This window comes from Chlorocebus sabaeus, chromosome 4 (genome assembly GCF_047675955.1).
Source record: "Chlorocebus sabaeus isolate Y175 chromosome 4, mChlSab1.0.hap1, whole genome shotgun sequence".
In the NCBI taxonomy this organism is placed as follows: domain Eukaryota; kingdom Metazoa; phylum Chordata; class Mammalia; order Primates; family Cercopithecidae; genus Chlorocebus; species Chlorocebus sabaeus.
In genome coordinates this window covers 25,973,775-26,117,398 of record NC_132907.1, presented here as the reverse complement: position 1 = coordinate 26,117,398, position 143,624 = coordinate 25,973,775, and the positions used below count along the sequence as shown (strand labels likewise).

The following is a 143,624-nucleotide window of genomic DNA, read 5'->3' as shown; positions in this document are numbered from 1 at the left end:
AAGCATCCATGGATTTTGGTATGCATGGGAGGTCCTGGAATCAATCCCCCTGCCAACAGGTACCAAAGGATGACTGTATATGTATGAATATATGTATATGTACGTGTGCATGCACACATGTACACACACACACACACACATAAATGCAATGAGTACACCAGCGGCAATGAGCGTACCAGACACTGAGACTTTGGTTTTAAATACTTTTCTCCTCAAAAGGAACCAGAACTCCTTGAAGAAATGGCTGACTTTGGGGCTAAAGCAGAGAAAGCATATAATACACCTAGAACATATTGTACCATAAAGTATGGCAATTCTCAAAGGATCATGGGGATGTGTCAAAGTGACACAGGAGCCAGCCAAGGGGCTCCCACTAGCTAACTCTAGGATAACTAGAGCATCAAAATAATGACGTAATTATACCAGTTTCTTATAACCCATTAAATAGGAACCTATGAGCCCATACTAATATCAATTAATAGATAAATATTCCTCACAAGTATTGACAACATAAAATAGAAATTACAAACAAAAAATATATTTTTTTTCCTGGATGACAGAGGGAAACTCCATCACAAAAAATATAATAAAATAAACAAAAATTTTATTAAAGTCAAAAAATTAATAGAGAAATAAATGAGAGCGGAGGGAGGGGAAAGCTTTCCCTTACAATAGAAGGTCAATTAATAAATGTGGAAGAAATAATAGAAGGAATGATTATGTTTTGTTTTGGTTTTTTTTTTTTGAGGCAGTGTCTCACTCTGTCACCCAGACTGCACGATCATAGCTCACTGCAACCTCCAACTCCTGGGCTTAAGCAATACTCCCACCTCAGCCTTCCAAGTAGCTGGGACTACAAGCATATGCCACTGCGCCCGGCTAATTTTTGTATTTTTTGTAAAGACGGGGTTTTGCCATATTACCCAGGCTGGTCTCAAACTCCTGAGCTCAAGTGATCAGCCCTCCTCAGCCTTCCAAAGTGCTGGGATTACAGGTGTGAGCTACCGCACCCAGCCAATGATTATCATTTGATAACCTTTACAGTAATAATCGTTTTGGTGAAAAAGCGAATAAAATGGTACTTATATAAATAGGTAAAGTCTGGGCAACACTGAGACCCCCATCTCTAAAACAAAATTAACTTAAATAATTAGCTGAGTGTGGTGTGGTGGCTGGCACCTGTAGTCCCAGCTACTTGGGAGACTGAGGCAAGAGAATCAGTTGAGCTCAGGAGTTCGAAGCTATAGTGAGCTATGATCACACCACTGAATTCCAACCTGGATGACACAGCAAGACCCTGTCTCAAAAAATAAATAAATAGGCTGGCCATGGTGGCTCACACCTGTAATCCCAGCACTCTGGGAGACCAAGGCAGGCAGATCACCTGAAGTCGGGAGTTCAAGACCAGCCTGACAAACATGGAGAAACCCTGTCTCTACTAAAAATACAAAATTAGCTGGGCACGGTGGCACATGCCTGTAATCCCAGCTACTCAGGAGGCTGAGGCAGGAGAATCGCTTGAATCTGGGAGGCGGAGGCTGCTGTGAGCCAAGATTCGCCGTTGCGCTCCAGCCTGGGCAACAAGAGTGAAACTCCATCTAAAAAAAATAAAAATAAATAAAAATAAATGTGTCATCAGTAACAATATTTTTGCACAGTCTCAAAGTATCTCAAGACAAAAATACTTACTAACTTTACATTGCAAAATCTGGCAGACATCATCATACCAAATGATGAAAGTTAATTTCACCAGTGATGAGACAAATCAACATCATATGCCTTCTGATGTGATGCATTAAGAAGAACACAGCTGATTGGGTTTGGTGGCTCATGCCTGTAATCCCAGCACTTTGGGAGGCCGAGGCAGGTGGATCACTTGAGGTCAGGAGTTAGAGATCAGCCTGGCCAACATGGTGAAACCCCGTCTCTAACAAAAATACAAAAATTAGCTGAGCATGGTGGCACAAGCCTGTAATCCCAGCTACTGGGGAGACTGAGACAGAAGAATCGCTTGAACCCACGAGGCAGAGGTTGCAGTGAGCTGAGATCGCGCCACTCCACTCTAGCCTGGGCAACAGTGCGGGACTCCCTCTCAAAAAAAAAAAAAAAAAAAAAAAAAAGAACACGGCATCACTTCTGCAGTATTTCTGCCAAAATGACTATCCTAAATCCAATCATGAGGAAACATCAAACACAATCTGGTGGACATTCTGCAAAATAATTGACCTGTCCTCTTCAAACTTCCAGGTCATGAAAGAAAGAAGAGACTAGGAATTGTTCCAGAAAAAAAGAAACAAATGAGACATGGCAATTAAATGCAACACATGATCCTGTATTGTATCCTGGATCTATAAATAACTTTACTGGGAAAAATCAGTAAAATCTGAATGAAGGTTGTGGATTAGAAGATGCTATGGTGGCCGATCATGGTGGCTCACGCCTGTAATCCCAGCACTTTGGGAGGCCGAGGCAGGTGGATCACCTGAGGTCAGGATTTTGAGACTAGCCAGACCAACGGCCAACATGGTGAAACCTGTCTCTACTAAAAACATAAAAAATTAGCCAGGCATGATGGCAGGCGCCTGTAATCCCAGCTACTCAGGAGGTTGGGGCAGGAGAATTGCTTGAACCCGGGAGAAGGAGGTTGCAGTAAGCTGAGATTGTGCCATTGCACTCCAGCCTGGGCAACAAGAGTGAAACTCCATCTCAAAAAAAAAAAGAAGGTGCTTTGGATTCAATGTTAATTTCCCGATTTTCATGGGCATTCTGTGATTACATAGAAGAGTATCCTTATTTTTATGAAACAGACACTCAAGTATTTAGGGGTGATTGGCATCATGTCTGTAACTTATTCTCAGATAGTTCTGGAAAGAGAATCTGTATCTATACAGAGAGAAAAATAATAATAAGGCAGATATGGTAAGTTACTAACGATTAGGGAATCAGGTGAAGGGAACACAGGAGTTCTCTGCAGCATTCTTGAAACTGTCTTAAGGTTTTTAATTATGTGCACTTTAATAGCTGAAAAATATTTCCTGTAACTCTATTTTGTAAATCCCTGGCATCTATTTAATTCAAGATCAGAATAAAATAAGAACATGAAGGTAATGAGAAATAAGGCACAAAGAGAACTTATAAAGATAAATAAGAACTATTCACTAAATATACTAAGGCCTATGAGTCTTAGGTTCAATTTTCTATTTTTTAATTTTTTTTTTTTTTTTTTTTTTTTTTTTTTTTTTTTTTGAGATGGCGTCTTGCTCTGTCACCCAGGCTGGAGTGCAGTGGTGAGATCTCAGCTCACTGCAACCTCCACCTCCCGAGTTCAAGCGATTCTCCTGCCTCAGCCTCCCGAGTAGCTGGGATTACAGGCACCTGCCACCACGCCTGGCTAATTTTTGTATTTTTGGTAGAAACAGGGTTTCACCATATTGGCCAGGCTGGTCTCTTGGCCAGGCTGGTCTCGAACTCCTGACCTCATGATCCGCCTGCCTCGGCCTCCCAAAGTGCTGGGATTACAGGAGTGCTCATGGCACCAGAAGCCTGTCACCTCCCATCCCTCCCGCTGGTAACAGGCACCGGGGTACCGTGCCCAGCCCCCAGGCACCTCCCCAAGGCTGCCACGTGGCAGAGGAAGCCTGTGAACAGACGCTCGGCTGCAGCCAGGCAGGCCTAAGCTGTGTTTCCCCGCCACATCCCAGCTACACCCGCAGGCCTGGGTGCCAACCAGCTGGTGTCAGTGCCCGCGGTGCCTTCCAGCACCCGCCTGTCCTGGAGGAGCTGCATCTGTCCCGTAATGTCCTCGCCCGCCTCTTAGGGGCAGCCTTCTCGTCCCTGGCGGGCACGGTGCACCATCTCGACCTCTCTGAAAAGCTGACCTCGGTGCCCGTGGAGGCCTTCGTGGGGCTGCAGATCCAAGTGAACCAATCCGCCAACCCGTGACACTGGGACTGTGCCCTCCAGGGAGCGCTCAGGCTGGTGAGGCTGGCACCGGGCACCAGGACAGGCATCGTGTGCGGCCCCGGCACCCGACCAGACCTCGGTGGAGCAGGAGCTCCTGCTGCTGGCAGGGGAGGCAGAGCTGTGTGGGGCGGGGCAGGGCCCAGCGGAGCACCAATGTGGCTCCTGCCTTTGGAGGGTGGCTGACCTGGTGCATTATGTGTGGCAGAACCAAGATGAAACCTGGCGCACCCTCAAGTGGCCCCTGCTGCCAGGGCACCCGGAGTACTACTCCACCCTCTCAGCACAGTGATCCGATGGCCAAGGGCGCTCCTGGGGCCACACCACGCACTCCTCCTCCTCCGCCCTTTCCCTTCCTCTGACCCCCTCAGCTTCCTGTGCAGCCTCACCCCAGCCCCCTAAATACCTGTCCTCTCTCCTCTCTCTCTCCCCTGCCACCTCTCTCTCTCCCCGCCCCTCTCTATCTCTCCCCGGCCCCCCCCCCCCCCCACGCCCCTCTCTCTCTGTCTTTCTCCTCTGTCTCTCTCTCTCATACACACACACGCGCGCTCACACACACACACCCCATCTCTGGTGCCTGGATTTATCTAGTGCTCCAACTTAACTTAAAGAATGGGAAGGACTTTTGACAGAAAAGAGAGAGGGACCCTAGATGAAAGGTTGTGGAGGCGGCAAGGAAGATGTACAACTTGAAATGTCCGGGCAGTGGCAAGACCAGCCTCAGGGCTGAAAGAGAGGATGCAAAGAGGGATGGGGAGGTGGTGAGACCAAGCTGCAGGTGGGGTCCAAAGTCGGGGTACGGCCAGATTTAAAAGGACACTGTGGGCTCCGCCTCTCTTCTCCCTCTGCCTCTACTGAGAGCCTCCTCCTTGCTTCTTGCCTCTCTCTTGCCCCCAGGCCCCTCTTCCCGCACTCTGTTGGAGACCTCTCATCTCAGACTCCCTGCTTCCTTCTCCAGACTCTCCTTGTCTCTCTGTGCCCTCCTTTATGCACTGACAGGGTTCCTGAGCTCCTTCCTGTGCAGAAAAGGTGGTCTCCTCTATGACTGAGTTGGGGACAGGTGACTGGAGAGAGCTGGGGGAAGGGGTAGACCCCAAAACATCACCAGAGAAATCAATAAAGTCACCTTTGTGAAGGAGGAAAAAAGGATCAAGAACAAAGTATTATGGGCCAGGCATGGTGGCTCACACCTGTAATCCCAGCACTTTGGGAGGCTGAGGCAGGCAGATCACCTGAGGCCAGGAGTTTGAGATCAGACAGGCCAACATGGCAAAACCCCACGTCTACTAAAAATACAAAAATTAATCAGGCGTGGGGGCACATGCCTGTAATCCCAACTGCTCAGGAGGCTGAGGCGGGAGAATCAGCTGAACCCAGGAGGCAGAGGTCACAGTGAGGCAAGACTGTGCCACTGCACTCCAGCCTGGGCAACAAAGAGAGAGTCCGTCTCAAAAAAAAAAAGAAAGAAAAAAAAAGAATAAAGTACTACAATCCCAAGAGGATTATGTATCAGAGTTTTTCTGGAGTTCATGTATATAAGTTTCATTTTATTTCAATTCTTTATAAAACAAATCAAGCAAAAAAAGTCTAGAAAATACATTATGTGGCCAGGTGCGGTGGCTCACACCTGTAATCCCAGCACTTTGGGAGGCCGAGGCAGGCAGATCACCTGAGGTCGGGAGTTCAAGACCATCCTGACCAATATGGAGAAACCCCCTCTTTACTAAAAATACAAAAAATTAGCCGGGCTTGGTGGTGCATGCCTGTAATCTCAGCTACTCAGAAGGCTGAGGCAGAAGAATCACTTGAATCTGGGAGACAGAGGTTGCGGTGAGCCGAGATCTCGCCATTGCACTCCAACCGGGGTGACAAGAGCGAAACTCCATCTCATAAAAAAAGAAAGAAAGAAAATACATTAGGTAATACAATGAACACCCACTCAGTCTAAAATAAAACATTTCTAAACACAATAGACTCCCCTCCCTACCACATTCCCAGTACAATATCTTTAATTTAGCATTTGTCATTCTCTTTTATGTATTTATACTTTTATTACACAAGTATATATTTCTTAACAAAAGATAATATTGTTTGGCATGATTTTTGACTTTACAGAAATTGTATAATACTGTATATGTCCTTTTAAGCTTATTTTTCTCACTCAAATTTTCTTTGGTGGGGAAGTGGGGGTTGGTTTGTTTGCTTTCTGAAAATTCCTAAGTCTTATCACTCAAGTTTAAATATTTATTTAGTTTAATACACATAATTTTAATTCACTCATTGTATCTGCTATATAGTGTTTCATGAAATGAATATATAATTTTTCATTGCGTATCATATTGATGAGCATTTAAATTGTTACCCCCATCTATTCTACTACCATCAATGCCAAAATGAACCCCAAATCTGACTCCTTGTATTGATTTGCAAGTATTTCTCTAGGCCAGTGGCCCTCAAATTTTAGAAAGCATCAGAATCACCTGAGAGTTTTATTAAAGAATAGACTGTTGAATTCCACCCCCGGAGTTTCTAATTCATTTCTAACAAGTCCTTAAGCGATGTTGATGCTGTTGGCCTGAAGACTGCACTTTAGAACCACCACCCTAGATTGTTCATCCTGGAGTAAAATTGCTATCAAATAATTGTGCATCTTCAACTTTACTAAACGATGCCAAATTGCTCTGCAAAGGAATTTTAATGATGTGCTCTCCCAAAGAAGTCAGTTGTCTTTCTCATGTCTGAAACCACCTTTGCAAAATTGTGACTGAGACAGTGAAAGAGATCTATCTTAATCGACTTCATCTTGCTTCTAACCTCCAAGCTATCCTTGTTCATTCCTGGGCGTAAGCTGAACTAACTTTGGGAGAAACTTAGTTTATAGTTTATAGTTTAGAACAAGGACAATAACAGCCCATTCCCAAAGCAGACCTCCTTCTTGCCTGGGGACCAAACTGCCTTTGTAGGACTAACATTAGCCACGAGATTAGAAATTATGGTTTAGGAGTCATGCAGCTGAAGGCTACAAGATTCTGACCCTCTCTAAACTGCTCCTAAGATCAGCGCTTAAGAGATTTTACAGACCCTGCACTTGATGGATCAGCTGGAACCACCGAGATCGATAAACTGGCTCATCTGATCTTGTGGCCCCCACCCAGGAACTGACTCAGCTCCAAATGACAGCTTTGACTCCTTATGATTTCATCCTTGACCAATCAGCACTCCTGGCTCACTGGCTTCCCCCCACCAAGTTGTCCTTAAAAACTCTGCTCCTCAAATGCTCAGGAAGACAGATTTGAATTAATAATAAAACTCCAGTCTCTCGCACAACCAGTTCTGCCTGAATTACTCTTTCTCTATTGCATTTGCCCTGTCTTGAGAAATCGGCTCTGTCTAGGCAGTGGGCAAGGTCCACACTACATTTGATGATGTCATAACACTTCAAAAGTGTTGCCAATCCAAAGCATACGGAATTGTATTTCACTGTGGTTTCCATTTGAAGTTCCCTGTTACTAACGGGGTCAAGCATCTTTTTATACAGCTGTAGCCACTCAGGCTAAATTATACTGTCTCTTATCTGTTCATTTCTTGGCCTATTTGCTATTAGGATGTTTGACTTTAATTTATTTCAAAAGACAAAATTACAGGCTGGGCACGGTGGCTCACGCCTGTAATCCTAGCACTTTGGGAGGCCGAGGCAGGTGGATAACCTGAAGTCAGTTTGATACCAGGCTGGCCAACATGGTGAAACCCCGTCTCCACTAAAAATACAAAAATTAGCAGAGTGTGGTGGCTGGCACCTATATTCCTAGCTACTTGGAAGGCTGAGGCAGGAGAATTGCTTGAATCTGGCAGGTGCAGAGGTTAGAGTGAGCCGAGATCACACCACTTCACTCCAGCCTGGGTTACAGAGTGAAATTCCATCTCAAAACAAACCAAAAAAAAAAAAGACAAAATTACAACAAATTTAGTTTAAAAATCCACTTGGATTTTATTTGTGATTCTAGAATCAGGCAACACCTCACTGTATGAAATAGAATGGGTGTTCTGGTAGACAGAGCAGAGGAGGTTGGCTTTGTAGGCCAAAAAGGGCTGAAGAAAACAAACAGAGACCAAAAGGTAAATTGACCATTTCATAGTTACTTTCCTTCTAGGGTTAAAAACAGAGGGGACTGGCCGAGCGTGGTGGCTCACGCCTGTAATCCCAGCACTTTGGGAGGCCAAGGCGGGTGGATCACAAGATCAGGAGATCAAGACCAACCTGGCCAATGTGGTGAAACCCCTTCTCTACTAAAAATACAAAAATTAGCTGGACATGGTAGCGGGCACCTATAGTCCCAGCTACTCAGGAGGCTGAGGCAGGAGAATCGCTTGAATGCGGGAGGTGGAGGTTGCAGTGAGCTGAGATCATGCCACTGCTGCCCCTGCACTCCAGCCTGGGCAATAGAGCGAGACTCAGTCTCAAAAACAAACAAACAAACAAAAACAGAGGGGACTTCCTTATTATGCTGTCTCAGGTTGACTGGAATCTCCTGTGTTTTGGAAAACTGGCCCATTTCAAAGTTCTGTTTGATTACGTGGCACTTAGCATAAGTGGCTCCATTCTGGTTTGGGCTGCTGGGGCCTAGGGCAGGAGGCTATCCCAAAACAATGGCCTGCTGTAAACCTTACTTAACACTTATGTAGTTATAGTTACTAAACCATCATTTTTAGAACATAATGAGGAAAGGCTGGGCGCCGTGGCTCACGCCTGTAATCACAGCACTTTGAGAGGCCGAGGTGAGTGGATCACCTGAGGTCAAGAGTTCAAGACCAGCCTGGCCAACATGGTGAAACCCCATCTTTACTAAAAGTACAAAAATTAGCCATGCATGTTGGCGCATGCCTGTAATCCCAGCTACTTGGGAGGCTGAGGCAGGAGGATCGCTTGAACCCAGCAGGCAGAGGTTGCAATGAGCCGAGATCGTGCCATTGCATTCCAGCCTGGGCTTTAGAGAGAGACTGTCTAAAAAAAAAAAAAGAAAGAAAAGAAAAAGAAAAAAGAAAAAAGAACATAATGAGGAAAATGCATGTCTAGCACATTTTTCAGAAAATTCAAGATATACATTTATACTGAATTTACTATAATACAGAAATTTCTGTGTTCTGTTAACCTAAAAGGGCAAAACTAAGGCAAACTTTAAATATAGAGAGTTAATTTGGGCCAAGGTTGAGGACTGTAGCACGGGACATACTTCCAGCTTGCTTTTTAGAGTGCTCTGGGAAGCAAAGGAGAGGCTCAAACCCACATGTCAGGAGGGTGCAATTACTAAAGTTGTTTGTCAGGAAGTCTCCTTGGCTTACAGAAATAACATTGGTTAGCGATTGGCTATCCATTGTTGAACTATAGTCTAGTGCCCCGCGTTGCAAGTGGCTTCAAGAGGGGAGTGACTGCTGTTGCAGTTTAAATGCCTCTCTGGGCCTGGATAATTTAAAGAGGCTTGCCTTTCTCAGATTGAAAGATGTGTTTTCTCTCTCAGTTATAGTATGAGAAAAAATAATACAAAATTATACATGTACCACAATATACAAACTAAAATTCCAAAACACTATCCTTAGAAAAGAGACTAAAAGGAAATATGCTATTATTGCATGAGCATTTTAGAGATAGATTTCTTATTTTACGGCTTTAAGTGTGTATACTTTCTTCCAATTTTCTATATTTTCAGTTCTTTTATAAAACAATGCAGTTTTGCCGGGCGCGGTGGCTCACGCCTGTAATCACAGCACTTTGGGAGGCCAAGGCGGGCAGATCATGAGGTCAGGAGATCGAGACTATCCTGGCTAACACGGTGAAACCCCGTCTCTACTAAAAAGACAAAAAATTAGCCGGGCGTGGTGGTACGTGCCTGTAGTCCCAGCTACTCAGAGGCTGAGGCAGGAGAATGGCATGAACCCAGGAGGTGGAGCTTGAAGTGAGCCGAGATGGTGCCACTGCACTCCAGCCTGGGCGACAAAGCGAGACTCCATCTCAAAAAAAAAAAAAAAAAAAAAAAAAAACAATAAAACAATGCAGTTTCATATTCCATGGAGATTCAGTGCCAAGCTAATACAAAAACCAAAAATCATGTATGCAATATTACCTCAAACATCCCTTAAATTGGGCCATCTCAGTCAGCCACGGTGGCTCATGCCTGTAATCCCAGCACTTTGGGAGGCCAAGGCGGGCAGATCACCTGAGGTCAGGGGTTCTAGACCAGCCTGGACAAAATGGTGAAACCCCATCTCTACTAAAAACACAAAATTAGCCGGTGGTGCAGGCCTGTAGTCCCAACTACTCAGGAGGCTGAGGCAGGAGAATCGCTTGAACCTAGGAGACGGAGGTTGTATTGAGCCCAGATCGCACTATTACACTCTAGCCTGAGCGACAGAGCCAGACTCCATCTCAAAAAAAAAAAAAAAAAAAAAAAAAAAAAAAAAAAAAAAAAAAAAATTGAGCCATCTCTCAGAAAGTCCAATAGTGATTTAGTAACTGTTCAGGGTAATTTTGCAACATGGCCTATTTTTTTCCCCCATCATTGGAATTGTTGCTATTTGTTTGATTGAGCACCAGATGGAACAACAGAAAAGCAACTATCTACATGTGTTTCTTTTTAGAATAACACTTAACTCTGGTAAGATGATGTTATCAGAGGCACCCAGGAACTAGGACCAACAAACTAGGGACCAAGGGAAAGCAGATTTGCACATCCCATCTCATGCTCAGCCTACGGTTCACTGAGTGGAATGTTAGGTAGAATCATGCACCATTTACTTTGCCACTTTCTCCCTCTCTTATTTTCATGGGGTTGAGTTAATATGGTTGAGTTTGCATATGGTAAATTTGTATGTGATGAGACTCCTTTGTACATAATTCATTTATAATAGAAGAAAACCTCTTTTTTAGAAGGAACAGATTTCTGGAATATATAAAGATATACACACTTTCTGTTTTTCATCATTCATTTACTCTTTCAACAAGTATTGTATCTGCAATTTTTTTTTCTTTTTTTTTTTTTTTTTTTTTTGAGATGGAGTCTCACTCTGTTGCCCAGGCTGGAGGATAGTGGTGTGACTTCAGCTCACTGCAACCTCCACCTCCCAGGTTCAAGTGATTCTCCAGCCTCAGCCTTCCAAGTAGCTGGGATTAGAGGCCTGCACCATCATACCATGCTAATTTTGTATTTTTAGTAGAGATGGGGTTTCACCATGTTGGCCAGCCTGGTCTCAAACTCCTGACCTCCAGGGATCTGCCCGCCTCAGCCTCTCAAAGTGCTGAGATTACAGGCGTGAGCCATCACGCCCAGCAATTTTTGATAGAGGAGATAGAGGGAAGAAGTAAAATAGTCTCTGTCTCTACTCTCATGGAGCATAATCAACTAATCTATCAGTAAAATAAATTAAAAACTACCCTGTGATAAAGAAGAAGTACACATTGGCTTAATAACATATAATAGTAGTATTTTATCTTCATTGAGGGTTTTAGAAAGGCTCCCTGAGACAGTGATTACTGAGCTGGGTCAGAAGTGTGGTGGATGCTGTGATGTGTGACCAGCAGTGGTACTGGAGTCAGATCATACTGCCTCATGGGAGCCAACGGTTGAACTGTTAGGAATTTTGAGACAGGTTTTAAACAGCCATTATTAAATATTATGTAAACTTATAACTATATTAAAAACATAAATCAATAATACTCAAAACTCATCACTTCCTAATTATTTTTTGCTACATTTTACTATTATCTGTGTTTTTGAGGTTATCTGTTGTGCATCTTTTCCCAGTTCCACATTCACTGATATCACAATTGATAGCTTGAAACTGGCCATCATGGGGGTATGTACACCATGGAAATTGGAAAACACTATAAAATGGGGCTTTTTCTCCCAAAGAGCTGGTTGTTAAACATTTGCCAACATACTACTGAGATAGCCAAGTGTAAAGAGGCTCCCGGAGAAACTCTGACCAGCCTGTGCACACTGGGGTAGAGCCACAGAAGTTCATACCCTTTACAGCAGGAGGAGCCTGGCCCTTCTCTTCCTGGGTGGAACCTGGGATTCAATCTGTAAGGTGGGAAGCCTATACACTAGCAGGACTTTCCCTCTGCTGAGAGTCCCTGTTTCCCTTTCTTTTTTCTTTGTGACCAATAAATTCTACTTTTCTCACCCTTCAAAGTGTCTGCAAGCCTACCCTTTCATGGTCATGTGACAAGGATCTTGTTTTTAGCTGAACTAAGAAGTGCTACAACACTACTGTGCACAACCCAAATCCTCCTTCAAAGAAAGATCTCTTGCCCTATGCGGAATGTGGTCAGCAGATGATCTTTAGCTATAGGTACCTTTAGGGATTTCTTACATGCAAAGAATCATCCCTCCAAGGTTGATGTACATCTCATGAATGATTGAAGTGGGAGTATAAAGGCCCAGTCATTTCAACTGAATGTAAGATACCTGAAAGTTCATTTTAGCTCAAAAGGTCTCCATGAGACTTTTGTTGGACTGTACTACTTCTTGATTTCTCCCTCTGCCAAAGTACGCTTTCTTTCCCTCTCTTTCCCAGCTGTTGTCCCAAAAACACCCTTTTCCACACTAAACTCCATGTGAGTCTGCTTCTGGAGAACTCAACCTGCAAGAAAAAGGATAAGGAGGGTGTTAATGAGAAAATGTTAAGGTAGGGAGTGTTAAAAGAAAGGCTTTAGCCAAATTAAATGTAGAAGAGTTTAATTGAGCAAAGAATGATTCATGAATTGTGCTGCCTCCCAAACCAGAGTAGGCTCAGAGACTCCAGCACAGCCATGTGGTGGAAGAAGATTTATGGACAGAAAGTGGAAATTGGCATACAGAAAATGGAAGTGAGGTACAGAAAAGGCCAAATTGGTTACAGCTCGGTGTTTGCCTTACTTGAACACAGTTTGAACAGTTGGCCACCTTTGACTGGTCAAAACTTAGCACAAGAGTAGGCTACAATCTGTTTACAACTCTATTTGGGTAACAGTTCATGATATACAGAGAAACTTTTAGACTGAAGTTAAAATATGTAAGGAGGCAGCTTTAGGCTAAACTTGATTTAACAGGAGTGTTCTAGGGCATGGAAAATTATCTGAGCAATGTCTTGTATTGGAAGACAAAACAGCGCTATTGAGGAAGGTACAAAAGGGCTAGTAGAACCCAGAAAGCAGGAAACAGCTTAATGTGAAATGAAGCTGAAAAGGTAAATTGGGGCAAAACCATGTAGGATGTTATTGGCCATTGGTAATGATTTGAGTTTGTCATAAGGATAATGGAAAGCAACTGGAAAGCTGGGGTGGAGTGTTATGCGGCGGGCACTGCATTGTAAGATTTGCATTTGGAAAATATTACCACGACAGAATGTGGAAAATAGATTGGATAAAGGAAAGTGTAAACTTGGAAGCCTTAGCTAGGAGATGACTGTAGTGGTAAAGATGATGGCAGCGTAGACTTGATAGCGATGGAGATGAAAATTTTTGGATTGATTTGAGAAACACTTAGAAGGTAAAACATGGTGCAACCTGGTAATAGATTACAAGAAAGGGGAGGTGTTAAGGATGATAACTAAGTTTTTGATTTGCTAAACTGGATAAATGGTGCCATCCAATGAGATAGAAGAGGATTAGGTTTGGGGGAAAGATGGTAAGTTTATTTTAGGACACAAAGAACTCGAGCTTCCTTTGAGACAATCAAATGCAGTATTCTGGAAGCCAAGGAAAGAGAATGTTTCAAGAAGGACAGAGAGATCAATTATATTGAAAGCTGTACAGAAATGAGACAATATACAGCTGAAAGTATGTAGGCCCCTTATCTATGGTTTTGCTTTCCACAATTTCAGTTACCTGTGATCAACCACAGTCTGAAAATATTAAATGAAAACTTCCAGAAATAAACAATTCATAAGGGTTTTTTTGTTTTTTGTTTGTTTTTGAGACAGAGTCTCACTCTGTCACCCAGGCTGAAGTGCAATGGCATGATCTCACCTCACTGCAACCTCCACCTCGAGTTCAAGCAATTCTCCTGCCTCAGCCTCCCAAGTAGCTGGGATTACAGGTGCTTGCCACCACACCTGGCTAATTTTCTTTCTTTTTTTTTTTTTTTTGAGATGGAGTTTTGCTCTTGTTGCCCAGGCTGGAGTACAATGGCACAATCTCAGCTCACCACAACCTCTGCCTCCCGGGTGCAAGCAATTCTCCTGCCTCAGCCTCCCAAGTAGCTGGAATTACAGGCATGCACCACCACGCCCGGCTAATTTTGTATTTTTAGTAGAGACGGGGTTTCTCCATGTTGGTCAGGCTGGTCTCAAACTCCCAACTCAGGTGATCCGCCTGCCTCGGCCTCCCAAAGTGTTGGGATTACAGGTGTGAGCCATGCGCCCGGCCTGTTTTTTGTTTTTTGTTTTTTTTTTAAGACAGAGTCTTGCTCTGTCACCAGGCTGGAGTGCAGTGGCATGATCTCAGCTTGCTGCAACCTCTGCCTCCTGGGCTCAGGTGATCCTCCCACCTCAGCCAGCCTCCTAAGTAACTGGGACTACAGGTGAGCACTACCACCCCCTGGCTAATTTTGGTATTTCTTGTAAAGACAAAGTTTTGCCATGTTGCCCAGGCTGGTCTTGAACTCCTGGGCTCAAGCGATCTGCCTGCCTCAGCCTCCAAGAGTGCTGGGATTACAGGCACGAGCCACCATGCCCAGGTGATTCATAAGTTTTAAATTCAGCGCAGTTTCAAGTAGTGTGATGAAATCTGATGCTGTCCCACTCCAGCCCAGCTGGGACATGAATTCTCCATTTGTCCAGCATAGCTGTACACGCTTCCTGTCCGTGAAATACTTATTAGCCTTGTCTGTTATCAGTTTGACTGTCACAGCATTGCAGTGCTTATATGCAAGTCACCCTTATTGTACTTAAAAATGACCCCATTGCACAAGAGTAGTGGTTCTGGCAATTTGGAAATGCCAAAGAGAAGCCATAAAGTGCTTCCTTTAAGTGAAAAGTTGAAAGTTCTCAACTTAATAAGGAAACTTAATAAGGAAAGAAAAAAATTGTATCCCAAGGTTGCGAAGATCTACAGTAAGAACAAATCTCTCTGTGAAATTGTGAATGGTACATCATTATAATTGTTCTATTATTAGATATTGTTGTTAATCTCTTACTGTGCCTAATTTATAAACTTTATCACTGATAAGTACATATAGGAAAAAATACAGTATCTATAGGGTTTGGTACTATCCGTGGTTTCAGACATCCACTGGGGGCTTGGAATATTTGCCCCACAGGTAAGTGAGGACTACTGTGTCCTGCTGCTTCAGGGGAGTGAGGAGTATAGAAGCCAGCTTGGAATGGGTTCAGAGTTGAACAGGAAGAAAGAAAAGAGAGGCACTTTTCCTTCTACCACAAAAACAATTGTAAGAAATGTACTTACATTTGGCCTAAAAGAAAAATGTAGCAGGCCCGGCCAGGCGCGGTGGCTCAATCCTGTAATCCCAGCACTTTGGGAGGCCGAGGCAGGCAGATCACCTGAGGTCAAGAGTTCAAGACCAGCCTGACCTACATGGAGAAACCCCGTCTCTACTAAAAATGCAAAATTAGCCAGGCTTGGTGGCACATGCCTGTAATCCCACTACTTGGGAAGGCTGAGGCAGGAGAATCACTTGAACCTGGGAGGCGGAGGTTGTGGTGAGCTGAGATTGTGCCATTGCCCACTAGCCTGGGCAACAAGAGCAAGACGCCATTTCAAAAAAAAAAATAGTTTAAAAAAAGAAAAATGTACCAGGCCCGATGGCTCATGCCTATAATCCCAGGAGGATTGCTTGAGCCCAGGAGTTCAAGACCAGCCTGGGCAACATTGCACGATTCCATCTTTACAAAAAAAATACAAAAATTAGCCAGGCATGGTGGTATGCACCTATAGTCCCAGCTACTCAGGAGGCTGGGGTGTAAAGATTGCTTGAGCCCAGGAGGCAGAGGTTGCAGTGAGCCAAAATCACACAACTGCACTCTAGCCTGGGCAACAGAATGAGATCCTGTCTCAAAAAAAAAGAAAAGAAAAGAAAAGAAAAAGGAAGAAAGAAAAACGGAAAAATGTGATTCTAACCAAATCAAAATATCAACTATATTCAAGTTCTATTTAAGATAAAAGCTCATCTCAATTCGTACATGTCATTTCACCTAGTTCATTGAGTTCCAAAGGAACTAAACTAGCTCTGGAAAAATAGTTATTACTGCTGCCATCCTAATTAGAAAACAGCAATTTTACAAAGAAACTGCTACCCAAAAACTGCTACAGAGAAGTCACTTTGCTGGGCTTAGTGGTTCACAACTGTGATCCTAACACTTTGGGAGGCTGAGGCAAGAGGATTGCTTGAGCTTAGGAGTTTGAGACCAGCCTGGGCAACATAGTGAGACCTCTTTTCTACAAAAGAAAGCCAGGCGTGGTGGCACACACCTGTAGTTCCAGCTACTCAGGTGGCTGACATGGGAAGATTGCTTAAGCCTAGCAGGTTAAGACTGCAGTGAACCATGATCCTGCCACCGCACTCAAGCCTGGGTGACAGAGTAAGACCTTGTCTCAAAAAAAAGAAAAAGAAAAGTCACTTTGAGAAAGTGAAGCAAGATTATCATTCTTTTCTGGGCCTTATCTGGCCCACCCCACTCTGAGTCAATCATTATCAGATACAGGCAAAAGACACGGATGTTTTTATAAAAATTCAATAAATAGACATAATACTGTTAAACATCCTGAGTTTAAAATCCCAATATAGCTGATGGAGTACTGTAATGTAAACCAAAAATAAAATTCAAAGGCCCCCCCAACCATCCGAATGGACCCCTCCTCTTGGCCCGGGCCATTCCGAAGTTAACCTAAAAAGCTAGGCCATGATGAGATGGGGGAGCCAGACCTGCCTCATTATACCCTTCTCCCTGTTGGAATTCAGGCACAGCTGACCAGCTTTAACATCAACACAGAGACCTTAACACTGGCAGAACAGATTCTTTATGTCTCCTTTTTTTTTTCTTTCTTTTTTTTTTTTTTTTTTTTGAGACGAAGTCTTGCTCTGTTGCCCAGGCTGGAGTGCAATGGCACGATCTCGACTCACTGCAACCTCCGCCTCCCAGGTTCAAGCGATTCTCCTGTCTCAGCCTCCCTAGTACCTGGGACTACAGATGTGCACCACTATGCCCAGCTTATTTTTGTATTTTTAGTAGAGACAGGGTTTTGCTATGTTGGCCAGGATGGTCTTGAACTCCTGACCTCGGGTAATCCACCTGCCTCAGCCTCCCAAAGTGCTGGGATTACAGCTGTGAGTCACTGCTCCCGGTGACTCTTTATGTCTAATAAGAAACATTTACAAGCTATTCTCTCTGAAGCCTGCTACCTGGAAGCTTCATCTACATGATAAAACCTTGGTCTTCACAACCACTTATGGTAACCCAGACATTCCTTTCTATTGATTCCAGGTCTTTAGATAATAACTCTTTCAACCAATTGCCAATCAGAAAATCTTTGAATCTACCTGTGACCTGGAAGCCCCACACCCCCCTTGCTTCCAGTTGTCCAGACCCAACCAATGTACTTTTTTTTTTTTTTTTTTTGAGATGGAGTCTTGCTCTGTTGCCCAGGTTGGAAAGCAGTGGTGCGATCTCAGCTCACTGCAACCTCTGCCTCCTGAGTTCAAGCAATTCTCCCTGTCTCAGTCTCCCGAGTAGTTGGGATTACAGGCACCCGCCACCACACCCGGCTAATTTTTGTATTTTTAGTAGAGACAGGGTTTCACCATGCTGGCCAGGCTGGTCTCAAACTCCTGACCTCAGGTGATCTACATGCCTCAGCCTCCCAAAGTGTTCCAAAGTATTGGGATTATAGGCGTGAGCCACCACATCCAGCCCCAATGTACATCTTATATGTATTGATTGATGTCTTATGTCTTCCTGAAATGTATAAAACCAAGCTGTAGCCCAGTCACCTTGGGCACATGTTCTCAAGGTCTCCTGGGACTGTGTCATGGGCCGTTGGTCACTAGTTTGGCTCAGAATAAATCTCTTCACATATTTTACAGAGTTTGACTTTGACTATTTATCAGCAGTATCTTTCTTACTCTTATTTGCCTCAAACAAAAGTGTATGCATCTTTAGCCTTTAAAGGTCATACCTTCTGCTGTGTTCTCACAGGATGAGTCTTCTTTCAAAGCCTTCCTCTCGCATCCAAACTCTTATCCAAGTTTTAGATCGAGTGTTTTCTGCTTATCATGCCTTATTTGGGAAACCTTGGTATTTGTGCCTTTTATGTGTAATATTGCCAACTGCGCCTTGCTCTCAAATTGCCAAATATTTCCACAATGAAACCACCCAATGGGTTCTTCTTGCCTGCTACCCAGATAGAGCCAATCAATCAAGGCAGGGGAATTGCAATAGTGAAAAGTTTTACACACAAAGAGCAAGCTAAACAGCAGACTGTAGTTTTATTATTACTCAAATCAACCTCCCCAAAAATTCAGAGGCTAGGGATTTTCAAGGATAGTTTGGGGGAAGAGAGTGGGAGTTGCTACCGACTGGTTGGGGTGCAATCATAGGGGTGTGGCAAATGGTCCTCCTGTGTGCTGAGTCCTTCTGGGTGGGGCCACAGAAGTGGTAGTTGGATCCAGGTGGAGCTATGATATACCTGGACCCATCAGTCTTCAGACATGCCCAAAAAATACAGAAAAAAGCCTGAAAAGATGTCTCAAAAGGCCAATCTTAGGTTATACAAGAGTGACGCTATCTGCAGGAGTAATTAGGTAAGTTGTGACCTCTGGAATACTGGCTAGCACTCCTTGATGTCTACACTTTAGCAGAATTCAGGCTCCTCTCATTCTCCTAGCCTGATGTTCTCTCAATAGCTTTACAAAGGTGATTGAGTTTGGGGGAAGGGCCATTATCATTTAAACTATAAATGTCTCCCAAAGTTAGCTTGGCCCAAGCCCAGGTATAATTAAGGGCAGTTTGAAAGCTAAAGGCGAGACAGGGTTTGATTAGGTCAGATCTCTTTTGCTGTAATTTTCTCACTGTTATAATTTTTGCATAGGTGATTTCAACAATAAAGTTCCAGTAGGCAGACTGTGATACCTCATTTTTTATGCTACTAAAGCTCTTTGTGTGTATTCAAATTAGAGTATTGTAAGTTAATTATAATTTATACTGGTCAAAACCCTATTTTCATCTCCAAATCATCCCCAAATTTCCCAGAGTAATAATAATATTTAACATCTATTGAGTGACATTTTATACTATTCATAGTGTTACAGGAAAGAGGTCCAGATCCAGACCTCAAGAGAGGGTTCTTGGATCTCATGAAAGAAAGAATTCAGGGCCGCGCGTGGTGGCTCATACCTGTAATCCCAGCACTTTGGGAGGCTGAGGCAGGTGGATCACCTGAGGTCGGGAGTTCGAGACCAGCTTGACCAACATGGAGAAACCTCGTCTCTACTAAAAATACAAAATTATCTGGACGTGGTGGTGCATGCCTGTAGTCCCAGCTACTGGGGACGCTGAGGCAGGAGAATCACTTGAACCTGGGAGGTGGAGGTTGCAGTGAGCCAAGATCGTGCCATTGCACTCCAGCCCGGGCAACAAGAGCAAAACTCGGTTTCAAAAAAAAAAAAAAAAAAAAAATTCAGGGCGAGTCCATAAAGCGAAAGCAAGTTTATTAGGAAAGTAAAGGAATAAAGAATAAAGAATGGCTACTCCATAGACATCTCTTAGAATGTCTTAAACGTCTGGGAATACAGCCCAGTAGGTCTGAGCCTTATTTTACCCAGCTCCTATTTAAGATGGAGTTGCCCTGGTTCAAACGCGTCTGACAACAGTTCTGTTAGTCCAAACTGCACCATTTTGTAAGCTCCTCACTATTTTGCAGACCTTGGTCAAAGTGAAACATTTCACAGGGTTTTGGGGCTGTAAGAAACATCCTGTCTAACCACTTGACCACAAGGTGGACAAAGGCCCAAATAAAGAAACATCCCTATCATATGTTGCTGGGCAAAGTTCCAAGGAACACCATGATGACATCTGCCAGAACAAGGGCCAGAACTGCCTCATCACAGGAACATCTTATCAATATCCTGCCAGGCAGCAAGCCATCCTGCCCAGACCCCTCCCACCCATACCTATAAGTACCCCCAGCCTGTAAGCAGTGGTGGGCTCTGGCATTAGGCTGGTCCCCCACTTCTGTAGGTTTTATGCTGGACATGAAGCCTGCATTTACTGTCGAACCACCCTCTTTCTGTGTGTGTTTGTGTGTGTCTTTCTCTAACCCTCACGTTCCCTTCAAAACCTAACAAGTTCTAGAGACTTTTCACATATTAACACATGTGTAATCCTCCCAAAAACCCTACAATATAAATATTACTATTCCTACTTTGCAGATAAGAAAACTGTGGCACAGAAAGGCCAACTAACTGACCCAAGATCCCACAATTACTAAGTGGCAAAGTTGGGATTTAAACCAAGACTGACACAGGAGCCCACATTCCTAAATTTTTAGCAACAGAAAAATAACCTTTATAATACCCAGTCCTACGTCAGAGGCGTTTGACCCAGGGTGCCTCCATCTTGAATAGGGGCTGGGTAAAATAAGGCAGAGACTTACTCGGCTGCATTTCCAGGAGGTTGGGCATTATTATTATCATTACTGAGACGGAGTTTCACTCTTGTTGCCCAGGCTGGAGTGCAATGGCGCGATCTCAGCTCGCTGCAACCTCCACCTCCTGGGTTCAAGCGATTCTCCTCCTCAACCTTCCGAGTAGCTGGGAGTACAGGCATGCACCACCACACCTGGCTAATTTTGTATTTTTAGTAGAGACAGGGTTTCACCATGTTGGTCAGGCTGGTCTCAAGCTCCTGAGCACAGGTGATCCACCTGCCTCAGCCTCCCAAGTGCTGGGATTACAGGCATGAGTCACTGTGCCCTCTGCCTATGGGGTACCCGTTCTTTTATTCCTTTACTTTCTTTTTTTTTTTTTTTTTTTGAGACGGAGTCTCGTTCTGTCGCCCAGGCTGGAGTGCAGTGGCCGGATCTCAGCTCAATGCGAGCTCTGCCTCCCGGGTTTATGCCATTCTCCTGCCTCAGCCTCCCGAGTAGCTGGGACTACAGGCGCCTGCCACCTCGCCCGGCTAGTTTTTTTTGTATTTTTTTAGTAGAGACGGGGTTTCACCCTGTTAGCCAGGATGGTCTGGATCTCCTAACCTCGTGATCCGCCCGTCTCGGCCTCCCAAAGTGCTGGGATTACAGGCTTGAGTCACCGCGCCCGGTCTATTCCTTTACTTTCTTAATAAACTTGCTTTCACTTTACTGTATGGACTTGCCCTGAATTCTTTCTTGCACGAGATCCAAGCTCTCTTGGGGTCTGGATGGGGACCCCTTTTCAGGTAACACTACCTGACCTGTTTTTACAGATGTGCCTGAATTACAGTTTCACAGGCAGAATTTAAAGAAAATCAATTCTTAAAAAGAAGACAAAACAGTTTGCAGCAACACTTAACAAAATCCTCTTCCTTCTCCTACGTTTTGTCCTTACACACTTGGATTCCAGGGACTCTAACAACGACAGTTACCAGTACTCCAGGCCCCACACAAAAAGCCACAAAAAGCCTCAGTTATTTTATTTGATAGAAGACCCCAGGCTCCCTGTGGCAAAGAAGAATCCTTTCTTTTTCTTTCTTCCCCCGCCCCGAGACTTTCTTGCTCTGTTGCCCAGGCTGGAGTGCAGAAGCATGATCATGCCTTATTGCAACCTTGACCTCCCACGTTCAAGCGATCCTCCTGCCTCTCCCTCCTGAGTGGCTGGGACCATAGGTACATGCCACGCCTGGCAAATTGTTTTTTGTATTTTTTGTAGAGACAGGGTTTTGCCATGTTGCCCAGGATAAGAATGTTTCTTTAGAAATCTGGAAATTGCCTTTACGTTCCCTTAGGAGTAGGAGAGAAGGCCCTAAAGATTCGCACATGGTCACTCCTAGAAAAGTGCCCTGGGATAGTTTGCTGAGGAGGCAAATTTTGGTCAATACTAGTTTCTTCTCTCCAAAGTCCATCAAAGGCATTGTTCAAAAGAAATGGCTGTACCGCTATTTGTAATCGATTCTCTACAGCTTCAAAAATAGTTATCTCTGGTTGGGGGAAGGGCACGTGAACTTTTAAGACTTGAGGCCTTCTTATCACAAAAATGATCCATATTCACTAAAACCTAAGAGGCAGAGGGTATGTTAACCTGGATTAAGAATCCCTAGGCCGAGTGCGGTGGCTCACGCCTGTAATCCCAGCACTTTGAGAGGCCGAGGTGGGTGGATCACCTGAGGTCAGGAGTTCGAGACCAGCGTGACCAACATGAAGAAACCCCGTCTCTACTAAAAATGCAAAATTAGCCAGGCGTGGTGGCACAAGCCTGTAATCCCAGCTACTTGGGAGGCTGAGGCAGGAGAATTGCTTGAACCTGGGAGGCAGAGGTTGCGGTGAGCCGAGATCGCGCAATTGCACTCTAGACTGGGCAACAGGAGCGAAATTCCATCTTAAAAAAAAAAAAAAAAAAAGAAGCCCTAACGCAGAGGAAAAGATTGGTGAGCTTTGTTTAATCACACTGGCTGTACATTTTCGACGCCCCCTCCCTCTGCGCTGCAGGAATCCGCTGTACTTCTGATGGCCCATAGGTGGCACTGCAGGGACAGGAAAGTGCACCGGGAGCGCCAACCGGAGAGGCTGGTAGGAGGCGGGGCTTCAATGCGCCACAACATGGCGGGAGGAGCCTAAGAAGCGGCGAGGAAAAGCAAGTGTTCCGCTTGCGCAGACGCAAGGCTGGGCACTCCCCTGGGAGTGAGGGTTGCTGGGCCTGATGACGTGGCTTGGCAACGTCCCTACTGGCGCTGCCTCCCGGGAACCTGGCGCCGCCGGAACTGCCCGCGGCCTAGTCCCGACGCGCGTGTGCTAGTGGGCCGGAGCCGGGGACAGCGGCAGCGGCAGCGGCGGCCCGGCCTGCGGGAACCCGACGGGGCAGCTGCCATGGGGGAGTGACGCGCCTGTGCCCGCTGTTCCGCGACAGCGGCGAGACATGAGGAGACCCCGCGGCAGGGGCAGCGGCGGCGGCTCGTGAGCCCCGGAATGGAGGAGAAATACGGCGGGGACGTGCTGGCCGGCCCCGGCGGCGGCGGCGGCGGCGGCCTTGGGCCGGTGGACGTACCCAGCGCTCGGTAAGGGACCTATCCGAAAGGCAGCGACCGGCCGGGCCGCTCAGGATACACCTTCCCAGGCCTCCGTCCGGTCCCCGCTGACAGCCCGGGACGTCCCGGGGTCGGCGCGCCCTCTCCCTCTGCCTCCCTCCCTGCGCGCAGGCTGCCTCCGGGCTCCCCGGGCCCTTCGGGTGCCCGCTGCAGAATGAAGGCGCTAAAGCCAGAAAGCTTCTGCTTGAATTTCTGGGTTACCAGGCAGTCAGTCAATCTTAGAACTGCCCGCCAGTTCAAGTGAGAGGTTTTTCTGATCTGTGAGAAGCCTTTCTCTTGGCTGTTTCTCCCTGAAATAGTCTGGTGACTACTTAACCTCTCTGACGTTTCCCTGCATAAATTAGGGGAAGGTGTTACCATCATCTCTCGTCAGGCAACGAAACCAAAGTACATACGTGAACTTGGATGTTCAGATTAACCGAGCACATCGAGGGTCCAGCCCTATTTTCTTTTATTATTTTATTCTTAAGTAAGAAATGTGTCTTCGTTGTCAAAAAAAAATCTAAACAGCACAGCAATTCATAGAGTAAAAATTGAAAATTCCCACTTCCTCTGTCCAATTCTCCCACCAACCCCAAAAGTAAGGGACCAACAGGTGCAGCGATCACTTTCGAGTATGTCCTTCCTAAATTCTGAGATAGTGTCAAAGATGTACAAAATATAGCCCTGCAATTTGGCTGGAACTGTGTTCATTGCCTCCAATTTTAACGAGTTCTTCTCATTCTGGAATAAATACTTTCTTTGATATTTAAAGAAAGTGATAAATGTGATAAATTCTTTAGAAGTGTAGTAATAACATTATAAAGTAACCTTTTTCTTTTTTTTTTTTTGAGACGGAGTTTCACTCTTGTTGCCCAGGCTGGAGTCCACTCACCGCAACCTCCGCCTCCCGGGTTCAAGCGATTCTCCTGCCGCAGCCTCCCGAGGACGTGGGATTACAGACATAGGCCACCACGCCTGGCTAATGTTTTGTATTTTTAGTAGAGACGAGGTTTCTCCATGTTGGTGTGACTGGTCTACCTCAAGTGATCCGCCTGCCTCGGCCTCCCAAAGTGCTGGGATTACAGGCATGAGCCACCGAGCCGGCCCAACATAAGCATTTTTTATAAAAAGGAAAGAACACCACATAGGACAGAACTTAAAGCAACTGCATTTTTGTAGCATACATTTAATTTTCTAATCTATTTTGAGTATCTCATTTTGTAAATAACAGCATATCAGATGTTAATTATTGAGACATGACAACTAAATGCAGTAGGCAATTCTGGTCTGATTTGGTAGGGGGGAAAAGTGCTTTAAAGGACGTTACTGGGTCAATTGACAAAATTGTACTATGGACAGTAGATTAGATAAAAGTATCATATCAGGCCAGGCGCAGGGGCTGACGCCTGTAATCCCAGTACCTTGGAAGGCCGATGCAGGCGGATCACCTGAGGTCGGGGGTTGGAGACCAGCCTGGCCAACATGGCGAAACCCCGTCGCTACTAAAAATAGCAAAAAAAAAATTAGTTGGATGTGGTGCACGCCTGTAATCCCAGCTACTCAGGAAGCTGAGGCAGGAGAATGGCTTGAACCCAGGAGGCAGAGGTTGTGGTGAGCCGAGATCACATCACTGCACTCCAGCCTGGGTGACAGAGCGAGACTCCGTCTCAAAAAAAAAAAGCATATCACTTAAATTTCCTGAAGTAAACAGCTCTGCTGGTTTTATAAGAGAATGTCCAAGTTCTTGGGGAAAACAAGTATTTAAGCATAAAGAAGCATGAAGTATGTAACTTACTCTCAAATAGTCCAGGGGAAAAACCTGTGTGTGTGCATTTAGAGAAAGAATAATAAATCACATAGGATGATACATTAACAATTACAGAGTCCAGGTAAAGGATATACTATTGTAACTTTTACGTAAACTGGAAATTATTTTTAAATGAGTAGTTTAAAAGTGTTATTTATTCAAGAGTGTAAAGAGCGTAATGTCTCAGGTAGGGAAATGTGGTAAACAATCCTTTGCTATTTTATTTGTACTATTTACTTAGCAGAGTTGCCCTTCTATTGTAGTTTATTGCAGAATCAAATTCAACTCAGAACTGGTTGAATTTTGATGAATTCCAGGTTGCAAGAGTTTTACTTTATTTCAGGTTGCAAGAGTAAAGGAAGGATGAGGTCCTGGATGGAAAATGTGGAGATTAAAAAGGAGTTTCCCCTCTTAACTCTGCCTCCCATTCTCTCATTTAACTCCAATATCCCAAAAGCCAGGCTTCAACCTTCCGGGAGGACCCTTCTGGAAAACTTACCAAATCTCCAGCAGTTGTCTAGGTATAAAGTAAATGTAAGCTGAAGCAGGAGGATCAGTTGAGCCCTAGAGTTTGAGACCAGCCCTAGTAACATGGTGAGACCCCCATCTCTACAAAATATAAAAATTAGCCAAGCACATTGGCAGTGCGTGTAGTTCCAGCTACTTGAGAGGCTAAGGCAGAAGGATCACTTGAGCCCAGGAGGTCAAGGCTGCAGGGAGCTATGATCCCATTACTGCACTGGAGCCTGGGTGACAGTGCAAAACCCTGCCCCACCTTCCCCCCAAAAAAAACTGCAAAAAAGAAACCCCACAAAAAACCATCAACAACAACAAAATAAAGCAAATGTATATGTACTAGAAAAAAATAGAACACAAAAAACACCCTTAGAGATTTTAGTGGTTTCTTCCCTTCCTTTCTTCCCTTTTTCTTTCCTTCCTTTCTTCCTTTTTTCTTTCCTTCCCTTCCTTCATTCCTTTCTTTCTTCCTCTTCCCTTTCTTTCTGACAAGGTCAGTTCCTCTGTTGCCCAGGATGGAGTGCAGTAAAATAATCATGACTCACTGCAATCTCAAACTCCTGGGCTTAGGCAATCCTTCCACCTCAGCCTTCCCGGTATGAGATTGCAGGTGTGCACCATCATGCCCAGTTCATTCTTTAATTTTTAGTAGAGATGAGGTCTTGCTATTTTGCCCAGGTTGGTCTCGAGCTCCTAGGCTCAAGCAATCCTCCCACCTCAGCCTCCCAAAGTGCTGGAATTACAGGCATGAGCTACCATACCTGGCCTGGATTCTTTGATTTTTAAAGTTCCAGTTAATGAACTGTTGGGCTAAAGATGAAAAACCAGGTTAAGTAACCTATATTGATAAGCAAAATTATTAATAAGGAGACATTCCTAGTTCATGTTATGAAGGAAAAACAATGGCATTGATTTATCAGGAAGTGAAGATGGGAGAGGAGAGGAAAGGGAGGCTAATTTTTGAAAACTTTTTGGAGAGACGGGGTCTTGCTATATTGCCCAGGTTGGTCTTGAACTCCTGGACTCAAGTGATCCTTCTGCCTAGGCTTCCCAGGCATGAGCCACCATGCCTGGCCCATCCTCCCCACCCCGCAATTTATAAACCATCATTTCCCATTAACTAGTCTTGTCAAAAGTTATCAGTGGACTTTTCTGTGAAGGTTTAGAAAATTACCTGGTTCTAAACGTGGTGGGCTCACGCCTGTAATCCTAGCACTTTGGGAGGCCAAGGCAGGTGGATCACCTGAGGTCAGAAGTACGAGACCAGCCTGGCCAACCAACATGGCGAAAACCTGTCTCTACTAAAAAATACAAAAATTAGCCTGACATAGTGGCAGGCACCTGTAATCCCAGCTGCTCAGGAGGCTGAGGCAGGAGAATCACTTGAACCCAGCGGCAGAAGTTGCAGTGAGCTGAGATCGAAGATAATTCCCTGGTTTTCTAAACCTGAAATTACTAAAGTTTGGATTTAGGTTCAAACCTGACTCTTGGGCTTTACCTACTGCAGTAGCTCAACAGTTCTCTGGCTAAAAAATAAAAAATCAGTGTGTAATTCAAGTTCAATTCATTCAATAAATACTCAAGTATCTACTATGTAGAAGGCACTATATATGGGGTTTTAAACAACTCGGACTACCAGCTCATTTATTAGTTGTGTGACCTTGGGCAACTTACTTTTCTACAATTCAGTTTTGTGAAACAGGGATACCACTTCTTGGTTTGTAGGACTGTTGTAAGAATTAAATGAAATGATGTATTCAAAGCACTTGGAACATAGCAGGTGCCCAACAAATGTTAGCTGTGACCCTGTGCCCTTCCCCACAAAGAGGACTTAAAGCAAAATAAACCTTTGTTTAAAATAATACATATTTGTAAATTTGGGCATAAAAATACCCACAATTAAAGGACTTGTCAACTAGTTGTTGTTGCAGATTATAACTAGTATTTGATTTTTGGTCTATATAAAGTAAAACTCTTGCAACCTGGAATCCATCAAAATTCAACCAGTCCTGAGTTGAATTTGATTGATTCTGCAATAAACTATAATAGAAGAGTAACTCTGGTAAGTAAATAGTACAAATAAAATAGCAAAGGATTGTTTACCACATTTCCCTACCTGAGACAATACACCCTTGAATAAATAATACTTTTAAACTACTCATTTAAAAATAATTTCCAGTTTATGTAAGTCACAAGAGTAGTATATTCTTTGCCTGGACTCTGTAATTGTTAATGTATCGTCCCGTGTGATTTATTCTGTCTCTCTCTCTCTCTCTAAATGCACACACACAGGTATTTTTTTCCCCTGGACTATTTGAAAGTAAGTTACATACTTCATGCTTCTTTATCCTTAAATACTTGTTTTTCTTAAAAACATGGACATTCTCGGCCGGGCGCGGTGGCTCAAGCCTGTAATCCCAGCACTTTGGGAGGCCAAGGCGGGCGGATCACGAGGTCAGGAGATCGAGACCATCCTGGCTAACACGGTGAAACCCCGTCTCTACTAAAAAATACAACAAACTAGCCGGGCGAGGTGGCGGGCGCCTGTAGATCCAGCTACTCGGGAGGCTGAGGCGGGAGAATGGCGGGAACCCGGGAGGTGGAGCTTACAGTGACCTGAGATCCGGCCACTGCACTCCAGCCTGGGCGACAGAGCGAGACTCCGTCTCAAAAAAAAAAAATTTAAAAAAAAAAAAAAAAAAAACCTTGGACATTCTCTTATAAAGCCAGCAGAGTTGTCTACTTAAGGAAATTTAAGTGACCTTGCCAGAGGCTATGACTCGTGACTCCTAATAGTGGTTGAGGAGAGAGAGTTGCCTGCCGGCTGGGCAGGAACCTGGGAATCTGATTACTTGGAAGACTTCCTAGAGATCCTCTTCTTTTCAGCTTCTCATTCCCCTCCTGAGGTGTTTCCAATTCCTGAGCCTTTTTAGGACTCTAGGTCCAGTCAATTGACCTTTCAACCACAACTCTCACTGTAGTCACTTAACAAGGCAGAGGAGGCGCGAACCAAAGGCGTTTACCATTCTTCCGTTTCTTCCTTTATTGTGGTCTTTTCATTTCATAACAGAATTTAGTTTTTATTTAGTTCTCCTTATTTGTTTGGAGGAGTTATTAAGATAGAAAGCAGATAACAAAATAGTCCAGCAACTTGATCAAGAAAATTTTCATTTTTCGTTGGGCATTTTTTGTTAAAGTAGACTGTAGACTGTAGCTGTACATAATCATTCATATACATTGAAAAGAAACCCAAAATGTTGTGGTTGGTTGGTTTTTGTTTTGAGACAGAGTCTCACTCTGTTATCTAGGCTGAAGTGCAGTGGTGCAGTTTTGACTCACTGCAACCTCTGCCTCCCGGGTTCAAGCGATTCTCTTGCCTCAGCCTCACCTGCCACCACGCCCAGCTAATTTTTGTATTTTAGTAGAGGTGAGTTTTCGCCATGTTGGCCAGGCTGGTCTTGAGTTCCAGACTTCACGTGATCCACTCACTTAGGCCTCCCAAAGTGCTGGGATTACAGGCATGAGCACCCAGTCTGTTTGTTTGTACTTTGAGACAGGGTCTCACTCCGTTGCCCAGGCTGGAGTGCAGTGACACGATCACAGCTCACTGCAACCTCAGCCTTCCAGGCTCAGGTGATCCTCCCGAGGAGCTGAGACTGCTGCCATGTGCCATAATGCCTGGCTAATTCTTAGTATTTTTTGTAGAGATAGGCTTTTGCCATGTTGCCCAGGCTGGTCTCAAGCTACTGCACCTGGCCTCAAAATGTTAACAGCAGGTTGGGTGCGGTGGCTCACACCTGTAATCCCAGCACTTTGGGAGACCAAAGCTGGAGGATTGCTTGACCCAAGGAGTTCGAGACCAGCCTGGGCAACACATTGAGACCCCGTCTCTATGATTTAAAAAAAAAAGTCAACAGTAATTATCATGTGGATGGTGACTTTGTTTGGGGACTTTGTTTTGTTTCATTTTTTGTTTATGTATATTTCTATGGTTTCTGTAATGACCTCTTGTTTAAAAAACCAGATTGATGAGTTCCTTGTAATTTCAATGATACTAAAAATTGTTTCTGCTTTTATTTTTCAGATTAACAAAATACATTGTGTTATTATGTTTCACTAAATTTTTGAAGGCTGTCGGACTTTTCGAATCATACGATCTCCTAAAAGCTGTTCACATTGTTCAGTTCATTTTTATATTAAAACTTGGGTGAGTGTGTGGATTTTTTTTTCTTGATTTTTTTATTTCTTTGAAAATCCTGTTTTAACAGAGTATCTTTAAGAAACTTTACATGCAATATTTTGTTTGTTCCTCCTGACAAGTATTTGATAAATTTTTTTAACTGGGAGTATACTTAAGATTAGAGGTACAGGCCGGGCGCGGTGGCTCACGCCTGTAATCCCAGCACTTTGGGAGGCCGAGGCGGGCGGATCACAAGGTCAGGAGATCGAGACCATGGTGAAACCCCGTCTCTACTAAAAAATAGAAAAAAATTAGCCGGGCGCAGTGGCGGGCGCCTGTAGTCCCAGCTACTCGGGAGGCTGAGGTAGGAGAATGGTGTGAACCCGGGAGGCGGAGCTTGCAGTGAGCCGAGATTGCGCCACTGCACTCCAGCCTGGGCGACAGAGCGAGACTCCATCTCAAAAAAAAAAAAAAAAAAAAAGATTAGAGGTACAAAGAAACTGAAAAGAAAAGGTATTGTTGTGCTCTAATCACTTGCCTAAACACAGACTTTGATGAGATTTTTGCAAGTTGATTTTAATATCTGGCTTAATAGAGGATAGCCAGATTCTCATAAGTGCCTCAGTATTGAACCTGTTGCAGTATTAGCAATTTCGCTCTACACTCCTGGGAGAATAAGAGTGAAAGGGGCAGATAATGTCTTGGTATTTTTTTGAAAATCATTTTAACCTTGCTGACTTCCTGAAAGGGTCTCAGGGACACTAGGGATTCCTACACTATTTGACTGACACAACCTAATCTTCAAACGGGCACAGGGTGTTATCTGAGGCCTGTGTTGGAACAAATATTCCTTATTTTCTAACTTAAACCATGGTTGGGCTGTGTTCACTACATAATCCTTTCTTAGTACAGTCCTCATACAGTATGAACATTAAATTATCCTACTTATAAGAAATGCTTTTTTTTTTTCTTTTTTGAGACACAGTCTCACTGTGTCACCAGGCCGGAGTGCAGTGGTGTGATCTTGGCTCACTGCAAGATCACTGCCTCCCGGGTTCAAGCAGTTCTCCTGCCTCAGCCTCCCGAGTTGCTGGAACTACAGGTGCTCACCACCATGTCCAACTAATTTTTGTATTTTTAACAGAGACAGGGTTTCACCATGTTGGCCAGGATGGTCTCAATCTCTTGACCTTGTGATCCGCCCGCCTCAGCCTCCCAAAGTGCTGGGATTACAGGCATGAGCCACCACGCCCAGCCTACATATAAGAAATTCTGAATAAAGATTTCTTGGATCTTGAGATTGATAGTGACCACCCTCTCTGTTAATAAAAACCTATTAAAGACTCTTGGGAGTCAGCTGGGCACGGTGGCTCACACCTGTAATTCCAGCACTTTGGGAGGCCAAGGGGGGTGGATCACCTGAGGTCAGGAGTTGGAAACCAGCCTGGCCAACGTGGCAAAACACCATCTCTACTAAAAATACAAAAATTAGCCAAGCATGGTGGCACACGCCTGTAGTCCCAGCTACTAGGGGGTCTGAGACAGGAGGATCACTTGAACCTGGGAGGCGGATGTTGCAGTGAGCTGAGATTGTGCCATTGCACTCCAGCCTGGGCAACAGAGCGAGACTCCATTTAAAAAAAAACACTCTTGGGAGTATAATTTTGGTAATTTGGGAAATAGATTATTGATTAAGAAATATTAAGCCACCGGTTACATGCTTTTTTTATTTTTTATTTATTTTTTTTTTTTTGAGACAGTCTGGCTCGGTTGCCCAGGATGGAGTGCAGTGGCTCAATCTCAACTCACTGCAGCCTCTGCCTCCTGGGTTCAAGCAATTCTGCCTCAGCCTCCCGAGTAGCTAGGATTACAGGTGTGTCCCACCATGGCTGGCTAATTTTTGTATTTTTTTTTTAGTAGACACGGGGTTTTGCCATGTTGGCCAGGCTGGTCTCCAACTCCTGACCTCAGGTGATCTGCCCACCTTAGCCGCCCAAAGTGCTGGGGTTACAGGCTTGAGCCACCATGCCTGGCCAAGTTGTGTGCATTTTTATACAACTGTTTTGGCAATGTGAAAGGTAGGGACGTATAATTAGTAATTTCTTCATTTTCATTATACTATTTCAAGATTTATTACTGAATTTTAGAGAAAATAGGAATTATTTTCTTTGGTATTTTAAGATATAAAAAAAATTGCAACTCCTTTACTTTTGTGGCTTGTTAGCTGGTTCTGAAGACAGAAAATAAGAGTTCTTGGCCAGGTGTGGTTGCTCATGCCTGTTTTCGCAGCAGTTTGGGAGGCCAAGGAAGGCAGATCAACCAAGGTCAGGAGTTCGAGACCAGCCTGGCCAACATGTTGAAACCCCGTCTCTACTAAAAATACAAAAAATTGGCTGGGCATGGTGGTGCGTGCCTGCAATCCCTGCTACTCAGGAGGCTGAGGCAGGAGAATTGCTTGAACCCAGGAGGTGGAGGTTGCAGTGAGCCAAGATCGCGCCACTGCACTCCAGCCTGGCAACAAAGCAAGACTCCATCTCAAAAAAAAAAAAAAGTTCTCTAAATGTTGAAAAGGAATTTTACTAAAATGAGTATAATTCTCCAGTATGATTTATTCAGAGGATAACACTTCAAGTTCTGGCATATTTGTTTAAAATAAGTGTCTTTACTTAAAACTGTATCTTGTGTTTAATATTGATTAATATTAATAAATTAATGTTTCAATATTTACAGGACTGCATTTTTTATGGTTTTGTTTCAAAAGCCATTTTCTTCTGGGAAAACTATTACCAAACACCAGGTAAGATCTTTGCAGAATCTTTTATTCCTAGCAGCTTCTCGTTTAGTGGGCCAGGATGCAGTGCTTATGTTTTGATAATGGGTACTTAATAATTTAACATATGCCGCAGAACAATTTTAGAGTTAACTTGCTCTTGTCTTTTCTGAATGGAGACTTTAAACCATAAAGTACTCAGATCATGAAATGTTTTTAAAAAAAACAAGAGGCTAAAAAAATTATAAAGCATTCATGTAATGGTTTTCTTCAGTACACACTTCTTATTCTGAAAGATTTACAAATTGGACATGAAAGCATGCCCAAGAGCCTAGTACAAATGTCACTGGAAAGCTGACAAAGCATAGGGGTTAAGAGTGAGGTTTCTGGAGTCAAAGGCATGTTCTGTCTGTCCTCCTTACTGACCCTTACTTTGGGCAAGTTACTTGATTTCTCTCTACCTTAATTTGCTCACCTGTGAAATGGAGATAATAGTAACTTCCTAATGGAACTGTGAGGAAAAAATGAATTAATACTTCTGAAGTTTTTGGAATGATGCCTCATCATTGTGACAGTGTGACACCCTCATGATCATTGTCACTATTCTCTTTAGGCAGCTGTGGTTCAAACTAGAACTGTCCTACATTTTGCATAACCATCTCACGTCACCACTTCTTCGGGCAGCAGTCATACCACATGTTTGCTTGACGCCATGACTTACAAGCCTGTGTCATAACTTTTTCATTAGAAAGACAAATCTAAGTACTTCTGTTTCAGAGTCCAAGAACATTTTTTAAAATAGGATTAACAGTCTAAGCCCCATCTTAACTTTTTTCTCTCCTTTCAGATAATTGGATCACTAAAAATTCCTGGTAGAAAAGAATTTAAAGACAAAAAGTTAAATGATCCTAGGAAACTAGTGAGAAACTGAGAAATCACAAAATTGTACTCTGAAGAAAAAGATTTCAAAATCTACCAGCAGACAAGAATATAGATAATGGAAAACAGAATACTGTCTTTTTTTTTTTTTTTTTTTTTTTTTTTGAGAAAGAGTCTTGCTCCATCGCCCAGGCTGCAGTGCGGTGGCGCAATCTTGGCTCACTGCAACCTCCACCTCCCAGGTTCAAGCGATTCTCCTGCCTCAGCCTCCTGAGTAGCTGGGATTACAGGCACCTGCCACCACACCCAGCTCATTTTTGTATTTTTAGTACAGATGGGGTTTCACCATATTGGCCAGCCTGGTCTTGAACTCCTGACCTCAGGTGATCCACCTGCCTCAGCCTCACAAAGTGCTAGGATACAGGCGTGAGCCACCGCGCCCAGCCCAGAATACTGTCTTGGATATCTAGACTTAGTCAAGGGATCTTATGTGTTCTACTTAATTTCAAAATACGTAATTATTTCACCTTTAAAATATTTGTTATTATTATCTTTCTGTATTTTATTTAAAATTGGAATATACAGCAAAATATATGTGACTGAAATTTTTAATTTTTTTGTTTCCATTTATAGTGGATCAAAATATTTAAACATGCAGTTGCTGGGTGTATTATTTCACTCTTGTGGTTTTTTGGCCTCACTCTTTGTGGACCACTAAGGTAAATAAAAATGCGTATTTTGAATGTGTGTTTGTATTTCTTCATTTTGAATATTGTTTTTGTTCCACTGTGTTTTATGTCAAATATTTATCTGTGCAAATGTGTCTGGCACTTTTATAGCATCAGAGATAATTCAACAAATAGAAGAAACCTATTGAGTTTCTGGACTAGTTCTTTGGTGAATACCATTAATAAATTTATTCATGATTTGTCATAGATATTCTACTAGTTAGAATTCCAAGTTTCAGAAAATTTTTAGCATATATGGCTTTTTAATCATTTATTTGTGATCCCTGTTAACAGCTTAGAAGCTATAATAAAAGGTCTGAAGTGGTAAATAAAATCAGCCAATAAGAAGAACAAAATCTCTAAAAGCACTCATTTTTTGCACAATTTTGCAAGTACTCTCATAAATAAACGTCTCAGAAGTAGTGTATCAGTTATCAGATTAAATGCATGGTGGATAAAGTAAACTACTCCCATTTCATATTTCCCTAGATCTATATAGATTGGTCTTTTTCTGCAAGTGGACTGGTTTAAGGAGGAAATGCTTAGCAACCACTTGATAGGAGTTGTATCATGCAGCTGTGTATGAGCATTCTTTTAACATTTCCCCATCTGTGAAGGATTTTACTTAGTGAATAAGTGTAAGAAAAAATGCCTTGCCATGAGAGTGAGAGGTAAGGAGTGAAATGAAGAATGTTCTTGGCCAGCACTGTGGCTCACGCCTATAACGCTAGCACTTTGGGAGGCCAAGGGGTGGATCATTTGAAGTTAGGAGTTGGACACCACCATAGCCAACATAAGGAAATCCCGCCTTTATTTAAAAATATACAAAAATTAGCCAGAAATCACTTGAACTCAGGAGGCAAAGGCTGCAGTGAGCCAAGATCATGCCACTGCACTGCAGCCTAGGCAACAGAGCGAGACTCCATCTCAAAAAAAAAAAAAAGAATGTTCTAAAGCAGGGATCCCCCACTCCCTGGCTACTGCCCAGTATGGCTTCGTAACCCAATAGGAACCAGGCCGCAGAGCAGGAGGTGAGCCATGGGGGAGCAAGCATTACTGCGTGAGCTCTGCCTCCTGTCAGATCAGCAGTGGCATTAGATTCTCATAGGAGCACAAACCCTATTGTGAACTGTGCATGGGAGGGATCTCGGTTGTATGCTCCTTATGAGAATCTAATGTCTGATGATCTGAGGTGGAACAGTTTCATCCTGAAACATCCCCCAACCACTGCTGTCTGGAAAAATTATCCTCCAGGAAACCAGACCCTGGTGCCAAAAAGATTTGGAGACCACTGTTCTAAAGGATCTCACTCAGAATAGTGGGGTAGACAGAGTGGAAAGTGAAAGGTGAGAAATGTGGAAATGCCTTGTGAAAAGTCCTTTCCCCTCTCATGGCCAATAGAATAGCTTCTGGATTGGGATCCCTTTGACTTGTTTGCTATGTACTTTGTCAGATGCAGAGTAGGTATAATTGGAAATGTCATATCTCTAGCCGCAGCTGCAGCTTGGAGGGGTGAGAAAGCTAGCTGAATTTCCTAGCGTGGGAGGAGGTTTTTCACCTTATGCTTGAATATAATTGAATATGATTGAGTGCTGCTATTGCTTATCATCTGCAATATTTTAAATTTGTTATTCATGAAGTTATGTTTTGGTTCTTGTGTTACTATATTACTGTCCTTTTGTGTTACAATAAGGAGGGAAAGAGGAAGTACTTCCATTTTTACTTGGCTCCCTATTTAGTCATCTAGCTCCTAACCTTATCACTACCAACACTGCCCTCTCATTCTTCTACTAAAACTATCATACAGTTTCTCAATTGCAAAATCTTTAATCCCAGCACATTGGGAGGCCGAAGTGGGCAGATTACTTGAGCCCAGAAGTTCAAGACCAGCCTGGACAACATGGTAAAATCCCATCTCTACAAAAAATTAGCCAGGCATGGTGCTGCGTGCATGTAATCCCAGCTACCCAGAAGGCTGAGGTGGAAGAGATACCTGACCTCAGGAGGTAGAAGCTTAACCTTAGCATACTTTACTCTTTTGTAAAAACAGCTTAAAACATAAACACATTGTACAACTATACAAAAATATTTTCTTTCTTTATATGCTTATTCTATAACTTTTTTCTGATTTTAATTTTTTTCAACTTTTTTTGTTTTTTTGGAGACAGGATCTTGCGCTGTTGTTCAGGCTAGAATATATGGCACAATATTGGCTCACTGCAACCTCCATCTCCTTGGCTCAAGGGATCCTCACACCTCAGCCTCACCAGTAGCTGGGACTACAGGCACCTACCACCATACCTGGCTAACTTTTGTATCTTTTTTGATAGAGAGCAGGTTTCCCCATGTTGCCTAGGCTGGTCTCAAACTCCTGGGCTCTAGGATCCACCCTTCTCGCCCTCCCAAAGTGCTGGGATTACAGGATTGAGCCACTGCTCCTGGCACTTTCTTGTTAAAAACTAAGACATGCACGCATTAGCCTATACCTACACAGGGTCAGGATTATCAATATTACCGTCTTCCACCTCCACATCTTGTCCCACTAGAAAGTTTTCAGGGTCAGTAACATGCAAGGAATTGTCATTTCCTTTTTTTTTTGTTTTGTTTTGTTTTTGAGACGGAGTCTGGCTCTGTCGCCCAGGCTGGAGTGCAGTGGCCGGATCTCAGGTCACTGCAAGCTCCACCTCCCGGGTTTACACCATTCTCCTGCCTCAGCCTCCCGAGTAGCTGGGACTACAGGTGCCCGCCACCTCGCCCGGCTAGTTTTTTGTATTCTTTAGTAGAGACGGTGTTTCACCGTGTTAGCCAGGATGGTCTCGATCTCCTGACCTCGTGATCCGCCCGTCTCGGCCTCCCAAAGTGCTGGGATTACAGGCTTGAGCCACCGCGCCCGGCTGGAATTGTCATTTCCTATGATAACAATGCTTTCTTCTGGGATACCTCCTGAAGGACCTGCCTGAAGCTATTTTACAGTTAACTTTTTTTTTTTTGAAACTACTATTTGAAGTCAAAGGATATAGTTACCTTTGTTTTTAACAAGCAAAAGTACATTCTAAAGTAATTAAAAGTATAGTATAATAAACACCTAAACCAGTAGCATAGTCATTTATTATCATTATACAGGCTTATGTTCTGTAAATAATTGTATGTACTGTATCATATGACTGGCAGTGCAGTAGGCTTGTTTACACCAGCATCACCAGAAACACACGAGTAATGCATTAATGCTAGGTGATTGGAATTTTTCAGCTCCATTATAATCTTATGGGACCACCATTGTATATATGTGGTCTATCATTGACCAAAATGATGTCATACAGCACATGGCTATACTTGCCTGTAAATTTTTTTTTTTTTTTTTTTTTTTTTTTTTGAGATAAAGTCTTGCTCTGTCACCAGGCTGGAGTGCAGTGGCCCGATCTTGGCTTACTGCAACCTCCACCTCCCGAGTTCAAGTGATTCTCCTGCCTCAGCCTCCCGAGTAGCTGGGATTACAGGTGCATGCCACCATGCCCAGCTAATTTTTGTATATTTAGTAGAGACAGGGCTTCGCCATGTTGGCCAGAGTGGTCTCGATCTCTTGACCTCGTGATCCGCCTGCGTCGGCCTCCCAAAGTGCTGGGATTATAGGTGTGAGCCACCGCACCCAGCCACATTGCCTGTATTTTTTGGCTTACTGCAGACAGTGCTGGTATGAGCAACCTCGTAAGTGTTACTTGATACATATCTATACAAGAATAAGAAATCTGTATGACGTAATTCTATGAGGGGTATGATTGGGTTTTGTAGCTTCAGTCTTTCTAAGGTAGATAATGCCAAACTATTTTCTAAAGCGGTTGTACCTATTTATTTTTCTTATGTTTTGTGAAATCAAGGGGAAATGTTTTTCTTTCTCTAACTCTAGTTGAATTCATGCATCTTAGTAAAGATAAATTACATTTCATGAATGATAATGTTTTATTTTTGTAGGACTTTGCTGCTATTTGAACACAGTGATATTGTTGTCATTTCACTACTCAGTGTTTTGTTCACCAGTTCTGGAGGAGGACCAGCAAAGGTAGAATTTTCCATTATCAGTTACTTGGAAATGGAAAGTATGTATGTCATATATTTTCCAAAGGAATAAAATCTTATCTTTCACCATTTAAAAGAATGCAGGGAGGCTGAGCGCGATGGCTCACGCCTGTAATCCCAACACTGTGGGAGGCTGAGGTGAGCGAATTACATGAGGTCAGGAACTTGAAACCAGCCTAGCCAACATGGTGAAATCCCATCTCTACTAAAAATGCAAAAATTAGCTGGGCATGATGACGGGCACCTATAATCCCAGCTACTCTGGAGGCTGAGGCATGAAAATTGTTTGAACCCGGGAGGTGGAGGTTACAGTGAGCTGAGATCACGCCACTGCACTCCAACCTGGGCGATAGAGTGAGACTCAGCCTCAAAGAAAAAAAAACAAAAACAAAAAACAAAAACGGGCTTTTTCTGCTAGTTTTACATTTTCTTACAAGTATTTTTTGGTTTTGAAGAATTCTGTAAGTTTACAAAAATAGATGCTTGTAAAAATATAAAATAATCTGTAGTTGAAGAAATTTCTGAACATGAAAACAGTGGAAAATGATATTGAAATGATTATAGATTCCTAGGAAGTTGCTAAAATAGTACATAGAGGACCCTCACCCTTCATTTAGTTTCCCCGAAAGGTAACTTCTTAACCAACTCAAGTACACTATCAAAACCAGGCAATTAGACCTAGTATTTCATATCACAATAGGGTGACCATAATCAATGATAATTTAATTGTACATTTAAAATAACTATAAGAGTATAATTGAATTATTTGTAACACAAAAGCTAAATGCTCGAGGGGATGGATACCCCGTTTTACATGATGTGATTATACACATTGCATGCCTATATCAAAACATCTCATGTACCCCGTAAATATGTATACCTACTATGTACCCACAAAAATAAAAAATAAAAAACAGGAAATTAAAATTGGTGCGATCCATAGACCTTACGCAGATTTTACCAATTTCACATACAATCGTGTGTGTGTGTGTATGTATGCATGTAGGTCATGAAATTTTGTCATGTGTGTAGATTTATGTAACCATTACAAGCAAGATAGACAACTGATGCAACACCACAATGATCTCTTTCATGTTGTACTCATACACCTTTCCCCCAAACCCCCTACTCATTCTTAAACCCGTAAATCATTTTTGAAAAATAACTAAAAACTTGTTAAATTTAAATTATGATGAACATTTATCTAACATTTTGCCACCTAAGTATTCCTATTCATCCTAAGTGATTCAAGTATTATCTTTTTGTTAAATGAGCTACCAATCTACAGTTCCAAACTGTTGGAACTATACAGTGTTTCTGTTTTACCAAATTAAACACTTCCTTGGCTGGGTCTGACTGGCAGACCCTGACTGAATGACAAATGCACTCAGACACAGGTATTTAGTGAAGGAGTGGGCTAGGGGACCAGGCCACTTACAGACCCTAAGGAGGGTGGTATAAAGAGTCAGCAGCTGCGGCTCTGACAAGCTGGCGCTGTGGGCATTTATTCAGTATAGATTTAATGACAAAGGCTTTGAATCAACCTGCTTTGTGGGTAAATAACATTGCTGACCCACTACATAGAGAGCAGTCTTGAGCGCACATGATCAAAGGTTGGTTTTAGGACAACATGAGTAAACAAGCTATTTAGATAAACTCCTGTACATTCCCTTGTATCTAAGCCTTAAGCTTTTAGGCTTCTGATAAGAGAATCTGGCTGCCTTCAGTCAAAGTATCTCAAAACTTGCAAAACCCCCTGGCCTTCCAAGAAGGTTTGCTTCTATTCCTGTGATTTCTCCCACTACCGAGACTGATCTCCCACACTTCCTGTGCATGGTGCATTTTCCTAGACATAGAGGAAAGGATACATAAAGACAAATACGGTGTAATAGTCCCTATTCTGAAAGGGACCTCCAAGCAAAGTAGCGGAGAGAGATAAATGAAGTAATGAAGTGAACAAAGTAACATGCCAAGTAGAGCAGAGTAAAAGAACACTCTGCCTGCAGATTTCAAACTGGGTCATTAGTATTAAAGCATGGGCCACTGTTTAATCCTTTCCCCTCACTAATAGAGTACTCCAAAATAAATTTCACGGATTGAAGAGCTTTGTGACTTTACAAAATAGACATTTGTAAAAACATAGAATAAAATATATAGATGGAGAAAATTCTGAGCATAAAAGCAGTGGAAAAAAATCACAAAGGGAAAACTGACTATATTTGGCTTCATAATGATTATAAACTTAACGTATAACAGAAATCAGTATGTAAACAAAAAACTAACAACAGCAAAAATTGCCACAAATAAGTTTTACGTTTCTTTCAAAGTATAAATCACCCATTTCAGTTTAAAAAATGTTTAAGATCCTTGGCAGGAAATCAGCAAAAAACTGGGAATGACAACTCACAAAAGAAATAAAAATGACTTGCAAACATTAAAAAAAAAAAAGTTTTCCTCCTTAAGTAACTAGAAATGGGAGTGTTCTCATTAGTGTGAGAAATGGATCAGGGCATCAGTCCAGGATTTGATGATTGTTTTTTCTTTTTCTTTTTTTTTTTTTTGAGATGGAGTCTCACTGGATTGCCCAGGCTGGAGTGCAGTGGCGCCATCTTGGCTCACTGCAGCCTCCACCTCCCAGGTTCAAGCAATTCTTCTGCCTCAGCCTCCCTAGTAGCTGAGATTACAGGCACATGCCACTATACCCAGCTAATTTTTGTATTTTTAGTAGAGATAAGGTTTCACTATGTTGGCCAGGCTGGTCTTGAACTCCTGACCTTGTGATCTGCCCGCCTTAGCCTCCCAAAGTTCTGGGATTACAGGCGTGAACCACCACGCCATGTCTTTTTTTTTTTTGAGACAGAGTTTCACTCTGTCACCCAGGCTGGAGTGTAGTGGCACGATCTCGGCTCACTGCAACCTCTACTGCCCAGGTTCAAGCAATTCTCTTGCCTCAGCCTCCTGAGTAGCTGGAATTACAGGTACCTGCCACCGCACCTGGCTAATTTTTGTACTTTTAGTGGAGACGGGGTTTCACCATATTGGTCAGGCTGGTCTTGAACTCCTGACCTCGTGATCCACCCGCCTCAGCCTCCCAAAGTGCTGGGATTACAGGCATGAGCCACCGTGCCCGGCCTTTTTTTTCTTGATAATGAGACTGAAGCATTACAAAATTCTCAGTTGCCTTCCTTGTTAACAAAAGATTAAGTTATGTTCTCTGTATTTGATTGTTGTTGATGTTGCCATATCCTAACTCAGTGAAAACTGAAGAAATTTAAAATTACACAGTTTTTCTTATGTGTAGAATACTGAATTTTGTTGTAATACCATACTAACAGAGATTTTATCCATATAGTGGTAGTCATATAATGAATAGAAGAGTATGCTCACTTTGCATTATAAACTTTAATAGAAGTATTGTATTATACTTCCATTGTAGTTATATATAGTACACTTATGTATCCATATATAATAGGTATTCTACAAGTATATGTATCATACAAGACATGTTATACCTGTAAATTTGTAAATATAGAATGTATAGTAATGCTATTTAGCCAGGCACAGTGGCTCATGCCTGTAATCCTAGGACTTTGGGAGACCAAGGCGGGCGGATCACGAGGTCAAGAGATCGAGACCAGCCTGGCCAACATGGTGAAACCCCGTCTGTACTAAAAATGCAAAAATTAGCCAAGCATGGTGATGTGCACCTGTAATCCCAACTACTCAGGAGGCTGAGGCAAGAGAATCACTTGAACCCGGGAGATGGAGGTTGCAGTGAGCTGAGATCACGCCACTGCACTCCAGCCTAGGCAACAGAGTGAGACTCTTCTCAAAAAAAAAAAAAAAGGGAATGTATAGTAATGCTATTTAGTTTGCTCTTGAAGCTACTTTTCTGAAATATTTACATAAACTAAGCTAATAATTTTCTTTTATGAAAACCTTTTTCCTCAACCTGGACAACATGGCTAGACCTGGTCTCTACAAATAAAAAATTAACTAGGCATGGTAGCACATGCCTGTGGTCCCAGCTACTTGGTAGGCTGAGGCAAGAGGATCACTGGAGCCCAGGAATTGTAGTCTGCAGTGAGCTGTGTTCACGCCACTGTACTCCAGCCTGGGCGACGCAAGACCTGTCTGGGAAAAAAAAAAAAACTTTTCCCTGGAATGAGAACATAAATTTTAAGTTTATCAGCTTTTTAAGTACTTTATACTTTACTAGATCTTAGAAATGACTTTGCTGGTTTTACCATGCCCTCTGGATTATTCTTCTGTAGAGGAGTAGTATCTAGAATATTCTTTTTTCCTTGCATATTGTAGAGTAAAACAAGTTCCTACTAGTTATTCTTTAGCTACTTGGGCTTTTCAACCAAAAGTAAAGTAGCATTTAGGAAGGTTGATTCTGTAAACAGTAACAATTTGTGCACAGTAATATGTCTAGCCATGTTAGCAAAGAGATAATCAACGTTATCATTAGTTTATGTCTCTTTGATGTCTTACTGCTATGTAAGCTTATCTAAGAGCTTTAATGTCAGATGTTTTTTCAGTTTTGTAATGCATTTTTGTAAATGCTTACTTGAGAAAATGTTTTTCTATGGTCTTAAAAATCAACCCTTGAAAAAGTCATCCTTGATGTTATTTTCTTTATTTTCAGACAAGGGGAGCTGCTTTTTTCATTATTGCTGTGATCTGTTTATTGCTTTTTGACAATGATGATCTCATGGCTAAAATGGCTGAACACCGTATCCTTTTGGAATAGATCAGAATTGTTTAAAGTCTTGCAGAAAACTAGAAGGCTGGAACAATGGAAAAAGAAAGGATGAGTGAATTAAACTGATCAATGATGAATGAAACTTTCACAGATTAATGTAGATAGTCTAAATCACTATTCAAATAATGAACAAACTCATTATAAGTTAAATATTTTATAGCGTCTCTGTATCACCTACAGTACCCTAAATTTTCAGAAAGGTAGGGACATTGAAAGAATATTTTGGAATGTCCTGGTGTTGGGAAAAAAAAAAAAAAAAGGTGATTTGCCACTCAACATAATGTTTGCTCCCTTATAATTTAACAATTTAAATGCTCATAAATGAAAAACCTTTGGTATCTTCTTGCCTGAAAGAAAAAGTTCAAATTCCCTTACCTAGTATTCATTGTCTTGCTCTAAATTATCATCTCTAGCTCAGCCCCAGCTCTTCTCTTGTAGAAACCCAACTCTCTAGTCAAGTATATCTACTCATTTTACTCTACAGACATGCCTTTTTTCTATTTTCTATTCATACATCCTTACCCACTCCATCCAGCAGCACTCCAAGCACCAGTTTTTATTCTATTACTGATACTCACTGCCCTAAAACTTATTAGTAAACTAATAATAATTTTCTTTGTTACAATGAGGGAGAAGAGTATGACTTTGGAAAAGCTCCAGATTGCTTGTGATACAACCTCTATTCCCCACCCTCTTTTGCTTGCCACTTACTCTGCTAAGATTTATGTGGTCAGTGACTTAGAAGACAGATTTAGGACTCATTTTACAAGTCAGTTTTAAAGGGCAACCTTAATTCTACTGGACAGGAGTGGTCCAGGGAGATTCCTTGCTCTTGTACCTTTGTTCTACTTAAAGTATGTATGCAATATGTCTTTTAGAGGTTAACTACTAAAATCTGGCAAGTTTATCTTAAGCACTATTATAATTGTTTTGGAGACAACAAAATAAATACAGGCATTCCAATTTATAAATGAGGTCCTGGAATTAAATGTTAGATTGTTTTATTTTGTTTTGTTTTTAAGTGAAACACATTATTGAAAGTAATTAGGTTTGGGGCCCCCAGATCAGTCTATATGCAATCCAAAATAGTGTAACTAAACTTTCAGGAGAACCTCAGGTGTCAAAGAGTGACTTTTTGGAATTTTTTTCCTTTACTTCAACTCACTTAGCTGAGGGACATCATGACAGTGCTCTAACTCATATGCTTTACACAGCCATTGCCTTCTTAGGTGTGGCAGATCACAAGGTATGATTTATTTGTTCCTAAATTATCAGCTGGGCCCAGTGGCTTACACCTGAAATCCCAGCACTTTGGGAGGCTGAGGCAGGCGGATCACCTGAGGTCAGGAGTTCAAGACCAGCCTGACCAACATAGAAAAACCCTGTCTCTACTAAAAATACAAAATTAGCCAGGTGTGGTGGCACATGCCTATAATCCCAGCTCCTCAGGAGGCTGAGGCAGGAGAATCACTTGAACCCAGGAGGCCAAGGTTGCAGTGAGCCAAGGTTGCGCCATTGCACTTCAGCCTGGGCAACAAAAGTGAAACTTTGTCTCAAAAAAAAAATAATTACCATTAATGTATAACATTGCCTGCCATTTAAGTAGTTAAGTAATTCAGTATATGGGAAAAATATACTAGTTCCATTTCTTTAAATATTATGTTAGCCTGGTGTGGTGGTGTGTGCCAGTAGTCCCAGCTACTTGGGAGGCTGAGACAGGAGGATCTCTTTGATCACAGGAGTTTGAGGCTGCAGTGAGCTGTGATCAGGCCATTATACTTCAGCCTGGATGACAGAATAAGACCCCGTCTCTGGGGAAAAAAAAAAAAACAAAATATCATGTATTTAAGGATTGACTATTGAACTGTATGTGTTTCTAATGAGACTTATCTAATTTTACTCACAGGGTGGAGTATTATTGCTAGTACTGGCTTTGTGTTGTAAAGTTGGTTTTCATACAGCTTCCAGAAAGCTCTCTATGGACGTTGGTGGAGCTAAACGTCTTCAGGCTTTATCTCATCTTGTTTCTGTGCTTCTCTTGTGCCCATGGGTCATTGTTCTTTCTGTGACAACTGAGGTAAGATAAGAGCAAGGATTTATTGCTATTAAATTGCTAGTAAAATGAATTGCTATTAAATTTTTAGTTCACTATATTCAATAAATTGTATTTTAATTTGAGGTTGAAAGTGGCTTAAATTGCCTTTGCTTTTTCTTTGTAGTTTTTTTTTTTTTAAATTGGAGTTAATTTTATTGTTTATAGAAAATACAAATCAAAGGCTATTACATTTATATATCCCTCACATTCCTATGGCCCAAAAGAATCATTTGAAGCAGCAGCAATTAACCATGTGTTAGGCTTAAGGATTGTGTGTCGCCTGGTGTTTATCGAATGATTACACAATAGTGCTTTTGTTTTTTAAAACTTTGGAGAATACTGAGAAAATGTACCAATATCTTACAGCTTTTATAAGTTGGCATATTATGAATCATATTGAATCATGCAATTATTTATATATTAAAAGATTAACAGAAACATCTTGTAGGATGTGAACTTTATACATGTATAGTCTTGACAATTCTTTTTTTTCATTTCTAGAGTAAAGTCGAGTCTTGGTTTTCTCTCATTATGCCTTTTGCAACGGTTATCTTTTTTGTCATGATCCTGGATTTCTATGTGGATTCCATTTGTTCAGTCAAAATGGAAGTTTCCAAGTGTGCTCGTTATGGATCCTTTCCCATTTTTATTAGTGCTCTCCTTTTTGGAAATTTCTGGACACATCCAATAACAGACCAGCTTCGGGCTATGAACAAAGCAGCACACCAGGAGAGCACTGAACACGTCCTGTCTGGAGGAGTGGTAGTGAGTGCTATATTCTTCATTTTGTGTAAGCATTTTCCCCCTTGTTTTTATTTTAACAAATTTCTATTTATGGATTTTGATGGTCAAATCATTTACTTAATTTGGGAAATTCTTCAGTGCTTGCATTTAGTGCTGACAGTTACTGTGTTGGTTTTGGTAGCTTAAACTTCTAAAATTTAAACAATATTCTTTTTTTCTCTTTGTAGCTGCCAATATCTTATCATCTCCCTCTAAGAGAGGACAAAAAGGTACCCTTATTGGATATTCTCCTGAAGGAACACCTCTTTATAACTTCATGGGTGACGCTTTTCAGCATAGCTCTCAGTCAATCCCTAGGTTTATTAAGGAATCACTAAAACAAATTCTTGAGGAGAGTGACTCTAGGCAGATCTTTTACTTCTTGTGCTTGAATCTGGTAAGATTTTTAAATGTTAATTGGCATATCATAAAAGCATAATATTTTAATTTTGACAGTTCTTGTATAAGTTTAGTACTTCCCAAATTTCTGATAATAAGATGGGCTAAAATTTAAATTTCTTCTAAGTATAATAGCAAGATTATGAGATCATATTCAGACTACTTAGGCAATTCTTAAGTCGTGTGCCACCATGCCCAGCCATTTAAGCAAACAATTTGTGAGGCATTTTAGAAGCATTGATTTAGTATGTTCCGTCAAATCAGTAAATATAGTAGCATTTAAAGAATTCTAATAACTTACAGGATCTCACTATTAGCAATCCGTGTTACAAATCACCTATTGCTAACATTTTATAACCTAGTTTATTATTTTTTATAGACATATAAACAAAACCATTTTTAAATAGTTTGTAAAATGGATTTATCTTAGTTTTTTACAATTTAATAGTTTATAAAATGGATTTATCTTGGTTTTTTACAATTTGTGTGAAATAGGGTTTCTGATGTAAGTGGCAGTTAAATAGCTAAACAATTATAGCAGATCTTCAAGTAAATTTGGATAATTAAGGGTTAAAATCCTCCTAATTGAAACATAGTTCCCAACATACTCCTCCCTTTTTTGTGTGTGTGTGATATTTTTAGCTTTTTACCTTTGTGGAATTATTCTACGGCGTATTGACGAACAGTCTGGGCCTGATCTCAGATGGATTTCACATGCTCTTTGACTGCTCTGCTTTGGTCATGGGACTTTTTGCTGCCCTGATGAGTAGGTGGAAAGCCACTCGGATTTTCTCCTATGGGTAGGTACATTGACTATTGAGGTGGTATGTCTTAAGTGCAAATTCCATGTTAAGGAACAGAATTACATTACTTATATTACTTTTAGTACAAATAATTTCCAAATCTTCATTTTTAAAAAATGTGAAGTAAATAAGGGGATATTAATTGGGCATTTGATAAATACTGAATGGAATTAAGCTCAAAGATTATGCTCCCTTGGCCGAGCACGGTGGCTCATGCCTGTAATCCTAGCACTTTGGGAGGCCAAGGCAGGCAGATCACCTGAGGTCAAGAGTTCGAGACCAGCCTGGCCAACATGGTGAAACCTCGTCTGTACTAAAAATACAAAAATTAGCCAGGTATGGTGGCACGCACCTGTAGCCCCAGCTACTCGGGAGGCTGAGGCAGGAGAATCGCTTGAACCCAGAAGGCGGAGGTTGCAGTGAACCAAGATCGCACCACTGCACTCCAGCCTGGGCAACAGAGTGAGACTATGTCTCAAAAAAAAAGAGAGATAGAGAGGGCCGGGTGTGGTGGCTAACGCCTGTAATCCTAGCACTTTGGGAGGCCAAGGCGGGCAGATCACAAGATCAGGAGATGAGACCATCCTGGCTAACATGGTGAAACCTTGTCTCTACTAAAAATACAAAAAAATTAGCCGGGCATGGTGCTGGGTACCTGTAGTCCCAGCTACTTGGGAGGCTGAGGCAGGAGAATGGTGTGAACCCGGGAGGCGGAGCTTGCAGCGAGCCAAGATTGTGCCACTGCACTCCAGCCTGGGCGACAGAGCGAGACTCCATCTCAAAAAAAAAAAAAAAGAGACTGTAAAGAAGGACTTTGATGAATATGTAAAATTTTAACAAACAGAGATATATATATATATCTAGATAGATCTATCTAGATATATATATATATAGATATATGAAGGACCTTCCAGGCATTAATATGATATTTGAAATATTGCTAACTTTCTAATATTATTAATTACTTAGTAGTATGAAAATTTGGACTTGTTTCCTCATTTATAAAGTTTGTACTTTAAAAATATTTGCCATTTTTCTTTTCTGAAAAATGTTCTATGTTTTTAGGTACGGCCGAATAGAAATTCTGTCTGGATTTATTAATGGACTTTTTCTAATAGTAATAGCGTTTTTTGTGTTTATGGAGTCAGTGGCTAGATTGATTGATCCTCCAGAATTAGACACTCACATGTTAACAGTAAGTCTTTTTATTTTCCTATTTGAATTTCTAGTCATACTTACATAGTTTTTTCTATCCTAAAGTTTAACTGTTTGTAGTTATTGCTCTAAGAAGATTTTATGTCATTTTTTATTTATATCAACATGACTTCCTATCTTGCTGTTTACATTTATACTGCCTCCTCTTAGAAATTGTCTTTTTTTTTTTTTTTTTTTTTGAGGCAGAGTCTCTGTTTTCCAGGCTAGAGTGCAGTGGCACGATCTCAGCTCACTGCAACCTCCACCTCCCAGGCTCAAGGGATTCTCATGCCTCAGCCTCCCGAGTAGCTGGGATTACAGGCATGTGCCACAACACCCAGCTAGTTTTTGTATATTTTGTAGAGACAGGGTTTCGCCATGTTGACCAGGCTGGTCTCGAACTACTGACCTCAAGCCCTCCCGCCTTGGCATCCCAAAGTGCTGGGATTACAGGCATGAGCCACTGTGCCTGGCCAGCTGTAGCAACTTTTAATGTTCTCCCTCTACCACCAAAGCTTTACATGTGCTGTTTCTTGTAGTTGGCATGTCCTTTCCTTACTTCTGCCCTTCAGCCTCCGTCAAGATTTTGCTTGTGTGTCTCCTCTAGTGAAATACTTTTTTTCTCTTTTTTTTTTTTTTTTGAGACAGGGTCTTGCTCTGTCACCCAGGCTGGAGTGCAGTAGCACAATCTTGGCTCACTGTAACCTCCACCTCCCGGGTTCAAGCGATTCTCCTGTCTCATCCTCCTGAGTAGCTGGGACTATAGGCGCCCACCGCCACGCCCCGCTAATTTTTGTAAATACTTTCTTTTAATCCCCCTCTTATCTCCGCAAAGTTTGTTAGATTCCTTTTCTCGGTATTCTCATTATGTTTTGTGCATTCTTCTTTTAGCAACATTGAGTTGCAGTTATTTAATTTGTCATTCTTCCACAATTAAGATATATAAGTATCTTCAGGACCTGAATTATGTATTATCAACTCATAAGTTCTAGCACCTGACTTGTCATAGGAAATCAGTTGTTAAATGACTAAAAGCAGCTCTGAGTCTTGCTGGTGGAAGCATACATGAGTAAAATGTTTCTAGAATAAGTTTGGAAAAATAGACTTTTTTGAGTTTTTAAGAGCTTGTATCCTTTGATATTTAATATTTATCATACATAAACATTCACACAAACATATAGAAGTACATGATTCAGGCCGGGTGTGGTGACTCACGCCTGTAATCCCAGCACTTTGGGAGGCTGAGGTGGTTGGATCACCTGAGGTCAGGAATTTGAGACCAGTCTGGTCCACATAGTGAAACCCCATCTCTACTAAAAATACAAAAATTAGCCGGACGTGGTGGCACACACCTGTAATCCCAGCTAGTTGGGAGGCTGAGGCAGGAGAATCACTTGAGCCAGGTGGCAGAGGCTTCATTGAGTCCAGGTTGCGCCACTGTACTCCAGCCTGGGTGACAGAGAGACTCTGTCAAAAAAAAAAAAATGTAGTACATGATTCATTGTACCCTTATTTATAATAGTGAAAAAATGGAAACAATTCACTGTCTACCAGTGAAAAAAGTAATTAAATAAAATTGTTATCTATATAATAGAATACTATGGAGCTACTGAAAAGAATGAGATATATCTGTATATACTGGCATGAAAATATTTACAAGATGTACTAGTGAAAAACAAACTGCAGGCCAGGCGTGGTGGCGGGCACCTGTAATCCTAGCTGCTTGGGTGGCTGAGGCAGGAGAATCGCTTGAACCTGGGAGGTAGAGGTTGCAATAAGCTGAGATCGTGCCACTGCACTTCAGCCTGGGCGACAGAGCAAATCTCTGTCTCAAAATAAGAAAAAAATTGTAAAAGAGTATTATGATTACATTGTTGGTTTTAAAGGGTGTTATGTGTATGTATGTTAGTACATAGATGGAAGATACACCATTTTAAGCATGACTAACCCTTGGTGGTAGAATTATAGGAGACTTTCATCTTCTACATTTTTATTTTCCTGATAAAATACACAATGATGATGTATTTTTCAGTAGGGGAGAAGGAGTTACTTATGAGATGATGGAGTCTCTATAAGCAGTACTTGGTTTCATTCAAAGTCATTAACCATCTACAAGCTTATAAAGCCTAATGACATATTAAAATCTGGAGTCAAATGGTCCCAATCACAGGAAGAAGTAAATAATCTCCCTACACATTTAATAAAGTAAATCTCTTACTACTTTTGAAAAGTAATTAAAAGTATTTGTCCTTCTCACTTTATATTTTCCTTTTATAAAACAAATGGATTGCTTTAAATTGTAGATGTAGGCAAATTAACACCCTGAGCTACTACTATTCAAGATCATTTTGTAAGAGCAGATAATCAAGGATAAGTAACTTTGTTTATCCTTTGGAGTATTATTGTGGCACCATTAAATTAAAGTAATTTCATTCACTTTGTTAAGAAAAAAATGAGAGACCAGGTATAGTGGCTCATGCCTGTAATCCCATAATCCCAACACTTTTGGAGGCCAAGGCGGGAAGATCACTTGAGCCCAGGAGTTTGAGGACAGCCTGGGCAACATAGACCCTGTCTCTACCAAAGAAAAAAGTTTGTTTTTAGTTTAAATAAATGAGAGATTACTATTGTATGTTTGCTTTTTCATTACACTTGTTTTACTTTGGAAAATTTTACTGTGTTTAAGACATAATAAGACCATATTTGGAATCTGCTCATTAATAAATTATAATTATTTGCATATAAACTGTTCAAATTTACCTAGTAATATAAACAAGATTTCAGGTACAGTGTATGCTTGCCCTAGTAAACAGTACTTTCAAACTCTTAAATAAACAAAACTTGGCATCATTTATTTATACATAAACCATAAACCAAGTACATACCATTCTTAATTGAAATAAGTCCAAATTCCTCTACTTACCAATTTTGCTTGATATTTGAAAGTTAAAATGTTTCTTCTAAAATGTTCTAAAATTCATATTTTTAAAATTTGGACTTACTGAAACCTAGTAAGGTTTTACTGTAAATACTTTCAAAACTGTAAACAGAAAAACATATATAGCTATATAATAACTTTTAAATAACAAGTTTATTTTTAAATTACTAATTTAAAGGGTTTTTTTTCTCCCTTTTGCTAGCCAGTCTCAGTTGGAGGGCTGATAGTAAACCTTATTGGTATCTGTGCCTTCAGCCATGCCCATAGCCATGCCCATGGAGCTTCTCAAGGAAGCTGTCACTCATCTGATCACAGCCATTCACATCATATGCATGGACACAGTGACCATGGGCATGGTCACAGCCACGGATCTGCAGGCGGAGGCATGAATGCTAACATGAGGGGTGAGTCCTTGCAAAATATTATCCTACTTTTCGACTGTGTTCTAAATTGACCCTCTGTGTTTATTTGTATTAAGTTTTGGGCTTCTGGTATGATAAGATTTTTAAAAAGCAATCTGTGAGTAAAAGAAAGGTCTGAGGCTATCGCTATAGAAAATACTCTTACCTGAACACACATAAAATTAAATATTTTTCAGCCTTAAAAAAAGGGACATTCTGGTTGGGGGTGCGGTGGTTCACACCTGTTAATCCCAGCAATTTGGGAAGCTGAGGCGGGAATATCACTTGAGGACAGGAGTTTGAGACCAGCCTGGCCAATATGGTGAAACCCTATCTCTACTAAAAATTCAAAAGTTAGCCGGGCATGGTGGCGGGTGCCTGTAATCCCAGCTACTCGGGAGGCCAAGGCCGGAGAATCCCTTGAACCCAGGAGGCAGAGGTTGCAGTGAGCCAAGATCGCACTACTGCACTCCAGCCTGGGAGACACAGCGAGACTCCATCTCAAAAAATTTAAAAAAAAAAAAATTAAAAAGGGACATTTTATGCTTTTTTTGGCAACACATATACTAAAATTAGAAGAGTACAGCAAAGATTAGCATGGCATCTAATTTAAAAAAATAAATAAATAAGTTCTATAATATGTGACAACATAGATGAACTTTAAGGACATTATGCCAAGTGAAATAAGCCAGTCATGGAAAGATACTGCATGCTTCCACTTACATGGGATGAAATTCATAGAACCAAAGGATAGATTGATGGTGGCTAGGATGAGGAAATGGAGGTCACTAACCCACAGGTATAAAGTATTAATGGCAAGACGAACAAGTTCTAGAGATCTGCAGTACAACATTGTACCTAAAGTCATTGATAATGTTTTGTGCACTTAAAATTTTCTTGTTAATTGTTCTTACCACAATAAAATTTTAAAAATTTTAATGAAAATGAATCTTGCTGTAGAACACAGAAAAAATTTAAAATGAAAATAAAAATATAGCAGGAATTCTGATGTCACAGAAGTTTTTTTTTTTTCTTTTGAGATGGAGTTTTGCTCTTGTTGCAAAGCTGGAGTGCAATGGCACAATCACGGCTCACCACAACCTCCGCCTCCTGGGTTCAAGTGATTCTCCTGCCTCAGCCTCCTGAGTAGCTGGGATTACAGGCATGCACTACCGCACCCGGCAAATTTTTTTTTTTTTTTTAATAGAGATGGGTTTTCTCCATGTTGATCAAGCTGGTCTCAAACTCCCGACCTCAGGTGATCCGCCCATCTCAGCCTCCCAAAGTGCTGGGATTACAGGTGTGAGCCACCATGCCCGGCCGTCACAGAAAATTTTTTAAAAAGAAAATGAGGCCAGGCACGGTGGCTCACATCTGTAATCCTAGCACTTTGGGAGGCTGAGATAGGCAGATCACCTGAGGTCGGGAGTTCAAGACCTGTCCCTCCAACATGGCGAAACCCTGTCTCTACTAAAAATACAAAACAGCTGGGTGTGGTGGCAGGCGCCTGTAGTCAGTCTCAGCTACTCAGGAGGCTGAGGCACGAAAATCCCTTGAACCTGAGAGGTGGAGGTTGCAGTGAGCCAACATTACACCACTTTACTCCAGCCTGGGCAACAGAGTGAGACTCTGTATCAAAAAAAAAAAAAAAAGAAAATGAAAATATATTTGTTCTTAAATGTTAGTGTTTAAATGATTATAATTATAGAGTCCTTTTCATAGTAACAGCTGAATAGATATTAGTTGCAAGGTAAATACAGTGTGCTATTATGAACCCTCATTACAAAAAGGAAATTCTTACTCCTTTTTTAGAAAGTTTTATTGCACTATAAAAAAAAAAGGAGGAAGTACTAATCATTTATTATGATGAATTGTTTATTCTGATTGCTTATTATAAGTAATTTGGGTAATGTCAAAACTTGCCTCAAGTATGATTTTTGGGAAGGCTTTCCAGACAAAGTACACCATAAAATTCAGCACGCTGTGTCATGAATGCCCATGTCCTTATGTTTTTACCACTGTATTCTGAATTCCTTGAGGGCAGTGATCATGTTTTAGGCATTTTGAAGTACTAGCCAGTAGCAGAGTATGTGGTACACTGTAGGTATCCAGTAATATTGGTAGAATGTATTAAAAAACTAAATTAGATGTGCCTTAATTTTTAATGTCCTTATATATTTTATTTGTAGGTGTATTTCTACATGTTTTGGCAGATACACTTGGCAGCATTGGTGTGATTGTATCCACAATTCTTATAGAGCAGTTTGGATGGTTCATCGCTGACCCACTCTGTTCTCTTTTTATTGCTATATTAATATTTCTCAGTGTTGTTCCACTGATTAAAGATGCCTGCCAGGTTCTACTACTGAGATTGCCACCAGAATATGAAAAAGAACTACATATTGCTTTAGAAAAGGTACTGTATGTAATTTCTTCACTACTTTCTTCCTTGAAAATCACATTTTTGAAGTCTTTGCTGGAAATAAAATAGACACCCAAATAATAAAACAAAACAAAAAGAGGCCAAAAAAGAAATATAAAGTAGCATTTAAAATTTAATAAGTTGACCTAACAAGAAATATGCAAGGTATAAATGAGAAAAATACAGTTTTATTTAAAGGACATAAAATAGTGACTGAGTAGATGGATGAGATTTTCTTGGATGAGAAGACTATTATAATGATGTTGATTTTATTTTATTTAGATTTCAATTTAGTTGTCTTCATTGGATATTTTTGTTTATGGTTTGTGATGTTCTAAAATTATTTGGAACTTACTTGGAAGAGTTAGTGCTTGAGAATAAAAAAACATACAGAATTAATTAATAGGATCCTACTTTGTAATTATAAAGTAACAGAATTAAGTGACAAAACTAATAGTTTGGTCCTTGCACAAGAATAAAGACATAAATCAACTTTTAAAAAAATAATAAATTCCCATTCTTGTGACCTGGGATTATTTCCTGGGCAGTGCAAAAAAAAAAGTAACAATAATAATAATAGGTCATCTGTAAAAGAAGAAATAATAAAAAATGAAAATAAATGAAGAATTATGGTATATAGTGTAAAAGAAGAAATAAAAATAATAGGTTGTCCAGAAACAGACACAGGAGTTTATAGAATTCAGTATATAGCAAAGATGGTATTTTAGATCACTGGGGAGAAATAGTTGACATAAACAACCCACTTTCAGTTAATTCTCTACTTGGTGGGGAAAAAAAGCTATTATCTCTATGCCATATTACATAAAAATACATTTCCAGTGGATTAAATATGTAAATGACAAAAAAATTATGAAACTACTAAACAGAAAAATATTTTTGTTTGTTTTTTGAGACGGAGTCTTGCTCTGTTGCCAGGCTAGAGTGCAGTGGCGCAATCCCAACTCACTGCAACCTCCCCCTCCCAGGTTCAAGCGATTCTCCTGCCTCAGCCTCCCAAGTTGCTGGGATTACAGGCCTACCACACCCAGCTAATTTTTATATTTTAGTACACACGGGGTTTCGCCATGTTGGTGAGGCTGGACTTGAACTCCTGACCTCAAGCTATCCACCCACCTCGGCCTCCCAAAGTGCTGGGATTAGAGGTGTGAGCCACCACGCCTGGCCAGAAAAATATGTTTATAATCACAAAGATAGGGAAAGCCTTTTTAATATACTTGAAACCAGAAGCCGAAAAGGGAGGATAAAATTTACAAATTTGACCAGTTGAAAATTGCCAGTTGGTGGAAGATTTCATTAACAAATATAAAACACAAAAGGCAGACCAGGAAAAAACATTTGCAGCACATATAAACAGGCAAAGGCTTACTGTGCATAATACTTTAAGTCAAGAAAAAGACAATCTTAGCTGGGCATGGTGGCTCATGCCTGTAATCCAGCACTTTGGGAGGCTGAGGTGGGCAGATCACTTGAGGCCAGGAGTTCAAGGTCAGCCTGGCCAACATGGTGAAAGCCCATCTCTACTAAAAATACAAAAATTAGAGTCGGGTGCGGTGGCTCACACCTGTAATCCCAGCACTTTGAGAGGCTGAGGCAGGCAGATCACGAGGTCAGGAGATTGAGACCATACTGGCTAACACGGTGAAACCCCATCTGTACTAAAAAAAATACGAAAAATTAGCCAGGCGGGGTGGTGGGCGCCTGTAGTCCCAGCTACTTGGGAGGCTGAGGCAGGAGAATGGCATGAACCCGGGAGGCAGAGCTTGCATTGAGCTGAGATCGTGCCACCGCACTCCAACCTGGGCAACAGAGTGAGACTCCATCTCAAAAAAAAATTAGCTGGGTGTAGTAGTAGCGCACACCAGTAATCCCAGCTACCTGAGTGACTGAAGCATGATAATCGCTTGAACCCAGGAGGCAGAGGTTGCAGTGAGCCAAAAATCACACCACTGTACTCCAGCCTGGGCAACAGAGCAAGACTCTGTCTCAAAGGAAAAAACAGTCATGTAGAAAAATAAGATGAGAATATAAACCAGCAATTCCTAGAAATAAACAAATATAAAATAGACTGTCTTTCACCTTGTGGTTTACTACATCATATTAAAGAATTGGGATCTGCTGATGAAAAGATGGCATCTTGAATATTTAAGTTCTATCATCTTAACCCATTGTTTTCATAAATGAAATTAGTAAAGTTTCTCTCACCTCATAATTAGTGGATAGTAGTACATCATGGGGTTTTTTAAAGTTGTGTTTGTTTTGTTTTGTTTTTAAATAGAGCTGGGGTTTCTCCATGTTGCCCAGGCTGGTCTTGAAATCCTGAGCTCAAGCCTCGGCCTTCCAAAGTGCGGGATTATGGGCGTGAGCCACCACGCCTGGCCTAAAGTATTTTTTATTTCAATAATAGTATATGTCTGTTGCAGGCCGGGTGTGATGGCTCACACCTGTAATCCCAGCACTTTGGGAGGCTGAGGCAGGCAGATCACAAGGTCAGGAGTTTAAGACCAGCCTGGTCAATATGATGAAACCCCATCTCTACTAAAACTACAAAAAATACAAAAATTAGCTGGGTGTGGTGGCGTGTGCCTGTAGTCCCAGCTATTCAGGAGGCTGAGGCAGAAAAATCGCTTGAACCCAGGAGGCAGAGGTTGCAGTGAGCGGAGATCGCACCACTGCACTCCAGCCTGGGCGACAGAGTGAGACTGTCTTAAAAATATATATATATAAAAAATATATAATAAGCATATATATAAATAATGTGTGTATATATATATATGCGCCCTTTGCAGAAAACTTCAAAATACAGAAAAGTGAAAAAAAGAAAAAAAAGTCACATAATTTTGCCAGGAATTTTGTCAGGAAACAAAAAGAAACACTTTTGTTTCCTTCCCATTCTATAAAAAGCTTTTGTAGTGTTTTATAAATTTTCTTCCCACTTAATAATGTCATGTTGATTAATATTCTAATACATTGTTAATGACTGCAGTATTACATTGTATGGGTAGTCAATAATTTATTTAACCAATCCTCTGTTGTTGAACATTGAGGATATCTTTTGAACATGTTATCTCTCTATAACAAATAATGTGCATATGAATGTATCCGTGTAAATGAGACCTTGTAGTTCATTGAATGTGTCTAGTAATGGTTAGAATAGGCAGAGTTGTGCTGTATCAGTGAAAATAAGGGTACTGCTGTTGATAAGAGCCCATTTTAGGTATAAAGATAGCTGTAGCAGCTGGGCACGGTGGCTCACGCCTATAATCCTAGCACTTTGAGAGGCCGAGGTGGGCGGATTGCCTGAACTCACGAGTTCGAGACCAGCCTGGGCAACATGGTGAAACCCCATCTCTACTAAAATACCAAAAAAAAAAAAAAAATTAGCCAGACGTGGTGGTGTGCACCTATAGTCCCAGCTACTTGGGAGGCTGAGGCAGGAGAATTGCTTGAACCCAGGAGGCAGAGGTTGCAGTGAGCTGAGATGGTGCCACTGCACTCCAGCCTGGCGACAGAGCAAGACTCCGTCTCAAAAAAAAAAAAAACAAACAAAATAAAGATATCTATAAGACCCATTTGCCTTCCAACTCAGAGCTGCCATACTAGCATCATTCCTAGGTGAGATATCTTTTTCCCCCCACACATCTGTAGCCTCCAGAAATAGATCAGACTATTTTAGGCACCTTTACTTTAAGCTAATTTCCCCTCTTCTATTCCTTCCTGCTTCTGGCTTCTCCTCATTATGGCTGGTTTTTTGTTTGTTTTGTTTTTTTTTTTAATGAGCTTAATAGTGATCCTGGACCAAGGAACCTGTGTGTTTACTTTCTGTCAGAAAGTATCTCCATTGCGTTATGTAAAGTAGCCTGTATGACCGTTTATGTCACCTCTTTTATTTGACAGATACAGAAAATTGAAGGATTAATATCATACCGAGACCCTCATTTTTGGCGTCATTCTGCTAGTATTGTGGCAGGAACGATTCATATACAGGTGACATCTGATGTGCTAGAACAAAGAATAGTACAGCAGGTAAAGTATTTTGTTTTTAAAGTAATTTCAATTGAGGTAATTCATACCCCAAATTGTACACCTCATAAGTTATATGGCTCAGTAGTCATTTACTATTCAAAAATATCAATCTTCCAACTCTTTTTTTTTTTTTTTGAGATAGGGTCTCACTCTGTTGCCCAGGCTGGAGTGCAGTGGCATGATCTCGGCCCACTGCAATCTCCGCCTCCTGGGTTCAAGCAGTTCTCCCTACCTCAGCCTCCCAAGTCGCTAGGAGTATAGGCACCCGTCACCATGCCTGCCTTTTTTTTTTTTTTTTTTTTTTTGTATTTTTGGTAGAGACGAGGTTTCGCCATGTTGGCCAGTCTAGTCTCAAACTCCTGACCTCAGGTGATCCACCCGCCTCGACCTCCCAAAGTGCTGGGTTTATAGGCGAGCCATCGTTCCCAGCCTAATCTTCCAACTCTGTAACGATAATATCACTTACTTTTTACGTCTAGATTTGTTTTATATCTAAAAATTGCTAAAATTAATGAAGTTTTGTGTTTAGAGGATAAGCTTTAGTTAATGTAAAAAAATTCATTTATGAATTTGGTGCATCTTGGTTCCCAGTAGATTATCAAAAAATAAGTTATTATAAATATACTCCTAAATTAGTAATAATCAACTTGGCAGGGTATATGCTATGTTTGGAGATAGAGGTCAGAACAGTTACTGAAAGCCCTATTCTAGATGTGCCAAATTGGAAACAATGGCTGTTTTCCTTTTCTACTGTGAATGTCAAATCAGTAATTTACTGACCTAAAAGAGCCTAATACTTTAACTAACTAAATGATGAACATTACTTTGAAGATTTATCTTGGACTGCTGTAACTGTTTGTTTGTTTGTTTGTTTACTCATTCATTTTAGAGACAAGATCTCACTGTGTTGCCCAGGCTGGTCTCAAACTCCTGGGCTCAAGCGATCCTCCTGCCTCAGCCTTCCTGGGCCACTGTGCCCGGCCTGTAACTATTTTAAAAATGTGACACAGGTTTAATATTCCTTATCTAAAATGCTTGGACCAGAAGTGTTTTCGATTTGGGATTTTTTTTTTTTAATACTCACCTTACACTTACCAGTTGAGCATCCCTAATCTGAAAATCCAAATCCAAAATGCTCCAATGAGCATTTCCTTTTAGCACCATCTTGGCACTCAGAAAGTTTCAGATTTTAGAGCATCTCAGATTTCATATTTTCAGATTAAAGATACTCTACCCGTATCAACAATGTACAGCATATTAAGACATGTGTACTAAATGCATTACTCTAAATGCTTCAAAATGTCTGGATTTTTATAACAGGTTACAGGAATACTTAAAGATGCTGGAGTAAACAATTTAACAATTCAAGTGGAAAAGGAGGCATACTTTCAACATATGTCTGGCCTAAGTACTGGATTTCATGATGTTCTTGCTATGACAAAACAAATGGAGTCCATGAAATACTGCAAAGATGGTACTTACATCATGTGAGATAACTCAAGAATTACCTCTGGAGTATGAACAATGAAGATTAAATGACTCAGTATTTGTGACATTGCCAGAAGGATAAAATTTCACATTAACTGTACAGAAACAGAGTTCCCTACTACTGGATCATGGAATCTTTCTTAAAGGAAATTTAAATACAGAATGAAGCATTATGGTACAAGTGGAGTAATTATTTAAATTATGTGTATAAAAGGAATCAAATTTTGAGTAAACATGATGTATTACATCATCTTCAAAAATAGATATGATGGATTCTAGTGAAGACCAAAATTACTTCTGTTTACTTTCTATCAGGAAGCATCTCCATTGTAAATATGTATTTACATGTTTATTACAAAGACCCAAATGAAAAATTTTTAGTCCATTTTTTGCATAGCCTAAGGATAAAATAGGAATAAAAGTTCTATATTTATGGATTTTCTGTATATAAAACTGGTTTCTAATTATAACTTAAGTCCATTAAGTAAAATCTGTATTGCCACTTTAAATGTAAACTAAATTATTTGGGAGAAACTTCAACCACTGATATGAGATAAGCAGTGAGAATAGGGAAGTGTATAACATCACAGTTTTTGATGTATTACAAAAATCAACCACTCTATAAAATAAATTTTTTTACTTTTGGTAATATTTGCAAATGAATAATTTATTAGGTTAAAGAACTTATACTAAGTTGTGTCCATGTTATTCATTTACTTACCATGTTCCTTTAAAGTAGAATATTTCATTTCTTGTTATATATTTGACATTCCAAGCTGCTTATCAAGCTGGTATCCAAGCAGTGGTAAGCTTTCATCCTCTCTTAGCTCCATAATGTTGTGAAACAGCCAGTTAATACAATCGTAAATAATTGTCAACTCACAGTTGAATTCTCTGCCTATCGAGGTAACTTTTTTCTAATTTCTGGAACATATATAAGAAATACCAAAGAATAGGTAGTTATTTCAAAATTTAATAAGTAAAACTTGTCCATAAACATTTGAGCACCACGAAATCAAAATACCCTGTAACTACTTTCTATAGTCATATCCAATTTATATTTTTTTCATTTCCAGTTGTAACTAGATATGTAGTAAAGTCTGAAAAGACTTTACGATAGATAATAACATGCAGTTTTATCAGCACCAAAGAATGTTGTCCAAAAGAAACTTTTTAATACCTGTCTATTTATAACTATCTGAATATTTTCATTCTTATATTAAGAATTTTGATAAGTAGGTTGAATTTAGTATGAGTACTATTTTCTTATATATAACACAATGGCAAACATGTATTATAAATCATATTTTTGTCTTACCAATTTTAATATATGAGGGATTTTAGAAATTTGTTGTAAGTTATTTTTATATTTCTTGTCTTTTGCATATTTTTTTGCCAAAATCTTCAATACATATTAAAATTTTTGAGTGGTGGGAAAATAATTGCATATTGATGTTTTAATGCAATTTTTGTACATTAAAAAAAATTTAAGTAGATAGCTGTAATAAATATTACACCAAAGTTAAAATTGTCATTTCCCTTAGAAGACATGAACAGCAAAAAAATAATTGATTGTGAGATATTAGAGTGAGAGAGAGAGCAGGGGCTGAAGGTTAGGGAGGTACAATTAGAACGTATGGAAACTAATACTGAAAGCACCAGGGTACTGTGTTTCAGCTCATGCAAATCATGCAACTAGGCCAGGTGCAGTGTCTCATACCTGAAATTATGGCACTTTGGGAGGCTAAAGTGAAAGGATAGCTTGAGCCCAGGAGTTTGAGAACAGCCTGAGCAACATAGCAAGATTCCATCTCCACAAAAATTTTTTAAAATTAGCTGGGACATAGTGGCACACACCTCTTGGGAGGCTGAGGCAGGAGGAGTGCTTGAGCCTAGGAGGCCAAGGCTGCAATGAGTCATGATGGCACCACTGCTCTCTAACCTGGGTGACACAGCAAGATCTTATCTCAAAAAAAAAAAAAATTCATGCAACTTTAGGCAAATCAGCCTCTCTGAGGTATCTTTTTTTTTTTTTTCCTCATACATAAACTAAATAAAACCTGCTCAAATCTACTGCACAGGATTTGGGAACAAAAAGTATAATGTATGTGGAAATGCACTGGAAGTTGAAAAAGGCTAAATAAGGTCAAAGAATTGTTACTATTTTAAGCCTGACTTCAAAGGTAGCCGTCATTAACTTGTCTCTTTTTTTCTATAAATCAGCATCTCAAGAGATGAATTAGATGTTTAATGTATAAATAAGTTAAAAATAATACCCAAAATAGAAGCCTGTTTTGAGGGAGGGGAGTTTGGAATTTTTTTTTTTTTTTTCAGAGACAAGGTCTCACTCTGTTGCCTAGGCTGGAGTTCAATGACATAATCATAGCTCACTGCAGCCTTGAACTCCTGAGCTCAAGCAATCCTCCCACCTCAACCTCTCCAGTAGGTAGGACTGCAGGTGCACACTACCATGCTCAGCTAGTTTATTATTTGTTTGTAGAGACAGGGTTGCAACATGTTGCACTTGCAAGTCTCGGAACTCCTCGGCTTAAGTGATCCTCCCACCTCTTCTTCCCAAAGTGTTAGGATTGTAGGCGTAAGCCACTGCACCTGGCCCAGAAGCCTGTCTAATAGTTCATTTGCCCCAAGAGAGGTGATGGTGGTTATATACCACACCATTAATTTATCTTCCTTCCCTTTCTCTCCAACCATGGTTTTCTATTATTACCAATTTGGGAGCTCATGATGTAGACTTAGAATACATTTTACATCTTTTATAATATAAATTTATTGTTTCTTTAACGTGATAACTGATCAAGGCCCAGCACAGTGGCTTACACCTATAATCCCAGCACTTTGGGAAGCTGAGACAGGAGGATCACCTAAGCCCAGGAGTTCGAGACCAGCCTGAGCAACACAGAGAGATCCCCATCTCTAAAAAAACAAATAACTGATCAAACTTTAAACTTTTCTAATTTCATCAGAAAATTAAGCTACATAATTCTATATCTCTAACCAAAGGATCCTGGTTTTACTTTAGATTATGATTCTCCCCTAAAATGTCTACTATAGTAATGCAGAGATGTGTGTTTTTAGTAGTTAATAGTCACATGGTGCTGCGAAGTTCAGAAGAGTAAATGGTATAAAGACTTCCACTTCTTTCACTCACATACACAGCTCTCCTCTCTAGAAACGACCATTCTTGTCAGTTTCTAGACTATCTTTCTAGATATTATATGCATACACAAGAAAAAATGTGTGTATTATTTTTCACTTAGAAATTATTCCATAATTAAAACAGTAAAAAGCATTTTTTTTTAGCTGCCTAATAACTCCACTGGTGGATTTTTTTTTAAGATTGGTTCTAATCTTTTGCTATTCTAGACAATACTAATATGAATAGCCTTATACAGACATTGTGCATGTGTGCAAATAAATATGTAGGGTAAGTTCCTACAAGTGGAATTTCAGAGTCAAAGGGTTTGGAACGTTTATAAATTTGAAAAATATTACTAAATTTTACTCCATTGAGATTGTAACAGCTTACCTTCCTGCCAGCAATGTTAGATGTCTTAAAATGGAAATAGAGAAATATTTTTTATGGCTTTAATTAGTAGCAAATTAAATATATAGGAAGATTATATTTAGATGGCTGAGCTCAGTTATAAAGCCACTAAAGTTCATTTCATTTTAGAGTGATTTTCCAGAAGGAAAATTTTCTGGTAAATTAATTATTTAATTTAATTAAAATGGTAAATTACCAATTTTTTTTTTTTTTTTTTTTTTTTTTTTTTAGACAGTCTTGCTCTGTCACACAGGCTGGAGTGCAGTGGTGCGATCTCTGCTCATTGCAACCTCCACCTCCCAGGTTGAACTGATTCTCCTGCCTCAGTCTCTCAAGTAGCTGGGACTACAGGCACTGCTCACCACGCCCAGCTAATTTTGTATTTTTAGAGACACCATGTTGGCCAGGCTGGTCTGGAACTCCTATCCTCAGGCAATCGGCCTGCCTCAGCCTCCCAAAATGTTGGAATTACAGGCGTGAGCCACCATACCCGGCCCTTTTTCTGTCTTATTCCTTGTATCCATAGCACATTTCTGACACAGATATTCAAAGATGGTTATATGCAGTGCATATAGAAACACTGTTCTGTTACATATTTTCTTTCCTAATATTTTTATTAAGGTGTTTTTAACAGAATAAATGGCCTGGGCATGGTGGCTCACGCCTGTAATCCCAGCACTTTGGGAGGCTGAGGTGGACGGATCACGATGTCAGGAGATTGAGACCATCCTGGCCAACATGGTGAAACCCTGTCTCTACAAAAAATACAAAAAAGTTAGCTGGGCCCGGTGCAGTGGCTCACGCCTATAATCCCAGCACTTTGAGAGGCCAAGGTGGGTGGATCATGAGGTCAGGAGTTTGAGACCATCCTGACCAACATGATGAAACCCCGTCTCTACTTAAAAAAAAAAAAAAAAAAAAACAGGCCTGGTGGCTCGCGCCTGTAATCCCAGCTACTCAGGAGGCTGAGACAGGAGAATCGCTTGAACGCGGGAGGTGGAGGTTGCAGGAGCCGAGATCATGCCATTGCACTCCAGCCTGGGCAAGAAAGACACTCCATCTCAAAAAGAAAAAAATTAGCTGGGCGTGGTGGTGTGTGCCTATAATCCCAGCTACTCAGGAGGCTGAGGGCAGGAGAATCACTTGAACCAGGGAGTCAGAGGTTGCAGTGAGCCGAGGTGGCGCCACTGCGCTCCAGCCTGGCAAGAGAGCAATACTCTGTCTCAAAAGACAAACAAACAAAAATCATAGAATAAACTACACAGATCATAAGTGCTCAGTTCAGTGAAGTGTTGAGGATATGGAGCAACTGGAACTCACTGCTAAAATTAAGTAATACATGCATCCTGTGACCCAGCATTTTCACTACTAGGTATTTCACTCCTAGGTATTCATATTTCACAATATGAAGCATGTGTTTACAAAAAGACTTGTACAAGAATATGTATTCGTAATAGCAAAAAAAACTAGAAACAACCCAAATGTCCATCAATAAGAGAATGGATAAGTCAATTGTCGTGTATTCATAATGGAATAATAAGCAGTAAAAAATAAAATTACCATTACATTTAGAAGAATCTCAAAAACATACTAAGTGAAAGAAGGCAGACATAAGAGAGTTCATACTGTATTCATTTCATTTATATGAAGTCCAGAGGGCACGGCGGCTCACACCTGTAATCCCAGCACTTTGGGAGGCCAAGGTGGGCAGATTGCTTGAGCTCAGGAGTTCAAGATCAGTCTGGGCCATGTGGCAAGACCCCATCTCTAAAACAATACAAAAATTACCCCAGTCATGGTGGCATGCACCTGTGGTCCCATCATTTGGGAAGCTGAGATAGGAAGATCACTCTTGAGCCCAGGTTGAGGCTACAGTAAGCTGTGATTGCACCACTGCACTCCAGCCTGGGAGGCAGAGTGAGATCCTGTCTCAAAAACTTTTTTTCAAATTCATGTATATGAAGTCCAAGAACAGATAAGACTAATACATACTGATAGAGCACAGAAAGTGGGTTTGTATTAGTTTTCAATTGCTGTTGTAACAGATTACCACAAACTTAGTGGCTTAACATGCATTTTCAACCTGAGAAGGCTGATAAGTAAAAGATTTTTTTAAAAAACACCAATTCATTGCCTTACAGTTCTGTGGGTCACAAGTCCAGGATGAGGCTCATTGGGCCAAATTCAGGGTGTCAGCTGGGCTGTGTTTCTTCCTGGAGGATCTACAGGAGAATCTGTTTCCTTGGTCATTAAGGTTTTCGGCTGAATTTAGTCCTCATAGACATAAAGCCGTGGTCCCTGTTTCTTCACTGGTGTTCCCAACTTCTAGAGGCCACCTGCATTCCTTGCTTGTGGTCCCCTTCCTCCATCTTCACAACCAGCAAGAGTGGGTCACATAGTTCTCATGCTTCAGATCTCTCCTCCCTCTTCTTTCACCACTGCACCTCTCTGGCTTGTTCTGCTTTCCTCTTCTATTTCTAAGGACTCATGCGATTGCACTGGGCCCACCCAGGTAATCCAGGATGTCCTCCCCATTTCAAAACCTTCAAAGTTCCATTTGCCAGGTAAGGTAACATATTCACAGGTTCCAGGCATTAGGACATGGACATCTTTGGAAGGTTCTTATTCTGGTCATCTTGGGAAAATAAGAGATTTGTTGGAAAGGGGCAGGAAGGATCTTTTTGGAGTGATGGAAATGTTCTGTATCTCGATCAGGGTGGTGGTTACACATGTGTATACAGTTGTCAAGTCTTAAATTATAATTTCTACATTATGGCATTTTCTTTTTCGAGTATTTTTTATTTTGCTTTTAATTATTTAGAAGCTACTTTGTGCTCGGCACTGTATTAAGCACTTTATGTAATCATCTTGTGCTTTTTTTTTCTTCTAAGCACACTGATATTATCACATATTTATTTTTGGGTTTTTTTTTGTTTGTTTTTTTTTTTGAGACGGAGTCTCGCTCTGTCGCCCAGGCTGGAGTGCAGTGGCCGGATCTCAGCTGGCTGCAAGCTCCGCCTCCCGGGTCTACGCCATTCTCCTGCCTCAGCCTCCGGAGTAGCTGGGACTACAGGCGCCGCCACCTCGCCCGGCTAGTTTTTTGTATTTTTTTTTTTGGTAGAGACGGGGTTTCACCGTGTTAGCCAGGCTGGTCTCGATCTCCTGACCTCATGATCCGCCCGTCTCGGCCTCCCAAAGTGCTGGGATTACAGGCTTGAGCCACCGCGCCCGGCCGATATTATCACATATTAAGTTTGCTTTAGGCCGGGCACGGTGGCTCATGCCTGTAATCTCAGCACTCTGGGAGGCCAAGGCGGGCGGATCACTTGAGGCCAGGAGTTAGAGACCAGCCTGCCCAACATGGCAAAACCCTGTCTCTATAAAAAATACAAAAAGTAGCCAGTTATGGTGGTTCCCACCTGCAGTTACAGCTACTTGAAAGGCTGAGGCGGGAGGATTGCTTGAGCCCAGGAGGTGGAGGTTGCAGTGAGCCAAGATCACTCCACTGCACTCCAGCCTGGGTGACAGAGCCAGACCCTGTCTCAAAAAAAAAAAAAAAAAAAAAGTTTCCTTTAGTCAAATTTGATAATGCAGTAAGGTCAACTAGACTCATTCAGGTACATATTATTCCACTTTATGGTTATTTGCTATTTGAATTTAAAACCCAAGGTTTCTCCCTGCAACAAACTTTAATAAATACATGTGTTAATATTCACACAGTTACAGCAAGCCTGTTTAAGAAAATAATACAATCATTTATGACTTTTTGTGTTTTATTTATGTTTTTATTTATTTATTTTTAGAGTCTCAGTTGCCAGGCTGGAGAGCAGTGGTGCAATCTGCGCTCACTATAATCTCCACTTCCTGGGTTCAAACGATTCTCCTGCCTCAGCTTCCCACGTAACTGGGACTACAGGTGCGCGCCACCACGCCCAGCTAATTTTTTTTTTTTTTTTTTTTTTTTTTTTGAGACGGAGTCTTGCTCTGTAGCCCAGGCTGGAGTGCAGTGGCCGGATCTCAGCTCACTGCAAGCTCCGCCTCCCGGGTTCACGCCATTCTCCGGCCTCAGCCTCCCGAGTAGCTGGGACTACAGGCGCCCGCCACCTCGCCCGGCTAGTTTTTTGTATTTCTTAGTAGAGACGGGGTTTCACCGTGTTAGCCAGGATGGTCTCGATCTCCTGACCTCGTGATCCACCCGTCTCGGCCTCCCAAAGTGCTGGGTGTTTTTTTTTTTTTTTAGTAGAGACGGAGTTTCACCATGTTGGCCAGGATGGTCTCGATCTCGACCTTGTGATCCATCCACCCACCTCAGCCTCCCGAAGTGCTGGGATTACAGGCATAAGCCACCATGCCCGGACTGTGTTTTATTTTTAATTATAATTCTTTTCTTCTGTTATCGCAATTTATGACTTTTTAAACATTCAATAAATTAACTCATAACAAATACTGAAGGCCTTTACACTAAATACACTGCACTAGGAGCTAGGGATAAAGTCATCCATAATACAAAGTCCTGCCCTAATGGAGCTTACTTCTAATGTAGAAGACAAGACCAGTATGTAATAAAATGTAGTAAATACTATGAAGAAAAGCAATAACTTACTGAACTTTTGCCATGTTCCAGATGGACACTGTTCTAAACAATAAATATGTGTAATTATTATTTCCATTTTATTGATGCGGAAACTGAGGCAGGAAAAGGTTAATTAACCTGCCCCAAATCATACACGTTGTAAGTGGGAACGCCAGCTTTCTAAACTAGGCACTCTGGATTCAGGGTTGAGACTTAACTAAAGTAGGGTTCAAGGACAGAGTTATAGAGGTGCCAGAGAATGGTTGAAGAGGATTTCTACGGAAGAAGACTTCAGCACTGCATTGAAGTCAGGAGGCAAACAGTCTCCAGGATTCTAAACCATCTTTTACTAACAACTACTATTCTAGACTGAGAGAACATCAAATGAAATGCAAGGACATTTGAGACAGGAGGTGCTTAGCACGAGTAAAAAAAAAAAAAAAAAAGCAAGAGACCGGTGATAGCAGCAAACTTAGACAGACAGCATGTTGAGAACTTGGAAAGTCTGTGGATGGCTCCAAATAAGGTACTGACTTGAGCCAATGTGTTTCAAAAGTATCAGGGTAGGAGAGCAAGAGTAGAATCTCGGGTACAGTTGGAAGGCTTTTGCTGAAGCTGAAGCGAGAGAGGATGGTGACTTGAACAAAGTGACATATTCATGGCCCCTTATTTGTAAGCTTGCTCTTTAAGACAAAAAGACGAATCAGACACAAACCCTGCCTTCAATATGCTTGTTACAGCAGGGAAGAGAAGACATAAGTAATTCAAACATTAGAGAGATTTGATGCCATAAGTAAATAGCAAACTTCAGAATGTGGAAGTTACTTTGATTTTATGAGTTGGGTGTTGCTTTGTTGCCAGGCTGGAGTGCAGTGGCGTGATTATGGCTCACTGCAGCCTTGAACTCTTGGGCTCAAGTGATCCTCCCACCTCAGCCTCCCTATAGTAGCTGGGACTACAGGTGCGTGCTACCACACCCAGCTAATTTTTTATTTTTTGTTGAAACAGGTTCTATATGGTCCAGGTTGGTCTCAAACTCCCGGGCTCCAGCGATCCTCCCACCTCAGCCTCCCAAAAAGCTGGGATTACAGGAATGAGCCATTAAGTCAGGCAGAGGTTACTTTTAGCTGAAGAGAAGAGGGCAAGGCTAGAAAGAGGAAGTGGCATTTGATAGACCTAGGGGACTGGTAAGCTTTGGAAGTATGATGGTAAAGGGATTCAGTCCACCTGGAGTGAACCATGTAAACCCATTGGCAGTTCAGTTTTACATAATCTTGGCCTACAGACATGGGATAAATCAGTCTACAGTTAGGAAGCTTGGGAGCAGGGATTTGTGGGTATTTGAATACCAGGTTAACGATCTGTTACTCTCTGGCCCAGCACAGCAGCTCACGCCTGTAATCCCGTCACTATGGAAGGCTAAGGCGTGCGAATCACCTGAGGTGAGGAGTTCCAGAGCAGCCTGGCCAACATGGTGAAACCCTGTCTCTACTAAAACTACAAAAATTAGCCAGACATAGTGGTAGGATTACAGGATCTAGGGGACAGCGACTCGGGATGGGTTGAGGGAAGAGGGGCGGGGGACTGAGGCAGGAGAATCGCTTGAACATGGGAGGCAGAGGTTGCAATGAGCCGAGAAGAGAGACTTCTGTCTCAAAAAAAAAAAAGAAAAAAGAAAAAGAAAATCTATTACTCTCACAGAGGTTGCTGTAAGCCAAGATTGTGCCACTGTACTCTAGCCTGGGCAAAGAGCAAAACTCCATCTTAAACAATTAAATTAAATTAAATTAAATTAAATTAAATTAAAAAATAAAATAGATCTATTACTCTTCCTGTCTTTATTGTTTGTTACGAGTTAACTTTACCATACACATGTTAGGTAACCATAAGGGGGTTAGTTGTCTAACCCTGTAAAAAAGCATCAGGTAAATTATACTAACTTACACTTTACAAATGCCTGACTTCAAGCAGACTTTCCTGTCGTTGTTTGCCTCGATTTTCCTTAAGAACAGGATAGGCTTGCCTAATATGAAAGACTGCAAATTGATACAGTGGGATGGGCTGGCCTAGGAAAAAGACTCCCCACCATAGTAGTGATCTAACTGCCAGTGTCTTATTCCCTCATTTTAAGTCATGGGGTTTGGATTCAGTAAATACAAGGTAGATCCCTTGTAGTCCTATGAAATCAAGGGAATAGTCCCAAATTAATCTATGGGAACTATTTTGTTAAAGGTATCTCTTTAGTCAACAGATGCGTTAAAGACCTAATATATGTAAAGTAGTGTGTATGATGCAAAAGAGGTATGATATGGTTTCTACCCTCACAGGAAAGCACCGTTTATTGAGCATATACAAATATATAAAAATAGAGGGCATGAAGAGATGCATGCTGGAAGAAAGGCAAAAGTAATATTGTTTTGAGTTCAGAAGAGGACAAGAACTCCTTTTCCTGGGAAATTAGAAAAACCTTTATGGAAGAGACAGCATATACTGTTGATAATCAGAAAAAAACAATGGATTAAGCTATGATTATGAAGATTGGCTCTACCATATCCTGGCTCCATAGCAATTCAACTTAAACTCAGAGCTTCAAATTCCTCAACTATGTACACTAGTTTTTGGATCAATGGTGCCATTCACCTCTTCCCACCCTTGACCCCACCAAATAGCAGATTGTAAAGCACAGATGAGCACCAGTGTAAGGCTATTAAATTGTGCTTGCAAGTCTCCTCTGTTACTGAATCCCATGTTACTCAGCCCCAGCCTTGGAACCTCAGGCTACTATGCCTTCCAGGAAGACAACTCATTGTGCAAACAGAATAGCATCAGATACACTAGGAGCGGACTGTGGAAGAGAACCCTTACTTCAATTTCCAGGTCCAGTAGAAGGCCCTCAATCTCTGCCACTTTTCTTTCAGACTTTCTCTTTTATTATTTGCCTTCTCTCTTCATTTCCTTTTAGCTGCCTCTATCTTCTTGCCATCACTTAACTAAGAAAATTGAAGGCCCTACGAGGATTAAACTTAAGCCTTGTAATGGAAGATTTCTCAAATATGTAAGATATTTACTTGTGAAATACTTCACCCCAAGGGACATAACTTATGTCCCAGAGCAGTCTCTGTAGAAAGAGAAACAAGTTCCCCTTGCTGGAGTACTATAATTAATCACAGTAAACACAGCCTCCATGCAAAGGAGGCTTTTTTGCGTAAGAATCAATTCAAGAAAAATTTAAATACATACAGACCACATTCTAAATATAACAAAAACAGTTTTCACTACCTTCTCAAGTGCTGATTCCAAAACACTCTTACCTCTAAGCCAATTCGCACATTCTCCATGCCCACGCACATGCGTACACTGGGATGGGAGTAGGGTCATATGTGTCTTGAAACTTCATGCCTCAATACGATATTCTGTTACTTGTTTTTTCTTTAAAGATTTAGAGATTCTTGGCCAAACTTGGTGGCTCATGCCTCTAATCCCAACATTTTGGAAGACTGAGAAAGGAGGATCCCTTGTTTCTAGGAGTTCAAGACCAGCCTGGGCAACATACTGAGATCTCCAACTCTACTAAAAAAAAAAAAAAAAAAAAAAAAGATAGAGTCTTGCTCTGTCACCCAGGCTGGAGTGTAGTGGCACGATCTTGGCTCACTGCAATCTCTGTCTCCCAGGTTCAAGCAATTCTCCTGCCTCAGCCTCCCAAGTAGCTGGGATTCACAGGCATGTGCCACCACGTCTGGCTAATTTTTCTATTTTTAGTAGAGACAGGGTTTCATTATGTTGACCAGGCTGGTCTTGAACTCCTGACCTCAGGTGATCCACTGGCATCGGCCTCCAAAAGTGCTAGAATTACAGGCATGAGCCACCGCACCTGGCCAAAAATAATTTTTTTTAAGTTAAAAAAATGATCTAAAGACTCTTAAAATCTATGTACTCTCACATTTTCATAGAATATTCTTATTTAAAAGTTAATTTTTTTTGTAATAGAGATGGGGTCTCACTATGTTGCCCAGGCTGGTCTTAAACTCCTGAGCTCGAGTGATCCCCCTACCTTGGCCTCCCAAAGTGCTAGGATTACAGGCATGGGCCACTGCTTCCAGCCCACAGAATATTCTTAAATGATACTCGAGAAACTTTTTTCTTTTTTTGATTAAAACAGAGATAGGGTCTCACTATGTTGCCCAGGCTGGTCTGGAACTCCTGGCCTCAAGCGATCCTCCTACCTCAGCCTCCTAAAGTGTGGGATTACAGGCATGAGCCACTGTAACTTTTAATATATTTTCCTTTGTGGGGGAGGACTTTTTATTGTATAACCTCCTTGATCATTACAGACAGCATCTAAAACCTGAATTTTTAAAACTTTCAACTTTTATAATAGATTAAAGAGTACATGTGCAGGTTGGTTACATGGGTAAATTGTGTGATGCTGAGGCTTGGGGTCCCAACTATACCATCACTCAGGCAGTAAGGATAGTGCCCAACAGGTGGTTCTTCAGCCCACATCCCACTCCTTCCCCATCTAATGATCCCCGGTGTCTGTTTTTCTCTACCTTTACATGTTTTCATTGTTTAGCTCCCACTTAGAAGTGAGGACATGCAGTATTTCGTTTTCTATTCTTGCATTAGATCACTTAGGATAATGGCCTTCAACTCCATCCATGTTGCTGCAAAGGATATTATTCTTTTTTATGGCTGCATAGTATTTAATGGTATATATGTACCACATTTTCTTTATTCAATCCACCGTTGATGGGCACCTAGATTGATTCCATGACTTTGCTATAGTAAACAGTGCTGTGATAAACATATGAGTTCAGATGTCTTCTTTTTTTAAGTTTTTTGTTTGTTGGGTTTTTTTGAGACAGAGTCTCACTCTGTCGTGCAGGCTGTAATGCAGTGGCGTGATCTCGGCTCACAGCAACCTCTGCCTCTCAGGTTAAAGAGATTCTCCTGCCTCAGCTTCCTAAGTAGCTGGAATTACAGGCATGCGCCACCATGCCTGGCTAATTTTTTTTTTTTTTTTTTTGTATTTTTAGTAGAGACGGGGTTTCACCATGTTGGTCAGGCTGGTCTCCAACACCTGACCTCAAATGATCTGCTCACTTTGCCCTCCCAAAGGGCTGCAATTACAGACATGAGCCAGGTGTCTTTTTTTTTTTTTTTTTTTTTTTTGAGACAGAGTCTCGCTCTGTTGCCCAGGCTGGAATGCTATGGCATTCCAAGCCTGGTGGAGTTTCACTGCAAACTCCACCTCCCAGGTTCAAGCGATTCTCCTGCCTCAGCCTCCCAAAGAGCTGGGATTACGGGCGTGAGCCACCACGTCCAGCTAATTTTTTTATTTTTAGTAGAAACGAAGTTTCACCATGTTGGCCAGGCTAGTCTCGAACTCCTGACCTCAAGTGATCCACCCACCTCAGCCTCCCGAAGTGCTGGGACTACAGGAGTGAGCCACCTCACCCAGCCAAGCCAGGCATCTTTTTTATACAACGACTTCTGTTCCTTTGGGTAGAAACCCAGTAGTAGGATTCCAGGGTAGAATGATAGTTTTATTTTTAGTTATTTGAGAAATCTCCATACTGTTTTCCACAGGATTTAACAAATTTACATTCCTATCAACAGTGTATAAGCATTCGATTTTCTCTGCATCCTTGCCAACGGCTGTTATTTTTTGACTTTTTAATAATAGCCATTCTGACCAGTGTGAGACAGTATCTCCATTTGGTTTTAATTTGCATTTCTCTAATGTAAATCATAACCTTTTGTTAAACCAATATTCAGTGTTTCCAATATTATGACTATAAATTGTCACAATGCCCTGTGTACCATATTATGATTATATTTCCATTTTCCATATTAACTTCTAGTTTGCTCCAGGTTTAATATGGCCTTTTTTGTTTGTTTGTTTTCGGGTTTGGTTTTTTTGTTTTTTTCTTTGAAACAGAGTCTCGCTCTGTTGCCAGGCTGGAGTGCAGTGGCATGATCCCAGCTCACTGCAACCTCAGCCTCCTGGGTTCAAGCGATTATCCTGCCTCAGCCTCCCGAGTAGCTAGGAATACAGTCATGTGCCACCACGTCCAGCTAATTTTTGTATTTTTAGTAGAGACGGGTTTTCACCGTGTTAGCCAGGATGGTCTCGATCTCCTGACCTCGTGATCTGCCCGCCTGGGCCTCCCAAAGTGCTGGGATTACAGGCATGAGCCACAGCACCCAGCCATGGCCTTGTTTTTTTATCATTTGCCTAGTTTTATAAATTTCTTCTCAGTCTGTTCCGATACATCAGCTACCAATTTTATTTATTTATTTTTTTGCTTGGAGACATCCCTCTTAGAGCCTACTGTCCTTGTCATTCTACTTCAGGCTTCACTGATTGCTCTCTGGGTCTGCTGATGGACACTTATGTTGCTTCCAAATCTTGGTTATTGTAAATAATACTACAATAAATATGAGAGTGCAAGTATTTCTTCAACATACTGACAGTCTTTCTTTTGGGTATATACCTAGCAGGGGAATTGCTGGATTATATGGGAGCTCTATTTTTAGTTTTTTGATGAACCTCCAAATTGTTCTCCATAGTGGTTGTGCTAATTTACATTCACATCTACAGTAGACAAGGGTTCCCTTTTCTCCACATCCTCGCCAGTGTTTGTTATTGCCTGTCTTCTGGCTATAAGCCTTTTTATTTTATTTATTTATTTATTTTTTTGAGACAGAGTCTCGCTTTGTCACCCAAGCTGGAGTGCAGTGGCACGATCTCAGCTCACTGCAGCCACCGACTCCTGGGTTCCAGCAATTCTCCCACCTCAGCCTCTCAAGTAGCTGGGATTACAGGGCGTGCAACCATGCCTGGCTAATTTTTGTATTATTAGTAGAGACGGGGTTTTGACATGTTGGCCAGGCTAGTCTCGATCTCCTGAACTCAAGTGATCCGCCTGCCTCAGCCTCCCCAAGTGCTGGGATTACAGGCATGAACCTGGCCAATATAAGTCATTTTAACTGAAGTGAGATGATATCTCATTGCAGTTTTGATTTGCATTTCTCTGATGCTCAATGCTGTTGAACTCCTTTCATAAATGTGTTTGCCATTTGTATGTCTTTTGAGAAATGTCTATTCAGCTCTTTTGCCCATTTTTAAAACAGATTATTAGATTTTTTACTATAGAGTTGTTTGAGCTCCTTACATATTCTGGTTATTAATCCTTTGTCAAATGGATAGTTTGCAAATATTTTCTCCCATTCTGTGGGTTTCTCTACAATGTTGATTGTTTCCTTTGCTCAGCAGAAGCTTTTTAACTTGATGTAATCCTACTTGTACATTTTGGCCTTGGCTGCCTGTGTTTATGGTATGTTACTCAAGAACTCTGCCCAGTCCAATGATCCTAGAGAGTTTCCCCAGTGTGTTCTTTTAGTAGTTTCATAGTTTAGGAGTCTTAGATTTAAATGCTTAATACATTTTTATTTGATTTTCATAGATGGCAAGAGATAAAGATCTAGTTTCATTCTTATGCATATGGATATCCAGTTTTCCTAGCACCATTTATTGCAGAGACTGTCTTTCCCTATTGTATGTTATTGGCACCTCTGTTGAATATAAGTTCATTGTACATGTATGGATTTGTTTCTGGGTTCTCTATTCTGTTCATTGGGTCTATGTGTCTGTTTTATGCCAGTGCCATGCTGTTTTGGTTATTGTAGCTCTGTAGTATAATTTGAAGTCAGGTAGTGTGATTCCTCCACTTTTGTTCTTTTTGCTCACAATAGCTTTGGCTATTCTGAGTGTTTTGTGATTCCACATAAATTTTAGGATTCATTTTTTTCTATTCTGTGAAGAATGTCATTGGTATATTGATAGGGATTGCACGGAATCTGTAGATTATTTTAGGTTGTATGGGCATTTTAACAATATTGATTCTTCCAATCCATGAACGTGAAATATTCTTCCATTTTTTTGTGTCTTCTTCAATTTCTTTCACCAATGATTATAGTTTTCATTGTAGAGATCTTTCACTTCTTTGGTTAATTTCTAGGTTTTGAATTTCATTTGTAGCTAATGTGAATGGAATTATGTTCTCAATTTCTTTTTCAGATAGTTTGCTGTTGGCATATAAAAATACTACTGATGGCTGGGCGCGGTGGCTCAAGCCTGTAATCCCAGCACTTTGGGAGGCCAAGACGGGCGGATCACGAGGTCAGGAGATTGAGACCATCCTGGCTAACCGGGTGAAACCCCGTCTCTACTAAAAATACAAAAAACTAGCCGGGCGAGGTGGCGGGTGCCTGTAGTCCCAGCTACTTGGGAGGCTGAGGCAGGAGAATGGCGTAAACCCAGGAGGCAGAGCTTGCAGTGAGCTGAGATCCGGCCACTGCACTCCAGCCTGGGCGACAGAGCGAGACTCCGTCTCAAACAAACAAAAAAAATAAATTAAAAAAATACTACTGATTTTCAGCTGGGCTCAGAGGCTCATACCTGTACTTCTAGCACTTTGGGAGGCCAAGGCAAGCAGATCACATGAGGCCAGGAGTTCGAGACCAGACTAGCCAACATAGTGAAACCTTGTCTCTACTAAAAATACAACAATTAGCTGGCCATGCTTATCTGTAGTCCCAGCTACTTGGGAGACTGAGGCAGGAGAATTTTTTGAACCCAGGAGGCAGAAGCTGCCGTGAGCTGAGATTGGGAAACTGCACTTCAGCCTGGGGAACAAAGCAAGACTCTGTCTCAAAAAAAAAAAAAAAAAGGCTGGGCTCAGTGGCTCACGCCTATAATTCCAGCACTTTGGGAGGCCAAGGTGGGAGAATTACCTGAGGTCAGGAGTTTGAGACCAGCCTGGCCAACATGGTCAAACCCAGTCTCTACTAAAAATACAAAAATTAGCCAGGTGTGGTGGCACACACCTGTAACCCCAGTTATTCAGGAGGCTGAGGCACAAGAATCACTTTAACCCAGGAGACAGAGGTTGCAATGAGCCAAGATTATGCCACTGCATTCCACCCTGAATGATACAGTGAGACTCTGTCTCAAAAAAAAAAAAAAAAAAAAAAAAAAACCTACTAATTTTTGTATGATAATTTTTTTTAAAAAATTTTATAAAAGACAGGGGTTTCTCCATGTTGGCCAGGCTGGTCTCAAACTCCTGGACTCATGCAATCCTCCAGTCTTAGCCTCCCAAATTGCTGGGACTACAAGTGTGAGCTACCATGCCTGGCCTCATATGATAATTTTGTATCCTGCAGCTTTACTGAATTTATTGATCAGTTCAATAGTTTTTTGGTGGAGTCTTTAGGTTTTTCCAAATATAAGATCATATCATCTACAAACAACAATAATTCAACTTCTCCCTTTCCAATTTGAATGCTTTTTATTTCTTTCTCTTGTCTGATTGTTGTGCCTAGGACTTTCAGTACTATGTTGAATAACAGTGGTGAAAGTGGAAATCCTTGGTGTGTTCCAGATCTAAGGAAAGGCTTTCAGTTTTTCTCCATTCAGTATGATACCAGCTGTGGGTCTGTCATATATAGCTTTTTTTTTTTTTTTTTTTTTTTTTGAGATGGAGTTTTGCACTGGTTGCCTAGGCTGGAATGCAATGGCACGCTCTCAGCTCACTGCAACCTCGGCCTCCTGGGTTCAAGCGGTTCTCCTGCCTCAGCCTCTGAGTAGCTGGGATCACAGGTGCGCACCACCACGTCTGGCTAATTTTTTGTATTTTTAGTAGAAATGGAGTTTCACCATGTTGGCCAGACTGGTCTTGAACTCCTGACCTCAGGTGATCTGCCTGCCTTGGCCTCCCAAAGTGCTGGGATTACAGGCATGAGCCACTGTGCCCGGCCAGAATGTTGAATTCTATCAAATGCTTTTTCAGCATCAATAGAAACAATCATGTGGTTTTTGTGGTTCATTCTGTTGATATAATGTATCACATTCATTGATTTGCATATGTTGAGCCATCCTTGCATTCCTGAGATAAATCCCACTTGGTCATGATGATTGATCTTTTTGATGTATTGTTGAATTCAGTTTGCTAGTATTTTATTTAGGATTTTTGCATCAATGTTCATCAGATATATTGGCCCATAGTTTTCTTTTTTGATGTGTCTTTGCCTGGTTTTGGTATGAGTGTAAGACTAGCCACAAATAATGAGTTTGGAAGTTTCCTTGCTTCTCTACTTTTCAGAAGTTTGAATAAAATTGGAATTAGTTCTTCTTTAAATGTTTGGTTAAATTCAGCAGTGAAGCCATCGGGTTCCAGGCTTTTCTTTGCTGGGAGACTTTTTGTTATAGTTTCAATCTCGTTACTTCTTATTAGTCTCTTCAGGTTTTGGATTTCTTCATGGTTCAATTTTGGTAGGTTGCATGAGTGTCTAGGAATTTATCCATTTCTTCTAGATTTTCCAATTTACTGGTATATAGTTGCTCACAGCATATAGTTGCTCTCAGCATATAGTTGCTCTAATGGTCCTTTGAATTTCTGCAGTATTGGTTGTAACGTCTCCTTTTTCATCTCTGATTTTATTTATTTGGGTCTTCTGTCTTTTTTTCATAGGCTGGCTAATGGTTTTTCATTTTTCTTTATCTGTTAAAAAAACAACTTTTGTTTCATTGATCTTTTGTATTTTCTTGATTTCAACTTCATTTATTTCTGCTCTGATCTTTATTGGTTCTTTTCTTCTACTAACTTTGGGTTTGGTTTCCTCTTGCTTTTCTAGTTCTTTAAGCTTCATCATTAGGTCATTTATTTGAAGTTTTTCTTCTTTTCTTGTCTTTTGTTTTTGTTTTCTGGGACAGAGTCTAGCTCTGTTGCCAGGCTGGAGTACAGTGGCACAATCTCATCTCACTGCAACCTCCATCCCCTGGGTTCAAGTGATTCTCCTGCCTCAGTCTCCCAAGTAGCTGGGATTACAAGCACGCACTGCCACATCCAGCTAATTTTTGTATTTTTAGTGGAGACAGGGTTTCATCATGTTGGCCAGGATGGTCTCGATCTCCTGACCTCATGATCCGCCCACCTCAGCCTCCCAAAGTGCTGGGATTACAGGCGTGAGCCACTGCACCTGGCCTTTTCTTCTTTTTTGATACAGGTACTTACAGCTGCAAACATCCCTCTTAGTACTGCTTTTGCTGTATCTGATCGGTTTTGGTATGTTGTGTTTCCATTATCATTTCTTTCAAGAAATTTCTCAATTTCTTTCTTAATATCTTCATTGACCCACTGGTCATTTAGGAGCATATTGCCTAACTTTCTTTATTTTTATTTTTTATTTTTTTGAGACAGAGTTTTGCTCTTGTTGCCCAGGCTGGAGTACAATGGCGCAGTCTCAGCTCACTGCAACCTCCGCTTCCTGGGTTCAAGCAATTCTTATACCTCAGCCTCCCAAGCAGCTGGGATTACAGGCGCCCGCCACCATGCCAGGCTAATTTTTGTATTTTTGGTAGAGACAGGGTTTCACCATGTTGGCCAGGCTGGTCTCGAACTCCTGACCTCAGGTGATCCACCTGCCTTGACCTCCCAAACTGCTGGGATTATAGGCATGAGCCACCGCGCCCAGCAATATTGCTTAACTTTCATGTATTTGTATAGTTTCCAAAAATCCTTATTATTGATTTCTAGTTTTACTCCAGTGTGGTCAGAGAAGATACTTGATATTATTTGGATTTTTTGAATGTTTCAAGATTTGTTTCGTGGCCTAACGTATATGGTCTGTCCTTGAAAAGATATATGTGCTGAGGAGAAGAATGTATATTCTACAGCTGCTAGATGAAATGTTAGGTAAATATTATTAGGTCCACTGTCTATGGTGTAGATTCAGTCCAAAGTTTCTTTGTTGTGTTTTGTCTGGACGATCTGTCCAATGCTAAAAGTGGAGTGTTGATGTCTCCAGCTACTATTGTATTGGGGTCTATCTCTCTTTTCAGTTCTAATAACATTTGCTTTATATATATCTGTATGCTCCAGTGTTCAGTACATATATATTTACAATTATCATATCATTTGTCATATTGGCCCTTTTATCATTATATAATGACTTTCTTTGTCTCTTTTTATTATTTTTATTTTACTTTATTTTATTTTTTTTGAGACGGAGTCTCACTCTGTTGTTCAGGCTGGAGTCCAGTGGTGCAGTCTCAGCTCACTGAAACCTCTGCCTCCCAGGTTCAAGTGATTCTCCTGCCTCACCCTCCTGAGTAGCTAGGATTACAGGTGTGCACCACCAGGTCTGGCTAATTTTTACATTTTTTTTAGTAGAGACGGGGTTTTGCCATGTTGGCCAGGATGGTCTCAAACTCCTGACCTCAGGTGATCCACCCACCTTGGCCTCCAAAAGTATTGGGATTACAGGCATGAGCCACCATGCCTGGCCCTTTGCCTTTTCATAGTTTTTGCCTTGAAATCTGTTATGTCTGATATTAGTACAGCTACCGCTACTCTTTCTTGGTTTCCATTGGCATGGAATATCTTTCTCCCTCCATTTATTTTCAGTCTGTGGGTGTCTTTATAGGTGAATTGTGTTTCTTGTAGGCAACAGATCTTTGGGTCTTGTTTTTTTAATCCATTCAGCCACTCTGTGTCTTGATTGGAGAGTCTAGTCCATTTGCATTCAATGTTATTTGTACGTAAGAACTTATTCCTCCATTTTGTTATTTGTTTTCTGAATCTTTTGTGGTCTTCCCTTCCTTCTTCCTTCCTGTCTTCCTTTTAGTAAAAGTGATTTTCTCTAGTCATATGTTGATTTTCTTGCTTTTTACTTTTCGTGTTTGTGTTGTATATTTTTAGATTTGAGGTTAGCATGAGGCATGCTAATAATACCTTAAAAACCCATTATTTTAAACTGATTATAACACAGAACATAAACAAACTAAAAAGCAAAAAGAAAACTAGGGCCGGGGGTGGTGGCTAACGCCTGTAATCCCAGCACTTTGGGAGGCCGAGGCAGGTAGATCACACTGTCAGGAGATTGAGACCATCCTAGCTAACACAGCGAAACCCCGTCTCTACTAAAAATATAAAAAATTAGCTGGGCATGGTGGCAGGCACCTGTAGTCTCAGCTACTCAGGAGGCTGAGGCAGGAGAACGGTGTGAACTTGACAGGCAGAGGTTCCAGTCAGCCAAGATCGCACCACTACACTCCAGCCTGGGCAACAGAGCGAGACTCCATCTCAAAAAAAAAAAGGAAAAGAAAACTAATGAAAACTCTATACTTTAGCTCTGTCTCCCCACTTTTTAACTTTTTGCTATATCTAGGCATATCTTACTGTACTATGTCTTGAAAAGTAGTTGCAGTTATTATTTTTGATCAGTCTATCTTTTCATCTTTCTACTTTAGAAATGAGTAGTTTATATACCACAATTGCAGTGTTATATTATTCTGTATTTTTCTGTGTACTTACTATTACCAGTGAATTTTGTAACTTCAGATGATTTTTGTTGTTGTTGTTGCTGTTGCTGAGACAGGGTCTTGCTTTGTTGCCCACACTGTAGAGCAGTGGCACGATTATAGCTCACTGCAGCCTTGAACTCTCAGGTTCAAGCATTCTTCCCATCTCAGTCTCCCAAATAGCTGGGACTACAGGCATGTGCCACCACACTCAGCTAACTATTTTAACTTTTTGGTACAGATGAGGTCTCACTGTGTTGCCCAGGCTGGTCTCAAACTCTTGAGCTCAAGCGATTCTCCCTCTTCAGCCTCTCACAGTGCTGGGATTACAGGCATGAGCCACTGGGCCCAGTTCCTTCGGATAATATCTTATTGCTCATTAACATCTTTCTCTTTTAGACTGAAGAACTCCCTTTAGCATTTCTTGTAGGACAGGTGTGGTGTTGATGAAATCCCTCAGCTTTTGTTTATTTGGGAAAGGCTATTTCTCTTTCATGTTTGAAGGATGTATTTTGCTGGATATACTATTTCTAGGGTAAAAGGTTTTTTTCCTTCTGCACTTAAATATGTCATGCCACTCTCTCCTGACCTATGAAGTTTCCACTGAAAATTCTACTGCCAGATGAATTGGAGCTCCATTGTATGTTATTAATACTAGTTTATTTTCTCTTGCTACTTTTAGGATTCTTTATCCTTGACCTTTGAGAGTTTATTCAATGCCTTGAGGTAGTCCTCTTTGAGTTAAATTCTTGGTGTTCTACAACCTTCTTCTTTGTTTGTTTTTTGGGTTTTTTTCTTCTCTTTTCTTTTCTTTTTTTCTCTTTTCTACAATCTTCTTTTTTTTTGAGACGAAGTCTTACTCTTGTCCCTCAGGCTGGACTGCAATGGCGTGACCACGGCTCACTGCAACCTCTGCCTCCCAGGTTCAAGTGATTCTCCTGCCTCAGCCTCCCGAATAGCTGTGATTACAGGTGCCTGCCACCAGGCCCAGCTAATTTTTGTATTTTTAGTAGAGACAGGGTTTCACCATGTTGGCCAGGCTGGTCTCGAACTCCTGACCTTAGGTGATCTGCCCGCCTCAGCCTCCCTAAGTCCTGGGATTACAGGCGTGAGCCACCGCTCCCAGCCTTACAATCTTCTTATACTTGAATACTGATATCTTTCTCTAGGTTTGGGAAGTTCTCTGTTATTATCCCTTTGAACAAACTTTCCACTCCTCTCTCTCTCTCTACCTCCTAAGGCCAAAAACTCTTAGATTTGCCCTTTTGAGGTTGTCTTCTAGATCTTGTAGGCATGCTTTGCTTTTTAAAATTCCTTTTTCTTGTCTCCTCTGTGTCTTTTTTTCTTTCTTTCTTTCTTTCTTTTTTTGAGATGGAGTCCCACTCTGTCACCCAGGCTGCAGTGCAGTGGCGCGATCTCGGCTCACTGCAAACTCCACCTCCTGGGTTCACACCATTCTCCTGCCTCAGCCTCCCGAGTAGCTGGGACTATAGGCGCCCGCCACCATGCCCGGCTAATTTTTTTGTATTTTTTTAGTAGAGGCGGGGTTTCACTGTGTTAGCCAGCAAGGTCTCGATCTCCTGACCTCGTAATCCGCCCGCCTCAGCCTCCCAAAGTGCTGGGATTACAGGCAGGAGCCACTGCACCCAGCCTGTGTATTTTCGAATAGCCTGTCCCCAGTCTCACTAATTCTTTCTTCTGCTTGATCAATTCTGCTGCTAAGCAACTCAGACACATTCTTAAGTATGTCAATTGCATTTTTCAACTCCAGAATTTCTGCTTGGTTCTTTTTAATTATTTCAATCTCTTTGTTAAATGTATCTTAATAGGGCCAGGCACGGTGGTTCACGCCTGTAATCCCAGCAATTTGGGAGACTGAGGCAGGCGGCAGATCACCTGAGGTCAGGAGTTTAAGACCAGCCTGGTCAACATGGCGAAACCCTGTCTCTACCAAAAATATAAAAATTAGCCAGGCGTGATGGCATGTGCCTGCAATTCCAGCTGCTTGGTGGGAGCCTGAGGCATAAGAATCACTTTAACCCAGGAGGCGGAGGTTGCAGTGAGCCGAGATCACGCCACTGCACTCCAGCCTGGGGGACAGAGCGAGAGACTCTGTCTCCAAAAAATAAAAATAAATAAATTTATCTAATAGGATTATGAATTCCTTCTCTGTGTTATCTTGAGTTTCTTTGAATTTCCTCAAAACAGCTACTTTGGATTCTGTCTGAAAGGTCACTTATCTCTGTCTCTCTCGGACTGGCCCCTGGTGCCTTATTTAGTTAATTTGGTGAGGGTATGTTTTCCTAAATGGTCTAGAAGCTTGTGGATGTTTGTCAGTGTCTGTGTATTGAAGACTCAGGTATTTTTTGTAGTCTTCACAGTCTGGGCTTCTTTGTACCCATCCTCCTTAGAAAGGCTTCCCAAAGGGCCTTGGGTGTTGTGATCTAAGTTTTTGGTTACTGCAACCATATCTGCATTAGAGGACACCCCAAGCCCAGTAATGCTGTAGATCTTGCAGATTCATGAAAGTACCACCTTGGTGGTCTTGGTTAAAATCCAGAAGAATTCTCTGCATTACCAGGAGCAGATTCTTGTTCTCTTTCCTTACTTTCTCCCAAATAAATGAAGTTTCTCTCTCTCTCTCTCTCTCTCTCTCTCTCTGCTGAGCTGCCTGGAGTTGGGGGAATAGGTGGCACAAGCACCCCTGTGGCCACCACCACTAGGACTGCTCTGGGTCACATCGGAAGCCAGCACAATACTGGGTCTTGCCCAAAGCCTGCCTGCAGCCCACTACCTGACTTCCGCTTATGTTTGCTCAAGGCCCGAGGGCTCTACAATCAGCAGGTGGTGAAGCCAGCCAGGCTTGTGTCCTTCCCTTCAGGGCAATGAGTTACCCCAGGCCCCAGGCAGGTCCAGAGATGTTGTCTGGTAGCAGGGCCTGGAGTTGGAAACCTTCGAAATCTACCTGGTGCTCTATTCTACTGCAGCTAAGCTGGCACTGAAACCACAAAACAAAGCTCTTCCCACTCTTCCCTCCCTTTGCCAGGGCAGAGGAGTCTCTCCCCATGTCCACCACCACAGGCCCACAGAGAGTACTGCCAGGGCACTGACGAAGTTCACTTAAGGCCCAAGGACTCGTCAATCAGCTTGTGGTGAATGCTGCCAGGCCTGGCACTCACGCTTTAGGGTAGTGGGTTCCCCTCTGGCCCGGGATACGTCCAAAAATGCTGTTCAAGAGCCAAGGCCTGGAATCAAGGACCCCAAAAGCCCACTCAGTGCTCTTCCCCACTGTGGCTAAGCTGGTACCTAAGCTGATTTTTGGTTCTGATGAAGGTGTTCTTTTGTGTAGACAGTTGACAAATTTGGTGTTCCTTCAGGGAGAACAATAGGTGGAGGCTTCTATTCAGCCATCTTGTTCCTCCTCCTATCCCAAGGCATTAAAATATTGATTAGGGCGGAGGCTGAGGCAGGCGGATCACCTGAGGTCAGGAGTGTAAGACTAGTCTGTCCAACAAAGCAAAACTCTGTTTCTACTAAACATACAAAAATTAGCCACGCGTGATGGCGCATGCCTGTAATCCCAGTTACTTAGGGGGCTGAGGCAGGAGAATCACTTGAACCCAGGAGGCGGAAGTTGTAGTCAGCTGAGATTGTGCCACTGCACTTCAGCCTAGATGACAGCAAAACTCTGTCTCAAAAATAAAATAAAATAAAATAATAATATAAAATAAAATATTGAGTCCAGGCACAGTGGCTCATACCTGTAATCCTAGCACTTTGGGAGGTGAGGCAGGTGGATCACGAGGTCAGGAGTTCGAGACCAGCCTGGCCAACATGGTGAAAACCCATCTCTATGAAAAATACAAAAATCAGCCAGGCATGGTGGCATGCTCCTACAGTCCCAGCTACTCAGGAGGCTGAGGCAGGAGAATTGCTTGAACCCAGGAGGCGGAGATTGCAGTGAGCCCAAGATCGCACCATTGCCTGGTCAACAGAGTGAGACTCCATCTCAAAAAATAATAATACATTGATTAAGGCTGGGCATGGTGGCTCACACCTGTAACCCCAACACATTGGGAAGCTGAGGCAGGATTGCTTGAACCTAGGAGTTTGAAAGCAGCCTGGGCAACATATTGAGAACTCATCTCTACAAAAAATTTAAAAATTAGACTTGGTGACTCACACCTGTAGTCCCACCTATTTGGGAGGCTGAGGTGGGAGGACTGCTTGAGCCTGGGAGGTCAAGGCTGTAGTGAGCCGTCATTGTACCACTGCACTCCAGTCTGTGTGATAGAGTAAGACCCTGTCTCAAAAAAAAAAAAAAAAAAAAAACCCGCCAGGCACGGTGGCTAACACCTATAATCCCAGCACTTTGGGAGGCCAAGGTGGGCTGATCATAGGATCACAAGGTCAGGAGATCGAGACCATCCTGGCTAACCCCATCTCTACGAAAAATACAAAAAAATTAGCTGGGCGTGATGGTGGGAGCCTGTAGTCCCAGCTACTTGGGAGGCTGAGGCAGGAGAATGGCGTGAACCTGGGAGGCGGAACTTGCAGTGAGCCAAGATTTTGCCACTGCACTCCAGCCTGGGCGACAGAGTGAGACTCCATCTCAAAAAAAACACAAAAAAACAAAAAAACCACACACACACACATATACACACACACACACACATATTGGCCATGCATAGTTGCTCACACCTGTAATCTCAGCACTTTGGGAGGCCAAGGCAGGTAGATCACTTGAGCTCAGGAATTTGAGACCAGTCTGGGCAACATGATGAAACCCCATCTCTACAAAAAATACAAAAATGAGTGGGGTGTGGTAGTGCTTGCCTGTTGTCCCAGATACTTGGGGAGCTGAGGTTAGAGGATGGTTTGAGACCGGCAGGTTGAGGCTGCAGAGAAGCCATGTTCGCACCTCTACACTCTAGCTTGGGCCAGAGAGTGAGACTGTCCACCTCTCTCTCTTTCTTTCTTGCTCCAGGGGACACCCCAAACCCAGTAATGCTGTAGATCTATATATATCTACATATATAGAGATTAGGCCAGGTATAGTGACTTGTGCTATAATCCCAGCCACTTGAGAGGCTAAGATATACATACATATAGATTAGGCCAGGCATAGTAACTCGTGCCTGTAATCCCAGCTATTCGGGAGGCTAAGACAGGAGGATCACTTAAACCCAAGAGTTTAAGACCAACCTGGGCAGTATAGCAAGATCCTGTCTCTCTCTCTCTCTCTCTCTCTCTCTCTATATATATATATGTGTGTGTATATATATATATATATATGAAGCTCTATGTCAGTGTGCAAGCATGTCAAGTGGTGAACTTTAGTATAAGGGTAACCAAGTGGTGACCCAGTCATTTCATGGGGACCTTTCCTAGCCATCAATATTTTTTCTGTTGGGCTGATCCATTCCTCAGAAACCATTCTCTTATCTCACTTAGAAGGGTATAAGTCCAGCTGCCAGCCTTTTGGGGACTGGGTGAGAGAAGGTGACTGGAGGTCTTACCATTTGGTATGCAGAATTTCACTTAAAGCCCCTCTCAGGTTGCCTGGTCTCCTGAAATCCAGAACCCCTTTAGTTCAGCCACTCCAGAATATAAACCTCTAGTCATCTGCCAGGACCAAGGACAGGTTGTGCTCTCACTGCACTCAGCTGAGCAGGATGGAATCAACCAATTCTTTTCTTTTTAAAATTATTTTTGTATTTTAAAAATATTTTCATCCAGCTCAAAATGTCAACAACCAATTCTTTTTTTTTTTTTTTTGAGACAGGGTCTCACTCTGTCACCCAGGTTGGGGTACAGTGGCATGATCATAGCTCACTGCAGCCTCAACCTCCCAGGCTCAAGTGATCCTCCCACATCAGCCTCCTGAATAGCTGGGACTACAGGCACCCACCACCATGCTCGGCTAATTTTTATTTTATTTTATTTTATTTTTGAAACAGGGTCTCACTATGTTGCCTAGGTCTCAAACTCTTGGGTTCAAGCGATCCTCCCTCTGCAGCCTCCCAAAGTTCTGGGATTACAGGTGTGAGCCACCATGCCTGGCCATCACACATCTTTTAAAAACCATTGTTTCGGCAGAGCTTGAGGAAGTAACCAAGACACACGTGTATTAGTCTGTCATGTTAAATCACTAGTCCCTCTGTGAAACACTGCCTTCTCTTTTCTGAGATACCACCATCAGTTCTCCTGCCTCTCTGGTGTTCTTGCCCAATATTCTTAGATGGCTTTTCTTCCTCCGCTCCATCTTTAAATATGGAAGGCCCGTATCTTGCTACTAGGCACCTACTCTTCTGTATGTTCCTTCCCTAGATGATCTCATCTGTGTCAGGCATAAAGGCAAAGGCAAAAGACATTTTACTTTGTCTACAGCAAAAAGGGATTATATCTCCATCCTGACCTCTCTGTCTAGCAGACTAGTAGACCTTGCCTCTTGTATATCTTTTTTTTTCTTTTTCTTTTTCTCTTTTGAGACAGGGTCTCACTCTGTCGCTCAGGTTAGAGTACAGTGGTGTGATCATGGCTCACTGCAGCCTCAACCACCTGAGCTCAAATGATCCTCCTGCCTCGGCTTCCCAAGTAGCTAGCATCACAGGTGCACGCCTCCATACCAGGCTAATTTTTTAAAGAATTTTTTGTAGAGATGAGGTCTCACTATGTTGCCCTGGCTGTGTCCTCTATAACAGTAAACAGCAGAATTCTTTTTCTTTCTTTTTCTTCCTTCCTTCCTTCCTTCCTTCCTTCCTTCCTTCCTTCCTTCCTTCCTTCCTCCCTCCCTCCCTCCCTCTTTCTTTCTTTCAAGAGGGAGTCTCACTCTGCCACCCAGGCTGGAATGCAGAGGCTCACTGCAACCTCTACCTCCCAGATTCAAGTGATTCTCCTGCCTCAGCCTCCCAAGTACCTGGGATTACAGGTGCCCACCACCACGCCTGACTAATTTTTGTTTTTTTAGTAGAGATGGGGTTTCACCATGTTGGGAAGGCTGGTCTCGAACTCCTGACCTCAGGTGATCCACCCACCTCAGCCTCTCAAAGTGCTGGGATTATAGGGATGAGCCACCATGCCTGGCAACAGAATTCGTAATATCCTATCCAAAACCTGCTACCCTCTAAACAGTGGTCGTCTCTTGGTCTTTTCTATTTCAATTACTCAAGCCAAAACCCAGGAGTCATCCTTGATTCCTATTTCTCTCACTCAAGCATGCAAACCATTAAGACCTAGCAACTCCACTTCCACACATATGCTGGCCCATCCCTTTCTGTCCATCTCTGATAGTCCATCCAAGCCATCATCTTTCCTGGTCTCTTACAATAGCCTCTTTCTGGCCCCCTTGCTTCTCTTCTCCTCCCACTTTTCCTTCATCCTCCCCTTACCCCATATATTCTCCCCATAGTGGCTAAGATAATCTTTTTGTTCATTTGTTATTATTTTTGCCTTATTTTCATATAATTAGAACTTTGCCATTCTTTTTCTTTTCTTTTTTTTTTTAAACACGGTCTTGTTCTGTCACCCAAGCTGGAGTATTGGAGTGCAGGGGCGTGATCATGGCTCACTGCAGCCTTGACCTCCCAGACTCAAGCAATCCTCCCACCTCAGCCTCCTAAGTAGCCGGGATTACAGGTGTGCACTACCACACTTGGCTAATTTTTGCATTTTTTTGTAGAGACAGGGTTTCACCATGTTGCCCAGGCTAACCTTGAACTCCTGGGCTCAAGACATCCGCCTGCCTCAACCTCCCAAAGTGCTGTGATTACAGGAGTGAGCCACTGCACCCAGCTTTACTTTACCATTCTTATATTACTTTTAACTGTTCTTTTCTTTCTTTCTTTTTTTTTTCATATTTACCCTAAGTTTTTTTTTTCAACTTTTATTTTAGAATTGGGGGTACATGTGCAGATTTGTTACAAAGGTATATTGCATGATGGTTAAGTTTCTGATTGAAAGATAAATCAGATCATGTCCCACCTTGGCTTAAACCCTGCAAAGGCTTCCAGTGCACTTATCATAGCCCAGACTCCTTATCTTGGTTTACAGTACCTGTATAATCCTACCCTTTCCAACATCTTCAACCTCATCTCTACTACTCCCCCTCTAGACTCTAGCCACACTGGCTTTTCTGAATATGACAAGCTCATTTCTATCTTTGTGTTTTTCACAGACTACTTCCTTTACCTGGGATGTTCCCCTTATTGTCATTTAAGCCTCAGTTTAAATGTCACCTCCTCAGAGAAACAATTCCTGACCAAAGTCTAAAGTAGCTACCAAACCACTCTATTTGTGTCACTTTCTTTTATTTTTCTGCCTACCACTTAGTTTTACCTGGTTTGTTCCCTCTACTTACTTATTGACTTGTTTACCCTCTCTCTGACTGGAGTGTAAGTTTCATGAGAGCAGGGATCTGATCTGTTTTAGTCAGAGCAATACCCTTAGCATCCAGAGCAGTAATTATATGAAGTTGACATTATTAACTTGGTCAGGAGAGGGAACATTGAGTATTAACAGTTCCCTGAGGAGAAAAGTCGGGAGCTTTTGTTTGTTTGTTTGTTTGTTGTTGTTTGAGACAGAGTCTTGCTCTGTTGCCCAGGCTGGAGTGCAGTGGTGCGATCTCGGCTCACTGCAACCTCCACCTCCCGGGTTCAAGTGATTCTCCTGCCTCAACCTCCCGAGTAACTGGGATTACAGGCATGCACCACCACACCCAGCTTATTTCTGTATTTTAGTAGAGATGGGGTTTCACAAGGTTGGCCAGGTTGGTCTCAAACTCCTGACCTCAAGTGATCCACCTGCCTTGGTCTCCCAAAGTGCTGGGATTACAGGAGTGAGGCACCTGGCCAGAAGTTTTGCGTGTTATAAAGAGAGCGGGTAACCCATAGTGGTTATGCTAATTAAGCCCTGATAACTAGCATTCTGAGTAGAAATGAGTCTATGTATGAGTACGTACATAGTTGGCAGTATTTCTCAAGCTCGGCACTATTGGCATCCTGGGCTGGATAATTCTTTGTGTATGGTGGGGTGGCCGTGAGGGCTAACCTGTGCATTGCAAGATGTTCAGCAGCATCTCTAGTTTCTACCCACTAGATGCCATCCCAGTTGGGAAAACTCAAAATGTCTCTAGACATAACCAAATGTCTCTCATGGGACAAAACATTCCCCAGTTGAGAACTACTTGATTAAAAGATGTTCCAGCTGGGCGCAGTGATTCATGCCTGTAATCCCAGCACTTTGGAAGCTGAGGCAGGTGGATCACCTGAGGTCAGGAGTTTGAGACCAGCCTGACCAACATGGCGAAACCCCGTCTCTACTAAAAATACAAAAATTAGCCGGGCACAGTGGCGGGCACCTGTAATCCCAGCTACCCGGGAGGCTGAGGCAGGAGAATCACTTGAACTTGGAAGGCGGAGGTTGCAGTGAGCCGAGATTGTGCCACTGCACTCCAGGGTAGGAGACAGAGTGAGACTCTGTCCCAAAAAAAATAATAAAAATAAAAGTAAAAAATAAAAGATGCTCCATTTTGCATTAGTCAAAAATAAGTCTTCACTTTGGTCTGGTAAAATCTGGGCATCCAAGGGTCATTCAAAGTTCATAGTATTTTATCAGCTTCAGTAGTTAGAGCCTATGGCAATGAAACAATAGTTTCGATCATTCCTAAGCAAGTGTTATTGTAAGTGAAAAATTAATTTTTATAGTCCCTCTTCCTGAGACAATAGGATAACCTCACAAAGGGTCAACACATGATCAGGTTCTGAGATCTTTGCTACCATCTTAGTTTCTTTCAGATGCCATTCTCACAAGATTCCATTTTGTTTATCGGAGTAATCTTAATCTTTTGTTGTAGAATTGCTGGATGCATAAAACAGGATGGTGGCTGCACAACAACTGGCACTTCAAAACCTGTGAACAGGCCAGGCGTGGTGGCTCATGCCTGTAATCCCAGCACTTTGGGAGGCCGAGGTGGGTGGATCACTTGAGGCCAGGAGTCAAAGACCAGCCTGGGCAACATGGTGAAACCCTGTCTCTACTAAAAATACAAAAATTAGTTGGGTGTGGTGGCGCGTGCCTGTAATTCCAGTTACTCAGGTGGCTGAGGCATGAAAATCGCTTGAACCCAGAAGGCAGAGGTTGCAGTGAGCTGAGATCACATTACTGTACTCTGGTCTGGGAAACAGAGGGAGACTATCTCAAAAAAATAAACTAAACTAAAATTTAAAAACTACAACATGCTAACAAAAAATAAACAAGCAAATACGTAAAATAAAATTTCACGGCTGGGTGCGGTGGCTCACGTTTGTAATCCCAGCACTTTAGGAGGCCAAGGTGGGGGATCACCTGAGGTCAGGAGTTCGAGACCAGCCTTGCCAACATGGCGAAACCCCATCTCTACTAAAAATACACAAATGAGCCAGGCGTGGTGGCACACGCCTGTATTCCCAGCTGCTGGGGAGGCTCAGGCATGAGAAACACTTGAACCTGGGAAGCAGAGGTTGCAGTGAGCCGAAATTATGCCACTGCACTCCAGCTTGGGCAACAGAGTGAGACTCTGTCTCAAAGAAAAAAAAATCAGCAGATGAAGGGTGGGCAAGTATTTAAAAAAACAAAAACAAAAAAACCTGCTAACAACCGGGTGCAGTGGCTCAAATCTGTAATCCCAACACTTTGGGAGGCCGAGGTGGGCAGATCACCTGAGGTCAGGAGTTTGAGACCAGCCTGCCAATGTGCTGAAACCCTGTCTCTCCTAAAAATACAAAAATTAGCTGGCCGTGGTGGCGGGTGCCTGTAATCCCAGCTACTCAGGAGGCTGAGGCAGGAGAATCGCTTGAACCAGGAAGCGAAGGTTGCAGTGAGCTGAGATCACACCACTGGACTCCAGCCTGGGCCACAAGAGTGAGACTTCATCTCAAAATAAATAAATAAATAAATAAATACCTGATGGCCAGGTGTGGTGGCTCACGCCTGTAATCCCAGCACTTTGGGAGGCCGAGGTGGGCGGATCACGAGGTCAGGAGATCGAGACCATCCTGGCTAACACGGTGAAACCCCGTCTCCACTAAAAAAAAAAAAAAAAATACAAAAAATTAGCCAGGCGTGGTGGCAGGCGCCTACAGTCCCAGCTACTCGGGAGGCTGAGGCAGGAGAATGGCATGAACCCGGGAGGCGGAGCTTGCAGTAAGCTGAGATCGCCCCACTGTACTCCAGCCTGGGAGACACAGCAAGACTCTATCTCAAAAAAAAAAAGAAAAACCTGCTAACAATAACTTGACAACAGCAACAATTAGCAACAACTTAAATAATGTTTATAGTACACCCCAAATCAGCAAAAGCCCAAATCCCCCTAAAAGATTCCACAGATTAGTCTGGGCAGCATGGTGAGAACCCCTCTCCACAAAAAGTTTAAAAATTAGCTGGGCATGGTGTTGCACACCTGCAGTGCCAGCTACTTGGGAGGCTGAGGCAGGAGGATTGCTTAAGCCTTGGAGGTCCAGGCTGCAGTGAGCCGTGGTTGCACCACTGCACTCCAGCCTGGGTGTCAGAGAGAGACCCTGCCTCAAAAAAAGAAAAAAGAAAAGAAAAAAAGATTTCACAGATTGGTTTTCCCCACCTTGACTTGACTTGGCTTAGTTCTTGGATTTTATTTCATTTAATCTTCCCACCGCAGCCTCCTGAGTAGCTGGGACTACAGGCATTGTACCACCATGCCCAGCTAATTTTTATTTTTTGTAGAGACAGGGTCTCACTACCTTGCCCAGCCTGGTCTGGAACTCCTGGGCTCAAGCAATCCTCCCACCTCGGCCTACCAAAGTGCTGAGATTATAAGCATGAAGCACCGTGCCCAGCCTATTCTTGGATTTTACACTGAGATCTCTTGATTTAGTCTGAAGCGCTTCTCCAAATGCAACAGCTGTTAGTAGTTGGTATTAAGCAGCACCTTTTTAAATCAGTAAATAACCTAAAGTGATTCTATTGTCCAGCATGATTGCAGCAAATGAGTTAGAGGTTTTTTTGTTCAGCAAATATAACAGACAATCTTGTCTATACAATTTCATTTGCCAGTTCCACTGGAAAGGGCACTTTCTAACAAAACATTCTAAACTAGGCACCTCCAATGCAAGGTTGAGACTTATACATGAAGGGATGGAAACCACTGTGTCTGACTGCTAATTGAAGATTTGTATTTCAACAGGCATAGGGTTGACAGAACATTAGGTCATCTGAGAGACTAGCAACATTATTAAATTCCCAAAATGGCATATAAACCACTTCCAGAGGCCTCATTCCTTCTTCTCGTCAAGACCTACATTAATAGTAACATTACTGACCGGGCACAGTGGCTCCCACCTGTAATCCCAGCACTTTGGGAGGCCAAGGCAGGTGGATCATGAGGTCAAGAGATCGAAACCATCCTGGCCAACATGGTGAAACCCCGTCTCTACTAAAAATACAAAAATTAGCTGGGCGTGGTGTGTGTGCCTGTAATCCCAGCTACTCTGGAGGCTGAGACAAGAGAATCGCTTGAACCCGGGAAGTGGAGATTGCCGTGAGCCGAGATCGTGCCACTGCACTCCTGCCTGGGCGACAGAGCGAAACTCTGTCTCAAAAAAAAAAACCAAAAACACGCTGCCTTTGTACACCACGGCGCCTCCGCGTGGCGCCTGGGGTCAGGCTGCAGCAGTGCCAGAGCACGTGCTTGCATATAACTGGGGCCACCTGGCCCCCCGCGGATGGTCCTTTTAACAAGGAGATGGGGAAAAAAAAATTGATATTTAATGTGTCCGCTTTTTTTTTTTTTTTTTTTTGATACTGATCCTGGCTTTGTCGCCCAGGCTGGAGTGCAGTGGTGCGATCTCAACTCACTGGACAACCTCTGCCTCCTGAGTAGCTGGAACTACAGGCGTGCACCACAACGCCAGGCTAATTTTTTTGTATTTTTAGTAGATAGGGTCTTGCCATGTTGGCCAGGCTGGTTTCGAACTCCTGACCTCAGGTGATCCGCCCACCTCGGCCTCCCAAAGTGCTGAGGTTACAGGCCTGAGCCACCACACCTGACCTATAGTTAATGTGTCAACTTTTTTTTTTTTTTTTGAGAGGGAGTCTCGCTCTGTCGCCCAGGCTGGAGTGTGGTGGCCAGATCTCAGCTCATTGCAAGCTCCGCCTCCCGGGTTCACGCCATTCTCCTGCCTCAGCCTCCCGAGTAGCTGGGACTACAGGCGCCCACCACCTCGCCCGGCTAGTTTTTTTATTTTTTAGTAGAGACGTGGTTTCACCGTGTTAGCCAGGATGGTCTCGATCTCCTGAATGTGTCAACTTTTATAAATGAATATAAATATGTCTCTCAAACTTATATTTTCACTAAAAAAATAGCAAAATAGAACTGGGTGCAGTGGCTCATGCCCGTAATCTCCAGCATTTTGGTAGGCCAAAATGGGAGGATCACTTGAGGCCAGGAGTTCAAGAACAGACTGGTCAATATAGTGAACCCCCATCTCTATTAAAAAATAAATAAATAAATAAAAGAGAAAAGCAAAATAGAGCTTTTGAATTGTCCATTTAAAAAAAATATTCTGGGTTTGGCAGATAAAATAGCTCTGACAAAAGTTTTGGATTAGTTAAAATCTAGAAAATGCCAAGCAAATTTAATTATTTTTATTATCTCTTATAAGATGAAGTAGCAAATCTTTGTAGTTTCCTTGAAATACAATGGAAACCCAGGAAACCCCTAAGGCATTTAAAGGGTGTAAAAGTCATCTTAATTATTTCATAATTCCAAATATACAGCCTGAATTTGAGGAAAGGACTATCAAAAAGACTTGTCAGAAGAGAAATAAAGATCACAGTGAATTCACAATAGCAAAGACTTGGAACCAACCCAAATGTCCACCAATGACAGACTGGATTAAGAAAATGTGGCACTGGGCGCAGTGGCACACGCCTATAATCCCAGCACTTTGGGAGGCCTAGGCGGGCAGATCACCTGAGGTCAGGAGTTCGAGACCAGCCTGACCAACATGGAGAAACCCCGTCTCTAAAAAAAACACAAAACTAGCCAGGCGTGGTGGCGCATGGCTGTAATTCCAGCTAGTTGGGAGGCTGAGGCAGGAGAATCGCTTGCCATTGCACTCCAGTCTGGGCAGCAATAGCGAAACTCACCATGGAATATTATGCAGCCATAAAAAAGGATGAGTTCATGTCCTTTGCAGGGACATGGATGAAGCTGTAAACCATCATTCTCAGCAAACTATCATAAGGACAGAAAACCAAACACTGCACAGTCTCACTCATAGGTGGGAACTGAACAATGAGAACACATGGACACAGGGAGGGGAACATCACACACCGGGGCCTGTCAGAGGGGTAGCAGGCTGGAGGAAGGATAGCATTAGGAAAAATACCTAATGTAAATGACGAGTTGATGGGTGCAGCAAACCAACATGGCACATGTATACCTATGTAACAAACCTACACATTATGCACACGTACCCTAGAACTTGAAGTATAATAAAAAAAAATTAAAAACTTTAAAAAAAAGATCACAGTGAATGGGTACAAAAATACAATTAGATAGAAGGAATAAGATCTAGAATTCAGTAGCCTAGATCTGGCCTAGGGTGGCTATAGTTAACAATAATTTATTGTATATAGTTCCTTTTTTTTTTTCTTTTTTTTGAGACAGAGTCTGCTCTGTCACCCAGGCTGGAGTGCACTGGCGCAATCTCGAATCACTGCAACCTCCGCCTCCCAGGTTCAAGTGATTCTCCTGCCTCAGCCTCCCGAGCAGCAGGAATTACAGGTTTGTGCCACCATGCCTGGCTAATTTTTGTGTATTTTGTAGAGATGGGGTTTCACCATGTTGGCCAGGCTGGTCTCAAACTCCTGAGCTCAAGCAATCCTCCCACCTTGGCCTCCCAAAGTGCTGGGATTAAAGGCATGAGCCACCACGCTCGGCCTTTCTTCAATTTTTTTTTTGAGACAAGGTCTTGCTCTGTCACCCTGGTTGGAGTGCAGTGGTATGATCTCCACTTACTGCGGCCTCAACCTCCCAGACTCAAGCAATCCTCCCACCTCAGCCTCCTGAGTAACTAGGATTGCAGGTACACACCACCAATCCCAGCTAATTTTTGTATTTTTTGTAGAGATGGGGTTTGCCAGGTTGCCCAGGCTGATCTTGGACGCCTGGGCTCAAATGATACTCCTGCTTTGGCCTTCCAAAGTGCTGGGATTACAGGCATGAACCACTGCACCCAGTCTGTATATTTCAGAATAACTAGAAGAGTGGAGTTGGAATGTTTCCAACACAAATAAATGATAAATGTTTGAGGAGATAAATATCCCAATTACTCTGATTTGATCATTACACATTGCAAGCTTGTATCAAAATATAACATGTACCCCATAAATATGTACAACCATTATGTATGCATAAAAATTAAAAATAAACATGACAAAATGTACCATTAAGAATATTAGTACCCCCCTGCAAAAAAATAAAAACAACAAAAGAAGAAAAAAAGAAAAAACAAAACAAAAAATAAATAAAAAGAAGAATATTAGTCTGAGGCCAGGTGCAGTGGCTCTGGTGAACCCAGAGGTTAAGATTGCAGTAAGCCATGTTTGTGCCCCTGCACCCTGGCTGGGTAATAGAGACTCTGTGTCAAAACAAAAATAAAACTGGGCAAAGGCTGGGCGAGGTGGCTCATGCCTTTGATATTCCCAGTGCAACCAGGCGTGGTGGCTCACGCCTGTAATCCCAGCACTTTGGGAGGCCGAGGCAGGTAGATCACAAGGTCAGGAGTTCGAGACCAGCCTGGCCAATATGATGAAACCCTGTCTCTACTAAAAATACAAAAATTAGCCGGGTGTGGTGGAGGCACCTGTAGTCCCAGTTACTTGGGAGGCTGAGGCAGGAGAATCACTTGAACCTCGGAGGCAGAGGTTGCAGTGAGCCGAGATCGAGCCACTGCACTCTAGCTTGGGCAACAGAGTGAGACTCCGTCTCAAAAAAAAAAAAAATGTATATATATACACACACACACACACACGCACACACACACGCACACACACACATATATACATATATACACACACATATATACATGTGTGTATATATATTCCCAGTGCTTTGTGAGACCAAGAGTTTGAGATGAGCCTTGGAAACATAGTGAGATCCCATCTCTACAAAAAGTAAAAAATAAAAAAATTAGCTGGGCATGGTGGCTCACACCTATAGTCCTAGCTACTTGGGAAGCTGAGGCAGAATTGCCTGAGCTCAGGAGTTTGAGGTTACAGTGAGCTATGATCACACCAGTGCATTCCAGCCTGGGTAACAGAGTGAGACCCTATCTCAAAAAACAAAACAAAACAAAGCAAAAACTAGGCAAAATACCTGAACAGATACCTCACCAAAGAAGTTATACAGATGATAATCACAGAAAAAGATACTCAACATCATATGTCATTAGAGAATTGCAAATCAAAAAACAATGAGTTACCACTACATACCTATTAGGATGGCTACAAATTTTTTAAAAAACTGGCAACACCAAATGCTTGTGAGGATTGCTGATGGAAATGCAAAATGGTACAGCAGCTTTGGAAGACAGTTTGGCGGTTTCTTACAAAAGTAACCATACTCTTACTATATGATATAGTCTTGCTCCTTGGTATTCACCCAAATGAGTTTAAAACTTATGTCCACTCGGCCAGGCGCAGTGGCTCACGCCTGTAATCCCAGCACTTTGGGAGGCCGAGGCAGGCGGATCACGAGATCAGGAGATCGAGACCATCCTGGCTAACCCGGTGAAACCCCGTCTCTACCAAAAACACAAAAAATTAGCCGGGCGTTGTGGCAGGCGCCTGTAGTCCCAGCTACTAGGCAGGAAAATGGAGTGAACCCGGGAGGCGGAGGTTGCAGTGAGTCGAGATCGCACCACTGCACTCCAGCCTGGGCGACAGATACAGGCTCCGTCTCAAAAAAAAAAAAAAAAAAAAGTAAAAAAAAATTTTTTTAAACTGGAACACAGAGGATAAGTAATCCTGCCTCACCCCTTGCCTCTCGCCCCTGCATGGGGCGAGGCAAGATTGATCAAACTCAGCAAGACTGAGGATGGATGCTGAACACAGAACTGAAGGATGAATGGGAATTACCTGAATAGAACAGGGGCTTGAGTGCAAGAAGAGGCGGGCATTCCTGCAGAGGAGAGCAATGGTAAGGGCCCCACGGTAGGCATCCGAGTAGGAGGGTGGAACTATGATGACAGAAGACTGAAAAACGATCGAATGAAACCAAATGATTGGGCGCCTTCTTTCGGATCCTTGACTTCCAGGGCCAGCAGTCTCTATTGGCTCTTATACCGTTGCTCTATGAGGTATTAATGTTTTTGTCCTTCAGCCTCCCCTCCAATTGCTGAGCTCCTGGTGTGTTTTGAGGAGTAGAAGGCAAAAAGAACCCTCTTGTTTTTCTTTGGATCCAGAGAGAGATTGAGCAAATAACAAAGCAAATGGTGTAAAGTGTCTTTTTGTTTAGTTTTTCTTGATCTTCCTATGAGAGGCAAATACATGTTAAGGATAGTTGAATCTGGGTAAAGGGTACAGAAATGTTCCTTACAAGATTTTTGTTGGCAACTGGTCCAAGTATGAAATTATTTCCAAATAGGAAGCTAAAACAAACAAAACAACTGGCCTTGGGAAACTGGCCAATCTTGAAGTAATCAAGTAATATTGTTAAGGGACAATCAGAATTGTGAAAACAACACGAATACGCCCCCTCCCTCCCCATCAAAAAAAAACCCTAAATTCTGTTCCCCCGTTGCTAATGTGTGATCCTGGCAAAGTCATCTAAGCCGCTGAGCTTCAGTTCCTCCACCCCAGAGAGTTGTTGCAACCATCAAATGAAAGAAAGTATATCAAAGCCTTTCATGAACTATATTATTGCTGCTACTGTAGAACTGGAAAGTGTACAACAATAATTTGGACTAGATCCAAAACTACTTTTGACACTTCTGAGACTGTGGCCGCGCCACTGTCACCTTCCAAAGGTCACCAGGCCTTTCCTGAGCTGGCATTGGCAGCGCACACTCTTGCCCGGCTCACCTTTCCAGGTAGACTGTGCTCGCGCTGCTCGGCTCTCCAGGTGGCCCCGGCAGCTGCCCGAGAGTGCAGGCGCGGAGGCAGACCACGTGAGAGCCTGGCCACGCCTTCCGACCTAGCCTCACTCTGGTCCCGCCCCTCTCGAACGCCTTCGCGGGATCGCCCTGGAAACGCATTCTCCGGGACAGGCAGCCGCCAATGGGAAGGGAGTGAGTGCCACGAACAGGCCAATAAGGAGGGAGCAGTGCGGGGTTTAAACCTGAGGCTGGGCCTGTTCTTCCCGGCGTGCTGCGGAGGAACGGCTGTTGGTTTCTGCTGGGTGCAGGTCCTCGGCTGGTCGGGGCTCCGGTGTTCTGCTTCTCCCCGCTGAGCTGCTGCCTGGTGAAGAGGAAGCCATGGCGCTCCGAGTCACCAGGGTGAGCCGCTACGGACTGCGAACTGACGCGGCCTTCTTCGCTGCCGCCTGCTCGCCCTGCCTCGCCTGCGGGAGCCCCCCGAGCGGGAGAGGGCCGCAGGAACGATTTGGGGAGGAAGGTGGGAGGGAAGTCACCAAGAGAGCGTCGAGGTGGGCCCAGGCCTGGTGGGGGAGTGTGGGGGACGATGGATGGAGGGAAGAAGGTGAGAAAGAGAACTGGACCGATATTGGATAAATGTTTTGGGGGAGGTGGAAAGTTGACTGGGAACCTTTTGAAAAAGTGATAGAGGGTCCCTGAGTGGGCCCGCCAGCAGCTCTGTAACCCCCTTCCCAGAGAGAAGGTGTCTGCAATTGGAGGCTTTTTCGGTTTCCTTTCAAACGTAAATTCTTGGTATTTTAGGGCTGGCCAGGACTAATCAGGGAATCCCTCAATTGGTAAATGTAGAGGTTGTCGGCGGAAACTGACTTGTCACGGCCGCAGAGTGGACTCTGGGACCCACGTTTTCCCTCGGAACCCATTTTTCCTCTGCTTTCCTTCTGGGAACTTCTCTTGTGCCCCACCTTAATTAACCCTTGACTTACTCGAGCCTCCGTGGACCAGCTCTTAAAGTGGTCTTGTTTCTTTCAGAACTCGAAAATTAATGCTGAAAATAAGGCGAAGATCAGCATGGCAGGCGCAAAGCGCGTTCCTACGGCCCCTGCTGCAACCTCCAAGCCCGGATTGAGGCCAAGAACAGCTCTTGGGGACATTGGTAACAAAGTCAGTGAACAACTGCAGGCCAAAATGCCTATGAAGAAGGTAACTGTCTTCCCGACCTAACTTCTGTAAGAGCCGGCCTTCCAACTGTGGCCTTTGATGCAGAAACATTTCATTCTCTCTGTTTCATCTACAGGAAGCAAAACCTTCAGCTACTGGAAAAGTTATTGATAAAAAACTACCAAAACCTCTTGAAAAGGTACCTATGCTGGTGCCAGTGCCAGTGTCTAAGCCAGTGCCAGAGCCAGAACCTGAGCCTGTTAAAGAAGAAAAAGTTTCGCCTGAGCCTATTTTGGTAAACTTATTCTTACCATTGTAGAGTCTGTTGATTATTTCTTGTCCCTTATTTCACTGCAAGAGCATTCAAATAAATACCATTTATTGAGTGCTTAGCATGAGGCAATCTCTGCCTAACATTTTACATGCATTAACTCACATAATCTTTACAGGTACTCTGAGGTAGGTATTGTCACCTCTACTATTTAAATCATGGCTTTAGAGAGGTTATGTCAGGATCACACAGGTAAGTGGCCCATATGAGATTCAAGCTCAGGCTGTCTGGCTTCAGAATCTATGCTTTTAATTGTTAACTGTCTTATATATAAGGTTCCTTATATATAAGGAATCTTCGTTAATGATATTAAGTGGTAGCTGCCTGAGCCAAAGGCTTTCTTGTCCAAGTACAAGCCACCTCTATGTTCTCTTGAAATTTTTTACTGCCTAATATGGCTACTAAATAATAAACCTGTAACATTGGAAAATGCAAAGGAGTAAAACAGGAAGAATGCAACTTTTCAGGGAGTGGTTAAGAAGATGAATTAACACTTAGCCTCAAAACCAGTAACTTTTTATTAAATAAAAGGTATTTGTAAATGTATCCTGATAGACCTCCCTGTGAAGGAAAGGTAGGTCATGTAGAGGAGGCTGCTTCGATGAAACTGCAATGAACTGCATTCTGAAGCTTAGTTTTTTAAACTTAGTTAAAACCAGTTGGGAAAATTACCTGAAAAAAAATTTTTTGAGACAGAGTCTGGCTCTGTTGCCCAGGCTGGAGTGCAGTGGTGTGATCTCGGCTCACTGCAACCTCCGCCTCCCAGGTTCAAGCAATTTTCCTGCCTCAGCCTCCCTAGTAGCTGGGATTACAGGTGCACAACACCACGCCCAGCTAATTTTCTTATTTTTAGTATAGATGAGGTTTCACTATGTTGGCCAGGCTGGTCTTGAACTCCTGACCTTGTGATCTGCCTACGTCGGCCTCCCAAAGTGCTGGGATTACAGGCGTGAGCCACCGCGCCCAGCCAGTTAAGCTTCTTATATCTAAGGATAAGACATTGAAAACTATTGCTTTAGTGTTGAATTTCTGGGCATAGCACATGAAACATGTAGCCAGCATGGTCTTTGGGCATATCAAACTACATGATGCTTTCTCGAAAGGTCCATACCGATTCTTACCTTTGCTTTCCCACTTAGTAAGAATGTCTTCCCCACCCTTTCATTTAGCTAATAACCTTTTCATCCTTGAAAACAGCTCAAGCATCAACTCCTGAAGCTTTCCTGAACTTCCCCCATCTCCACCCCTGTTCCTAGAATCAGTCTTTTTGTTTGTTTTGAGACAGTCTCACTCTGTTGCCCAGGCTGGAGTGCAGTGATGCCATCTCAGCTCACCGCAACCTCTGCCTCCTGAGTTCAAGCGATTCTCCTGCTTCAGCCTCCCAAGTAGCTGGGACTACAGGCACATGCCACCATGCCTGGCTAATTTTTCTATTTTTAGTAGAGATGGGGTTTCACTATGTTGGCCAAGCTGGTCTCGAACTCCTGATCTCGTGATCCACCTGCCTCAGTCTCCCAAAGTGCTGGGATTACAGACATGAGCCACCATGCCCAGTCTCAGTCTTATTTTTATGTATTTATTTATTTTTTCCTGAGACAGTCTTGCCATGTCACCCAGGCTGGAGTACAGTGGCATGATCTTGGCTCATTGCAACCTCCGCCTCCCAGATTCAAGCAGTTCTCTTGCCTCAGCCTCCTGAGTAGTTGGGATTACAGGCACCCGCCACCACACCCAGCTAATTTTTTTTTTTTTTTTCTTTTCTATTTTTAGTAGAGAGGGAGTTTCACCAGGTTGGCCAGGCTGGTCTCAAACTCCTGACCTCGTGATCCGCCAACCTGGACCTCCCAAAGTGCTGGGATTACAAGTGTGAGCCACTGTGTCTGACCTTATTTCTTTACTTTGTCTACTAAATTCACAGTCCCTTGAGGATGCCATGAAGTCAATGCCTTATAGAGTTTGACTTGAAGAAGGGGCTCAATAAATGTTTGAACAATGGGATAAAGGGAGCTTGAAGGAAGTGGTTAATGGTAATGAAGTTAATCCTTAGTAGTCAGGATAGAATTTATGTTATTTTGAGTAGTGAGAAGCAGTTTATATTTTGAAATAAAGACTAAAGACTGAATTGTCCTTTATTTGGATTAACTTCACATGTTGCTGATAAAGATTAATTACTTCTCAGTTTCCTTTGCAGGAAAGTCTAGAATGTGAATTTATTTGCTTCCAACTTTAAACTGACTCACTCTGAGTTGGCATTTCACTCTTTTTTTTGCCCAGGCTGGAACAGAATGGTGCAATCATAGCTCACTGTATCCTCAAACTGCTGGGCTCAAGTGATCCTCCTACCTTGGCCTCCTGAGTAGCTAGGATTATAGGCAGTTGCCTTCATGCCCAGCTAATTTTTTTGTGGAGATGAGTTATTGCTATATTATTGCCCAGGCTGGTCTCGAACTCATGGTCTCAAAGGATCCTCCCACCTCAGCCACCCAAAGTACTGCGATTACAGGCTTGAGCCACCATGCCCGACCTCATTCTTTTTAATTGAGTAATTAAATGATCACTTTCTTTTTTAACAAAGACAGGGTCTTGCTATATTGCCAAGGCTTGTCTTGATCTCCTGGCCTCAACCTCAGCCTCTCAAAGTGCTGAGATTAAAGGTGTGAGCCACCACGCCCAACCCAAATGATCACTTTGGATGTTAATCACTTCCTAAAAAGAACTGGAATAAGTCTGAAAAGATACTTTTCCTTTAAGGAAATGAATTGTATGTTGATTCAGGAGAATACTATCTTGAGTTGGTACCAATAACCTGACCTTCAAGCCCAAACTATAGTGCTTACTCCTATTTGCTCTTGTTTCAAGAGATCTCTTTGTTTTAAGGTTGATACTCCCTCTTCAAGCCCAATGGAAACATCTGGATGTGCCCCTGCAGAAGAAGACCTGTGTCAGGCTTTCTCTGATGTAATTCTTGCAGTAAATGATGTGGATGCAGAAGATGGAGCCGATCCAAACCTTTGTAGTGAATATGTGAAAGATATTTATGCTTATCTGAGACAACTTGAGGTCAGTATTATCATTAGTTTTTTTTTCTAAACTGCATATAACTTTATCAAAGTCTTTTCTATCAATAGTTCATAGTAATTCAAGCAGGACTTGGGCAGCATTTCTTAAGAAATCGCACTTTCAAATTCTCCTTCATGGAATACCTAAAATAAAAAGTCACTAAATCAATGGAGTCTATTTGCCACTTTGTGCATGAAAGTTCGAAGTCAGGGTGGATACTACTATCGGTCTTTCTGAAGGAAAGTACACAGATTTAATTTGATATGTATATATGCAATCTCCACCGTATTTGGAATGGTTAAGTCCCAAACTCTGCATTTTAGGTAACAATGGGTCAGGAAGTAGATGAGGATGTAGAATATACTCAAAGACTACAGCCACCCCTAACACAAGGCATTTTGTGTTAGTGTGGCTGATGTGCATCCAGTTGTTGGTGAAATTATTTGTGCCCAAAAGGAGTACACTCAAAAGCTACTTTTTGGTTCACTTCAATTTGATCCCACTTTTGAAACTTTCTCTTAATGGCATTTGCCCTTTTCCTATAAACACAAGCATTCTATATGGCAGCATAAACATAGTAGCGTCAACTATACCGTTATCACATTTACCTAGTTTTTTGGTGTGTGTGTGTGTGTGTTTTTTTTAGAGGGAGTCTCACACTGTCGCCCAGGCTAGAGGGCAATGGTGCCGTCTCAGCTCACTGCAATCTGCCTCCTGGGTTCAAGCAAGCAATTCTCCTGCTTTAGTCTCCCGAGTAGTTGGGATTGCAGGCACACACCACCATGCCTGGCTAATTTTTGTATTTTTATTTGGTTTTGGTTTTTTGAGACAGGGTCTTGCTCTGTTGCCCAGGCTGGAGTGCAGTGGTGCAATCTCGGCTCACTGCAACCTCCGCCTCTCGGGTCAAGTGATTCTCATGCCTCAGCCTCCCGAGCAGCTGGGATTACAGGTGCCCACCACAACACCCAGCTAATTTTTGTACTTTTAGTAGAAATGAGGTCACCATATTGGCCAGGCTGGTCTCAAACTCCTTAGATGGTGCACTCACCCGGCCTCCCAAAGTGCTGAGATTACAGGTGTGAGCAGTTGCGCCCAGCCCCCAGTTGTTTTTAATGCATCGTCTTAATGTCATCGCTGACATCTCTTGCCTGCTCCTTTGGGGCCTCTCCTTTTTCTATAGGATTCTTCTGCAAGACTTCTATATCAGGAGTAGCCTTCTGCTTTGAGTTTCTTCTCCTATCTTTTTAGGGCTTTTTAAAGTTGTGTTCTAACTTTGGAGGATACTTTTTTTTTTTGAGACAGAGTCTCGCTGTGTCACCCAGGGGGTGTGCAGTGGCTCATTGCAAGCTCCGCCTCCCGGGTTCACGCCATTCTCCTGCCTCAGCCTCCTGAGTAGCTGGGACTACAGGCACGTGCCACCATGCCTGGCTAATTTTTTGTATTTTTAGTAGAGACAGGGTTTCACCGTGTTAGCCAGGATGGTCTCTATCTCCTAACGTCATGATCCGCCCGCCCTGGCCTCCCAAAGTGCTGGGATTACAGACATGAGCCACCGTGCCCAGCCTGTAAATGTGCTGTTTCTTGATGCTTCGTTATTGTTCTGTGCAAGGCGGCCATATATGCAAAGCAACCCCCCAAATGTCAGAGGAGCTGAGAAACCAAGGAATGAGGCAGATAAATGGAGTTTGCTGGTATTGGGTGACTGATGGGGGGGAATTTACAGACATAAGTCTGGTCTTTGATGACTGTAAGATGTAGATCTCTGCAGTGTAACCCCTCATACCCACGGCTTGAGTATGTATACATTTTCTTGGGGAAAGTATATGTGCTCTAGAATGAATGTGCAGGTGGCTGAGAGAATGCTACAGACATCACAGCCTATAATGTATACAATAGTATGAAGCGCTGTTTTGGAGGAGAGGCCAAACTTAAAGTGAATAGGCAGAAGTCACATTGGATTAGCATTTAAAATAAAGTCACTCTTGTCCCCCACAGTTCTTAGCTATGTTGCTGTTGGGCTTTAACCCTGGAGTAGGCAGGAGTGTTGTAGTACATGAGTTCCAGCTGCCCTGGGAATTACTGATATTTTCTCTACGTAAAGCTCAGGTTCTAAGTTTAGAGGCTCAAGTGAAAAGATCTGAGATGATAGTATAGTATCTTTATTTGGAAGGGAGTGGACTAGCAAGAGTTGTGGTGAATTGAATATTGTAAGACTTGACAATATAAAAAAGCTGTCACACTGTCCTATCTAATGTTTGCCCTTTTTTGGCTGGGGGGTGAAGGGGGAAGACAGTCTCACTCTGTCACCCAGGCTGGAGAGCAGTAGTGCAATCTCGGCTACCTGCAACCTCCACCTCCTGGGTTCAAGCAATTCTCCTGCCTCAGCCTCCTGAGCAGCTGGGACTACAGGTGTGCGCAACCATGCCTAGCTAATTTTTGTATTTTTAGTAAAGAGAGGTTTTGCCATGTTGGCCAGGCTGGTCTCGAACTCCTGGCCTCAAGCAATCTGCCCATCTCAGCCTCCCAAAGTGCTGGGATTACAGGCATGAGCCACCACGCCAGCCTTAATGTTTGCTTTCTTTCTTGGTGATGGTGGTGTTTGTGGTGACTATATGAATAATTGAATTAAGAACTGATACAAAGGCCGGGCACGGTGGCTCACGCCTGTAATCCCAGCACTTTGGGAGGCCAAGACAGGTGGATCATGAGGTCAGGAGATCGAGACCATCCTGGCTAACACAGTGAAACCCCGTCTCTATTAAAATACAAAAAAAAATTAGCCGGGCATGGTGGTGGACACCTGTAGTTCCAGCTACTCGGGAGGCTGAGGCAGGAGAATGGCGTGAACCCGGGAGGCGGAGCTTGCAGTGAGCCGAGATCGAGCCACTGCACTCCAGCCTGGGTGACAGAGCAAGACTCCGTCTCAAAAAAAAAAAAAGAACTGATAGAGATTCTAAATGCCCCAGTGCTACTTACTGTAGGAACTAACTGATCTTTCTGGACATAAATGTGTCACATGGAGTCATGTTTCTAAGAATAATCGGCATTTTCTTTTGCAGGAAGAGCAAGCAGTCAGACCAAAATACCTACTGGGTCGGGAAGTCACTGGAAACATGAGAGCCATTCTAATTGACTGGCTAGTGCAGGTTCAAATGAAATTCAGGTTGTTGCAGGAGACCATGTACATGACTGTCTCCATTATTGATCGGTTCATGCAGGTAAACATTTCAGTAAGTTTTCCCTTCCAGGATTCTAGTCGAGTCATAAGCAGCTGACGTTTTTGGGCTGGGCCGGGCGCGGCGGCTCATGCCTGCAATCCCAGCAGGCGGGTGGATCACAAGGTTAGGAGATCGAGACCATCTTGGCTAACACAGTAAAACCCAGTCTCTACTAAAAATACAAAAATTTAGCTGGGTGTGGTGGCGGGCGCCTGTCGTCCCAGCTACAGGAGGCGGAGGTTGCAGTGAGCTGAGATCGCGCCATTGCACTCCAGCCTGGGCAACAGAGCGAGACTCCATCTCAAAAAAAAAAAAAAAGAAAAAAGAAACTGACTTTTTCAGCTAAAATCTTTCTTGGGGGATATGGTATCATTAATTCAGATTTTGCAATGGGAGAATGTCTTTCTACCTCTCCATCATAGCTCTGTGTCTCCTTTTCAAACATGTTATTCATTGTGTTGAAATTCCCATTGCAGAATAATTGTGTGCCTAAGAAGATGCTGCAGCTGGTTGGTGTCACTGCCATGTTCATTGCAAGCAAATATGAAGAAATGTACCCTCCAGAAATTGGTGACTTTGCTTTTGTGACTGACAATACTTACACTAAGCACCAAATCAGACAGATGGAAATGAAGATTCTAAGAGCTTTAAACTTTGGTCTGGGTCGGCCTCTACCTTTGCACTTCCTTCGGAGAGCATCTAAGATTGGAGAGGTACAGGTTTCTTAAGAAACCTTTCAGTATGGGTACATTAGGGAACACTGCTGCTGACCAAGCAAGTCGAATTCAACTGACCTGTATTATACCTAACTACATGGGGAAGAGATAAAGTTGTTCTTTATTTTTAGTCAGGCTGCATGTTAATATTATGACTTTCCGTGGGCATTTGAGAGTTTGTAGACAAACATTTGTAGTTAAAAGATACATATGGGCATGCAGGTTAGTGCCAAATGAAAATTTTCTGAAAGAAACTCTGACACGGGTTTTGTTTCAGGTTGATGTTGAGCAACATACTTTGGCCAAATACCTGATGGAACTAACTATGTTGGACTATGATATGGTGCACTTTCCTCCTTCTCAAATTGCAGCAGGAGCTTTTTGCTTAGCACTGAAAATTCTGGATAATGGTGAATGGGTAAGCTCTGTCCCACAGAACTCCTAAGCTTTTAAATTGTAAAGAGTGTTTTGAGTAAATACAGAACTTTTGTTATTAAAGGGCAATTCAAGTGATTCGTAAATATGGGATCTACTGAAGGAATAGTTTAAAAAGATATCTTAGAATGTTTCCACATGGTTTTGTTTTTGAGACAAGGTCTCGCTCTGTCGCCTGGGCTGGAGTGCAGTGATGCAGTCTTGACTCACTGCAACCTCAGCCTCCAGAGTAGCTGGGACTGAAGGTTTCTGGCTAGTTTTTACATTTTTTTCATGTCAGACGGGTAATATGCCCACGTTGTAACAAGGTTTGAGGGTGGCACATTCCACATGTTCACATGAACACCCAATCATCACACTTACAAACTACAAGAGTCGCCCACCAGCCTGGGCAACATAGCAAATCCTCATCTTTACAAATATATATATATAGAGGCACATGTCTGTAGTCCCAGCTACTCTGGAGGCTGACCTTTATATTTTTTGTAGACATGGCGCCTCCCTATATTACCCAGGCTGGTCTTGAAACCCTGGGCTCAAGCGATCCACCCACTTCCACTTACCAAAGTGTTGGAATTATAGGCGTGAGCCATTGCAACCAGTCAAGTGTTTCCATTTCTTTGCCTAATTTCAACTGTATTCCCTTTGAGAAAGGTAGAGCAACTTTTACTCCTTAGAGGAGAAACTTGAAGGTCAAATGACATACTAATAGTACATTCATATTCATTGATTCAGCAAATGCCTCTCCTATGTGGCAGGCACTACCCTAGGTGTTAAGAATAGAACTATGCAGCCGGGTGTGGTGGCTAACACCTGTAATCCCAGCACTTTGGGAGGCCAAGGTGGGCAGATCACGAGCTCAAAAGTTCAAGACCAGTCTGACCAATGTGGTGAAACCCTATCTCTACTAAAAATACAAAAATTAGCCGGGCATAGTGGTGCAAACCTGTAATCCCAGCTACTCAGGAGGCTGAGGCAGGAGAATCACTTGAACCCGGGAGGCGGAGGTTGCAGTGAACCAAGGTCACACCATGCACTCCAGCCTGGAGTGAGACTCCATCTCAAAAAAAAAAAAAAGGGAAGAAAAGAATAGAACTATGACAAAGTTGGCCTCAAGGAAGTGGAGTCTAGTTTTAGGGTGGGCAAGTCAACAATTACAATAGTGCAATTGTGTTTGAGCAGAGGTTCCTATAGAAGCATGAGAGCACCTAGGAAAGGAGGAGTCTTTAGCTTTGTCTTACATTTCACTTATATTAATTAATGATACAGTACCCATCCCTTCCCCACTCCTGAATAACATCAAACATCTAGAAACTTTATGAAAATCATTATCGATTGAGCATTTTTAACATCAACTTTTGTTGTCTTAGACACCAACTCTACAGCATTACTTGTCATATAGTGAAGAATCTCTTCTTCTGATTATGCAGCACCTGGCTAAGAATATAGTCATGGTAAATCAAGGACTTACAAAGCACATGGTGAGTCAATATAGTGGCATTGTAAGATGTCAAAAAAGTCTAATAATTCAAACTTAATGCCTGCAAATGCCTGGTTTATTTTTAATGAGTTAATGTTTTAAATGAATACCTGTATCATTGGATCTTGTGATGTTTTCCCCTCTTTAATTGCTATCCTTTTGTCTTCCAGACTGTCAAGAACAAGTATGCCACGTCGAAGCATGCTAAGATCAGCACTCTACCACAACTGAATTCTGCACTAGTTCAAGATTTAGCCAAGGCTGTGGCAAAGGTGTAACTTGTAAACTTGAGTTGGAGTATATATTTACAAATAAAATTGGCACCATGTGCCATCTGTACATATTACTGTTGCATTTCCTTTTAATAAAGCTTATGGCCCCTTTTACTTTTTTATAGCTTAACTAATTTGAATGTGGTTACTTGCTACTGTAGGATAGCGGAAAAGTTGTCTTAAAAGGTATGGTGGGGAATATTTTTAAAAACTGCTTTTGGTTTACCTGGGGATCCAATCAATGTGTATGTTTATATACTTGGTTCTTGTTTTATGTACCTGGCTTTTACTTTATTAATATGAATTACTGAAGGTGATGGAAGTATTTGAAAATTTTACATCCATAGGCCATACTGCATGTAAGCCAAGTCATCATGGAGAATCTGCTACGTAGTTCTATTTTAAAGTAAAAGTCTACCACCAAATCCCTAGTCACCCTGTTAGAATTCTGTTTCTTCTGGTGATTGCTGCCATAATTCTAAGTTATTTACTTTTACCACTATTTAAGTTATCAACTTTAGCTAGTATCTTCAAACTTTCACTTTGAAAAATGAGAACTTTATATTCTAAGCCCAGTTTTCATTTTGGTTTTGTGTTTTGTTTAATAAAACAATACTCAAATACAAAAGGTATCTTTTTTAAAAGTTAATTTACCCCCTCCTTAGGCTCTTTCTAAATCCCACCCATCTGACATCAACAATTACGGATTTATCCTTCCATGCCTTGTATATAGATGTGCATATTAATTTTTATGGGTTTTTTAAAAATGTGGTTTATTCTATATACGTAACAATTATTGTCAACATACATAAGCCTACCTGTATTTGTGCATTAAATTACATAGTACAGATAGTCATGTGCCCCATGAACATTTTGGTCAAAGACAGACTACATACATATTGGTCCCATAAGATTATGATGCCATACTTTTACTGTACCTTGTGCCTAGATACACAAATACTGATGTTATAATTGCCTGCAGTATTCAATAACATGGTGTATAGTTTTGTAGCCTAGGAGCTATAAGCTATACTATATAGCCTAGGAGTGCAGTAGGGTATGCCATCTAGATTTGTGTGAGTATACTCTGGTGTTTGAACAATAAAATCACCTAATGACACATTTCTCAAACCATATCCCAATCATTAAGCAACACATGAGTAATTTTTTTTGTTTTTGCGACAGTCTCGCTCTGTTGCCAAGCTAGAGTGCAATGGCGTGATCTCGGCTCACTGCAACCTTCGCCTCCTGGGTTCAAGCGATTCTCCTGCCTCAGCCTCCTGAGTAGCTGAGATTACAGGCATGCACCACCACACCCAGCTTATTATGTATTTTTAGTAGAGACGGGGTTTCTCCATGTTGGTCAGGCTGGTCTTGAACTCCTGATCTCAGGTGATCTGCCTGCCTCAGCCTCCCAAAGTGCTGGGATTACAGGCGTGAGCCACCATGGCCAGCTAATTTTTTGTAATTTTAGTAGAGATGGGGTTTCACAGCGTTAGCCAGGATGGTCTCGATCTCCTGACCTCGTGATTCGCCCACCTCTGCCTCCCAAAGTGCTGGGATTACAGGCGTGAGCCACCGCACCCAGCCCTAAGTAGGCAATTTTTATATGTGGTGTGAAGTAGAATTTCTTCCAGATGGATACCCGTTTATGCCAGTGCCATGACTGAAACCCTCGTCCAACTTGAAATATCTTCAATGCCCATCTATTCTTCCCTGATCTTGTTTTTTCCTGTGATAACAGTTTTACCAGTTTATCAGTTAAGATAAGGCTTACCAAATATATGGGGGTACTACCAAACACTTTCCTATAAAAACTTTAAAATTGTGTAGTTACCAAAAAGTTCCTTTGAGTTTTTTTTGTTGTTTGTTTTCTGAGACGGAGTCTCGTTCTGTTGCCCAGGCTGGAGTGCAGTGGCGCTATCTTGGCTCACTGCAACCTCTGCCTCCCCAGTTCAAGCGATTATCCTGCCTCAGCCTCCCGAGTAGCTGGGACTACAGGCACAGGCCACCATGCCTGGCTAATTTTTTGTATTTTTAGTAGAGATAGGGTTTCACCACGTTGGCAGTCTGGGCTCGAACTTTTCTCTTTTTTTGAGACAGAGTCTCATTCTGTTGCCCAGGCTGGAGTGCAGTGGGTGATCTCGGCTCACTGCAAGCTCCGCCTCCCGGGTTCACGCCATTCTCCTGCCTCAGCCTCTGGAGTAGCTGGGACTACAGGCCCCGCCACCACGCCCGGCTAATTTTTTCTATTTTTAGTAGGGACGGGGTTTCACCGTGTTAGCCAGGATGGTCTCCATCTCCTGACCTCGTGATCCACCCACCTCGGCCTCCCAAAGTACTGGGATTACGGGCGTGACCCACCACACTTGGCCCTCCTTTGAGATTTTGACTATACATTATGTACTAGCTTGGGACAGACTGACATATTGTCTTAACATCTAGAAACTTCATCAATCCTTGTTGCATGCCCTTCTTAACGTTGGAATTTAATTGTATACTTCTGCAACTGTCTTAAATTTATGGTTGGATTTATGCCTTTTGTCGTTATTGTGAACGGGATATATTTCCCACTTCTGTTTTTTAAAATTTTTTTCTTCATCTCCCTAGTAGTGTATCCCACTCCTGTTTTGCTTTAAATAGAGACAAGGTCTCACTCTGTCACCTAGGGTGGAGTACAATGGCGCAATCATAGTGCACTGCAGCCCGGACCTCCAGCTATTCTACCACCTCAGCTTTCTAGGTAGCTATGACTACAGGTGGGCTAACCACATTTGGCTAATTTTTTTTTTTTTCTTTTTTGTATAGAGATGGGGTCTCACTATGTTGTCCAAGCTGGTCTCAAACTCCTGGCCTCAAGTCACTCTCCCACTTCGGCCTCTTAAAGCACCGGGATTATAGACGTGAGCCACTACGCCTGACCCCCACTTCTATTTTTATTTAATTGTTTATCCAGTTGACATCAGTTTTCCTTCTTATTTTTATTGGAGAATTTTCTAGTCCTTAAATCCAAAAGTTTCACCTTTCTATTTTATAATATTAGAATCTCCAAAATAATCAGTGATAATAGATGGTTTCCTGTCCCTGAATTGATGTCACACAGTAATAGAAACGATAAAGACCAATTAAATAGCAAAAAATATCAAATGATAGAAATACTACATCGTTTATTTTTTAAATTTTGATTCCATGCTGTGTTTAAACTGTGGAGTTTTTAATAGGCAAGGTTGTGGAATTCCATTAACATTTTCAGCATATGGTATCATTTTGGTTTTTCTCTTCATATAGTATTCCACATTAGAGATCTCCGATGGTGGAATGAATTCTTGCTTATGGTATATACATTTAATCTGCTAATATTTCACTTAGAAATTTTTGCAGCTCAGGCCGGGTGTGGTGGCTCATGCCTGTAATCCCAGCACTTTGGGAGGCCGAGGCGGGCGGATCACAAGGTCAGGAGATTGAGACCATCCTGGCTAACATGGTGAAACCCTGTCTCTACTAAAAATACAAAAAAAAAAAAATTAGCCGGGCATGGTGGTGGGCGCCTGTAGTCCCAGCTACTAGGGAGGCTGAGGCGGGAGAATGGAGTGAACCCGGGAGGCGGAGCTTGCAGTGAGCTGAGATTGCGCTACTGCACTCCAGCCTGGGCGACAGAGCAAGGCTCTGTCTAAAAAAAAATGAAAAAAGAAAATAAAAGAAAAAAAGAAATTTCTGCAGCTCATGGAAACTTTGCTTGATTTTTGTTGCTACTGTTGTCTGGTGTCTTTTTTTTTTTTTTTTTTCTTTTGAGATGGAGTCTTGCTGTGTCACCAGGCTGGAGTGCAGTGGCGCCATCTTGGCTCACTGCAACCTCTGCCTCCCGGGTTCAAGTGATTCTCCTGCCTCAGCCTCCCAAGTAGCTGGGACTACAGGCACATGCCACCACGCCCAGCTTTTTAAATTGTTATTTTAGCAGAGATGGGGTTTCACCATGTTGGCCAGGATGATCTCTATCTCCTGACCTCATGATCTGCCCGCCTTGGCCTCCCAAAGTGCTGGGATTACAGGCGTGAGCCACCGTGCCTGGCCGATTTCATCTTTTTTGATTTTATTTAATTTTTTTTGAGACGGAGTTTCACTCTTGTTGCCCAGGCTGGAGTGCAATGGCACCATCTCGGCTCACTGCAACCTCTGCCTCCCGGGTTCAAGCGATTCTCCTGCCTCAGCCTCCCGAGTAGCTGGGATTACAGGCATGCACCACCATACCCTGCTATTTTTGTATTTTTAGTAGAGACGGGGTTTCTTCATGTTGGTCAGGCTGGTCTCGAACTCCAGACCTCAGGTGATCAGGCCTCCCGAAGTGCTGAGACTACAAGCGTGAGCCACCACTCCGGCCAGTTTCATCTTTTTAAAGCCTTACAATCATTTGAAGTCCCCATTCATTCATTGGAAACTAACTAAATTAAACAGTGAAGTCGTTTGTCCTGGAGCTATTAAATATAATAGGCCAGGTACAGTAGCTCACACCTGTAATCCCAGCATTTTGCAAGACTGAGGCAGGTGCGTTGCTTGAGCCCAGAAGCTTGAGACCAGCCTGGGCAACATGGCGAAATCCCATCTACACAAAAATTAGCCAGGCGTACTGGAGTGCGCCTGTGGTCCCAGCTACCCAGGAGGCTGAGGTGGGAGAATCACCTGAGCTAGGGAAGTCAAAACTATAGTGAGCCAAGATCGCACGACTGCACTCCAGCCTGGGTGTGGGAGTGAGACCCTGTCTCAAAAAAATAAAATGGTAGATATTCCATGCTTTTTTGGTCTCTTCTAAAGATTTTTCTCTGTATGATACAATCACTCTTTTAGAGATGTTCCTCCTCTACATTAATAGAAAATTATGTCCATGTTTGGTGGCTCATGCCTATAATCCTAGCACTTTGGGATGCTGAGGCAGGAGGATTGCTTGAGGCCAGGAGTTCAAGACTGACGTGGGTAACACAGTGAGACCCTGTCTCTAAAAAAATATTAAAAAAAATAGACTCTTAGCACTTTAGGAGGCTGAGTCAGGTGAGACCCTGTCTCCATTAGAAAAAAAAAAATTATAAAATTTAAAAAATTAGCCCAGCAGTCATGGTGGTATGTGCCTGTAGACCTAGCTACTTAGAATGCTGAGGCAGGAGGATCACTAGAACCCAGGAGTTTGAGGCTGTAATGAGTTATGCTCGTGCTACTGCACTCCAAGCTGGATGACACAGCAAGAGTGTGCCTCGTAGAAAAAAAAGGAAAAAAAAAAAAAAGGAAAAAAAAATCCGTTCTAGATTTTTAAAGTTACGGCTGTAGAGGACCATGACAAAATTAATCTCTTCTGAATGTGCAGTTATATCTTCTTTCTCAGTAGTGATGTTGAGTACTTTTGTTTTCTAATGAGACTGGCCCATGGGGTTATTTCATTGGCCTTTTGAAAGAACTAGTTTTTGGTGTTACCATTTCTACCATTTTTATTTCGTGGTTTCAGCTTTTTTTCCCCACCATCCCCTTTTATTTTCTAGTTTAAATATTTTCTATATTTTAGTCATGAAAGTGAGGCAATAGGACAGGACCTGGAGGCAGGGAACCTAAGGCAGATGCACGCTGACGTCCTAGAACTAAATCAAAAGGAAAACCCCAACTTTCCACACTTAAGTAACAAACGGACCTGAGGGTACTCCCTTTGGAAACCCCCCTACCCCTTTTTCTGTGTGGCAGAGGAAAATTGAAAGTACCACTGATTGGCTGCTTTCTGCAACCAATCAAACTAATTATGGGACCCTATTTGCACGGGCTGTATACCAAGTGGCCAATAGGAAACCTCTAGAGGGTATTTAAACCCCAGAAAATTCTGTAACCCGGCTCCATCCCTATACCACCGTGTGTACTTTGGTTTTTTTAAAACAGTCTCCCTCTGTTGCCCAGGCTGTAGTGCACTAGCACAATCTCGGCTCATTGCAACCTCTGCCTCCCTGGTTCAAGCGATTCTCCTGCCTCAGCCTCCGGAGTAGCTGGGATTACTGGCGTTCACCACCACGTCTAGCTGATTTTTGTATTTTTAGTGGAGATGGGGTTTCACCATGTTGGCCAGGCTGGTCTCCAACTACTGACCTCAAGTGATCCGCCAGCCTCGGCCTCTCAAAGTGTTAGGATTACAGGCATTACAGGCATGAGCTACCGCACCTGGCCAGTCAATATCTTTTTCTTTTTCTTTTTTTTTTTTTTTTTTTTGAGACGGAGTCTCTGTTGCTCACGCTGGAGTGAGTGGCCTGATCTTGCCTCACTGCAACCTCTGCCTCCCAGATTCAAGCGATTCTCCCGCCTCAGCCTCCTGAGTAGCTGGGGTTACAGGCGTATGCCACCACACCTGGCTAATTTTTGTAATTTTAGTAGAGATGGGGTTTCACCATGTCGGTCAGGCTGGTCTCGAACTGCTGACTTTGTGATCCGCTCACCGCAGCCTCGCAAAGTGCTGGGATTAAAGGCGTGAGCCACTGCACCTGGCCAGTCAGTATCTTTTGAGATTTTTTTTTTTTGTCAGCTTGACGTTTTTTTGTTTTTAGAATTTTCAATTCTTGCTCCTCAGAAGAAAGGATTTGACTGAGGGGCGTAAGGCAGGAGAGACCCAGGCAAGTTTCAGAGCAGGAGTAAAAGTTTATTAAAAAGCTTTAGAACAGTAAGGAAAAAAGGAAAGTAAAGAAAGGAAGGAAAGGTATGTGCTTTCCTTGGTTGAGAAACCAAGTGTGCCTGGTGATTTTTAATGTTACTGAAGATGTGGCATGTTAAAAAGGCATCTTTCTGCTAACACAGTGGCTCACATCTGTAATCCCATGATTGTTTTTGTTTTAAATCTTGGCCAGACTGGTCTCAAACTCCTGGGCTCGACAGATCCTCTTGCCTCAGCCTCCCAAAGTGCTGGGATTACTGGCCTGAGCCACTGCACCTGGCGGTATAATCACAGTGTTTTGGGAGGTCAGGATAGGCGGATCAATTGAGGCCAGGAGTTTAAGACCAGCCTGGGCAACAGAGCAAGATACCGTCTCTACGAAAAATAATTAGCCAGGCATGGTGGCCTGTGGCTCAACCTGAGTGAGACAGTGACTCTAAAAAAAACAAAACAAAACAAAACCCTACCACAATCCTATCACACTAAGAAAACTGGTAATTTAATATCTAACATGCAGAACACATTCAAATTTCCTCAACTGTTCCAAAAATGTATTAGGGCTTTTTTTTCTTTCCTTTTCCAATCCAAGATTCAATCATGGTTTGTTTTTCCATATAGAACCACCACCCTGCTTTCTGTGTTTCAGGACATAGACATGAATTGTCTTGTAGAATGTTCCTCATTCTGGATTTCTTGTCTCATGTTTTCAGCAAAGTTCAGGTTACACATGGCAATAAAGGTGATCTGTACAATTCATGCATTATATTAGGGTCAGACATCAGATTGTTACACGATTTTTGATACCAATTTTGACCATCTGGTTAAGGTGGTAACCATTTGCTGTAACATTCCTATAAAGTGCTGGTCTCTAGTTTTAGCACTCATTAATTATACTTTCCTGACATTTATCTCCCTGGTAATATGGTAGTTTTCTATCATCTTTTCTACCTTTACTATTGACTTTCTAATGGATAGCTCCCTACCCACACCGACCCTCCCCCCGCCTCAGACAGGGTCTCACTCTATCACTCAGGTTGGAGTGCAATGGTGCTATCTTGGCTCACTGCAACCTCAGCCTCCCTGGTTCAAGCGATTTTCCTGTCTCAGCCTCCGGAGTATCTGGGATTACAAGCTTGTGCCCCTGTGCCCGATTAATTTTTGTATTTTTAGTACAGATGAGGTTTCACGATGTTGGCCATGCTGGTCTCAGACTCCTGGCCTCAAGTGATCTGCCTGCCTTGCCTTCCCAAAGTGCTAAGATTATAGGCATGAGCCACCATTCCAGGCCTTACACCCACCGTTTTTTGTTTTACTGTGGGTTTTTTTTTTAAAATTGCGTTTTATGACCCTTTATGGTGGTGGTTCTCAAAGTGTCCTCATCAATAAGCAACAGCAACTTTACCTGGGAACTTGCTACAAATGCAAATCAGAATCCTAGGGACACCCAGAAATGTGTTTTAACAAGGTCTCCTCCGAATTCTCACGTTGGATAACCACTGCATTATTATTTTTATAAAAAAATTTTTGAGACAGTCTTTTTTGCATTTTTAGTAGAGATGGGGTTTCACCATGTTAGCCTGGCTGGTATCGAACTCCTGACTTCAGGTGATCCACCCGTCTCAGCCCCCGAAGTGCTGGGAGTGCAGGGGTGAGCCACCACGCCCGGCGAATTTAACTTTTATCAGGAGTCGTATTACATTAATAATGGAGAGGAAGAAAACAGCACAGTAGGATCAAGATTAACTAGGGAGTACTTAGCTGTAAAAGAACTCTCGACTCTTTTGTTCAAAGAGGTTCAAGCTGCTGTGCTTGTGCGGGAAGGGTTGTGTCCCTTACACGGCCGACTCTAATGAAAAACTACAAATCAGTCATTTGTCCTTCATTTTGTCCATTCCCCCCAACTCACTACACAGCTAAGAAAGCTCAAAGGTACCCTGCAGACACTCAAAACTTGAGGGCACCCAACTCTCAGTTACGAGTGGTGCCAATCATAATGACAGAATGAAGTATCAGTGTAAGAAATTTAAAGCGTGTGGATGTCTTCAGGCTGGAAGTCTGGGTTCGAAATGTCTGCAATGCCTCGCACTTGTGGCCTGTGGATATCCCTGAACTTCAGAAGCCACTGGTTTCCCCGCCAAACGAAAGGTATGCACCTCATGGGTTCAGGTCAAAAAGTCTTCTAAGCAACCCTCTAATGTTTATCTTGCACAGCCTGCCGGGCACACCCATCTTCAAAGGCAGCGGACGGAAAAGTGCCCAGATGGATGAACACACAGCTGTGGCCGCACTCACGTGTCCCAGAACCAAGGCCGAATGACCACTTAGGTCAGATTTTCCCCCCGAGGCTGCTGTTCCTGGGAGGTGTCCCAACGTCTCTAGTCCAGCCCCTAGCTCAGCACTCTACATATCCGACACTTAACGAAAGCTATTCCAACTTTTTACCAGTGGTCTGCAGTTATTTTCACCAGCAGAGCCCGGATGAAAGAGGAGCGAGAACTAGCCGCGGCAACCGAAAACCCAGGCGGAAAGGGTGGGGCCCTGGGCGGAAGAGGCGGGGCCCTCGGGCCTTTCCCCGGCGTCAATTTAGTGGCGGGAAAAGCGACGTCTTCTGAACGGCCTTTTTCTGCTGAGTGGTAACCTTTCCCCTCAACCAGCAATGGAGGAACAGCCCCAGATGGAAGCCGCCGACGAGCCCGCGGACTCCGGAGAGGAAGGCGGGGCAGGCGAGCCGCCGCAGGTCGCCGGCGCCCAGGCGGCGCGCAGCGAGGACCGCATGACCCTGCTCCTCAGGTTGTTCCCTTTGGCCGCCTCAGCCGGGGCCAAGTGGGCGTTGTGGCCCGGAACTCCGCCCTTTGCTCAGAAGGTCTAGGGTTCGAATTCACGCTCGGTCACGTCATGCCTCCGTGACAGCCTCATTCACTTAAACTCTTGAAGCTCTTTCTTCATCAGCGAAAAGGAGAGAAAAATGACCCCCTGATAGAGAGGTTATAAGGGTTAAATGAGACAGTCTAGGAAAGTGTTGAGCACAGTGCCCCGGGCCCTTGGAAAGTCCTTAGAAGCTGTAATTTCTCCTCCTGTTCCACCCCTCCCCCAGCTTGGTTTACAGGCAAGTTGAATGCCAGAGCTAAATTGGAAGGAAGGTGTCCCTACCTTTTCTTTTAGAACTACGACCCCTTCGTAACCCAGAAGCTTTATATGTTATATATTCTACTAAGCAGATGATGTTTATACTTTTCCACTAAGCGGTTGCTGGGAAAGATTCGATGAGAAGGGGCATCCTCTTCCAAACCAGTGAGCAGGAGAAGGTCCTGGGCCAAATCTGCCTAACTGCCAATTTTTGTGTGACCACTCAAGCTGAGAATAGTTTTTATGTTTAAGTGGTTGCAGGGAAAAGATCATAAAAATATTTCATAATACATGAACTCTATCAGAAATTAAAATTTCAGTTTCCATAAATAGTTTTATTGGAATACAACTTTCCTGCACAAGGGTGGAATTGAGTAGCTAAAACAGAGACCATGTGACTCACAAACCCTAAAAAATTTGCCATCAGGTCCTTTACAGAAAAAAATGTGCGGTCCTCTGTTCTATATCATAAAAAAAGGTGGTTTTAAAAAAATCATCATGGGTCAGGCGCAGTGGCTCACGCCTGTAATCTCAACACTTTGGGAGGCCCAGGCAGATGGATCACCTGAAGTCAGGAGTTCAAACCAGCCTGGCCAACCATGGCCAACATGGTGAAACCCCGTCTCTACTAAAAATACAAAAATTAGCTGGGCGTGGTGGCGCGCACCTGTAATCCTAACTACTTGAGGGACTGAGGCAGGAGAATCACTTGAACCCAGGAGGCGGAGGTTGCATTGAGCGGAGATTGTGCCACTGCACTCCAGCCTGAGTGACAGAGCAAGACTCTGTCTCAGGAAATATAAATAAATAAGAAAATAAAGTCAAAAGTTTCGGAATTATGAAACTGTCATGCAAGTGTGAACTATTTTGTAAATATAATTTATTTGGGAGGCTGAGGTGGGCAGATCACGAGGTAAGGAGTTCGAGACCAGCCTGGCCAATATGGTGAAACCCCATCTCTACTAAAACTGTAAAAATTAGCTGGGCGTGGTGGCAGGCTCCTGTAATCCCAGCTACTCAGGAGGCTGAGGCAAGATAATTGGTTGAACTTGGGAGGCAGAGGTTGCAGTGAGCCGAAGATTGTGCCATTGCACTCCAGCCTGAGCAGCAGAGCGAGACTCTTGACTCAAACAAAAAAAAAAATTTAATTACCTTTTTTCTTCTTTAAATGTTTTGAATAACGAAAACATACCTATTTCTTTTTTATTGCTTTTTCCTCCTTACCCTTGCTGTCATCTTAAATTACCATTTACTCATTGTTTTTCTACTTATGTATGATTTTTGGATTTATAGAACAACTGAAAAACTATGTGAATCCAAGGATTAGTATCTTTGTTATTTTTCTGTATCTCCTGATAACACCTGTATTTGTAAATAATTACAGTGGTTTGGGGTTTAATCATTTTGGTCTCTTCTTTGTATTGCATCCTTAGTTCAGTCTGGCCTATTAAAAATCATCTTAAATGCCAATTTTTTAACTTTTCCTCACAAATGCTGTTTTCCCAGTGTATTCTACTTTGTGTCTTCCTCTGAGGCCTTGAAGTTCTTTATACCCATTTTAAATAAAATGGCACCAAATTAGAAGTTTGTAATTATGAGTTTAATTATTTGTATTTATTTTGTGATGTCAGCTTCCGAAAAAGAATGAGTTGGTTCATCATACGGTAATGAGTAAAACCTTAATAAATATGTGACTTTATATTCTCTTTATCTGTTTTCAGGCTGAGAGCACAGACAAAACAACAGCTCTTAGAATATAAATCAATGATTGATGCAAGTAAGTATTTTCATTTTCAAATTAGGGTTTTGTTGTTTGTTTGTTTGTTTTTTTGAGACAGGATCTTGCTGTCACCCAGGCTGGAATGCAGTGGCACAGTCTTCAGTGTACTGAAGCCTCAGCCTCCTGAGCTCCAGCAGTCCTCCCACCTCAGCCTCCCAAGTAACTGGGACCACAGGCAGATGCTACCACGCCTGACTAATTTTCTGTATTTTTTTGTAGAAACAGGGTTTTGCCACCACACCTGGCCTCAAATAAGATTTTGTGAATTTGATGATTAACAGTTCTCGAGGAAAAATAAAATTAACTTTACCAAAAATTGTTTATATATGTTCTAGTGTAGCAAAACTGGTAAGCATGCAAGATATTTATGAAGTATGGTAAGTATGGTGAAGGAAACAAAGGCATGATAAGAGGGAGGGGCTTCTTTTCATAGGGATGGCTTCTCTAAGAAGATGATTTTAGAGCTCAGATCCAAATGAGAAGAGTTTACATTCCAATAGTCTTTTTGTTCTCTGTATAGCTAGTACCATTTTTAAGGGATTATGACATCCAAAACCTAGATTTAGTTAACATTGTAGAATTTCTGTACCTAGGAGAAGACAGATGTAAGGCAGGTCACAGGAAGTTTAGTTGTAGCCTTTGAAAGAAGATGTTTATCTAAAATTGACTATCTGCTCTTTTAGAGGCCAAGACAGGAAGATCACTTGAAGCTAAGAGTTTGAGATTGGCCTGGGCAACAAAGTGAGACTTCGTCCCTACAAAAATGAAAAAACTTAACTGGATATGGTGATACATACCTCTAGTCCCAGCTGGGACTCACTGCAGCATCCAACTCCTGGGCTCGTGATTGAGTCACTGTACTGTACTCCACTCCACTGGGCAATAGAGTGAGACTGTCAAGCAATCAATAGAGAAATAAGTATTGATTCTTTTACTGTTTAAAAAAAATATATGTGGCCAGGCATGGTAGCTCACGCCTGTAATCTCAACATTTTGGGAGGCCGAGGCAGGTGGATCAGCTGAGGTCAGGAGTTCGAGATCAGCCTGACTAACATGGAGAAACCCCATCTCTACTAAAGATACAAAATTAGCCGGGTGTGGTGGTGCATGCCTGTAATCCCAGGTACTCAGGAGACTGAGGCAGGAGAATCGCTTGAACCCGGGAGGCGGAGGTTGCAGTGACCCGAGATTGCGCCACTGCACTCTGGCCTGGGCAACAAGAGCAAAACTCTGTCTCAAAAAAAAATATATATATATATATGTATATATATATATATATATGACAGACTTTATTGGTTAAAGGATTGTTTTTTACAATAAAGGAATCTATTTTAAGGGTACAGTTTGATGAGTTTTAACAAATTTCTAAATCTGCATAATCACTACCACAATCAAGATACAGAACATTTTCAGCTGAGTGTGGTGGATCAATCTATAATCCCAGCACTTTGAGGGGCCGAGACGAGATGATTGCTTGAGCCCAGGACAACCAGCCTGGGAAACATAGTGAGACCCAATCTCTAAAAAATCAAATTGGCCAGATGTGGTACCATGTGCCTGTAGTCCCACCCAGCTGGGGTAGGAGGATTGTTTGAGCCTGGAATATCAAGGCTGCAGTGAGCCAAGATCACACCACTGCACTCCAGCCTGGGTAACAGAAGGAGACCCTGTCTCCCAAAAAAAAAAAAAAGATACAGAACATTTTCTTTTTTTCTTTTTTCTTTTTTTTGGATGGAGTCTTGGAGTGCAGTGGCGAGATCTCGGCTCACTGCAACCTCCACCTCCCGGGTTCACTGCCTTAGCTTCTCAAGTAGCTGGGATTACAGGCGCCTGCCACCATGGCCAGCTAATTTTTGTATTTTTAGTAGAGACGGGGTTTCACCACCTTGGCCGGGCAGATCTTGAACTCCTGACCTTGTGATTCACCCACCTCGGCCTCCCAAAGTGTTGGGATTACAGGCGTGAGCCACTGTGCCTGGCCAGAACATTTTCATACCAAAATAATCCCATGTGCCACAGTGAGTCCCCACCCTTTCCTCCAGCAACGACCAATTTGATTTTTGTTACTGTGGAATTGTCTTCTAGAGTTGTGTTGTCTGATGGGGTAACCACTAGCCACAAGTGGCTTTTTTTTTTTTTTTTTTCTTTTTGAGATGGAGTCTTGCTCTTGTCCCCCATGCTGGAGTGCAATGACTCGATCTCGGCAGTGCAACCTCCGCCTCCTGGGTTCAAGGGATTCTCTTGCCTCAGCCTCCCGGGTAGCTGGGAAGACAGGCACCTGCCACCACGCCTGGCTAATTTTTTGTATTTTTAGTAGAGACAGGGTTTCACCATGTTGGCCAGGCTGGTCTCTTAACTCCTGACCTCAGGTGATCCACCTGCCTCGGCCTCCCAAAGTACTGGGATTACAGGCATGAGCCACCACTGCTGGCCACACATGTGACTTTTTAAAGCTAATTAAAATGAAATAAAATTTAAAATTAAGTGTATATCAAATGCTCAGTTGCCACATGTGACCAGTGGCTACCCTATGGGGTAGCATAGATATGAAACATTTCCATCATCATAGTGAGATGATCTCGCTCAGCGACCCAGGCTGGAGTGTAGCTAGTAAGATTTTGGCTCACTGCAACCCCCACCTCGTGGGCTCAATCTATCCTGCCACCTCAGCCTCCCGAGTAGCGGGGACTACAGGCATGCACTATCGTGCCTGGCTAATTTTCAGTAGAGACAGAGTTTCGCTATGTCTCCCAGGCTGGTCTCAAACTCCTGGACTCAAGCAGTGTGGTTAGTCATCATTGAGATGGGCCGTAAATGTAAAATACAGACAGAATAATGTGAAATATGTCATTACTAATGTTAAACTGACTGCACATTGAAATAATATTTTTGATCTATTGGGTTAAGTATATTAAAATTAAATTTCACTGTTTCTTTTCTGTAATGTGGAAATGACATTTTAAATGATGTATTTTGCCCTTGTGGCTTATATTATATTCCTTTTGGACAGCACCTTTCTAAAATGTTAGTAACTTCAAAAAATTGTTTATTTGCAGATGAAGAAAAAACTCCAGAACAAATTATGCAAGAAAAGCAAATCGAAGCGTATGTTATATTTTAAAATTTTGTTTATGGTCTTTACTAAGATTTAATCATATTTTCTATTATTTTGTTGTTAGAGATGGAGTCTCACTATCACGCAGGCTGGAGTACAGTGATGTGATCATAGTTCATTGAAGCCACGACCTCTTGGGTTCAAAGGATCCACTGGCCTCAGCCTCCTGAGTAGCTGGAACTACAGGCTCATTGTACCAAACCTGACTTTTTAAAAAATATTTTGGGGCCGGGCGCGGTGACTCATGCCTGTAATCCCAGCACTTTGGGAGGCCTAGGTGGGTGGATCACCTGAGGTCGGGAGTTCAAGACCAGCCTGACCAACATGGAGAAACCCTGTCTCTACTAGAAATACAAAATTAACTGGGTGTGGTGGCGCATGCCTGTAATCCCAGCTACTCGGGAGGCTAAGGCAGGAGAATTGCTTGAACCCAGGAGGCAGAGTTTGCAGTGAGCCGAGATCACACCATTGCACTCCAGCCTGGGCAACAAGAGTGAAACTCTACCTCAAAAAAAAAAATTTTTTTTTTTTTGAGACGGAGTCTCGCTCTGTCGCCCAGGCTGGAGTGCAGTGGCCGGATCTCAGCTCACTGCAAGCTCCGCCTCTCGGGTTTATGCCATTCTCCTGCCTCAGCCTCCCAAGTAGCTGGGACTACAGGCGCCTGCCACCTCGCCCGGCTAGTTTTTTGTATTTTTTAGTAGAGACGGGGTTTCACCGGGTTAGCCAGGATGGTCTCGATCTCCTGACCTCGTGATCCGCCCGACTCGGCCTCCCAAAGTGCTGGGATTACAGGCTTGAGCCACCGCGCCCGGCAAAAAAAAAATTTTTTGTAGAGATGGGGCCTCACTTTGTTGCCCAGGCTGTTCTCAAATTCCTGGCCTCAAGTAATCCTCCACCTTGGCCTCCCAGAGTTCTGAGATTATAGGCAAGAGCCACTGAGCCTGGTCATAATCTCATTTTTTATGCTATAACATTGTTTTTCTTTTTCCTTTCCTTTATTTTTTCAGATAACTTGTGATGCATATATTGGGAAGTTGTTAATTTGGGATGGAGATTTGTATGTACACAAGTGATCACGTTAGAACTTTCTGGCCTCCCTTTTTATAAGATACTGAGTGAAGTAGCTCAGGGGCATTAGTTTGCTAAATGTGTAAATACACATTGGTATATTGAGCCTGTAGAACACTTTTATTTAGATAGAAGTGTTTTACTTTTTTAAGGGCTTACTTCATACATTTATTTCAATAATGTCTTTTTCTGATATTGCTGATATTCTTTTGCTCATGTTTCTTTGATAGTAAAATTGAAGACCTGGAAAATGAAATTGAAGAGGTGAAAATTTCTTTTGAGATAAAAAAGCTTGCATTAGACAGGTAATTATTACATTTTAAATATAACATTGTGAACTGAATGCAAAATGGGTGTGAGGGCAAAGTGGAGGGAAACTTTTAACTGGGCTGAATGAATTAGTCAAGCACAGTGATGATTAGATAATGGTCACACGAAAATTTTATTATTATTACTGTTTTTTAATTTGACAAGGTCTCACTCTTGCCCACGCTGGAGTACAGCAACATGATCACTGCTCACTGTAGCCTCAACCTCCCAGGCTCCAGTAGTCCTCCTACCTCAGCCTCTGGAGCAGCTGGGACTACAGGCATGCACAACCACGCTTGGCTAATTTTTAAAATTTTTTATAGAGAGGAGGTCTCACTGTGCCCAGGCTGGTCTTGAACTCCTAGGCTCAAGCACTCTTCTCACCTCAGCCTTCCCAAAATGCTGGGATTACACAAACTCAGCGTGGTCCCACAGATTTTGAGCCCTGGGAGAAAATTTGCATTACAGATGCTTCTCAATTTGCAATGGGATTAGGTCCTGATAAACCCATTGTAAATTGAAAATATGGTAAGTGAAAAATGCATTTAATACACCTAACATGGCTGGGTGCAGTGGCACGCGCCTGTAATCCCAGCACTTTAGGAGGCCAAGGCATGTGGATCACCTGAGGTCAGGAGTTCAAGACCAGCCTGGCCAACATGGCAAAACCCTGTCTCTACTAAAAGTACAAAAAGTAGCCGGGTGTGGTGGCATTTGCCTATAATCCCAGCTGCTAGGGAGGCTGAGGGAGGAGAATCACTTAAACCTGGGAGGCAGAGGTTGCAGTGAGCCGAGATCACGCCACTATATACTCCATCCTGGGTGACAGAGCAAGACTCCCTCTCAAAAAAAAAATGTTTTAAAGTTTATAGTCGTATATGGTTTTGTATTCCCTAAGTCCTTCATTTCAGGCCCATCCTGATCTTTTTAGTGGCTTAATCCTTCCACTGAAAGTAGATGGTTCAGAGAACTCATTCAGCTCAGGCCAGGTTTCAGATTCACCTGGCCCCTCATTCTGGCAGTGTAGACCCACATGCAACAACCCTATCCATCTTGGTGTTATTTCATATTTCTATGTTTTATTTCTCAAAGTATTTCTCATGTAATAATATTTTAAAACCTACTTCTGTTTTATGTATATTTGAAGGGAAATCAATCTTTGTCATGTTTGGATTTTTTTTAATGTACCACAAATGTTATCCATGTTTTATAATGCAAGCTTTTTCCCTCTCATAGGATGAGACTTTCAGCTGCACTTAAAAAAAACCTGGAGAAAATTAGCACCCAGTCTAGGTATGATTTTCTTTTTCTCTGGATTCAGTAAGGATGGGATCTGCATAGTGACTTTAGTTTTGTGAATTTTAAAATATTATTACTGCCAACTACCTTTATCTGGGGAATAAAGAAAGTGATGAAATTTTTGTAGGCCCTCCCCAAAATTACAGCAACTTCTATAGTTCTAATGATATTTTGTTCTTTATGGATTGTAACTGTAAGAAGCAGAAGAGTTTATCCAGAAGATTGGAAAAATTTAAGGGAAAGCTTTAAAAGTTCTTTTTTTTTCAGTATTTACTATAAATTAGGAACAGGGCTATCTCATTTAATCCATCCAAAACCCAATGAGATAGGAAATATGCTCCTCATTTTTTATTGGTAGAAATGAGCTTGTTTGGATCAAATAATTTCCCAAGGGATGTAATGTAAAGACTAGCAGGTCAGGTCTTCTGTATCCTGATATCTGGCCTCAGAGGTCTTATCTCTCAAAGCTCTTGTGATAAAATAGCCCCTTCTTCCCTTGAGCACCAGAAAAATTCCAAGATAGGTTTAAGCACTTTTTTTTTTTTTTGGAGATGGAGTCTTGCTCTGTCACTCAGGCTGGAGTGCAGTTCACTCCAACCTCCACCTCTCGGGTTCAAGCGATTCTCGTGCCTCAGCCTCCTGAATAGCTGGGATTACAGGTACCTGCCACAACACCCGGGTAATTTTTGTATTTTTCGCAGAGATGGGGTTTTACTATGTTGGCCAGGCTGGTCTGGATCTAGGCACTTTTATCTTGAATATCTTAACCCACACAGATACACGTTTTCCCCATATTCCAGCTAAATCCAGGATTACTTAAATCCAAAAATCTGAATTTGAACACTCATAACTTTTTCTCTCCCATAAAAGGAGAGTTTAGCCTGGGTACAGAGGCTTATGCCTATAATCCCAACACTTTGGGAGCCTGAGGCAGGAGTATAGATTGAGCCCAGGCATTTGAGATCAGCCTGGGCAACATAGGGAGGCCTCAGCTCAACAAAAAATTTTTAAAACTTAGCCAGGTGTGGTGGAGCCACCAGTAGTCCTACCTACTCCAGAGGCTGAGGGGAGAGGATCAGCCTCCTGCCTTGATTCTAGGAGGTCATCGGGCTGCAGTAAGCTGTGATCTTGCCACAGCACCTTAGCCTGGGCAATAGTGAGACCCCATCTCGGGGAAAAAAAAAAAAAAGAACATTATTGAGTTTAAAGTGTGGGGTGCAGGACATCAGGACAGATTCATCATATTGTTACTGAAATGTCAGGGATTCGGTCTAGGTTCTGTTGCTTGCTGCACAGAAATGTAATCACTGACATGAGTATTGTCAGAAGGCTTTGAGTACTATAGCCAAGGAGAGGGAAGATCAGTCTCATCTCCTAGATAGACTAAAATTAAGTCCATCTAGGGTGTTTTGTTTTGTCTTGTTTTGTTGAGACAGGGCCTCACTCTGTTGCTCAGGCTAGAGTGCAGTGGCGTGATCCTGGCTCACTGCAGCCTCGACCTCCCAGGTTCAAGCAATCCACTTCAGCCTCCCAAGTAGCTGGGACTGCAGGCACATGCCACCGTGCCTGGCTAATTTTTGTATTTTTTGTAGAGATGGAGTTTTGCCTTGTTGCCCAGGCTGGTCGCGAACTCCTGAGCTCAAAGTGATCCACCTGCGTTGGCCTTCCAAAGTGCTGAGATTACAGGCATGAACCACCACACTCTGCCAAATTAAGGGTTTTTATAGCAGGGAAGATATGTAACCATGTATGGGAAAACAGGAATTAGGGAGGGGTAAGGAAGAGGAGTTAGTCAATAGGAAGCAGGTAGTTGGTTAGGCGGTCTTGATGGGTGAGGGGTCTGATTCTTATTATCCAGAGGGTGTGATCTTGTAAGTTTCAGTTCCTTGATACTATCTGGGAAGCCTGATGGTTGGTTTCCTGAGAAAGGAACTCAGATAAGACAGTTGTAACTTTCTCAAGTTTTAATACTGGGACGGTCAGTTTCTGTTTATTCAAAAGAAATCATAAACATCAGTTCTGTGGGACAATTGGGCCAGTTTCACTGTTGACACCAAAAAACAACAGAAGGGTCAGACCTGGCACGGTGGCTCACGCCTATAATCCCAGCACTTTGGGAGGCTGAGGCAGGCGGATCTTCTGAGGTCAGAAGTTCGAGACCAGCCTGGCCAACATGGTAAAACCCCATCTCTACTAAAAATGCAAAAATTAGCCAGGCGTGGTGGCAGGCGCCTGTAATCCCAGCTACCTGGGAGGCTAAGACAGGAAAATCGCTTGAACCCAGGAGGCAGAGGTTGCAGTGAGCTGAGACTGCACCACTGCATTCCTGCCTGGGCAAGAGTGAGACTCTGTCTCAAAAAAAAAAAAAAAAAAACAAAACCAGAAAGGTCAAATAGGCTGAGGCAGTGTTTTATTAGCACATTTTAAAGTTTACAACTGTTAAAAAAAAAAAAAATTATTTGGGATACAACTGGAATGCCATTAGGCTGAACCATCTTTAGCCTTAAGCTCCAGCACCTTGGGGTTCCTATGTAAGCCTGTTGTTAACAGTAAAATGGAGCTTAAGCTTACCCAATGAGAAACTGCCAACTAACCTCTACCTAGAGATGTTCCACTTTAACCAACCAATTATATTTTCTGTCTTTCTTCTATGAACACCTTATTTTTTTTTTTTTTTTTTTTTTTTTTTTTTGAGGCGGAGTTTCGCTCTGTCGCCCAGGCTGGAGTGCAGTGGCCGGATCTCAGCTCACTGCAAGCTCCGCCTCCCGGGTTCACGCCATTCTCCTGCCTCAGCCTCCCGAGTAGCTGGGACTACAGGCGCCCGCCACCTCGCCCGGCTAGATTTTTGTATTTTTTAGTAGAGACGGGGTTTCACCGGGTTAGCCAGGATGGTCTTGATCTCCTGACCTCGTGATCCGCCCGTCTCGGCCTCCCAAAGTGCTGGGATTACAGGCTTGAGCCACCGCGCCCGGCCATGAACACCTTATAAAAGCTTCCTCACTTAACTCCCACAGTAGAGCACTAAACAGCTTACAATCCTGTGCTGCCAGATGCATGAATTGTCTGGTAAAATAAAGTTGTTACATTTTACTATGCCTAAATTTATCTTTTAAGACAACCAAATATAGCTGTAAATAGTAAAAAAAAAAAAATGAGTTCAGTTCTCCCAGGTTTGTGCAGATTCCCCCTTTTGGCCTTCTCAGTTAGTTGCTTCTACAGTGTTTTTCACACCTGGCTGATTATCAGAATAATGTCTATTACAATGATCACATTGTTGGTCCTATCCCAAACTTTCTGAATCAGCATATCTTTTTTTTCTCTTTTTAAGACGGAATCTTGCTCTGTCATCCAGGCTGGAGTGCAGTGGCATGATCTTGACTCACTGCAACCTCTGCCTCCCGGGTTCAAGCGATTCTCCTACCTCGGCCTCCTGAGTAGATGGGATTACAGGCACACACCATCACACCTGGCTAATTTTTGTATTTTTAGTAGAGATGGGGTTTTGCCATATTGGCCAGGCTAATCTCGAACTCCTGACTTCAAGGGATCCACTGTACCTGGCCTTTTTTTTTTTTTTTTAAATAGAGATGTAGTCTTGCTATATTGCCCAGGTCTCAAACTCCTGAACTCAAGCAATCCTCCTGCCTCAGCCTCCCAACATGCCGGGATTACAGGTATGAGCCACTGAACCGGGCCTTGAATCAGCATATCTGAAGTTTGGGGACTAGGAATCCTCACTTAACAAGACTCCCATGTGACTGTGGCACTCTGAAGTATGAGAGCCACTGCTCTGCCCAGTCTTATTCCACACCCTTTTGCTCCCACCATACCAAACAACTTGATCTAGGTAATTACTTTATGTCCTCATTCCACCTTGTGCATAACTTTGGTTCATGTTTGTTATTGCACTACAGTATGATTGTGGATTTATTTTTCTCCTCCACTAGATTCTTTCCTCTTTGAAAACAGATGCTGTGTTTTATTTTATTTTACATTCCTGGCACCTGGCATAGTTCTTGAAAGCATGTAGGAAGTACTCAAAAATATTTGTCGAAGTAGAGTTAAAAAGCAGTTTATTCCTTGAAACTATTCTACATGCTGCAATAATGGTAGATACATGTAATTATACATATGTCAAAACCCAGAGACTGGGCGGGACCTCGGTAGCTCATGTCTATAATCCTACCACTTTGGGAGGCTGAAGAGGGAGGATTGCTTCAACCCTGGAGTTCCAGACCAGTCTGGGCAATATAGGGAGACCTCGTGTCTACAAAAAATTTAAAAATTAGTGGGTATTAAATTATTATGGTAGTGTATGCCTATAATCCCAGCTGCTTCAGAGGCTGAGGCAGGATGATCGCTTAAGCCCAGGAGGTTGAGGTTGTGATTGTGCCACTGCACTCCAGCCTGGGTGGCAGAGCGAGACCCTGTCACAAAAACAAACCCATAGAATATACACAAGCAAGAGTGCACCTTGATGTAAAATCCAGACTCTGCGTAACAATGATGTGTCGATATAGGTTTGTTGATTGTAACAAATGTGCCGCTTTGGTAGGGGATATTGATAATGGGAGAGGCTGTGCATGTGTCGGGGGCAGGGTGTATATGAGAAATCCCTATACCTTCCACTCAGTTTTGCTGTGAAACTATAATTGCTCTAAAAAATAAATTCAAAACAAAAACTTAAATTGCTCTAAAAAATAAATTCAAAACAAAAGCAGCTTGTTAGGAAGTTATTAGGGTGTTTCCTCTCTAAATATGAAATTTTTAGAAGTGTTCCCACATTTTTAAATTTGGTATTCTTCAATATCTGTGACCAAACATTTTTCTAGGGAAATGCATCTCTAATTTCAACAGAAATTTGGATTACATCAAACTTTTCCAGATTTATTTTGTTAAACTGACTTTTTATCCAAGTGTATGGTGGATTTAATGAAAGTAAGTTTTCATTCATTGATTCCTTCATTAATGACAGGTATTTTTAATTAAGTTACAAATAACCTTAATAAATCATCTTTTTGTTTCCTTTTCAGTGTGCTCATGGATAACATGAAACACCTATTAGAGCTAAATAAATTAATAATGAAATCACAGCAGGTAAACTTACACATTAGGCTGATTATGCATTCTCATGATTTTACTCTCAACTTCTTGCTGGTAACTGTAATGTATATGATTAAATAGGATTGTCCAAAGGGAATGCTATGATTGGAATTTGCTGTCCTTAAGTTCTGTCTTTTTTTCAGAATTCTATTATTTCTGACTAATGTTGAACATTATCTACTTATAAGTTAATTTACTGTCTTCCTTTTGTTGTGTGGAAATAGAGGAACTGAAAACTGGAACTTTAGATAACTAAAGCTAGTAGACAAAACTCAGTGATTTAAGTATTACAGGTTTGTCCTTACCTACAGTAATGTGCTTTAACTTTTTTATTTTTAATAACAGGAATCTTGGGATTTAGAGGAAAAACTGCTTGATATTAGAAAGAAGAGATTGCGTATGTAAAACACTTTTTTTTGGCGGAACACATTTTGCTTACTTTATAGATTGATAAGGCCAGATCTCTTAGCCACCGAGAAATTTTGTAATTTCTGACTTTCAAAATTTCTTTAAATTTTTGATATGGCAGCTTAAAAAGTGATATAAAGTACATTTTGTTCTATTTATTCTCATTGTTTTAGAACTTTATTTTCGTTTGTTGTTTGCTTTTTCTGAGACAGAGTCTTGCTCTATCACCCAGGTGGAGTGCAGTGAACTATCTTGGCTCACTGTAACCTCTGCCTCCCGAATTCAAGTGATTCTCCTGCCTCAGCCTGCTGAGTAGCTGGGACTACAGGCACCCACCACCACGCCCAGCTAACTTTGCTTTTTTTTTTTTTTTTTTTTTGAGACAGAGCCTTGCTCTGTCACCCAGGCTGGAGTGCAGTGGCGCGATCTTGGCTCACTGCAAGCTCCACCTCCCGGGTTTACGCCATTCTCCTGCCTCAGCCTCCCGAGTAGCTGGGACTACAAGCGCCCGCCACCTCGCCCGGCTAGTTTTTTGTATTTTTTTAGTAGAGACGGGGTTTCACCATGTTAGCCAGGATGGTCTCGATCTCCTGACCTCATGATCCGCCCGTCTTGGCCTCCCAAAGTGCTGGGATTACAGGCTTGAGCCACCGCGCCAGGCCCCCTTTTTTTTTTTTTTTTTTTAATTCTTTAATATGGTATTTTTTTTTTGGAGAAAGAATCTCACTCTGTCACCCATGCTGGAATGCAGTGGTACAATCTCGGCTCACTGTATCCTCTGCCTCCTGGGTTCAAGTGATTCTTGTGCCTCAGCCTCCACAGTAACTGAGATTACAAGTGTGTCCCACCACATGTGGCTAGTTTTTGTATTTTTTTAGTAGAGATGGGATTTCACCATGTTGGCCAGGCTGGTCTTGAACTCCCAACCTCAGACGATCCGCCTGCCTCGGCCTCTCAAAGTGCTAGTTACAGGCGTGAGCCACCGCACCTGGTCAAATTTTTGTATTTTTAGTAGGGACAGGGTTTCACCATGTTGGTCAGGCTGGTCTCGAACTCCTGATCTCAAGTGATCCACCTGCCTCGGCCTCCCAAAGTGCTGGGATTAGGCATGAGCCACCGTGCTGTGCCTCATTATTTTAGAACTTTAAATCACAAAATTAGTACATTCTCAGAAGGGGAAAAATAAAATGATGTGGTAAATTATAACACAAAAGTGATGCCTGTTTTCTGTGTGACCACAGTTTGGTGTTTATCATTCTAGACTTTTCCATGTCCATATAAACATTTTATATATATACATATATATACACACATATATATAATTTCTAAATGATAAGATGATATGTATGGATCTACAGCCTTTTCACTTTATCATGACATGAGATGGTTTTTTGCATTGAAACTGTTGAAATGTTTATATCAAAGGCAATGCACACTGTAGAACATTTGGAAACAAAGGTATGCAAATGAAAAGTTAAACTTTTAAATTTTCCATCAAAAGATAATCAGTCTTCAAAGCTTTTTTTTTTTTCTTTTCTTTCTTCTTTTTTTGGTGAGAAAGGGTCTTGCTGTGTCACCCAGGCTGGAGTGCAGTGGCGTGATCATAGTTCATTGCAGGTCATTGCAGCTTTGACCTCCTGGGCTCAAGCCATCCTCCCACCTCAGCTCCCAAATAGCTTAGAATACAAGTGTACTACACCATGCCCAGCTAACTTTTTTGTTTTTTGTTGACATAGAATCTTGCTGTGTTACCCAGGTTTGTCTTGAACTTCTGCTCTCAGTGATGCTCCTGCCTTGGCCTCCCAAAGTGCTAGGATTACAGGCATGAGCTACTGCACCTGGCCTGTATTTCTTTTTTTTCTTTTTCTTTTTTTTTTTTGTGAGATGCTTTCTCGCTCTGTCACCCAGGCTGGAGTGCCGTGGTGCAGTCTTGGCTCACTGCAACCTCTGCCTCCTGGATTCAAGAAATTCTCTGCCTCAGCTTCCCGAGTAGCTGGGATTACAGGCGCCAACGAGCATGCCTGGCTAATTTTTTGTATTTTTATTAGAGACGGGGTTTCACCATCTTGGCCACGCTGGTCTTGAACTCCTGATCTTGTGATTCACCCACCTCTGCCTCCCAAAGTGTTGGGATTACAGGCGTGAGCCACCACACCCAGCCTTTGTTTGTTTTTGTTTTGAAATAGTCTCGCTCTGCTGTCCAAGCTGGAGTGCAGTGGCGTGATCTTGGCTCACTGCAACCTCTGTCTCCTGGATTCAAGCCATTCTTCTGCCTCAGCCTCCCAAGTAGCTGGGATTACAGGCATGCTACCACACCTAGCTAATTTTTGTATTTTTAGTAGAGACAAGGTTTCACCATGTTGTCCAGGCTGGTCTCGAACTCCTCACCTCAGGTGTTCTGCCCGCCTCTACCTCCCAGAGTGCTGGGATTATAGGCGTAAGCCACTGTGACTGGCCTCTTTCTTTGTTTTTTGAGACGGGGTCTTGTTCTGTTACTCAGGCTGGAGGCATGCTCATGGCGCACTATAGCCTCGACTTCCTGGACTCAGGCTATGCTTTCACCTCGGGATCCCTGATAGTTAGGACTACAGATGCATGCCACCATGCCTGACTAATTGTTTTTTCTGTAGATTTCTTAAATTTATTTTTCTCTAGAGACAGGGTTCATCATGTTACACAGGCTGGCATAGAACTCCTGGGCTCGGCCGGGCGCGGTGGCTCACGCCTGTAATCCCAGCACTTTGGGAGGCTGAGACGGGCAGATCACGAGGTCAGGAGATCGAGACCATCCTGGCTAACATGGTGAAACCCTGTCTCTACTAAAAATACATAAAATTAGACGGGCGAGGTGGCGGGCACCTGTAGTCCCAGCTACACGGGAGGCTGAGGCAGGAGAATGGCGTGAACCCGGGAGGTGGAGCTTGCAGTAAATCGAGATCGCACCACTGCACTGCACTCCAGCCTGGGTGACAGAGTGAGACTCCGTCTCAAAAAAAAAAAAAAAAAAACTCCTGGGCTCAAGTAATCTGCCCACCTTGGCCTCCCAGAGTGCTGGAATTACAGACGTGATCGATCCACTGTGCCCGGCCAGAGTTGTTGGTTGTGGTTTTTTTTTTTTTTTTGATACAGAATTTCTTGTTGCCCAGGCTGGAGTGCAATGGCATGATCTTGGCTCACTGCAACCTCTGCCTCCTAGGTTCCAGCAATTCTGCCTCAGCCTCCCGAGTAGCTGGGATTACAGGCAACTGCCACCACTCCCAGCTGATTTTGTCTTTTTAGTAGAGACGGGGCTTCTCCATGTTGGTCAGGCTGGTCTCCCTACCTCAGGTGATCCACCCACCTCGGCTTCCCAAAGTGCTGAGATTACAGGCATGAGCGCCGCGCCTAGCTGGTTTTTTTTTTTTTTTTTTTTTGAGACGGGAGTTTTGCTCTTGTCACCCAGGCTGGAGTGCAGTGGTGCGATCTCGGCTCACTGCAACCCCCTCCTCCCGGGTTCAAGCAGTTCTTCTACCTCAGCTTCCTGAGTAGCCAGAATTACAGGCACCTGCCACCATGCCCTGCTAATTTATATTTTTAGTAGAGACGGGTTTCACCATGTTGGCCAGATTGGTCTCCAACTCCTGACCTCAAGTGATCCACCCTCCTCAGCCTCCCACAGTGCTGATTACAGGTGTGAGTCACTGCACCCTGCTCAGATTTGTCATTTGTAAACATTATATAGATTTGCCTGTTAGCAGATAATCTCAGGGTCAGTAGTAGTATTGGTCATCTTGTTTATTCCCCCCACGTTTTTTTAAGTAGAATCAGGGTCTTGCTATGTTGCCCAGGGTGGTCTCAAACTTATAGCGATCCTCCTGCCTCAGCCTTCCAAAGTGTTGGGATTATAAGAATGAGCCACCCATGCTCAGGCTATACCCTTTTGATGATTCATTTTTTCCACTGTATTCCAACCTCGTTTAATACATTAATGTTGAAGAACAGGCCCCTGAAATACATCCATTTATATTTCCAAGTAGTTTAATTCTTAGACTATTTCCAGTAATACAAAAAATGGTTGATGATGTTTATCCCTGGAGAGGGGAATCTTACTTTATTTTTCCTGAGACAGAGTTTCACTCTTGTTGCCCAGGCTAGAGTGCAGTGGTGCAATCTCGGCTTACTTCAACCTCTGCCTCTGGGTTCAAGTGATTCTCCTGCCTCAGCTTCCTGAGTAGCTGGGATTATAGGCACGTGCCACCATGCCCAGCTAATTTTTGTATTTTTCATGGAGATGGGGTTTCATCATGTTGGCTGGGCTGGTCTCGAAACTCCTGACCTCAGATGGTCCGCCCACCTCAGCCTCTCAAAGTGCTGGGATTACAGGCGTGAGCCCGGCCAAGGAAGCTTACTTTTCATTTAAAATTAATCTTATTTTGTCGGGCACAGTGGCTCATGCCTATAATCCCAGCACTTTGGGAGGCCAAGGTGGGTGGATCACTTGAGATCAGGAGTTGGAGACCAGCCCAGCCAACGTGGCAAAACCCCCGTCTATATTAAAAACACAAACATTAGCCAGGTGTGGTGGCAGGTGCCTGTAATCCCAGCTATTCAGGACACTGAGGCAGGAGAATCACTTGAACTCCCGGGAGGCGGAGGCTGCAGTGAGCCGAGATCGCACCACTGCACTCCAGCCTAGGTGACAGAGTAAGACTTCATCTCAAAAATAATAAAATAAATGTTTATATGTTTCATTTTTGTAATTAAAGAAGGAAAAGATATATGTATTTCCTACCTGTTTTAGCAACCCAAAATAAGCCCTCGATACATGATACCACTTGAAATATCTGTGGACAGCTGTTATTGTCATACAGAAATACCTGGAACATTTCACTAAGGGCATTGCTAAGTACAAAATTAAAATATTGTTATTTTGCACCAGGGAAGTCATTTTCAGATCATAATAAAATTGCAACCTAAAATGCTGCTCATTAAAATTTTTCTCTTGACTAAAATAACCAAGAAGTGATCTGCTTCATAATTTTTCAAGATCCTAGTTTGTAGAGGTATTATATATGGTATATTATTTTATTTTTAACCTAACAGAATTAAAACAAGCTTCAGAAAGTAAGCTTTTAGAAATACAGACTGAAAAGAACAAACAGAAGATTGATTTGGACAGTATGGAAAACTCAGACAGGATAAAGATCATACGACAAAACCTACAGATGGAGTTAAAAATTACTACCGTTATTCAACATGTGTTCCAGGTAACATTTATATAAACTAGCAAGAAAAGTAAAGTACTTTTTTTGTTTTTTGAGATGGAGTTTCACTCTTGTTGCCCAGGGTGGAGTGAAATGACTCAATCTCAGCTCACTGCAACCTCTGCCTCCTGGTTCAAGCAATTCTCCTGTCTCAGCCTCCTGAGTAGCTGGGATTACAGGTGCCCACCACCACACCTGGCTAATTTTTTAATTTTTAGTAGGGACGGGTTTTCACTATGTTGGCTAGGCTGGTCTCAAACCCCTCACCTTTAGGTGATCCATCCACCTTAGCCTCCCAAAGTGCTGGGATTACAAGCATGAGCCACTGCGCCTGGCCAACTATTTGATGATGCTATTATACAGTATTGACTTAACTTTCAGCTAGTTTTTGATCTTGATGAAATAATTCAACGTTTAATATTGGTCTGTTTGTATGTATCTGGAATGTGTGTATACTTAATGCTTAAGGTCTTGATTTTCCTTTTTTCTTTTTTCAGACGGAGTCTCACTCTGTAGCCCAGGCTGGAGTGCAGTGGTGTGATCTCGGCCCACTGCAACCTCCTCCTGGGTTCAAGCGATTCTCCTGCCTCAGCCTCCTGAGTAGCTGGGATTATAGGCATCTGCCACCACACCTGGCTAATTTTTATATTTTTGGTAGAGATGGCGTTTCACCATGTTTACCAGGCTGGTCTCAAACTCCGACCTCAGGTGATCCTCCACCTGGGAGGCGGAGGTTGCAGTGAGCCAAAGTTCGCACCATTGCACTCCGGCCTGGGTGACAGAATGAGACTCTGACTCAAAAAAAAAAAAAGAACAATGTATTATCATTTTTTTCTTATCACAGAGCTACACATGTAGTAAATGTTAATTATTTGGTAAGATTCGTGAAAAATGATACTCTCAAATCTTGTTAAATTTTTAAAGTACTTGTAACTTTAATTTAAAACAATTTTTTTTCTTTACAGAACCTTATTTTGGGGAGTAAAGTCAATTGGGCAGAGGATCCTGCCCTTAAGGAAATTGTTCTGCAGCTTGAGAAGAATGTCGACATGATGTAATAGGAATTCATTTCTGACATATTTTACATTTTTGGCAGTCCCAACTCTTATTTGGAATATTTCTGTGCATTTGTTTGTCCACCATAATTTTAGAAAAGCATATCCATAACGTTTACAGTTGTACAGTTGTGGTTAGTTATTTGTAGTGGGATTGAAAGTAATTTTTTTCTTTTTATACTTCTATATTTAGTTTGCCTTTTTTTTTTTGAGACGGAGTCTCACTCTGTCGCCCTGACTGGAGTGCAGTGGTGCGATCTCAGCTCATTGCTGAGATCACCTCTGCCTCCCGGCTTTAAGCAGTTCTCCTGAGTAGCTGGGACTAAAGGTGCACACCGCCATGCCTGGCTAATTTTTTGTATTTTAGCAGAGACAGGGTTTCACCGTGTTGCCCAGGCTGGTCTTGGAACTCCTGAGCTCAGGCAATCCGCCGCCTCGGCCTACCAAAGTTCTAGGATTACAGGCGTAAGCCCCTGAGCCTGGCCTAGTTTGCATTTTTTTTCCTATGAGTTTTGTAAGTTAAGAAATAAAAGGAATTAATGTTACTCTATCTTATTTTTTTTAAATTGGTGCCCTTTAATAGTACTCTATCTTAGTTATTACAAAATAGAACTTGTCACTTTTTATAGCATTGCAGTCTATTTTTGAAAAACTCTTAATTTGAGCACTTTATTAATTTGGAGCTGTTGAACATTTTTACAGCTAATGTAGTATTTTCAACATTTTTGTTTGTTTGTTGGTTTTTTGTTTTTCCTTGAGACAGAGGCTCGCTCTGTCACTCATGCTGGAATGCACTAGTGTGATTTCAGGTCACTGCAACCTCCGCCTCCTGGGTTCAAGCCATTCTCATGCCTTAGCCTCCTGAGTAGCTGAGATTACAGGTGTGGGCCACCATGCCCAGCTAATTTTTTGTATTTTCAGTTGAGACAGTGGTTTCACCATGTTGGTCAGGCTGGTCTTGAGCTCCTGACCTCAAATTATCTGCCTGCCTCGGCCTCCCAGACTACTGGGATTACAGGCATGAGCCACTGCACCTGGCCTCCACATTCTTTTTAGAAGGACGTGAAACTTGAAATGAAGCTAGCATTTGTTTTCTTTTCTTTTTTTTTTTTTTGAGACGGAGTCTGCCTCTTTTGCCCAGTTTAGAGGGCAGTGTGGCACAATCTCAGCTCACTGCAACCTCTGCCTCCTGCGTTAAAGCAGTGATCCTGCCTCAGCCTCCCTAGTAGCTGGGACCACAGGCACGTGCCACCACGCCTGGCTAATTTTGTGTTTTTGGTAGAGATGGGATTTTGCCATGTTGCCCAGGCTGGCCTCAAACTCCTAAGCTCAAGGCCACCCATCTTGGCCTCCCAAAGTGCTGGAAAGTGAACTCCTGAGCTCAAGGCCAGCCATCTTGGCTTCCCAAAGTGGTGGTGTGAGCCACCGCACCTGGCCAAGTTCCTTCTTAAGGATCAATTCTGAGAGAGAAATTATATTAGCTTTTCCTAAAATCATGCTGAATAATAACCCCAAATCTCAGTGGCTTATAACAGACATTTCTGTTTTGGGTCTGTCCTTCAGCTCATGATTCTAGGACTCGGGCTGAGGGAACAGCCACAATCTGAAACATTCTCGTGGCACAGGGCAGGAGCTTATGATGTCAAGTCCAATTATACCAGTATGATTAAAGTTTCTGTTTGAAAGAGGCTGACATTGACGAAACCCGACATCATTGAGGCAGGAAAGTATACTTCTCCCATGGCAGGGGAGTGGTGGATTTCAGAGTTGGAGAAAAAAAGTGGGTATTTTACTGAAAGAATACAATCTATTAAACTCAGCTATCTTGATCATAAATATTAACTTCCTTTCTGCATTGTGCATGCAAAAGACATTTCCCAAGGAAGATAAGAGATAAGCTAATAGTGTCATCCAACTGTTACACTTTTTTCAAAGTTCGGTCTTTTATATCAGGTCCAGATGTGGCCCTTCATTTAGAGACCTGTGAACTGAAAAGACAAATTATATCACCTCACATATCCAGCAAGCAATAGTGGAATAGGTCTGCAGTCTGCATATCCAGCAAGCAATAGTGGGATAGGTCTGCAGTCTGCATATCCAGCAAGCAATAGTGGAATAGGTCTGCAGGAAAAAAAAGTTTCCTTTTTTTATTTTTTTTTATTTTTTTGTGGTAGAGACAGGGTCTCACTTTGTTGCCCTGGCTGGTCTTGAACTCCTGGGTTAAAGCCGTCTACCCACCTCAGCCTCCTATGGTGCTGGAATTACAGGTGTAAACCAGCACACCCAGCCAAAATCTTTAAGTATTACTTGGCAAATGATAGGAGATTCCCCTTACTAGGGGATAGTGACATTGATGAGGCTCTTATGTTGTTTTCTGGAGGTACTTCATCCAGATTCTTCACTCTGCCTGTGGGGAGGTTCTACCTTTTTCATTATCAATGTCGGCCATGTCTCTGAAGAGGGCATTAGAGAGTATGTCCTTCTGAGCAGCTTTCTGAAGTTGGGGGCACAAAGATCTTTTTACATCTACAACAGTCACAGTCTTTTTTTATTTTTTTCCTGTTGTTTGCTTTTTTGAGATGGAGTCTCACTGTGTTTCCCAGGCTGAAGTGCAATGGTGCCATCTCAGCTCACTGCAACCTCCACATCTCAAGTTCAAGGGATTCTCCTGCCTCAACCTCCTGAGTAGCTGGGACTACAGGTGCATACCACCATGTACGGCTAATTTTTTCTTTTTTTGAGACAGAGTCTCACTCTGTTGCCCAGGCTAGAACGCAGTGGCACAATCTTGGCTCACTGCAACCTCTGCCTCCCGGGTTAAAGCAATTCTGCCTCAGCCTCCCAAGTAGCTGGGATTACAGGCATGCACTACCACGCCCGGCTAATTTTTGTAGTTTTAGTAGAGGCAGGGTTTTACCATGTTGGCCGGACTGGTCTTGAACTCCTGACCTCAGCTGATCCGCCTGGCTTGGCTTCCCAAAGTGCTGGGATTACAGGTGTGAGCCACTGCGCCCGGCCTGGCTAATTGTTTTGCATTTTTAGTAGAAATGAGGTTTTACCATGTTGGCCAGGCTGGTCTCAAACTCCTGATCTCAAGTGATCTGCCTGCCTCGGCTTCCCAACATGCTGAGATTACGGGCATGAGCCAGTGTGCCCAGGCTTGCAGTAGATACATTACCTATTTATGTTTTTTTTCTTTATATGGAGTAGATATATTTTCTAAGGCCAGAAAACCTACCCATGGATTATGTTCTACAAAAAGGGCAGAAGAACTAACCTGCTAAGATGACATCATATCACTAACCAACTCAGTGATCTGGGCGTGGTGGTACATGCCTGTAGTCCCAGCTGCTCAGGAGGCTGGGGCAGAAAGACTGCTTGAACCAGGGAGTTTGAGGCTGTAATGAGCTATAATGGTGCCAGTGCACTCCAGCCTGGATGACAGAGTGAGTCCCTGTCTCAAAAAAAAGAAAAAAAAAGAAAACTGGACACCGTGGCTCACGCCTGTAATCCCAGCACTTTGGGAGGCTGAGGTGGGCAGATCATGAGGTCAGGAGATCGAAGCCATCCAGGCTAATATGGTGAAACCCCGTCTCTTACTAAAAATACAAAAAATTAGCCAGGCGTGGTGGCAGGTGCCTGTAGTCCCAGCTACTCGGGAGGCTGAGGCAGGAGAATGGCGTGAACCCGGGAGGCAGAGATTGCAGTGAGCCGAGATTGTGCCACTGCACTGCAGCCTGGGTGACAGAGCGAGACTCCGTCTCAAAAAACAAAACCTCAGTGGTAGTTATCTGCTATCTAAGGCTAACAATAAAAGGCTGTTACAGAGCTATATGGGCAGGGCCATCCCTGAGACTTCAGACGTGTAGAACCATCAGCATGCAATACCTGCCTGAGAGAGTCCAAGTACCTCTCTTGAACTCCTGAGAGCTGCTGGGTTGGCTGTGCCCAGCAAAACCATGGGGTAGGGCTGCCCTGGGGCTTTAGGGTCCAACCCCCATCCTAATGCATCCAGAAGTCAAGATACTGAGTCAAGAATTATTCTCAAGCTTCAAGAGTTAATGCTTGCCTTGTTGGGTTTTTAACTTGGGACCTATTACTCCTTTTTTCTTGTCTATTTCTCCCTCTTGGGATGAGAATGTCAATCCTATTCCTGGCCCATCGTGTTTTGGAAGCACATCTATTTGATTTCACAGGCTCACAGTTGGAGGAGAATTTGCCTCAGGATGAGTCATGCCTTGAGTCTCATCGATATCTGATTTAGGTGAGACTGGGCTTTATAGTTTTGGGTTGGTGCTGGAATGAGTTGAGACTTTTGGGATGGATAAATGTATTTTTGTTTTTTGTCTTTTGAGACAGTGCCTCCCTTTGTTGTCCAGGCTGAAGTGCAGTGGTACGATCTTGGCTCACTGTCAACAACTTCCACCTCCCAGTTCAAGCAATTCTCATGCCTCAGCTTCCAAGTAGCTGGGATTATAGGCATACACCACCACACTCAGCTAATTTTTTTATTTTTAGTAGGGACAGGGTTTCACCGTGTTGGCCAGGCTGGCATGGAATTCGTGACCTCAGTGATCCATTTGCCTCAGCCTCCCAGAGTGCTAGGATTACAAGCGTGAGCAACTGCATCTGATAAATGTATTTTGCATGAGAGTAGGACATAAATT

The 143,624-nt window shown here is 42.5% G+C and overlaps 3 protein-coding genes, 1 long non-coding RNA gene and 2 other non-coding genes across 8 annotated transcripts; 4 read left to right on the top strand and 2 right to left on the bottom strand.

Moving 5' to 3' along the window:
* Window positions 1-22,856: 22,856 nt before the first annotated feature.
* Window positions 22,857-60,145, top strand: SLC30A5 (solute carrier family 30 member 5). Of its 2 annotated transcripts, XM_007974476.3 has the most exons (16): window positions 22,857-23,193; window positions 29,613-29,735; window positions 32,439-32,505; window positions 33,991-34,076; window positions 38,055-38,142; window positions 42,811-42,898; window positions 44,097-44,173; window positions 44,834-45,004; window positions 45,524-45,812; window positions 45,994-46,202; window positions 46,847-47,004; window positions 48,073-48,202; window positions 51,342-51,543; window positions 53,730-53,956; window positions 57,878-58,006; window positions 59,327-60,145. In XM_007974476.3, the coding sequence occupies exons 1-16, from the start codon at window positions 23,105-23,107 to the stop codon at window positions 59,495-59,497; spliced, it is 2,304 nt and encodes a 767-aa protein (XP_007972667.2). In that variant the 5' UTR covers window positions 22,857-23,104; the 3' UTR covers window positions 59,498-60,145. The 2 variants fall into 2 exon arrangements, with proteins under 2 accessions (XP_007972667.2, XP_007972690.2); XM_007974499.3 differs by lacking the exons at window positions 38,055-38,142; window positions 42,811-42,898; window positions 44,097-44,173; ... (7 more) ...; window positions 57,878-58,006; window positions 59,327-60,145 and having other exon boundaries at window positions 33,326-34,076.
* On the bottom strand, window positions 57,849-99,177 carry LOC119628311 (uncharacterized). 2 transcript variants are annotated; one of them, XR_012092761.1, is made up of 4 exons: window positions 98,156-98,265; window positions 91,943-92,063; window positions 60,216-60,418; window positions 57,849-57,982 (listed from the first exon to the last, which is right to left on the bottom strand). It is a non-coding gene; the product is annotated as an uncharacterized lncRNA (long non-coding RNA). The 2 variants fall into 2 exon arrangements; XR_012092762.1 differs by lacking the exons at window positions 91,943-92,063; window positions 98,156-98,265 and adding an exon at window positions 99,101-99,177.
* Window positions 93,629-93,759, top strand: LOC119618400 (small nucleolar RNA SNORA76). The gene has a single exon (XR_005234711.2). It is a non-coding gene; the product is annotated as a small nucleolar RNA SNORA76 (small nucleolar RNA).
* A 187-nt stretch (window positions 99,178-99,364) lies between the features above and the next one.
* Window positions 99,365-109,911, top strand: CCNB1 (cyclin B1). The gene is made up of 9 exons (XM_007974713.3): window positions 99,365-99,513; window positions 100,141-100,311; window positions 100,406-100,564; window positions 103,478-103,660; window positions 106,720-106,878; window positions 107,355-107,591; window positions 107,872-108,012; window positions 109,400-109,510; window positions 109,680-109,911. Exons 1-9 carry the CDS (start codon window positions 99,493-99,495, stop codon window positions 109,785-109,787), a joined length of 1,290 nt encoding a protein of 429 aa, XP_007972904.3. The 5' UTR covers window positions 99,365-99,492; the 3' UTR covers window positions 109,788-109,911.
* LOC119618404 (small nucleolar RNA U13) lies at window positions 108,304-108,405 on the bottom strand. Its single transcript, XR_005234714.1, has one exon. It is a non-coding gene; the product is annotated as a small nucleolar RNA U13 (small nucleolar RNA).
* Window positions 109,912-118,995: 9,084 nt separating the features above from the next.
* CENPH (centromere protein H) lies at window positions 118,996-139,502 on the top strand. The gene is made up of 9 exons (XM_007974706.3): window positions 118,996-119,241; window positions 121,299-121,354; window positions 124,414-124,462; window positions 125,771-125,845; window positions 127,086-127,142; window positions 132,182-132,245; window positions 132,597-132,648; window positions 137,742-137,905; window positions 138,868-139,502. Exons 1-9 carry the CDS (start codon window positions 119,108-119,110, stop codon window positions 138,958-138,960), a joined length of 744 nt encoding a protein of 247 aa, XP_007972897.1. The 5' UTR covers window positions 118,996-119,107; the 3' UTR covers window positions 138,961-139,502.
* The last annotated feature ends 4,122 nt before the right edge of the window (window positions 139,503-143,624 follow it).

Excerpts from the sequence above, each read along its gene's own strand:
- SLC30A5 (XM_007974476.3), top strand. The coding sequence starts at position 23,105 with ATGGAGGAGAAATACGGCGGGGACGTGCTGGCCGGCCCCGGCGGCGGC. Across the intron at positions 45,813-45,993 it reads TGCTATATTCTTCATTTTGT|CTGCCAATATCTTATCATCT; the intron begins GTAAGCATTTTC and ends TTCTCTTTGTAG. Across the intron at positions 51,544-53,729 it reads CATGAATGCTAACATGAGGG|GTGTATTTCTACATGTTTTG; the intron begins GTGAGTCCTTGC and ends TTTTATTTGTAG.
- CENPH (XM_007974706.3), top strand. The coding sequence starts at position 119,108 with ATGGAGGAACAGCCCCAGATGGAAGCCGCCGACGAGCCCGCGGACTCC. Across the intron at positions 121,355-124,413 it reads TAAATCAATGATTGATGCAA|ATGAAGAAAAAACTCCAGAA; the intron begins GTAAGTATTTTC and ends GTTTATTTGCAG. Across the intron at positions 125,846-127,085 it reads AAAAAGCTTGCATTAGACAG|GATGAGACTTTCAGCTGCAC; the intron begins GTAATTATTACA and ends TCCCTCTCATAG.
- CCNB1 (XM_007974713.3), top strand. The coding sequence starts at position 99,493 with ATGGCGCTCCGAGTCACCAGG. Across the intron at positions 100,312-100,405 it reads CCAAAATGCCTATGAAGAAG|GAAGCAAAACCTTCAGCTAC; the intron begins GTAACTGTCTTC and ends TTTCATCTACAG. Across the intron at positions 107,592-107,871 it reads GAGCATCTAAGATTGGAGAG|GTTGATGTTGAGCAACATAC; the intron begins GTACAGGTTTCT and ends GTTTTGTTTCAG.